Here is a 144,179-nt window from a genome sequence, read left to right on the forward strand (position 1 = left end):
TCTTTCATCCGGGTCTCCGTTGACATCTCTCGTAACAGTGAACGATCCCATCTATTTCTCCTATCTTGTATCGGGCATCCACTCCCTCCACGAGCCCCTTGCCGGATTCGAGGCCGTCCACTAATGTTAAAATATTCAAAAGCTGGTTTCAGAAATTGATACATGCCCGTATCTTTTCTTCCGAGATCAAGGTACCTTTAGCTACATCTTGTGCTTTTCTTGACAGAGAATCCGCTTCCGTATTCTGGTTCTCTACACCAGTGAAGTCAAGAGCAGAGGTGGTAAGCCTCTGCTTGTCCACGCTCCCGACCTATCCGAGCCCTCTCTCTATGGTTGAACCTCAGTAACACCCTCACCAACATGCAACAACAGCTTTGCATGTGATGACCTGACCCTGTGTCGACATCGCCGAGGGTTATATACACAGAAACAGAGATCAAATGAATGGATACAGCTGACGCGCGTATATTGAAGATGTCCAAGTCGCAACACCTCAGGCTGGGGAGGTCCGCATAAAGATATTGTATGTGGCTCTATGCCACACAGATGCTTATACTTGGAGCGGAAAGGATCCAGAGGGTCTTTTTCCATGCATTCTTGGACACGAAGCTGCTGGGATAGTTGAAAGTGTTGAGTATTGTGCAGTATCATTCAAAACATTTATATCATTCAAAGCATTTATATATTGCGCTGCTTTCAAAGTAGTATTACATGATATATTGATATATTGAAGTGATATATTAATACATTGAAGTGATATATTGAAGTGATCCCTTGCGCATTTTTTAAAACATAGTAGTATTGCATGATATATTGAAGTGATATGAAATGCTTCTAGCAAACATTAGAGGGATTTGAAGGCTGTAACGTAAGGAAATTTTTTTTTATCAGCAGAAGTAATTTTTTTACAGAATGCATTCAATCATCTCTATGGTAGGAATAGTTCTCACTGGCAAGGAGAACTATCCTGAATGGTCCCGGATGGTAAAACACACTCTCATCTACAATGAGTTGTGGAAAGGAGTGTGTGTCGGAGAAGAAGACAAAGACCCTGTGCAGCCTACATCAGATAAAGAGCTTGTCATTTGGGAAAACAAGAACAGCAAAGCCTATGCATTAATCACAGCATCTGTAAATGAAGAAGTAAGTCGCCATATTTCATCATATTCAACTGCCTTTGAAGCTTTACAAAAGCTGAAATAACTTTATGACTCACATTCTGCACTTGAAGTTGTTCAGCTCATGATTAAACTCTTCACTCTTGAACTAAAAAATAATGATCCTCTTGCTCTTGCATCTGAAGTAAAATCCATAATGCATGATATCAAGTCCACTAAGGTTGAGATGGATATCCCTCTTATTGCTTTTCTCAAGGCACTTTATCCTACTTACTCCAATTATCTTGAGTCTTTACAAGCAAATGGAAATCTTAAAGATATAACCTTTGACTCTCTTGTGAAAAAGTTTGCTGAAAGAGAGAAAGCCTTTGGAAAGAAGACAGTCCCTGAATCTTCTGAAGAGACTGTTTTGCCTTGCTCATAAAGAAAAGAATCCTGCTCAAGATTCTACAAGAGGAAGAGGTGGATGAAGAGGAAGAGGAAGATACTTCAGAGGTAGGGGGGGCAGACTTTCTCAAGGAGAAAAGGCAGATCTGCATTGCATTCGCTGCAAACGAAATGGATCACATGATGCTTCTACATGCAAGCTACCATGGGACAAAATTGAGCAGAAAAGAAACCAGCAGAAAGGTAAAACTGATGATACAGACAAAGGTAAAGCACCTGAATCTGCTCACTATATTGAGGCACAATGTAACATTGGAGTAAATGAAGATTTGTTTAATGCTTCACTTGCTTCTTTGAAAAATGATTGGTTGCTTCATTCAGGAGCAACCTGTCATATGACTCATAGGAAAGATTTTTTTGAAGATTTCACTGACAATGTTGATGGAGCAGTATACTTTGTAGATCAGTCAAAAATCAAGCCATCAGGGCTTGGCACAATCAGGCTTAAACTGCCTGGTCTTCCAGACTTTCTTCTGGATCATTTTCTATATCTCCCACAGCTCAAGAGAAACTTGTTGTCCTTGGTCCACATCCGCCAGCAAGGTCACTCCATTCATATGTTTGATGGCAAGCTTGAGGTAAGAAAAGCTTTTGACCACTCACTTGTCATGAGGGGAATAGAAGAAGAAAGGCTTCTCAAACTGCAAGGAACATCTGTTCATGCACAACATTTCTCATATATTTCTCATCATGAAGAAGGTACACTTCCATCAAGTTTATTATGGCATGCTAGATTTGGACATTTAAACTATGACAGTCTCTGCTTATTGAAGAAAAATGGTGTTGCTGGTTTGCCTACAATTCCTAGAAAACATAAGCAATGTGATGCTTGCATTCTAGGAAAGCATAGCAAACAGTCTTTTCATGATTCACATTCAAGAGCACATAGGAAGCTTGAACTCATTCATTCAGATTTATGTGGTCCAATGCCTATTCCTTCTGCAAATGGAAATAAATATATCATGACATTTATTGATGATTACACCAGAATGTGTTGGGTTTATTTATTGAAGAACAAATATGATGCTTTTCAAACATTCAAGAATTTTCATAAGTGGATTGAAAATGATGCACAATCTCATATTGGGTCTATTTGCACTGATAATGGAAAAGAATATACATCAAATGAATTTGAAAACTATCTTCGCCAACATGGGATCAAACATCAAACAACTGTACCTTACAATCCCCAACAGAATGGTGTAGCAGAAAGAATGAATAGAACAATCTTGAATATGGTACGATCCATGCTTTTCTTCAAAAAAGTAAAGATAATGTTTTGGGCTGATGTTGTTCTATGTGCTGCATATATAAAGAATAGATGTCCATCTAGTGCTATAAGAAACAAGAGTCCTTATGAATTGTGGTATGGACATGTTCCTTCGGTAAAACATCTCAGGATCTTTGGTTCCACCTGTTATGCTTTAATACCAAAGGTACATAGAAACAAACTTGGTGCTAGAAGTCGTAAGTGTATCTTCCTGGGGTATTCAAACACCTCTAAAGCATACCATCTCTATGATGAAGTAAATAAAAAGTTTGTTGTATCTAGAGATGTCATTTTTCTTGAATCATCCAAATCTGACAGTGTTGTTGAGCGGCAACTTGATCGCTTGGATAGATTCACAAAAACGAAATCATTTCAAGAGTTTTATAATCAGATTCCACATCTTGAAGGGGGGATTCCTATACTAGATCAACATGTGGAATCTTCTTCTGAAGAACAATCTCCCCTGCATGAAAATCCAACACAGGATGATCCTTTAAGTGATGTAATTGATAGAATTGGGAGACTCAATCTTGATTCATTCCCAACTCAATCAATAGAGCAGCCTGGACCATCTCAGAAAGGTCCCCCAAAGTGGTTGACAAAGACACTTGAAAGTGTTCATCCTGATGAAATTGGAAAAACAGGAACCAGAAATTCAAACCAACAAAATGGAGGTGATGTAGATGACTCTAATTCACCTATTGATATGGATGTTACTTATGATTGTGAATTGAACTTGTCTACAGATTTTGAACCAACTTCCTTCAAAGAAGCTGCTTCTCATGATGAATGGAAAGAAGCGATGCAAAAGGAGTATGATGCCCTCATAAAGAATGGGACTTGGAAGCTGGTTGATCCTCCATTTGGAACCAAACCAATTGGCTGCAAGTGGGTCTACAAGAAAAAATACAAAGTTGATGGCTCAATTGACAAGCACAAAGCTAGGCTTGTGGAAAAAGGTTTTGCACAGAAGGAAGGGGTCGATTATGAGGAAACTTTTGCCCCCAAAGCAAAATGGGCCACCATCCGGACACTCTTTGCACTAGCTGCTTAGAACGGTTGGAAAGTCCATCAAATGGATGTAAAAACTGCATTCTTGAATGGAGATCTAAAAGAGAATGTTTTATGTCCCAGCCTGAAGGATTTGTTGTGAAAGGACATGAACATAAAGTATGCAAACTTGTGAAGTCCTTGTATGGCCTCAAACAAGCACCACGAGCCTGGTATGAAAAAATAACTGAGCATCTTCTGAAACTCAACTTCAATCATTTTGATCTTGATGATGCAACTTTATTTGTCAAGAAAGTTGGCAAAACAGTTGTATATCTTGTGGTATATGTAGATGATCTTTTAATGACAGGGAACAATGAAAGCTATATTGCATCCATAAAGAAAGAATTAGGAAAAATTTTTGAAATGACTGATTTGGGCTATGTTCATTACTATCTTGGCATTGAAGTAACCCAACATCCAAAATCCATATTTCTTTCTCAAAAGAAATACATTGGAGATTTGTTAAACAGATTTGGCCTGACAGAGTGCAATCCTCTTTCTACTCCAATGGAACAAAACTTAAAGCTCACATCTATTGAAGGAAAAGAATTTGAGGATGCAACAAAGTATAGACAGCTTGTAGGAAGTCTCATCTACCTCACTACTACTAGACCAGACATTTCATTTTCTGTTGGAATCCTCTCCAGGTTTATGCAAAAGCCTTGTGAGGGACATTGGTCTGCTGCAAAAAGAGTTCTAAGGTACTTGAAGGGAACTCAAGACCTTGGAATCAAGTATACACAGGTGGATGACTTCAGCTTGATTGGATACTCTGATTCAGACTTCGATGGAGACAAAGAAACTGGGGTATCTACTTCAGGATATGCTATGAGTCTTGGACCAGGAGCTGTCTCCTAGAGATCATGCAAACAATCAGTTCCAGCAGATTCCACAACAGAAGCAGAATACGTGGCAGCAGCTGAAGCAACGAAAGAAATTGTGTGGCTCAGGAAAATTCTTGAAGATTTGCAGGTAAAACAAGTACAATCAACTCCACTCATGATTGATAACACCTCTGCAATAAAGTTGGCCAAGAACCCAAAGTTCCATGATCGTACTAAGCACATCAATACTAAATATCATCTGATCCAACATCATGTTGAGGCCAAAACAATCCATCTCCGTCATTGTTCCACAAATGAGAAAATTGCAGACATCTTCAGCAAATCGCTTGGAAGAGAAAAGCTTGAAAGATTCAGAACAATGCTTGGACTCACCAACATCCCTTCAGATTAAAGGGGGGAATTGTTGACACCTAATCCTCAGCGGTTGGGTGTACCCGGAATGTGAACAGTCATCAAGAAGATGAACTGATCAGTCACATTCATGTATATAAACAATAGCTACCTAATGAAATATACCAATCAGTTTTTCTGAATTGTTCTGCCAAGTCTGGAGTTACTCCTGGTCTGACAGAGGCATGTATTTCGTAGTCTTCTTGTGGAGAAAACTGGTTATTTATAAGCTCCACTTTCATTTCTAGAAGGGATGTACTTGGATTGATTCAAATAGTGGATTTTGGTGTGATTTCTAGCTTCTAAAGCTTGGTTTCCTCCATAGGACTCTGATTTTCCTTTGGCTTCAACATCTTAGGAGACTTAGAGCCCTCTTGTACAATTTCTTTGTTTCCTTTGAATGTGTTTTTCACTTGCATCTCTTATTTCTACATTTACTATTCATGTTTCTTTGTTGTAGGTTACATTGGTTAAATGATTGAAGTGAGTTATTTTATAGGATATTTACAGATTCACAAGAATTATACATCCTTATAACATATTTGTAAATTAATATTCATCATTGAGCTACTTGGATTGATCTACTAGTTCACAAATTTATAATTTTGGGAAATCCCTTGTAGCAAAATAGTAGTAATTTTCTGCTATTTTTTAGAACATGCTAAGGAGATTCATTGAAGTTTATTACAATTGTAATAGGTAATAAAAACATTATATTTAATAAAAAAATCTAACCTCTATCATTTTCACTTGATTAGGTTAGGAGTTTTGTAGGTTAACTAGCTCACTAGTTCTTGAATTTCCCGTTTTTAGAGTAGTAACTTTCCGATATTTTTTAGCACATGTTAACAAGTGTATTTCAGAGTGATTCCACTTGGAATGGAGTCCCAACACATCCTACTTAATAAATACAAATTCCCATCCCATTTTCATTTTATTTACTTGGGCATTCGACAATTTATCTCTTTCATGTAGCAAAATGGGGTCTCCTGTAGCACCTCCTATAACAATCCTGTAGCACATGTAAAATTCACCATTTTTTCTCAAAAATCTTGGTTTTTATCTCTTAGGCTTGAATCATGACCTCTAGTCTCTAAATCCATGATTGATTAAGACAAAAATGCCTCTTAAGCCTGACCTCCTCTCCATTGAAATTCACCTTTGCAATTTGGATTAGTGGACAAATTGGTGACTTGAAGAGCATAATGATGATTTTAATGATTACTTTATGAAACACCTTGTGAAATTTATTAGAAAAATATATATTTAATTTACTGATCGAAGAATGATTTCATAGACTAGGATTTCTTTTGATGTACCATTTACACTCTTCAAATAGGTTAATGTTTATATCTCTACAAACAGAATTAACATTTACATTCACACAAAGTAGAATAGCCTTTCCTTTTTGCAAAAGGAAATAGGATTTCCTTTCTACAAAAGTAGTTAGGTTTCCTTTCTACAAATAGAGTAACATTTCAATTTCTGGAATTATTTTCGGCTTCAATTTCAGCGTATTCACTTCATTGTATTAGATCAATGAAAGGAGGGAACATTGCATGTTGCACATATAGTGTCAACACCTCCTAAGTTTTTACAAACCCTAGTTTGATAATTTAAGTTGCTAGCCTCGGAAGCTACAAAATTCTTGTTGAAATACAGAGGCTTATCACTTTTTAGCATCGTTGTCGGGGAGGTGTCAAAGTATTCATTGCTTTCTTCCGTAGTTGATTCATTTCTTTTAATCTCTACAAGAAGAAAAACATTCATTAGGCATATTTGATTTCAAAGAGAAAAATCTCATTGCATTATCATTCTTATTCAAAATAAATAAATAAATAAAATACTTCCCCAACACCAACCCCTCCCCCGTTTGATCATGTGGTACAGTAAGAACAAAATCACCATCGAATTTTGCAGGTAGAAGAGAAAGAGGTGGCAGATAAGGTAGAAGAAATGGATGGATATAATGAAAATGAAGAAGATCCTCATGGATTTCCATTCAAGATACTAATATCAGTGTCCATATGAAGAACATCCCTCCATATTTCCTTCCCAAATTCCATGGTATGAGGTCAAAGGATCCGAAAACCTTTCTCTTTGAATTTAAAATCCTTTGTAGATCTTATGGTTACTTACTAAACACTCAACAATTGAGATTTTTTCCAACAACATTGAAGGATGGAGCTCTTAAATAGTTCATGAGTTTAGGGACTAATCCAATAAGATCATGGAATGACAAACAAAAGATATTTCTAGATAAATATAAAAATAATGATCTTAAAGAAGAAATTTTTAGAATGACACAAAAATAAGATGAAAGCCTTGCGACTCTAATAGAGAGTATATATAATGTTAAGAGGGAACAATTTCATCATTTATGATTTAACACACTAAAACACCCTCTTACTTATAACAATTAGGGATGAATGAATTGATCTCCTTGATCTCATGAGTAGAGGTGATATATACCAATTATCATTTGAAGAAATTTGTGAAGCATGCAAGCGCATATCAAAAGGAAGGGCAAGAGTAAGTAAATCAACATCAAGGTCGGTAAGTCAAGATGAACTTGGAAATTTTCTTGATAACTTTAAAACAAAAATTCTTGGTAGTCTAAGTGAACAAGTAGAAATGTTAAGAATGCAGAATGAGCATAAAGAGGATGTTGATATTTATGTTATCCATGTAGAGTCACATGCTACTAAATATTTCCTATCATTAACAAGGTTGAAGGAAGTTTACCAAGAGGACAATGGAGCAAGTCAATTACCAAAGAACCTATGTTATGTAGCTCAAAGAACACCATGGTAGCCTAGTCAACCTAGTATGATGCAAGAACCTAATTCACAATTTCAAGGTTATTCACATCCATCTCAAATTAATTGGAACACACTCATTCCTTGTAAACCTTGGTCATCTCAACCCCAAAACCAATATTTAGAACAAGGTTGGAAAGGAACATATGGGAGAAATCCACAATATCCTCAATATTTTCCTCAATATCCTCCATACCCAACTCCATCTTATCCCTACCATACACCTACACCAAAACCACAACCTCAACCACATCCATCTCAAATATCCACTCCCACTCAACTACTTGTACCATCATATCCAAACCCACACAAGGAAGTAGCTCAACCCACTTACCATGTTGAGGTACAATACTTCCAGACAACTCCAACTTATCTAAATACTATTCATCCCAAATCAGGAAGAGTGTTGCAAAAAAGAGATTCTCTTGATGTCATTGAAGAATAAAATCTAGAAGAAGAAGATTGAAATGGGGATACAAAAGAATGATGGGCTGCACTAGATGGAGAAAAGACATCAGAATCACAGATTGAGGAAGTTCCATCATCAAATTCTCTATGTGTTCAAAAGACTAATCAACAAAAAGAAGAAGAATTGAATGGAATGGTAGAAGATGACATAGAAAGAGATCCAATTGTTTAAGTGGACCAAGGACATCACAACTATATTGAAATATGGTTCCAGACAATCATTAAGTTGCAACAACCCACTCTTCTTTAACAATTCATGATCTCATCTCGGTCAAAGCAGTTGGACTCTTGTATTCAAGTATATGTCAAACAATATATTTTGAGACTACACATTATTTTATATGTCATATTGATGTGTACATGGTTCCATTGTAAGTATTCCTATACTTGAAAGATATTTTGTTTTTTCGAGTAGAGTAGGATAGAAAAATAAAAGCAAAAAATGGAAAAAAGAAAAATAACATAAAAATAATAATATCTCAGGTGAAAACCTCTATTGAGGCACTTTATATTGAATCAATTATTGAAAACCTTCATGATGTGGTCAATGGGTTGGAAAAAATAGAAAAAATAAAAGAGAAAATAAAAGATCGTAGGTGAAAACCTCCTTTGAGGCGCCTAGGTAGACCTACTAGTTGAAAACCTCATTGAGGTAGCTAGTAGGCCTAAGAAAAGGGGAAAAAAATGAAAAAATGAAAAGAAAAAAATTCCGTTGCTCCATGTATCTCTCTCTCTCATGTATGCAGGCTCTCTCCAACCTTTGCAAGCAACAAGAACAAGCTAGCACCAAAAGAAACAGCTGATCAAAATACTAGTCAAAGAAATTCAAACGTGAGCTTTCTCCTCCTTTGCCCAGTTGCTCCAATAGGCCAAAGGCCATGCGAATCCATCACCCTCATCCATTTCTAACATCCACCCATAATTTCCAAGTCTTTCCCATTCATTTCCCTCATTTTATTAAAATGATACAGGAAGGTTATGTTTTGGTACAAGAGGCCAAAATACACAAGGATTTTTTTTTTTACCATATCTCAAAAACCATGCATCCATTGGTCAAGATGTCTCATGGGGACATGCATATGGATGATGGTAACATTCTCAAGAAATTTCAGAAAATTCCAGGGCACACTTTGCAAGAAATTGGCCTCCGTCACCTACATCCATTTTTATTTTTTCTCATGATTTGTGCATCCGTTGGTCAAGAGTTTTTATGGGGAGATGCATAAAAATGATGGAAACATGCTCACAGAATTTCACATCAATAAAATCTATCATTTGAGAGATATTGATAAAACAATTTGTTTGCAAGAGCACTCCAGAATTGTTACAAAAGTGACCATAATTGCTATATGAACACGAATGGCACAGAAAAAGAGTTTAGATATTATGTTTCTCATCTAGGAACAAGATAAGGGGTCCACCATAGCCTCATAATTCATTTTTCACACCATTTGACCTATTCTAAAATGACATTTTCATCTCTCTCCATGAAAAGAACCCATTTTCATCCCTTCTTCCATCCCCTCCACCACAAAAGAGGTCTCTGGTCCTTGTCAACATATTACTCATGAATTATCAATATTTTTTAAGGTATCACCTGAAGGAAATAATGATCATAGGAGGATCTATCTTACTACTACAGGAAGACATATAGCCCTGTAGGACTCTACACATCCCCTATCAGACAACAACTAGAGCATCAAATTTAGAATTCAGTCATCATGAGCACTTGAGGATTGTAATTTGTATCCTTCAGCAACCACAAGACCTCATATTATCTTTTATAGGATTCTTGATCACCTAGCAAGAAACAACACTTGTTTCTAAAATCACCTACACAAAAGATAAAGGACCTGCATCACTGAGTTTCAACCAGTAGAGAACATAAAAGTTTTATATTCTTCTCAAGGAATAGAAGAAGGCAGGGGAGACAAAGAGATGACCTTACATAAGACACTCAAAAACAGCCTCACCAATGTCAATATCGTCTAGGCAACAATCAAAGGATCATTGCTAGCATCTTCAGAACCACCAAAGGAAGCTTCAACAGTCATATCAGTAGCCTCAATATTACCTACAAACACACATAAAGGGTAAGACTCAGGTATGCAATCCCCTAAACCTTTCCTGTGAACTTATTTTATTTCGGAAATCATTACAAGTGTATGGAGGAATTTTTTTTTTTATAGCCACACTTAGTGGTAGAGGAACCTCGACCCTATCTAGGAGTTAGCTTCACTTTACCACCAAGACACCTGCGCATGTGGGGGAGAAACATGAAAAAAGTGAAGAGGACTTGAGAAAATGGGTTGTAATCATTTAGTCACGATAGAGGACGAGTGTGAACAGGTAAGTGAGAATGAACTGAGTTAACAAAAAACATGTTGAGATTATTTTGCATGCAATTAAAAAAGAGAATAAATTGAAAAAAACTAATAAAAAAACAGAAATAAAAAATAAAAGGTGGGCCCACCACCTCTTGGCATGCAAATATTAGATTCTACGGGAAGGGGAAAATTTTCTATAAGAAGAACAAGAATGCTACATGAGGAACATAACTGCTACAAGAAGAACATAGTTGCTATATGAAGGAACAATTTTCTACAAGAAGCTATTAGAGTGATACATGAAGACAAATTTTATGTAGAACAACCATTAGAGCCTTAGAGAGAAAGGAAATATCAAACGGAAATGACAGGGGTGCAAGCATAGATGCTACAACTAAAGAAAGAATTACTTCAGGATGAAGAAAAGGTGTTACACGAAGGGACAATAGTAACTCAAGAGGAGGGAGAAGGTCCACAAGAACTCCAAAAGCCCACTCCATAGCCTGGTATTGGATCCTATTAAACATTTATTACAAAAAGAGGTAGAACTCACTAGTGGATGCAAATTGCAAAATCAAAGGAGATAGAGGATGTGGGCCTCGTGGAGGAAAAAGTGAAAGAAATGAGAAAGGAATTGAATGATTTAAGGATAAGGAAGTATGTCATGAAACAGAAACTATAGTTAGAAAACAACATGAAAAGGAGGTGAAACTTTCCCATGGAAGCCATCCAATACAGGTATCCATCCAAATCATATTCCAATTAGATAAGGAAGACAATTGCATGAAGAACAACTGAGGAAGAAGATGGATACGTTTCTTAGAGGATGAGCAACAATTTTAGTAGGGGGCTATGATGGGCCTCCAAATTAGACACAAATTAAGGCCCATCTAACATTTCCTAGGCACATAAATGTTATATTATATCTCTCCTTCTACACCTAATGCTTATTTTTAGCTTTAGTATGTTCTTAATAAGGTTTAAATATAATTGCATCTTATGTGCCTAATATTATTTACTTTTGTAGAATATTGGCATTACATATGATTAAAATTTACATTCATGCAAAGTAGAATAGCCTTTCCTTTTTGCAAAAGTAACTGCATAGTGTTGACACCTCTTAAGTTTGTACGAATCTCAAGTTGATAATTTAAATTGGTAGCCTTGGGAGTTGCAACATTTTTTTTGTAATACTAAGGCTCATCACTTTTTGCCATAATTTTTGGGGAGGTGTAAAAGTATGCATTGTTTGCTTCCATGGTTGATTCACTTCTTTTACTTTGTGCAAGAACAAAAAAAATCATTAGGCATATTTCATTTCAAAGACAGAAAAATTGCATTGCATTAGCATTCTTATTCAAAAAAAAATATAAGAAGAAAAAAAATACTTCTCCAACACCAAATGCCCCCCCCGGACCATTTGATCACATGGGGCAGTAAGAACCACATCACCATCCACTTTTGCAGGTAGAAGAAGAAGAGGTGGCATGGAAGGTAGAAGAAATGGACAGAGATAATGACAATGACGAAGATCCTCTTGGATTTGTCATTCAAGATATTGATATCAATGTTCATATGAAGAGCATAGCTCCATATCTCCTTCCCAACTTCCATGGTATGAGGACAAAGGATCTGGAAACCTTTCTCTTTGAATTTGAGATTCTTTGTAGCTCTTATGGTTACTTACTAAACACTAAAAAATTGAGACTGTTTTCAGCAACATTGAAGGATAGATATCTAAAATGGTTAATGAGTTTAGGGACTAATTCAATAAGATCATGGAATGATATGCAAAATATATTTCTAGAAAAATACAAAGATCATGATCTTAAGTAAGAAATTTTTAGAATGACTCAAAAAGAAGACAAGAGACTTGAGGCTCTAATAGAGGGTACGTATAATGTTAAGAGGGAAAAGTTGCATCATTTAGGATTTGCGCACTAAAAAACCTCTTACTTAGAACAATTAGGGATGAGTGGATTGATCTCCTTGATCTCGTGAGTAGAGGTGATGTATACCAATTATCATTTGAATAATTTTGTGAAACATGCAAGTGCATATCAAGAAGAAGGGCAAGAGTAAGTAAATCAACACCAATATCCGGTAAGTTAAGATGAACTTGGAAATTCACTTGATAAATTTAAAACAAAAAATATTGGAAACCTAAGTGAACAAGTAGAGATACTAAGAATGAAAAATGAGAAAAAAAAGGATGTTGATATTTGTGTTAACCATGCAGAGTCACATGTTACTAAATATTTCCCATCATTACCAAGGTTGAAGGAAGTTTACCAAGAGTACATTGAAGCAAGTCAATTACCAAATCAGCTATGTTATGTAGCTCAATGAAGACCGTGACATCCTACTCAACTTGGTATGATGCAAGAACCTAATTCACAATTTCAAGATTATGCACATCCATATCAAAGTAATTGGAACACACTCTTTCCTTGGAAACCTTGATCATCTCAACCCGAAACCAATCTTGGTAGCAAGGTTGGAAAGGAACTTATGGGAGTAATCAAAATATCCTCAATATTTTCCTCAATATCCTCGATACCCATCTCCATGTTATCCCTACCATCCACCTCCACCAAAACCACAGCCTCAACCACACCCACCTCAAATATCCACTCCCACTCAACTACTTGTACCACAATTTACAAAACCACACAAAGAAGTAGCTCAGTCTACTGACAATGTTGAGGTACAATACTTGTAAACAACTTCTCTTGATCTAAATAATATTCATCCCAACTAAGTAAGAGTATTGGAAAAAAGAGATTCTCTTGATGCCATTAAAGAACAACATCCATAAGAAGAAGATTCAAATGAGGAGACAAAAGAATCATGGATTGCACTAGATGGAGAGAGCACATCAAAATGAAGGATTGAGGAAGTTCCATCATCATATTCTTTCTGTTCAAAAGGCTAGAAAGAAGAAAGAATAATATTTGAATGTCATGGTAGAGGAGGACATAGAAAGAGATCCAAATGTGAAAATAGACTAGGGGAATCACAACTATATTTAAATATGGTTTCAAAAAATCATTAAATTGCAACATACTCTTATTCAAAAATTCCTGATCTCATCTAAGTCAAAGCAATTGGTCTCTCATATTCAGGTACATTTCAAAGCATATATTTCAGTCCTACACATGATTTTATCTATCATCTTGATGTGCACATGGTTCCATTGGAAGTATACCTATACCTGAAAGAGATTTTGTTTTCCAAGTAGAGTAGGATAGAAAAAAGAAACAAAAAAAATGGAAAAAATAAATATACAAGGAAAATAATAAGATCTCAGGTGAAAACCTCTTTTGAGGCACCTGATATTGAATCAATAATTGGAAACCTCCATGAGGTGGTCATTGGGTTTGAAAAAAGAGAAAAAAAGAGCAAAAAAAAAAATCCTAGGCAAAAACTGCCACTGAGGTGCCTAGGGAGACCTACTAGTTGAAAACCTCACTGAGATAGCTAGTAGGCCTAAAAAAAGAGGGAAAAAAATGAAAACATGAAAAGAAAACAAAAATATTTGCTCCATGTATCTCCCTCTGATGAATGCAGGTGCTCTCCAACCTTTGCAAGCAACAAGAAAAAGCTAGCACCATAAGAAAAAGTTGATCAAAAGCCTAGTCAAAGAAATTCAAACTTACCAAGGCCATCTCAATCCATCACCCTCATCCATTTCTAACATCCACACATCATTTCCATGTATTTACCATTCATTTCCCTTGTTGTCCTAAAAGTCTATAGGAATGTTTGGTTTTGCTACAAGAGGCCAAAATACACATGGAAGAATTTTTTTTTTACCACATCTTAAAATTCGTGCATTAATTGGCCGAGCTATTTCATGAGGAGATGCATATGGATGATGGTAAAATTATCAAGGAATTTTAGCAAATTCTAGTGCACACTTTTCAACAAGTTAGCTTCCATCACCTACATCCTTTTTAAAATTTTTCTCGAGATTTGCACATATGTTGGCAAAGATGTTTTATGGGGAGATGCATAAGGATGATGGAAACATGCTCACCAAATTCTAGGTCAATCCAATATACCTTTTGAGAGATATGGATAAAATAAGCCGGCTATAGAAGCATTGCAGAATTGCTACATGAGTAATCAGAATTGTTGTAAGAGTGTGATTGGCATGGAAAAAGGGTTCATATCTTATGTTTTTCATCTAGGAACAAGCAGAGGGGTGTTCCATAGCCTCATCATTCATTTTCCACGCCATTTTAACTCTTCCCCACTCTCATTTTCATCTATGTCAACGAAAAGAACACATTTTCACTCACTCTTCCATCCCTTCCACCAAAAAAAAGCCTTTGATCCTTATGAATGGATAGCTCATGAATTATCATTATTTTTAAATGTATCACCTTAAGGAAATAATGATCCTAGGAGGTTCAATGTGGCTTCTACAAGAAGGCACACAATGTTATAACAGTTTGCATATCCCCTATCAAACCACATTTAGAGTATCAAATTTGGAATTCAATCACCAAGATCACTTGAGGATTGCAATTTTGATCCTTCAGCAGCCACAAGACCTCATATTAGTTGATACAATATTCTTGATTACCTAGCAAGCAACAACACTTGATTCCAAAAGTACCATCACAAAAGACAAAGGACCTACATCATCAAGTTCGATCCAACAGAAAACTTAAAATATTTATATTCTTCTCAGGGAGTTGTAGAAGGAAAGGGAGAAAAAGAAATGACCTCTCATAAGACACTAAAAAAAAATCTCACCCATGTCCAAATCATCCATGCTAGCATCAAAGGATCATTAATAGTAGCTTCATAACCACCAAAGGCAGCTTCAACAGTCATATTAGCAACCTCAATATCCCTTGCAAAAGCACATCAAGGGTAAGGCTCAGGTATGCAATCCCATAAACCTTTCCTACAAACTTATTTTAGTTTGAAAAGCATTGCAAGTGTATGAAGGAAAAGATTTTGTATAGCCAAAAGTAGAGAAACCTCATCCTTATCTAGTAGCTAGCTTCACTTTTCCACCAAGACACTTGTGCATGTGGGAGAGGAACAAGACAAAAGTGAAGAGGACTTGAGAAAGTGGGCTGTAATAATTTAGTCATGATGGAGGAAACAGAGTGTGAAGGGGTAACTGAGAGCTAACTCAGTGAACAAAAACACACTTTGAGCTTATTTTGCATGCAATGAAAAAAGAGAAATTTGAAAAAAAATTAATAAAAAAAAGGTGGACCCGCCACCTCTTGGCATGCAAATATTAGTTGCTATAGGAAGTGACAAATCTATTATAGGAAGAACATAACTACTACAAGAGGATCATAACTGCTACAGGAAGAACAAAGTTGTTATAGGAAGGAGCAATTTTCTATAGGAATCTATCAGAGTGCTACAGGAAGACAAATTTTGGGTAGAACAATCACTAGAGCCTTGGAGAGAAAGGAAACATTCAAAAGAAATGGCAAGGGTGCAAACAAAGATTCTACAGTTGAAAAAATAATTGCTACAGGATGAAGAAAAAGTGTTTCAGGAAGGAACGATAGCAACTCAAGATGATGGAGAAGGTCCACAAGGACTCCAAGAGCCCACTCCACACCTATTACAAATTTATTACAAAAAGAGGCATAAATCACTAGTGGATGCAAATTGCAAAATCCAAGGAGGTAGAGGATGTGGGCCTCTTGGAGGAAAAAGTGAAAGAAATGAGCAAGGAATTGAATGATTTAAGACTAAGGGAGTATCTCATGAAAGAGTAACTAGAGTTAGAAAACAACATGAAAAGGAGGTACAAATTGCCCATGGAAGCCATCCATATCATATTCCAATGAGCTAAGGAAGAGAATTTCCTGAAGAACAATAGGGGAAAAACATGGATAGGTTTCTCAAAGGATGAACAACAATTTCAGTAGGGTGTATGATGGTCCTCAAAATTAGACACAAATTAAGGCCGATCTAACCTTTCCTAGGCATATAAATTCTATATTAAATCTCGCCTTATACAATTAATAATGTTTTTTAGCTTTCATATGTTCTTAGGAAGTTTTAAATATAATTGCATATTATGTGCCTAATATTATTTATTTTTGCATAATATTGAGAGAATATGGAGTAAATTATGAATGAGATAATATAGGGATTTTCTCCATACTACAATATGGACCAATATTGGATAATAAATGAACCGAATATCATGAAATTATTGAAAACTTTGGCGCTCCACTAATTGAGAAAATCTAGGAATGTGTTCCCTATCATTTAATGAAGATTCCTAGTGTTGGGAACTGGATCTACTTTTTGAGGTATTTTGCAGGAGAGATCTACCTTCTTTCAAGGAGGATGCTTCTTCATCTTCTTATAAGTACTAATTCTAATTTGGCTCTAGTTGCATGTATTTCTTAGTCTTCTTGTGGAGAAAACTTGTTATTTAGCAGCTCCACTTTCATTTCTAGCAGGGATGTAATTGGATTGATTGAAATAATGAAGTTTGGTATTATTTTTAGCTTCTAAAGTTTGGCTTCATCCATAGTAATATGATTTCTCTTAGGCTTGGCCATCCGAGTAGCCTCAAATCCCTCTTGTACAATTTCGATGTTTGCTTTGAATGCCTTTTTCACTTGCATCTCTTATTTCTACATTTACTATTCGTGTTTCTTTTATTGTAGTCTACATTGGTTAAATGATTGAGTGAGTTTTTTTGTAGGTTATTTAAATATTCCCAAGCATGATTCATCATTAGAACAACTATTAAAATTCATATTCATCATTGAGCTACTTGGATTTGTCTATTAGTTCACAAATTTAGAATTTTATGAAACCCATTGTAACAAAATAGTAGTGATTTTCTTCTACTTCATAGAACATGCTAAGGAGATTCATTTGAATTGATTGCCCATGTATTGAGTCATAAAAACATTCAATTTAATAAAAACAATTACCTGATATCATTTTCACTTGATTAGGTTAGGCATTGGGTAGGTTAACTAGCTCACTAGTTCTTGAATTTCCAGTTTTTAGAGTAGTAATTTTCTATTATTTTTTAGCACATGTTAACCAGGGTATTTTGTAGCGATTCCTCTTAGAATGGAGTCCTAATACATCCTACTTAATAAATTAAAAAATTCCCATCCCATTTTCATTTTATTTAATTTGGAATTCAACAAGTTCTCTCGCTCTTGTAGCAAAACACAACCTCATGTAGCACATCCTGTAACACTCTTGTAGCACATGTAAACTTGACAAAATTTGCTCCAAAAGCTTAGTTTTTGTCTCTTAGGCTTGAATCTTCACCCCTAAGCTCTGAATATGTGATTTAGTAAGACCAAAATACCTCTTATGCCTTTCCTCTTCTCCATTGCAATTCACCTCTATAGTTTGGATTAGTGGATAGATTCATGACTTGAAGAGCATAATGATGATTTTCATGATTACTTTATGAAGCACCTTGTGAACTTTGTTGACAAAATCTATCTTGAATGCAGTGTTTGAAGAATGATTTCATAGACTAGGATTCCATTTTATGTATCATTTACACTCTGCAAATAGGTGAATGTTTACATTTAATGAATAGGATTAACGTTTACATTCATGCAAAGTAGAATAGATTTTCATTTTTGCAAAAGTAACTAGGATTTCCTCTCTGCAAAAGTAATTAGGTTTCATTTATGAAAATATAGTAACATTTCCATTTATGCAATTATTTTAGGCTTAGATTTGATGGCATTCACTTCATTGCATCAGATCTATCAAATAAGGACACATTGCATGTTACACATATAGTGTTCACACCTCTTAAGTTTGTACGAACCTCGGGTTGATAATTTAAGTTGGTAACCTTGGGAGTTGTAGTTTTCTTGTTGTAATACTAAGGCTTATCGCTTATCCTTATAATAACATTATTGACATAAAGTATTGTGGTTAAGAGAGGAAATGTCTAAGGCCTTAGGCATTAAATGTGGCTTCTCAAGTTTGATCATCGTGAACAACACTTGTAAACCATTACATAGGTACTCTTTAGGGGGGATTTCATAGAAGAGTTGGATACAAATCCCGTTGTGAGGTTTTCCATATTGCAAATGGTTTGTAGTCACTTAATCATGTGAAAGGAAGGAAAAAGAGTACCTTGGGATGTTATTGATTCTTCTCAAGACCAAAATACCTGAAAAAATACTAAAACCAACAATTAAGCCTTTTGTAGGGGTTATTTCTAGGCTTCCAAGTGGGATACAAAAACCATGAGTATGTTTTTTGCACTATAAATTGGTCATAAGGAGTAAACATAATCAAAGCGGGAAATAAGGTCTTTAAGCCTTAAATTAAGCTAATTAGGCTCAAGCACCCATGAATAACACTTAGAGACTATGAAATAAGCCCTTACTAGGGGTATTTTGCATAGGAGTTGGATTTAAGAAACATCAATAGGTTTTGTGCATCATAGATGGGTCTTAAGTCCTTAACCATGGTAACAATATTTTCAATCTTTTGATTATGGTTATGGAAGGGAAAAATAACCTTAGACCCTAAACATAGCTTCTTATGCTCAAATAGCATGAAGATCCCTCAAACCACTACATAAAACCCCTTTAGGGTATGTTTATCATACTAAAGGAATATGGGAATAATTAATATAGGTCACAAGATCTAGAAATGGTTCATATGGATTAGAAAACATACATGGATTAGAACAAGTCCCTTAGACCCCAAAAAATATTCCTAAAATGAGGCACCATGAAAAACAACATGGAACCATACCTCTCTAGGCAATTTTTTGCATTTGACTTGGATAAGGACTGATTAAAAGGTTTTATAAACCATAGATGGTTCACAAGGCATTTACAAGTATCAAATAACAATAAAAAATGTTTTAGCATACTTTAAAATATTCTCAAGTTGAAGGACCTTAAAAAGGTCCTTAAACTAATATAAAATAACTTTGTCAAGGATCATTGGCCTTTGATTTGGATATAGTCACCATGAGAAAGTTTTCTACATTGTAGATGGGTGTCAAGGAATAAACATGGTTAAGAGGGAACAAAAACCATATGCCCTAAATGAACCTGCTTGAGCTCAAGCACCATGAAAAATATATAGAAACCTTGGCACAATCCCTCTCTAGAGATAGTTTACAATCTAAGTTGAATATGGCTGCCACTATAATGTTATATGCATCATGGATGAATATTAAGTCCTTATACATAGTCGGAGAAAGGGAACAAGAGACTTTAGTATTGAATCTTACTTCATAGGCTTAAGCACCATAAAGGAGTCATGAAGCCACCACATATGACCTTTGTATGATATTAATCACCCCAAATTAGGATATAGGAGCCATGACTAGGTTAGCTATGAACCAATAATGGGTCTCATGGTGTGATGAAAGCCGGGGAAGGACATCAAGGGGTCTCATGCTCTAAAGGAAGCCTCCTAGGCTCAATCCAGATTAAAAACACCTACAACCCATAATATATGTCCTATTCTAGGGATCTTTTCACTATGAGTACTTTAGTAAGATGCATTATGATGTTTTCAACAAGACTAATAGGTCTTTGGGTCTTGACAATAAATAAGGAAGAATATTGAGGATCTTATATTTTAAGAACGCTTCTTGGGCTCAAGTTCCATGAAAGATTCATTAGAGCGCCATATAAGACCTTCATGTGGGGTATTTGGGCTCGAAGTGGTATATTGTCTTCATTAATTATTTTTGGAGGGAAACGATGGGTCTAGGGCTCTATACCTTCAACAAAAAGGAAAAGAAAATACTTGCATATGAAAATGAATATTGTAGGCCTATATCACAATTAATAAGGTCTCCAACCATGACACATGCCCTCTCTATGGATTCTTTGACCATTGAGTGATATTCCAAGCACTATTACGTGGTCTTATTCAAATGAAATGGGTTAGGAGTGTTGACTATGGCCAAGACAGTGAAAACAATTCTTATTCCCTAAAAATAACATTTCAGTGCTATTTTTTTTGGAAGCATGATATTAGGTTCATCGTTATTATTCTATGTAAAAGTAACATGCATGCACACTTTAATAATGTGCACATGCTTTTATAATATAATTTTATAGAAAAAACATGCATCTATTTTTATAATGTATGCACATTCTTGAGAGTTCAAAAAAATAGGTAGGATTATTTCTTTTCCTCCTTGTTGCTTTGGTTTTATCTTTGGAGTGACAAACTTTATCTCCATTTTCAATAATATTTTTAAATATGGTCCACATTCATTGTTGATGAAACTACACACATTTATAGATCTTTGTACACACATATATTAAAGAAAAAAAATTGTTTTGTAATTTTTTTAAATATTTATCATATTTCTAAACCACATATTTTTTTGGTTTCTACATTAACATTTTATTGCCTCAACAAGAAAAAGAATATACGATGCATAATCGAAATGAAGAGCTAAATACTAAAAAAATAAAATTGATTGAGTATGCTAGGAACTCAAATCCAATGCTAGTGCCTGAATTCACAATTTTAGGGCTTCATTGACTGTATTTGTGTGCACGTGCATGCAAAACTAATGGCACACAGAACCAACTATTTTCTACAATATTACAAAATTTTCATTAGGAAATTGTATCATTTAGATATTATACCATGGTAGTAAAGTAAACATATGCATCATATTTTAAAAAGAAAGTACCATAGCACCCTTTGAGTAATTTAAAATTCTTAAAGTAATACAAATTATCCTTAAATAAAAGTGATATATTATGGAAGCTAATTTGATTTCTTGTGTTTCATATTCTACATCATATTCTAATAATTTTTGCATGTATAACTAATCTCATAGTCAAGACATTATTGTTTTTCAATATTTTCACTCCAACTAATGTGTCATTAAAGGGGAGCATTAGATTGCACTAACTCGAGTACAAACTTCCTTCCTTACAACCATATTCATTTTTAGTTGAGGTAAGAGTATCTATAATTTGAATTGAAGCAAAACCATTACCAACTTGAGAAATGAGGTTGGTTATATCACAAGATATATAGAAGGTTATCTTCTTGATATCAGAAATGGCTCTCATTTGGGTGTAGGCTAAATTTACTAAATAGTGTCACATAATCCATCTCAATGTGCCAATCATGTCTATCTCAAGTTGTTGTGACGAGTGTTATCCTCCCCACACATGTTCAATTTGGACAAGTGGCATGTTGAGTTATTAATGAATATATTGTTGCAATTTGTGAAACTAATTGCACATTAAAAAAATTGCTTTCATTATGATAAACATACATCAAAGATTGGTCTAAGATAGAAATACTATCTTAACCACACAATCAATGTTGAGAGAATATTTCAACCACACACTTAAATAAGATCTAAGATCTCCCTTAGATGTAAAAAACTTATAAATAAAACAAATCACTCTATCACAAGAAAAGTAGGAGTTAATTTCTCCAACACCCTCCCTCAACGAATACTTTTCTTGATCTCTGTCAAGTAAGGTCTTCATCAAATTCCTTTAATCATTTTGTAATATTCTAGGACACTAACTCCATCAACCTGTCTCATAACCCTTGTAAAGGTGTAGTCGACAATGGATTCTGGAGTTCCACTTTCGAACTCCTGAATCACAGATCTCCCAAAGTTAATTACTGAACAATGTCCCAAGCTATCACATAATCTTATGAGAAGACCACTCCATGTCTTCAAAAAATGAGGGATTCTTCCCTAGATCCACAACTGCCAAACTATTTTGACAACCATTCATGTTGAGTTTTTACCTACTGTTGGTCCCTTTTGTAAATCACTTCAGACCTTTAAATCAATTTTCTCACAAAAATATACACCTCATACAAAATCTTAAAACTGATTCAGTATAATATAATAGTGAAAATTTGAAACCACCAATGTGAGCACCTCATCAATGTCACTAACCTTAAAGAGTGAACTCGGTCATGAGTTCGTGACGTGATGTGAAAGTGATTATATTTATGATAACTATTCCAATTACACTCAACACATCTAACACTACACAATTCAAGTCTTTCAGTAGTTCTAATTCAACATAACCATTTAGGCTCACACTTGCTTCTTTCACAATTACCAGTCCCACAGTCCCTTGGCTTCTTTAATAATTCTCATTTCCATGATCCTTCAGACAATACCATGTTTACCACGTCAACATACCAGCATATTGTTTCACAAGTTATTCACAAGAAAAAAATTGACCACCCGAAAACTGCTCCATTGGGCGGGATATTTTATAAGTCACCTGTAACAACAACATTTCTGACAATCACTTACATTCTAGTTATCAACACTAGCCCTTTCCCTGACTCGAGCAACCTTTGCAAACTACACGTCTCAAATCAAGTCTATCATACTTGAGCAATAAAGCAGGACTCAACACCATAACCTATTAGTTACTACATGCTCAAGGACTAATCTCATCGTCTTGCACAAAGATCCCAGAGGGCTTTAATACCAATTTGTGAAACTAATTGCACATTAAAAAACATGTTTGCATTATGATAAACATCCATATAAATACATCAAATATTGGTCAAAGATAAAAATACTATGTTAAACACACAATGAGTATGTTGAGGGAATATCTCAACGACACACTTAAAAAGGATCTAAGATCTCTCTTAGATGTAGCAACCTTCTAAACAAAGAAAATTACTCTACCACAATATCAGTAGGACTTAATTACTCCAACATGTCTCAAGTTGTTGTGAAAAGGAGTGTTAGCCTCCCCACCCATGTTCAATTTGGACAAGTGGCATGTTGAGCTATTAATGACTATATTATTGTAATATTCTTAAGCCTTGTGTTGAAAAAACTTCAATCTTTTGCAAAATCTATTTTACCTTATATACCATCTTAGAAATGAGGGAAAGTGTGAGGAAGATTCCCCTAGGATTGTATTTCATGAAAATAGAATCCATCCTATTTTACATATGGTCAATCACATAATTGAAAACTAATGCCTAACAAAACTAGGAAAATATGTTTTCAATTTATTTGGTTTAGTCCGAAAAGAGGGTTCTAATAGTAAAATGATAGAGGATGTCCAAATATGTGGGAGTTGAGACCTAAAGGCATTCATTTGTTTTCTATGAATAAGATAATTTTTTCTTACATAAAATGTTTGTAAATATCTTATGTTCCAAACTTACATATTTTCTATAATCATAATTGAATGAGCTAGATCACTCGGGAAAGCACAATAAAGAGAACAATATCAAAACATGAAATTGCCGCATTCAAGATAGGACTTAATGGAGCCATAGCTTTGACCATAAGCAAGTTAAAGAGAAATTAGGAAGGGACATAAATTCTTCATTCTTATTTCTAATTTCAAAATAAAGAAACCCATCTTCCTAAGCAAATTTCACCTAATTTTTCACAAGTTGTTGAAACCATCAAAGGAGGACCTTAATCATTTCGAAAAGTAATGAAAAGATGTGCGAAAAATATGCTCTTACATTGTGTGGTATATGTACATTTGTATACAAAACCATAATTTCATTTTATCGGATATTATTTTATTCCCGTACCATTCAAGGATGATGTTGATGGGTGGAATGCTCTCTCTCATTCCAACCCATTGCATCTTATCATATATATATATCACATTTATCATATATATATATATATATATATATATATATATATATATATATATCACATTTTGCTTTCGTAATCCGTATGCAGAAGTGCTTCGAAAACAGAGAGCAAAGCAGCTCTATATAGCGGTATGTAAAAGTGCGTTCAAAGAGATATATAATACAACTTTCCATATATGCTTATAATTTGTGATTGTCCAAAACATCACTGGTGTATGACACTGTTCCACGACATGATCATTACAGTAAAGCAATAAAGTCCACAAAGGCAGCCCGCTGCCCCACAATCCACAAATTGGACATATTACTTCATTCGGCAATCCTCGAATTGCACATCTTACTTCATTTGGGAGCGACAGGATACTTTAGCGATATTTGGTGTCCCACAATCCACAAATTGCACATATTACCTCATTTGGCAATCGACAAATTGCACATATTACTTCATTTGGGGGAGACTGGCTACTTCAACGATATCTGGTGTCCTCTCATTCACAAAATTCGGTCCTCCTCATTCCCACTGCTGCAGCCAAAAGCAGCACAAATAGCCAAGGCAGTGAATGGACCCTCCTGTATAAAATCTCCCATATTCTTCCCCACAGGCAAAGAGGTGAGGTCAATGGCTGCAGCGCATCAAGAAGGGCAAACGGAGGCAGCAAGTCCAGATTTACCCACCAAACAAATTTGCAGCGGTAAAGTTGATGTTGTTGATATAGAGAATGCAGATGACAGAAATGATAAAGTAGAGCAATCAGAATCGAATGAAAGGTGGGTGGAGAACGGGGGAAAGTTTAAGGGAAGAGGAGTAACACGGCATCCGGTGTACAGAGGGGTGAGGAAACGTAAATGGGGAAAGTGGGTATCAGAAATAAGAGAACCCAAGAAGAAATCTCGCATCTGGCTCGGCTCCTTCTCCACCCCAGAAATGGCGGCTCGTGCACACGACGTGGCCGCTCTGTGTTTAAAAGGCCCCTTGGCTCTTCTCAATTTCCCGGAAACTGTCCATCATCTTCCTCGCCCCATATCTAATGCAGCAAGAGATATACAGGAAGCTGCAGCGGCTGCAGCCTTTGTTAATGCGCCCATTACTTCTCCTCCTTCTCAAACTTCTCTTCAGTCTGTGGATCTACAGGAGAAGGCAGAGGTTATTGAGATAGATATTAAGCAGAGCGAGGATTTTTCCAAAGTCGACTTGACAGCATTTCTTACAAACACACCTTATCATATGCTTGACGGCCAATACTTCAATTCAGATGAATTCGACGAAGATGATAGCCGAGCTGGTGAATTAGTTCTCTGGCAATTTTCTCATTGAACAATATATTAATTGTCTGTCAACATGGGAGATTGTATCGGGCTTCTAACTCATACGTTTCCGCGTTAGCCCAGTTTAGGTACTCTTTGTTACTGTAATTTGTTTGTAAGAATCATTTCCCTTCTGAGCCATTAATGAAGTGTTCCTTAATCGGGCCACCCAAATGGTTGGGAAGTGTCATGACAATTTGGCGAGTGTCATGTTATCTTTCTCTGTGTAAAACTTCCAGCACTGTTGGGTTGTTTGGTTTTTAGTGGTTTATTTGATGGAGTTCCAATCAATAGTATGTTATCTTTCAATGTGTAAAACTTCCAGCACGGTCGGGTTTTTAATGATTTATTTCATAGAGTTCCAATTAATAGTATGGAAGTGTTGGTTTTAATGGTTTAATCCATCGAGTTCTAACCTTGAAATTTATGTAGTTTTTTTTTTTAAATTTAAAATCTAAAAAATAAATTTTACAAGTTCTTGGTTGGGGGTACAATGGGCAAAAAGCATAAAACCAACCAAAAAAATAATGATTTAAAAAATATAATGGAAAATGGTATGAATAGTTGAAGTATAGTATTAAAAATTCATTATTAAATATGAATATTATATTTTAAAAATATTACAATGATTTTAGTAATATCGGAAGTTCTATAATGGAGGGGGAAGAAAAAAAAATGATAATTAAAAAATTAAAATGGTAATTTAAAAAAATCTTATGTAAACTAGTATGAATAGTAAATGTATAGTATTAAGAATTCATTATTAGATATGAACATTTCTTTCTAAAATTATTATAATGTTTTTAGTAATATTGGCAAGTTTTTGGTGTTTATAGTAGTTAGAAAACAATACCGAAGGCTTAAGTATTTAATAAGGGTTTTTCTTGGTTTAAGTGTTATGAAAATTTCATTAAAGCATTATATAAGACAATTTTATGTGATAGGGTTCTAAACTTTTAAGAAAGATATGATTTTCATATTGTTTTGGGCATCAACTATGTATTTAGGGCTCTAAACTATGGTAAAAAAGAAAACAATGATCTTCCAAAAGAAAATGAAGCTTTTAAACTTTAAGCACTTTGAATACGGTGGTTAGGAAAGCAAGGACCTTAGAGAAAAAGATGAAGTTTCTAGGTCTTGGGCACTTTGAATAAGGTTTCCAACCATGACCTATTTGAGTTTTATACAAAAGAGATAGGTACAAGGGGCTTTGGCTATGGTCAATAAAGAAAAATAAATTGTTTTTCTTGGCTGAAACTTTGAACGTTAAAAATTCTTTTATAAAATGATATTAATCTAAAAAAATTTTGCACAATTATTATTCTATATAAACATGAATTGTTTGCTTTAATAACACATTTTCACTATAATAACATGCACACCCAACCTGAATGTTTGTTTTAACAAGGGAGCCACTGCCGTGGCGGTAATCCCTGCTGGGTTTGCCACAACAACACAATACAAACGCTCTGTGCAACATGTCTACACACTCAATATAATTATCATATGTCCAATTATTAACGTTATTCATCAAAATTAGATTACCAACAATACTTCCTATGTAGAAATTCTAGTAATTCATGCTCATAATTTCACTTTATTACTGAGCATATTAAGAGATCATAGAACTGTTTGGTTTGAACCAAGTGCCCATCACTTATTCTGTAGCTTGTGCCAGAAAAAGGTTTTCGTAGATCAATGTAGTTATGTCCAAAAGGAGTCTTGAATAAAGAAAACAAAGTGCCTAGCTTTCTGTTTCGCTAAACTAAACAGAACAACAAAGTTTGAACCTGTCTTCGTCGAACAAACTTGCTACCTTCCCTGAAAGATCTTGCTGTCTGCATGGCGTTGCAAATTCAGTGTGTAATTTGTTACAAAAATTCAGATTAGGGCTTGAAAATAAAAAAATTTAGTCCAACTCACATTAGGGCTCAAATTTCCTTAGGGAACCATGAATAGGGTGCTTTAGGAAAACCAAACAGACTCAAATAAATATGCGTCGAAAGTGACCGAAATCAATCCATGAAAATGTTGCATAATATGTATTAGATATGCCTCAGAAAGAACTTAAAAAATGAAACTGCCTCATAAATTCTCCCACAGAAATATTAATATTGCCACGAAACTAGAATGCCATAGATACTTGGATTAGGCTCAAAATCACAACAGAGACAAGCCATAAAATATGTCCAATTATTAACCTTATTCATCAAAATTAGATTACCAACAATACTTCCTATGTAGAAATTCTAGTTATTCATGCTCATAAGTTCACTCTATTACTGAGCATATTAAGAGATCATAACTTATTCTGTAGCTTGTGCCAGAAAAAGGTTTTCGTAGATCAATGTAGTTATGTCCAAATGGAGTCTTGAATAAAGAAAACAAAGTGCCTAACATGCACCTGTAGTCACTGCAGCATACACACTCAATATAATTAGCATATGTGCAACAATACTCTGCCACTATTATCAACAATGTTTGCAATGCAAACATACCATATCAAGAGTTACTATTATTAATAATGTTTTCAATGCAAACATGCCATATCAAGATTGTCCTTATAAACCTTGTTCATCAAAATTAGATTACCAACAATACCTCCTATGTAGAAATTCTAGTAATTCATGCTCATAAGTTCACTCTATTAGTGAGCATATTAAGAGATCATAAAATTGTTTGCTACTTTCCAAGAAGAAAGAACCTTCAAAATCAAATTGAATTAGACCACATAACTGGAAATTAAGCCAACATGATGGCGTTGCAAACCTCCACTGAGGTACCATGCTTTCTCCTTGACAGATGGAGCCTAGCTTTCTGACTGGGCAAGGAGCTCCACTTATATCTTGAATGCATGGAGAACAACTGACCTCTGACGAAGACCCATTCTGTTTCACTAAACTAAACCGAACAACAAAGCTTCAACCTGCCTTCGTCGAACAAACTTGCTACCTTCCCTGAAAGATCTTGCTGCCTGCATGGCGTTGCAAATTCAATGTGTAATTCGTTACAAAAATTCAGATTAGGGCTTGAAAATAAAAAAATTTAGGCCAACTCACATTAGGGCTCAAATTTCCTTAGGGAACCATGAATAGGGTGCTTTAGGACAACCAAACAGACTCAAATAAATATGCGTCGAAAGTGACCGAAATCAATCCATGAAAATGCTGCATAATATGTATTAGATATGCCTCAGAAACAACTTAAAAAATGAAATTGCCTCATAAATTCTCCCACAGAAATAATAATATTTCCATGAAACTAGAATGCCATAGATACTTGGATTAGGCTCAAAATCAGAACAGAGACAACCCGTAAAATAATGCAAAAATAGGCCTGAGATTCAGAATTTTGACAATCTCTCCTAAAAAATGTGAGCTGTAACTCAAATATACTCCATAATCATTGCACAAAACCATACCCAGAAGAAGGAAAAGAATTGAGCCCAAAAGACACTTATTTCTATTCCCTGGCATGGATGCTGTAGAGGCAGAAGTAGTAGATGGATAGTCTAATAGCCAAGTACTTGTTGTAGATTCGCATGCTCCTCTGTATAGTCTAATAACCGAGTACTTGTCGTAGATTCCTATGCTCCTCGTTCGAGATGTTATTGTTAGTGGCTGTTTCTCGGTTTCTTTTTTCTTTATGCTTCTACTTTTAGGATGTCCATAATCATAAGAGTCATGAGAACAAGTGCTAAGAGAAACAATGCTGCCAGTTGAGTAAGTTGGCTTATGCTAATGGATTAGATGTTATGTGAAGCAGAGAGATGTATGTCAATATGTAGGTGAAGAAGGAAGTTATGTTTTGCAGGCAAGAAATTAGGCATTGCTTTTGCCAATTTCTAAAAGAGTTCAACGTGTTTGCAAGCTGGTTTTAAGTGTGAATGGAATTGAGCTTTTGGGAATATTTTACTGCAAGCAAGAGGTAATCATTTGAAAATATTGAAAGACAGTGGGTAATGGATGTTTGTATAGGCTTGTTCAACCTCGTGGAACGAGCGTTTTTGGAACCTATGTGCTAAAAGAGATGCAACCAAAAAGTCCTGTACAACCAAATAGGGAAACCCGTGCAAGATCGCAACACTTCAATGTGGGATAAATTTCTGACAGGTGCAGAAATAAATACATATACGGACTGATTTGAAATGGAGTTGAAATACTTCAAGATCAGATTGGAGAGGATATAATCCAATATGAAGAGCATTTATTCGAGCAAACCGGTGTTTAATGATCGCCATAAAACAAAAAAAAAACCATTTCAATGTTGCAAGATGCAAGGTGCGGAATTTGATATGCAATCGGTGCAGTTAAGTGAGCAATTGGTGTAATTAAGTGATCTATCTGACATCGGAGGCAAATGGCATATAAAATGATGTATGTGATAGCAAAAGAAAATCGGAAATTAAGTGATGTATCTGACATCAGAGGCAAATCTCAAATAAAATCTTGGTGTTAGATTGCAAGTGAGGTTTTGGCAGTTGAGTGCGACAGGCTCCAACTTCTCGTTGCACAGAAGAAAGGATATGACAGTCAGCGATATGAAAATCTATAAAGGGAAAGAGAGGAAGTAATGAGAATATATATAAAGTTTAATACTACTGTGCATGCAGTACTAATTACTATAAAGTAAACTATTGTAGTGACAATAGATAAAGAAAAGGGTTATAGGCTGTGAAAGTCCAGAAATATTCTTGACAAAAATTATAAAGATACATACCCAGAACTCCACTCTGCATAAGCATAGGGTTCTATTCGAATATGAGGATAAATGTTGCAAGATTGCAATACTTCAACGAGAGATAAATTTTTGACAAATGCAGAAATAAATACACATACTGTCCGATTTGAAACGGAGCTTGAAGTGCAGAAATAAATACACATATTGTCCGATTTGAAATGGAATTGAAATGATAAAGACAAGGGTTATAGGCTGTGAAAGTCCAGAAATATTCTTGACAAAAATTATAAAGATACATACCCATAACTCCACTCTGCACAAGCATATGGTAAGAGAGATGCAATCGAGAAGTCCTGTACTTCCAGTTTTTTTGTATCTAGTCTTTTCAATATGACTTCTGGTATACTGTCCAATTTGAAACGAAGCTTGAAGTGCAGAAATAAATACACATACTGTCCGATTTGAAATGGAACTGAAATACTTCAAGTTTAGATCGGAGAGGCCTAATTTCCACTTGCATAATAACCAAACGTTAGTAACTTGTAATGTTGCGCTGTCATAAACAACTTATACTGTCACTACTGCCAACAAATCATTGCAATTGCATTGCTTCTATTTCTATCAAATAGTCAATAATCAATATGATATGAACTATCACAAGTAAAAGTCCCAAAACTGAGATCAATAAACAACAGTTTTTCTCTGCCACAACAACACAATACAACAGTGTTTCTATTTGCTTTAGATTTAGCAAAGAAGAAACTTGAACCAAGTCTCGAACGTATGCCAGATAATCCAAAAATGTGCCACAAAAGGACTCTCCGATTTGAAATGGAACTGAAATACCTCAAGTTCAGATATGGAATTGATGTACACGACAATATCCATCATATATTTGAAGAATATTTAAATACCTGAGGCATCTACACAGTCAGCTTGTTAGGAAAGAGTTTAGACAAAAGCTTCATTGCCTGTGGAGTGTCTTTGTTTTGTTCATGTAACCTCCCAATGTTATCCTACATGTTTCCAAAATTCAGCACATCATCGATATAAGATAATAATAAGAAGATAGAGGTTCAATTGTTTAAATTTTGGATTCAAATTTCAGAAGAATACTGTAAGACTCGAATCAAAATCAAAATCAGTCCTAAATTTAAAGACAACGAATTAGGAATCTGTATCAACATTTGAACAATACGGTGGACATACACACTGTACAGTTAAACAATCCTGACTATGAATTAATTTGATTACATGGAGTTGTAGAATGTTTGCTCATGTGATATTTGCTCTTATCCTATGTAAGAATGGAAAGGATAAGTGCAGATCATCATAGTGACAGACAAATCAATCTCAGACAGACCTTGAGTAGGGCACCTCAAACCCATCAGACTACATGCCAATTTCAAAAAGTAGCATAAGTTCTATAGAGGCCTCTTTCCTTCGACCTTGGATGTTAGGAGAGAGGCTGGTTCACTCTTCTGCCCTCCACAAGATCATATAATCAGATCCCAGTATGGTGCTCAATAACTTCGACAGCTAGCAAGCACCCCAGGCACCCCCTTTGACCTTGGTCATGAAGATCAAGAGAGTGACAAATTGCCTAATTTTCTTGAGCAGGACTAAGATATTGATTCGAAAACTCACTCCTATATTTATGACATTACCTGTGGATTTTGTTTTAGTTAGACCTAGTGATTAGCTAAAACAGAGCTTATGAAGGCTGCACTTTTTCCTTTTCCTTTTGCTTTTGCGGTCACAGATTGTATTCACACTAGATGTATCTTTTATTTCCATTAACTTATTTACATGGTCTTATCTGATTAATATGAAAGTTTACAATATCCATGTACTGTAATATGAGCGTAGGGTTGCTTATTGAAAAGAGGCTGTGAAAGTCCAGAAATATTCTTGACAAAAATTATAAAGATACATACCCATAACTCCACTCTGCACAAACATAGTGTTCTATTCGAAGATGACGATAAAGGGCTACCACTTCTACTATCTTCAAAAACCTCAGCAAGTCAAATTTTCCTTCAAAATTATACTGCAATTAAATTGTGTGCCACAATAAATTCATCAACAATTCAGAGTTTAATTTGGACTCATACATACATTTCAAGATTGTTAAAATATTTTAAAAGCTTATTACCTGACGTTGCTCTGGGAGCTTATGTGCTAAGAGAGATGCAATCGAGAAGTCCTGTACTTCCATTTTTTTTGTATCTAGTCTTTTCAATATGACTCCTGGTATGGTGTGCAACCAAACAGGGAAACTGTTGCAAGATTGCAATACTTCAATGAGAGATAAAGTTTTGACAAATGCAGAAATAAATACACATACTGTCCGATTTGAAATGGAGCTTGAAGTGCAGAAATAAATACACATACTGTCCGATTTGAAATGGAACTGAAATACTTCAAGTTCAGATCAGAGAGGCCTAATTTCCACCTGCATAATATTCAAACGTTAGTAACTTGTAATGTTGCGCTGTCATAAACAACTTATACTGTCACTACTGCCAACAAATCGTTGCAATTTCATTGCTTCTGTTTCTATCAAATAGTCAATAATCAATATGATATGAACTATCACAAGTAAAAGTCCCAAAACTGAGATCAATAAACAACAGTTTTTCTCTGCCACAACAACACAATACAACAGTGTTTCTGTTTGCTTTAGATTTAGCAAAGAAGAAACTTGAACCAAGTCTCGAACGTATGCCAGATAATCCAAAAATGTGCCACAAAAGGACTCTCCGATTTGAAATGGAACTGAAATACTTCAAGTTCAGATATGGAATTGATGTACGGGACAATATCCATCATATATTTGAAGAATATTTAAATACTTGAGGCATCTGCACAGTCAGCTTGTTAGGAAAGAGTTTAGACAAAAGCTTCATTGCCTGTGGAGTGTCTTTGTTTTGTTCATGTAACCTCCCAATGTTATCCTTCATGTTTCCAAAATTCAGCACATCATCGATACAAGATAATAATAAGAACATAGAGGTTCAATTTTTTAAAATTTGGATTCAAATTTCAGAAGAATACTTTAAGACTCGAATCAAAATCAAAATCAGTCCTAAATTTCAAGACAACGAATTAGGAATCTGTATCAACATTTGAACAATACGGTGGACATACACACTGTACAGTTAAACAATCCTGACTATGAATTAATTTGATTACATGCAGTTGTAGAATGTTTGCTCATGTGATATTTGCTCTTATCCTATGTAGGAATGGAAAGGATAAGTGCAGATAATCATAGTGACAGACAAATCAATCTCAGACAGACCTTGAGTAGGGCACCTCAAATCCATCAGACTACATGCCAATTTCGAAAAGTAGCGTAAGTTCTATAGAAGCCTCTTTCCTTCGACCTTGGATGTTAGAAGAGAGGCTGGTTCACTCTTTGCCCTCCAAAAGATCATATAATCAGATCCTAGTATGGTGCTCAATAACTTCGACAGCTAGCAAGCACCCCAGCCACCCCCTTTGACCTTGGTCATGAAGATCAATAGAGTGACAAATTGCCTAATTTTCTTGAGCAGAAGTAAGATATTGATTCGAAAAATCACTCCTATATTTATGAAATTACCTGTGGATTTTGTTTTAGTTAGACCTAGTGATTAGCTAAAACAGAGCTTATGAAGGCTGCACTTTTTCCTTTTCCTTTTGCTTTTGCGGTCACAGATTGTATTCACACTAGATGTATCTTTTATTTCCATTAACTTATTTACATGGTCTTATCTGATTAATATGAAAGTTTACAATATCCATGTACTGCAATATGAGCGTAGGGTTGCTTATTGAAAAGAAGTGGTGACCACTTTTGGAAATCATGCACCAAAGGATATAGCACCCATTTTTTGAAAATTGAAAATTGTAGTATTCGTTTCTGAGAGGGCGAACATTAAGGTATGGTTACATCATATTAGAGATAGTTTGAGACATCTAGAGGTCTGAATTGTGTCAAATTGTTGGATAAATATTAATCATGGACTCGCCATTAATATATTATTTTTCTGGCCCAAAAAGGATGTTGATGTTGAAATGTTATGGATAACATTTTAACATAAAATATTGTACATATTTGATGGGCCTCTCTAAAGAGGCAATAGAGTAAAATTTGGTGCAGATTGTAACAAACAATGTTTCAACTAGGAAGATGAATTGTTCCCATATAATTTTTAAACTCCTTGTCCATTGTGTCAACGTCTTAGTGAATTTTACTGAGAGGTAAAGGTGAATGCAATCTGTTTCTGTCATCTTTGAATGATGATGATGAATGCTAGCCTGAACATAAATGGGATACTATTACCACTGGAAATGTGCCCTTGAGACCACTCTGAGAAGTGAGTGCAAGAAACACACAAAAAATGACATGTTAATTCATTGGGTTGCATTATGAAGAAGAGCAGTAAAACAGGGAAAGATTCATAAATATGAAACTCATCCCTTACTCAATATGAACATAGTGTAAATGTGTAATTGCAATTGTGAGGAAAAGGAATTATTGTTTGGCCATCCAACTAGATTTTAATATCTGAATCAGTTACATTGTTGATGCAAATGTAGATCTGACAGTTCTATGTTCTATGAACCATGATTGGTCATGAAGATCAAGGGACTGACAAATTGCCTCATTTTGTTGAACAACACTAAGATATTGAAAGAGAGGAAGTAATGAGAATATATATAAAGTGTAATAATAGAGTGCATGCAGTACTAATTACTATAAAGTAAAGTATTGTAGTGACAATAGATAAAGACAAAGCTTACAGGCCATGAAACTTGACAAATATTTTTGATAAGCTACCCCACTTTTCTAGGGCTTACAAAATAATGAATTAAACCTGACTGCCTTCAATACAGATATCATCAACAATTCAGAATTCAGTTTGAAGTCAAACATACATTTTAGATATCATCAACAATTCAGAGTTCAGTTCGAAGTCAAACATACATTTCAAGATTGTTAAAATATTTTAAATGGTTATTACCTGATGTTGCTCTGGCTCATGCCCATTGCAAGAGACATATGTCTGAATAACATCTATTGCCCCGTCTTTAGACTTGGCAATAAGATTGGACCACATTTGTTTAATAACATGCAAAAAATTTAAGTAAATTGTACAGTTAACAATAAACAGAAACATAGGTAAAATAATACCAAATGCAATACAAACCTCTGCGGTGCTTCGAGGGCAATGTACGGAGCCAGAAATTAATAACGTATGCTGTCAATTGATTAGCAAAGCTCTCTCATCATAGCTAGTTATCAATAGATTTTGTATAGCATTATGCCATAATTCCATCTTCAAACAACATAAATTCATTTTAAAGTTCATATAGTTTGGTGGTAGACTATACTGTAAAGTAAAGTACTGTAGTGACAATAGATAAAGACAAAGTTTACAGGCCATGAAACTTGACAAATATTTTTGATAAGTTACCCCACTTTGTTAGGGCTTACAAAATAATGAATTAAACCTGACTGCCTTCAATACAGATATCATCAACAATTCAGAGTTCAGTTCAAAGTCAAACATACATTTCAGATATCATCAACAATTCAGAGTTCAGTTCGAAGTCAAACATATATTTCAAGATTGTTAAAATATTTTAAATGGTTATTACCTGATGTTGCTCTGGCTCATGCCCATTGCAAGAGACATATGTCTGAATAACATCTATTGCCCCATCTTTAGACTTGGCAATAAGATTGGACCACATCTGTTTAATAACATGCAAAAAATTTAAGCAAATTGTACAGTTAACAATAAACAGAAACATAGGTAAAATAATACCAAATGCAATATGAACCTCTGCGGTGCGTCGAGAGCAATGTACGAAGCTAGAAATTAATAACGTACATCGCCCATTGATTAGCAAAGCTCTCTCATCATAGCTAGTTATCAGTAGATTTTGTATAGCACTATGCCATAATTCCATCTTCAAACAGCATAAATTCATTTTAAAGTTCATATAGTTTGGTGGTATCTATAAAGTTTACCTGGTATGCTAACATATTTCTTCTGAGTAGTTTGCAGTACTTAATTTAATAGAGGAAAGTGCCATAGTACAACAAATTAAATAAATTATTAATACTTAATAGATCTATACAGAAAAATAAATTATTAATACTTAATAGATCTATCCTAGGTTTGGATTATTTAGCTTTAGCTATTAAAGCAGATATTAATACTTGATATATTTAGCTACTAAACCAGCTATTGATACTTGGGACGTCTATGCATCTCGATTTTGTAGTAGTTAGCTTTTTAAAATGTACAACACAATTTTGGTTTGGGATAACTTAGGTTAATACAGTGCAAAAGTACAACAACCTCATTATGACTAAAATTTGAAGCGACAATAGAAATTTAAAATCTTCTCTTCTCAGTTTGAAGTAGTAATGAAATTTAAAATATTGAAAGTACATTTTCTTTGCAAATGAGTGGAAATTGAAAGTTAAATAGTTCTATTACAGTAAGACCATAATATGAAGAAACATATTCATATCACTTTTGCATTTGCTGTGTACGTGAAGACTGCCATGTTCCTGGATTTTGAATCTGTATAACAAATAGTTAGTTATAATAAAATGATACATTGTGAATTGAAGAGAGGACATATTTGAGACAAAAGATGTTAAGGCATATGTTGATGTACCTTCCATTTGTTAGCCGACATGCAATAGTTCACTATCTTCATTGAGTGTGAACTTGCTGTGAATTTTGAAGTCACATAACATGTATACAGTGGTAGCTTTTCGTTCCAAATATGCCTCATATGACATTGGTTTTAAATCAGGAAGTAAGTCATGTAATAAGGGCTTCTTGATAATGCAATGGACAAAGTTATTTGTAATGGATTCTATTACATCATTTATACAATGCTTGTAGATGAAAGGGAAATTATCATTGCATTATGAATAGTAGATTGTCCCATTGGTTATCAGTATGGATGAATTGATTGGAGAGTTACAAATAGCACAAACAGGTTCGAAAGGAGTTGAATATGGACTTGCTGCCATCAGAATACCTTCGACCTGTTTATAAAATATTCGAACATTAATCTACATTATTACATCAGAAATACAAATCTAGTAAAAAGACCATTATTGTTATACTTATAGCATAGGTAGATGTAGTTAGCTTTCAGAAATTGTTTACTGCATCTGTGTTAAGTTCAGTCATGAATGTTGACTTTGATGCTCTGAATATTGTTTCTTTTGTGTTTACCTTTTTTGTTAAATTTTTGAAAAGGATGAGGGGGAAGTCTCCTTTTTGCAGTTGTTTTTCCATTGAAAGGAAAAATTGTTCATACGTGTCAAACAATTGCAACTGCAAGAGACAAATTGTTATCTATTGAAAAATACGAAAAAGTAATATGCAAATACATTGTTCGTATGTGTTGAAAAATTGCAAGTGCAAGAGACAAATTACAATAACTATATATTGAAGTGATGCATGTTATCTATTGAAAATTAGGAATAAGTAACATGCAAATACATACAGTTGCATTGTCATTTTCAGAATCTCCATCTTTGATATGGAGTATGTAATGCAATCCAACCCATTTGGCAAGTGTAACGGCTGCAGCGATTGTGCCAATTGGGTACATTTCTTTTTTGTTTGCAAATTGCCTAATGGTTGTATTGGGAATGAAGCAATATTCTTTGCAAACTTCAGGTACAGTTTCTATGATACTTGATTCATTAAGCAAAATTATTTTGTCACAGTCACCGTGATCATAAACAATTTTAGGCAATATCCTTAAATTTTTAATTGAGATGCTGTTGCCTTGCAAAATTTTCTATTCATGTTGCTCCACTAAATGTGCAGGTACAGTGAACGTTATAGTCATCATTCCTTGAGAATCTATCAAATCAGCTCGTAATATTTGACATGATTTGTTTTCTTTATCAAGGAATGTGCTATAGACAACCATTATGTCTCCAACAAATAGCTGCCCAATTATACGACTATTGAGATCTTCAATTGATACTTTAATTGGCAGTATCTGTTTTTGCCTATAAAAATTGCTTAGTTAGATACTGCTATAAACATTTCTACAATGCTATGTTTCTCCTAAAAGGTGAAGAAGCATAAATATATTACAATGTTGTGTTTCATATGCATACCTTTTTGATGTATCATTTTGTACATTTGTTGAATCAAGTTTTGTTGTGATTGTTTCACTTGGAGTAAGAAAATTAAATGCACATTTCAATATGATGTGGATATTATCACATGTATTTTGTGATAAGCAATCAATAAAAAAATTATGATATCTAACCTGTACATGTCTTCTTGCTGCATTGTGTGGGGGGACTTACTACTAGTGCTTTCTCCACTCGTCCAACATTTTCTAATTTATATACATTTAAATATACATATGTAAAAACATAATGCATATATAATAAACATTAATATTCTAAATAGAAAATAGCATATTTGTATAGTTGTCATAGACATAACTTTTCAAAACAAGCGGTAGGCTTGCCTTTTCTATTTGAGTTATGCCCTCTATTTCTTCAATTGTTTCTTTTCCTTTTTCAAGACTTATGCTATGTTATAGAATAGTAGCATATATTTAGTTCAATTTAAAAGAGCATATAGAAGTAAAAAGTGAACAAGAACATACAAACCATAGAATCATACATATGTAAAAATAGAATGCATATATAGTAAACATTAATATTCTAAATACAAATTAGCATATTTATATAGTTGTCATAGCCATAACTTTGCAAAACAAGCAGTTGGCTTGCGCTTTCTAATTGGGTTATGCACTCTATTTCTTCAATTGTTTCTTTTCCTTTTTCAAGATTTATGTTATGTTATAGAATAGTAAGATATTGTGCAAATTAAAAGAAAATATAAAAGTAAAAAGTGAACAAGAACATAAAATCCATAGGAAAGGAAAGGCAAGAAGAATATGCACTGTTTGTTTATGTTCCATGTTGTTGTTCTTTTTTCTTGGTCATTTTGTTCAATTGAAAAAGGTTTTACTGGTACAATCTGCATTCATAAATAGATGAGGTCATATCTGTAAATTTATGATAGGATGCTTGTGTTGCTTAATTGAAAAGGGTTTCATTGGCATAATTTGCATTGATGAATATATGAGGTCATATATGTAGATGTACAATAAAATGCATAATATGTACGGTGTTATATAGAAGTGGTAAAAACAATGAGGTATTGCAAAAATATCAAAATTTGCAATTTTGTAAAGTGTTTCATGTGTATATCATAGCTAAAGGACAAGAGATATTGTATCATGATTAGACCAATATGTATCTAATATGAAAATTCTATATTTTATATTACCTAGATTTGCCCAAACATGGTCAATGAATGATTTATGCATGGTATTAGTTTTGTCAATAAGGAAATGAAGATTGTAGTTTTCCATGTAGGTTTCTAGCTGCTTTGTTTTTTGATTGCAATGTACCATATCAATATTGAAGTACCCTAATATAACTATGATATTGTTTAGATGTAAGTGGCATAAAGATTTTGCAATGACATTCAAAATATTGTTTACATTTGCATGTGGCGATGCATATATATTGAGCACTGCAATTTGTAATCCGTGAACTTTTATTTTTGTGAGCAATGCCTCTACAAGTTGCTCTTCAAAATGGGTATGTTCAAGGATAATTATATTTTTCTTTATCAATATCATTACTCCATGCTTAATGCAACTTGAGATGCAATTGAAATTTTTGAAATACTCATTTTGCATACACAATGACATATGTGTTTCCTGTAAGCATAAGATATCAGATTGCATTGTGTCATAATCATTGCATACGTCCGTAAGGTGTGCATGAAGATTACGAGTGTTCAATGAAAGAATAAATATGGATCGCAATGATTGTATTGATGAATAGTCATATTCTAATTGCCATTTTGCAGTGGTTTGCAAACGTTGCATTTCACAATTTACTTTTTGCTTAACCTTAAAATTATTTCCTTTAAGATCATTAAGCAAATACAATGATTCTATGTTTCTGACACATGATAGTGCTGTGTATACTAGGCCATGCACTTGTACTCCAGTAGGGTCGAATGCAAGCCTATCCAAGGTTAAGCCTTGTGATCTATGTATTGTGCGTGCACATGCAAGTTGAATTGGAAATTGTTTCTGTATTTTCAACTGAGCCATCTTTGATGTGATAGGCATTGCTTTTGATATTCGCAATATTGGTGTCCAATTATGTGCTATGTCTGAAGTATACAAATGAGCCAGTTTTCTAGATTGTCGATGACCAATATTAGGGTCATGGAACTTAATCCATAGAACATCGACCTTATCTGTATGGGTATATGATTTAACTATTTCATCTGCACCATTTACTAGCCCATCTGGTGCATCATAATTTCAAGCATACATTTCAACTAACATGTTCAACTTTATCAGAAGTTGCGAAGGAAAATTAGTTGTATGTTGATGTGTTGGGAAATTGCTGTTATTCTCCTCATTTTCATCAATTGCATTAATTAAAATTTCATTTCCAGGCATGAGCATTAACATTTTCTTGTTATGCATTGCAACATCTTTGTTTTTGTAAAATAAATAGGGAAATGTCGGATCATTTTGTATAGGGTGCATGCAAATTGTATTCATATATGTTATATCATCCGATGTTTGACAATTTGTTCACATTCTATTTAAAACTGATATGAATCTCTCATTTGTTTGTCACATAGTCATATGCAATTGGAAGGACTTGACATTATCCTTCCAGAAATCATGTGTTATTGTTTGATTGTTGATTCTTGGTTGTTCAAAAATAAGAGAGTCTTGAATAGGTTGTGCTTGATAGATATCACCACAAAATATGATGTCAATGTTTCCAAAGTATTTGGTTTGGACATGTTTTATGTTTCTGAATCTATTGTCAATAGAATATATGAACCGACTACCAATCATCGAGATCTCATCTATGAAAGCTAGCTGCAATTCTTGATATAGCTTTGATAAGTTGTCCAATACTTCTTTTCCAAGTGGAAACAGTTGAGACTTGTTAAAAGGCATTAGCAATGCAGAATGGATTGTTGTTCCACCTGCATTATATGCAGTTTTTCCTGTATATGCTAATATTAGACCTTTTTGTTTCATAGGATCAGTTGTGTTTTGTAAATCATAAATTCGTATAAGCATTTGGAAAATTTCTTTTGTTGTGAGTGTTTTACCTACGCCTGCTCCACTTGTAATAAAAAGGTAAATTGGTTCTTTGGGTTTTTTTTTTTTAATTGCAACGTCTTTTACAATTTCTTGTTGCTCTTTGTTCAACATTCTTCTAAGTTTGTAATACTCATTGTTCTCCATTAAAAATGGATGGGCAGTAATTTGAAATCCAAGATTGATTTTTTTCTTCATTTCAAACTTTTTTGGAAATTACAAGTCCGATTGCAAATCATATTCCTCATAATGGGAACTGTTCTCTTGGTTTTGCATATTCATTTGGTTAGTATTCAAAGAACTAATTTGCTTATTTGTTGCAGTCTCTAAATCACCCCATGTTGGATTGATGTTATATGTAAATTTAGCTTCATTGGCTTGAACTGTTTTTTCATGTAATGTATATGCAGAGAGCCATGTAGGCAATTCTTGTTTCAATGTATTTTCACAATTTTCAAATGGCATATATAATAATAATTTCTCTCTACAAAAGTTTTCAATATCATTGTATTTGTTATATTTGACAAATCATATAACATTTGATTTTTTCATTTTAGATATGTGTGTGCCATCTTTCCTGTAGTTTGATACAAATTCTGCAAGGTAGATTTTGCTAATGAAACTTGGGCGTCCAATGTAGTAGTCAATAATGGAATGGCACATGACATCCTCTAAATCATCAGGTTCTTGTTTCAAAAGAATAGGCGGTTTAAGCATAAATGTGCGTTCATCAATTGGAGATGTGTTTATGAATATACATTCCCTTGAACTACAACTCAATGGCAATGAAAGTGCTATATGCACTGCTTGTTGAGCTGACATTTGTTGGAGATTGAGTAATGTATTTCCGAGTTTATGAATCATTTGCATAGCATCAATTTCATTTTTCTCATGCTCTTTGTGTATTCTTCTAAATGAATTTGTCATAGACTTGTCAATTTTGGTCATATATGAACTACAATATGATGCTGCGGCATATGCATTTAGCACAAATTGTGCATCTGTATTTGCATTCCACAGGGTAGGCATAGCCTTTACAAAACTGTTATTCCAAATGTGAGAAGGTTTTCATTTCAGGAAAATTGTTGGTTGCTTTATTGTATGTTGTAATAGTTGTATGTACTCACTTTCTATTAGTCCTATTTCTAGGAGGAAATTGTCATGGGTTATTGAATCATTGTAGTTTGTTTGCTCCAAGAATGCCAAAAGTGATATTGATTTCTCTACAATTTTTTTATTTTGTGCATTGGTTGGCTCAATGATCATTGTTGATTTCATTGGTGGCATGGGGAAATTGTATCTGCAGTTTGAATTTTTTCGCTTCTTACAGCTTCTTGTATGGTGATGTTTATGCAATTTAGCAACATCTGGCTCCAAATGATCTGTATCACAAGTTATGTAATTGTCAAGAAACTTCTCAATTTCTGAATTTCTTTGTTTTCCATATATTGGAGCATTCTCTATCCACAACAGTCCATGTTCATGTTCAGTTCCTCTATTTTGAAATTCTGTTACGAAATAGTAATCAGATATTTTTCCTAACAATGTAGTATCTTGACATATCATTCGCTTTACAACATTAATTCTATGTCTATAGTACTGGCTACATGTGACTAGATATTTTCTTATAAGGTAGTCAATGTCATCATCTTCTAATATATCAATAGCATTTTTACTTGATTTATTTCTAAACAATGTGACCGGTGTATCTACTAATTGTTTCCATCGATGTTCTGCACTTGTAAATGTCACAAAGAAAGTTGGAGGTCCCAATTGTCGTATCATTGCAAATATGTTTTTCTTAATTTGTTCCAAATGATCAGAAGATATGCGAATGTTTCTGAAATCTATGTATCCAATATCAGATTTCAATAACTTTTCCAAATTTTCTCGATACTTGACATCTTTTGCTAATAGTTTTCTCCCTTTTAGTTGTCCTTTTCTTATTCGTACCCATATGCAAGAAAGCACTTTATCAATGATTATTCACATTGTCTTGAAAAACAAATTTGTTGTATGATATGAGAAGTCACCACTTGCTTGTAACAATTCCCATTGTACAATTTTTTGGTAGCTAAACCTATTTGTGATGTCATCATCACGCGCATCGCCATAGAATAATGTTGGAAAGTTCATTTCTTCTGCATATTTGTCCTTGAAAATCCCCAGTGGTCATTGTCCTTCAGCAGGTGCTAGTTCAATAATCTTGTCTTGCAAATCATAGATGCGTTGTGACTCTATTAATCCATGCACCAATGTTTCAGTAGGTGCTTCATTATTTGCATCACTATTTGTATCACTTTCATTGTCATTGTTTGAATTTTGTACGATGTATTCATTATTCTCTTGTAAAACATGGGCCCAATTCTCATTTATACAAATGTTCTCAGCTTTATAGAGACTTCTAGAACATAGTTCATTCAATGCTTTCATGACAATAATTGGATGTACTTTACCTGTTTGGTATGCATTTTTGTATTTCAATCGTCTTTTTAATGCAACTGCAATTGTCATTGTATCACTTAGATATTGCGGCAATGCTTTTTGCACAACTTCCACATGAACTGGTACATTGATAATTGATCCTGTTAAGCCAACTTGTGATCGCCTATATCCGCATTGTCTGATTTGTGCAAATGCAATTCTCAGTGACACAAGTCTTTCTTCTAGATCTGAAAGTGTATTTACAGTTGGCAATGGAATGTTACATCTTATTTGTTCAGGTGTTGCAAATTGTGGAAGCTTTCCATTTTGGAGTGCTTCTTTGCAAGCAACACATATGTTTTCATTGTTGAAGGTCCTATTGTTCAATGTCAAATTCATATGCTTTTCTTGCAACTCTATAGTGAAGAATCTGATATTTTTTGCAAAATGCAATCTGGTACAAACTGCACATGTATTCCTAGGCGTGTCTTCGACTTGTTTCATATAAATGTATTTTTCATCTTTCTTGCTTGTCATTCTTGTCTTCTTATTAGAAGATGCTTTTTTGCATATGTCATTGCATTTGCTTCTTGTACGTATGAATTGCTTCATTTGGTGATAAGTAAGCTTATGAAACTTGGGAAATTTTTGTAAGCAAGATGCTATTTCAAATTCAATGTTGTTATTGAGATGTATGCGAGAACTAGATTGTTGATTTTCTAGTACATGCTTATGACAGAAGATGTTATCATTGTTATCTACATCACTGCATTTGCTTTTTGTACGTATGAATTGCTTCAGTTTATGATAATTGAGCCTACGACGCTTAGTTGGTCGCATTTGTTCTAAATGAGATGCTAGCTCAAATTGAATATTATTGTTAAAATGTACTTGAGATATACATTGTTGTTTTTCTAGTAAAAAACAATCAATGTTCTCAGGCACAATGCATTGTAATCTGAATTTGTCATTGTCAACATCTATTATTTCTTCCATCATTTCCAATTGCTTACCAAAGTTGCTTATGCGAGAACTAGGTTGTTGATTTTCTAGTACATGATTATCACAAAAGATGTTATCATTGTTATGTACATCGTTGCATTTGCATTTTGTACGTATGAATTGCTTTAGTTTGTGATAATTGAGCCTACGACGCTTAGTTGGTTGCATTTGTTCTAAATGAGATGCTATCTCAAATTGAATATTATTGTTAAAATGTACTTGAGATATACATTGTTGTTTTTCTAGTATATGCTTATGACGCAATTGATTACAATCCTCTTTTGCTTCCATGTACACTTGTTGAGAATTGCGAACATATTTTTGTATCATTGCGTGGTAGTGAATATGTGATGTATCTGTTCTGAATGACATGATGTTAACAATATGATTGCATCTCGAATAAGCAGAACTGTAACTGACAAAGTTATTAGCAACAGAGGACCATACCTGGATATTGACTTTGAATATGACAGATATCCATTGCAAATAGAATGGTCCGCCTTCTACCTGTCCTTTCTCATATGGCATTGCCATATTTATGAGATATTGTTGCCAATTGTTATTCATTGCATAGTGTATCACATCAACTACTATGTATTGTTCTAAACAATGTAATGCATCTCGATTCTTATGCAAAAGTGCATTGCAAAAAGATTGGACAATGTAAAGTCGCAAACACTATGCATCGAATTATGTTGCCACTAAATAGCAAATTGCATTAAAGAGATTGTCACCACAATTAGATGTCATTTGCTTTGTGATCGTTAATTCATTCAAAAGCATATTATCTGCAATATGCATCCAATGGCTTTCAATATCTTTGCAAATAGATGACAGGTAGATATTAGACTGGCTGCAAATGTATATTGGAAACTTTTGGTAAAGCAATGGTTCATAATGACCACTAACAGGATTTGCATCATGAAAGAGAATGCAATATGGAATTTTATTTTCATGTTGATTAAAAAGCAAATATCTTGTTTTTCTTATCAATGACCAAACTCCAATTGATGTATCTAGCCATTTAGAACTAACGTATGCAAAAGGTATCGCCCCATAAACCTTGGTCAGACTCCTTTATATTTGTAGATGCAGAACAACGCATTTTATGAAGATATCTACCAATATCATTAATTCCATGTAACTCGTATAGGAAGTTAGGTGCTAGTTCATACTCATATGACTCTATTGCTTCAACATAATTATTGTTTAAGCAAAAAAGAAAATGTTCTATTAACCCATTTCGTAGTTCATTTGAAGTATAACGAAAATGTAGAAGCATTTCGAATGAGTCAAATAGACAATCTCCTACAGTATATGAAAATGCATTTAGTCTAAAAAGACCATTTCTTTTTAATACACAATCAATGTTGTCAGGAAAAATGCATTGTAATCTGAATTTGTAACTGTCAACATCTATTATTTCTTCCATCATTTCCAATTGCTTACCAGACTTGCCTTCTGCAATTGTCTTCTACAGGTTTGCAAAAAATATTGATCAAATTAGCAAAAAGTGAAGATGATTGTTTCGAACAAAATATATATATTAAAACAATAGGCTCTTGCATTATGTTGCCAAACAAATATCAAATTTCTAGCAACAAGTCATATTTATAAATAACAAAGGAATTGGAAATGAAAAAATTGCTCTGGAGAGCAATATAACTTGATAAAGGAAGCAGTGGAAAGACATAATGAAAAAATGCAGCATAACTTTGGGAGGCAGGGAGTAACAAAGAAGCTCCAAAGGCAATGAAGCTTTTGTCTAAACTCTTTCCTAACAAAATGACTGTGAAGATGCCTCAGGTATTTAAATATTCTTCCAAATTTCTCATTTTAAATACAGGAATAATCCCTTATCGTTGATTGGAATCCCTTGAGGAGGAGGTTTTGAGAACCTTCTAGGTTGATGGCAGATTTAGTTGCCCAGATAATTTTGATATAAAGGAATGAACTAAATTGCATGATCAGGCCAGGAGTTTTTTCCCTTACAGGACAACAGACCTGTGGACACTACTTAGCCCAAAATTCCTCTAACCAATGAGAGAGTACAAAAAAAGTATTCCTGCATAACCAAGTGCTGCAAGATGTGATAGCTCAACATGCAGCCTATTTGGAAATAAAATATAAACTGGCCTTTAGTCAGGCTTCTGCATCTTAGCAAATTTAAATTCAGTTTTTAACTTACTAACAATGAATTGGGCATGAAATTGTCAAGCTCTTTTTTACTTGGCCTACCATAATCCTTCAAACTAGGGATTTTGTCACTTGTGTGATGGGATCTTCCTACCATTTAATCCTAACTAGCTTCCCCTTTCTTTCCCTCTTGGCCCCTGAGCATCAACCATATTAAAGTACCATAGACAAACCAGTGATAACCAAGTGCTGCAAGATGTGATAGCTCAACATGCAGCCTATTTGGAAATAAAATATAAACTGGCCTTTAGTCAGCCTTCTGCTTCTTAGCAAATTTAAATTCAGTTTTTAACTTACTAACAATGAATTGGGCATGAAATTGTCAAGCTCTTTTTTACTTGGGCTACCATAATCCTTCAAGTAATATCACTGCATTTGAGCCAATACAATTCTTTTTCTAGCTAAATCTTTTTTATTTATGTGTTCAGTTCCATCATTGTACTTTTAATTACCTCGTACCACTACGGTTATCTGATATTCTATATTATTACCTTGTAAAAAAAATTCTCTCATCATTCATTTATTGATTTACTCAATTGAGCAGAATATCAGCAGCATACAGAAATGTATACTGCAGATAACAAGAAGCATAGTCATCATAATTATGCGTATCATGCAAACACTTTTAAAGCCTCAAACCTGAAGAATACAAGTAACTAGGTGAATACTTATAGGCTGGTTGGACCTCCTTTTCAAGATAGTGTCTTGATATTTCTTCTAATCTGGCCCTCGTAACTGTTTCTTGAAGGTAAGGATGCATTGGGACTACAACATTAGAAAAAACAACTTGAGAACCATCAATAATGGCATAATCTAGAACTAGTATGCTATCATTCCCCATCAGTTCCTCCCATCAAAATACTAATGAAAACAGAAAATAAGTTTCTTTCAGCATAAGTTCAGTTTTCTATTATTTCTAAATACAACAACTTAGATGTAGACTCCATGGAGTGGCTTGGAACCTTCGACACTGTTCAAGCATTTTCTTTAGCAGATGCTTCAAATAAATGAAGCCTAAAATAACAGTTCCAAAGATAAGTTTTTTGAATACGGTGCTTCATACCTTCTATGGGCAGTACCACTATTCATGCATTATGTCCTTGTAACAAATTCTCAGGCAAGGAAGCATGTCATGTTTCTCAAAAGAGATGCATTTGATTATGATTAATTGTAAGAGACCAAACCACTGGTTTGGGCTAGTACATCAGCCATAAAGTAACCAAAACAAGAGGAAGACTTGACCATTGGCTGAATAACTAGAGCCTAGAGGTATTTGAGGATGAGGTGCCCTAGAGACTACCTCAAAACAAGATTGCAATGATTTATGGTGTTGTACTGTATGCCTGTCTTGTAGCATGCAGAAATACAAAGACAATCAGAAGACTCTCTTGATCTTCTGAGGAGGAGGTTTTGACAACCTTCTAGGTTGATTGCAGATTTAGTTGCCCAGATAATTTTGATATAAAGGAATGAACTAAATTGCATGATCAGGCCAGGAATTTTTTCCCTTACAGGACAACAGACCTGTGGACACTGCCTAGCCCAAAAGTCCTCTAACCAATGAGAGAGTACAACAAAAGTATTCCTGCATAACCAAGTGGTGCAAGATGTGATAGCTCAACATGCAGCCTATTTGGAAATAAAATATAAACTGGCCTTTAGTCAGGCTTCTGCTTCTTAGCAAATTTAAATTCAGTTTTTAACTTACTAACAATGAATTGGGCATGAAATTGGCAACCTCTTTTTTACTTGGGCTACCATAATCCTTCAAGTAATATCACTGCATTTGAGCCAATACAATTCTCTTTCTAGCTAAATCTTTTTTATTTATGTGTTCAGTTCCATCATTGTACTTTTAATTAGCACATAACAAGAAGCATAGTCAGCATACTTATGCGTATCATGCAAACACTTTTAAAGCCTCAAACCTGAAGAATACAAGTAACTAGGTGAATACTTATAGGCTGGTTGGACCTCCTTTTCAAGATAGTATCTTGATATTTCTTCTGATCTGGCCCTCATAACTGTTTCTCGAAGATAAGGATGCATTAGGACTACAACATTAGAAAAAACAACTTGAGAACCATCAATAATGGCATAACCTAGAACTAGTATGCTATCATTCCCCATCAGTTCCTCCCAAAAAAAGACTAATGAAAACAGAAAATAAGTTTCTTTCAGCGTAAGTTCAGTTTTCTATTATTTCTAAATACAACAACTTAGATGTAGACTCCATGGAGTGACTTGGAACCTTCGACACTATTCAATCATTTTCTTTAGCAGATGCTTCAAATAAATGAAGCCTAAAATAACAGTTCCAAAGATAAGTTTTTTGAATATGGTGCTTCATACCTTCTATGGGCAGTACCACTATTCATGCATTATGTCCTTGTAAGAAATTCTCAGGCAAGCAAGCATGTCATGTTTCTCAAAAGAGATGCATTTGATTATGATTAACTGTAAGAGACCAAACCACTGGTTTGGGCTAGTACATCAGCCATAAAGTAACCAGAACAAGAGGAAGACTTGAGCATTGGCTGAATTACTAGAGCCTAGAGGTATTTGAGGCTGAGGTGCCCTAGAGACTACCTCAAAACAAGCTTGCAATGATTTATGGTGTTGTACTATATGCCTGTCTTGTAGCATGCAGAAATACAAAGACAATCAGAAGAGTTGTTCCGAGATGGCTACATCCATCCCTCTTCATCTCCCTGTGGCTCTCCGGTGATTTTGCAACCTTGAAAGGATCGTTCATGGTGCCTGTATTGAGGATTAAGTCATCAACAAAAATTGCAAGTCAATAGCATCTACCTTGGCTTAATGCTTTGTTGGATTCATTAACCTTTGTATTCAAGGTCTTTAGACAAGTTATTTTTAAGGCAGAACCTCTTCTGAGGAGGACGTTTTGAGGCACTGGCCTTTAGTCAGGCTTCTGCTTCTTAGCAAATTTAAATTCAGTTTTTAACTTACTAACAATGAATTGGGCATGAAATTGTCAACCTCTTTTTTACTTGGGCTACCATAATCCTTCAAGTAATATCACTGCATTTGAGCCAATACAATTCTCTTTCTAGCTAAATATTTTTTATTTATGTGTTCAGTTCCATCATTGTACTTTTAATTACCTCGTACCACTACGCTTATCTGATATTCTATATTATTACCTTGTAAAAAAAATTCTCTCATCATTCATTTATTGATTTACTCAATTGAGCAGAATATCAGTAGCATACAAAAATGTATGCTGCACATAACAAGAAGCATAGTCAGCATACTTATGTGTATCATGCAAACACTTTTAAAGCCTCAAACCTGAAGAATACAAGTAACTAGGTGAATAGTTATAGGCTGGTTGGACCTCCTTTTCAAGATAGTGTCTTGATATTTCTTCTGATCTGGCCCTCGTAACTGTTTCTCGAAGGTAAGGATGCATTAGGACTACAACATTAGAAAAAACAACTTGAGAACCATCAATAATGGCATAACCTGGAACTAGTATGCTATCATTCCCCATCAGTTCCTCCCAAAAAAGACTAATGAAAATAGAAAATAAGTTTCTTTCAGCGTAAGTTCAGTTTTGTATTATTTCTAAATACAACAACTTAGATGTAGACTTCATGGAGTGACTTGGAACCTTCGACACTATTCAAGCATTTTCTTTAGCAGATGCTTCAAATAAATGAAGCCTAAAATAACAATTCCAAATATAAGTTTTTTGAATATGGTGTTTCATACCTTCTATGGGCAGTACCACTGTTCATGCATTATGTCCTTGTAAGAAATTCTCAGGGAACGAAGCATGTCATGTTTCTCAAAAGAGATGCATTTGATTATGATTAACTGTAAGAGACCAAACCACTAGTTTTGGCTAGTAAATCAGCCATAAACTAACCAGAACAAGAGGAAGACTTGAGACTACCTCAAAACAAGCTTGAAAGGATCGTTCATGGTGCCTGTATTGAGGATTAAGTCATCAACAAAAATTGCAAGTCAATAACATCTACCTTGGCTTAATTCTTTGTTGGATTCACTAACCTTTGTGTTCAAGCTCTTTAGACATGTTAATTTTAAGGCAAAACCTCTTCTTAGTTTCCGTTAAATGATAAATAAAGGATATGCTTAGTTGATAAACTAGTTAGAAGTGGATCTGTCCAATTCCCAACTTTCCTAGAAATATTAAATACCCTGCCTCTTTATACGTGAATATTGTGAAAGAATAACGCATACCAGAATACTGCGGTTTGCAACAGATCGCCAATTGAAGTGCAAAGGCTGTCAAATTGAACTGGACCTCGAAAGTTGTAGCAATTCACTGGTCTGAAACCGTAATGTGTAAAATCAAAGACAAACTGTATCGTAACAAGGTAAAGATAGAGCTTTTAAACAAGTTAAAGACAAAGCTTTTAAATAGACACTTGTCACACATGAAAAAAGAAATGTATAATACAAAAATATATTCAAACACTTAAAATATCGTGGGGCCCACAACTTTACCAGTTGAATGCCTCTCGTCCTTCTTGCATACCCAACATCTTTACCTCTGTCTCTTTTGAATATCCAACGTGTCTACCTCCTAGCTAACCAACGCAAAAGCAGGAGTTTTGGGTTCACCACTAGATAGTACAAGGCTTAACCCTGAACCCGGGAATGCGCTAGATGACCAAGAAATCACATTTACGGGGCGGTTGGGGGAGGGCTGACCTAACTTGAGGTCTATTACAAACAAGGGGAGGCTACTCGGCATGCGAGGAGAACTCCTTGTCCTTCGGCAATGCGAGTAGCAGTGAAGTGAGGCGAAGAAGGTCCTTTGCTGTCTTGAATGGATTTTTTTCTTCTTTCATCGCTAGACCATTGGGCGATTCCTCCTATTTCCGCCATCTCTTAACAACAGCCTAAAGCGAGCCCTTACGGCGGATTTGAGAAGATCAAGAAATTAGCAGATTTCGCAACTGCCTGGCTTCCAATTTGGCATGAGGTTCGCTGTAGAAATCGAAGGTCGGGGTAACAGCAATTGATGAACTCAGGAAGCAGGCAACTGGTACTGAAGGTGTCTGTGGAGCAGTTTGGGGTAACAGCAATGACATCGCATATAGGTGTTGGGCACGGGACTGCTCGCTAGGTAACTAGAAGGTGCCTTTTCACGCAAAGTGTATGCAAACCCAAGGTCTTAGAAGCAACCCATCCAAGCATAATGAAAGCGAAGTAGTTTGAGGCATACGGTTGGGGCTTCAATCTGTGTTCCTTGTTTGAAATCAAAAGGAAGGAAGGTTACAAGCATGCCATCCTTGAGGAGAAAGGAAAGGTGCGGAAGATCTGTACGCCAGATCAGGTTTTCTTCTTGATTTTTAAGGTGTGAAGCCACCAGAGATTCAATAGGAGGGGTAAGGGCCCTTTCCGGGGGCAAAAAAGTTAGTAGTGACAGATAAGGAAGGTAGGAGCTTCGAGCAGTCCAAGAAGGGCTATTCTTCCCTTCATGCTCATGGAAAAAGCGTCTACTAGCTGCAGTAAAAGTGGCCGAAGCCAAACCAAAGAAATGGCATGAACAAAAACAACTTCTGTAATCGTGGAAATGTTGTAATCGTGGAAATGCTCCTTAGATTTTGTGTAAAATTAGGTCATTGTAAAATGAAACCATTAAACATACTTACAAGTAGTAAAGCTGAAGCCCCCCCCTTGACAGATGCTGCTGGTGGACACTCTCTGCTCTGCTCCTCTGCTCCTCAAACTAGCTCGAAATTGAAACTCACTCTCTCCCCTGCTCGTCTCCTCCAGAGAAAGCATTTCTTGGACGCCTCTGCATACTTCAAACATTTGGCACTTGCAGCATGCAGGACACTGCATGCAGGACATGGAGAACAGGCACATCAGACCAAGAAAAACTTAGGATAAATTAAGTTGTGCACACATCGGGCCAAGTGAGGCGGGCAATAAGAGGGTGAATTGAAAACTTTGGTTAAATTTTTCTGGCAGACAAAGTGCCCAGCATAAAGTTTGGTTAAACAGTGAATAACCCGCAGAAATTGAAGGTCAATGCGCCATTTAATAGCAAGTCAATGCCCTATCAAACGATATAGTCCCTGCTATGCCAGAGGCAGGGACTAATAACACATCTACACCATAATAATGTGCACACTCAACATGAAGTGTATACTTTAATAACACATACACACTATAATAATGTGCACACTCTTTTTTAAGATAATTTTATAATTAAAATTTATTTGTGCTTTTATAATATGTGCACATTTTTAAAATTCAAAAAACAAATAAATTTGTCCCTTTTTCGTTGATGTTTTTGTTTGAGCTTCACATTGAAAAAATTAGTGGTGTGAATGATGTAAACAAAAACACATTCATATATTTAGCTACTTATTATTATTATCTTAACATTTGACTTCACAATTTCAAAGCTTCATTATACACATACGCAAAAGGAGTGGGGCTAAAAAATTAATTATTATTTATAATTATATAAATTTGTCGCAATATATTTAGATACAAAGAACACAACAACACAACAACACAATATGAAGGTCACGTTTCATCAAATTTTCACACTGGACCCTTTGGTAACATTGAAGCTCAAAATCAATCACCACTGCCATACATCTAAAAAATACTTCTGCATCAACCAATCATTGAAACTCAATCATAAATCTGTGATATAACTATAGCCCAACCATCAATCTATGAATCAACCATAACTGAATCAATCAATCACTAGAATGCCTGACACACTGAATCAAACAATCACTGAACCTCTAACACAACTGAATCAACCATTCACTCAAAACCCAATCAACCGTTAATCAAAATTCAACCAATCAACTGGAACAGACAAATCAGTGTAACTAATACATAGATATGAACCCAGAACATTGTTGCAACCTCAAAAATCATGTGTCAGAATGTATACAATACTTCAATGAAGTCAACCTATGTGTATATGCTACTTTCTTTAACCCAACCAGCGTATACCTCCAAATATATTGAATCATATAACTTCTAAATAAAAGTTGTACCAACCAGTAATATTATGAACATCTACTATCAAATTACAGAGGTCTAGACAGTTAGCAGTAAATATCACCCTTCTCACTTAATCAGTATATCAATCAGATGCAATCTCCTTATGCATTCAGTTCTACATTCAGATATAAGAAGACATCATTGACAAACATCGATAAACCAGTAACATTGATCAGATAGATCAGTGATTTTTGAATAACAGGATTTTATTTTGTATACGCTACTTGAAAGAACCGAACCGGCGTGTATACGCACCTTCACCAAGGCAAACCAACGTATATATTTGAAAATAATAACTTATAACTTCGAAGCTATTCTAGACTTTAGACATACCCAGATCATGACATATAAAGGACAAAACATTTGTTAGCACTCATATCTAGCCTATCCATTATCAGATAACATAACAATAAGTGATTGTGATCTTTATCTATCATTAGATATCAACCATCCTTAGAGATTCAGGTGCATACTTAGTCCAGATCAAGAAAAGCATCAGAAACCCATAAAATGCATAATTTATTTTGATCTAACACTTCATAAGATATTCATTCCTTGTGCACATAGCCCTTTGATCTTCTCCTCCTTATATAGTCTTAGCCTTTCTCAATACCTTGGACCAAAACCACACTTAGAACCTGTAGTATTCTTAGACAGGATCAAATAGTCATTACTCTGCTCAATAATGTGGGCTAGTACCATGGTATTGACCCTTGGTATTCTTTGACCTTAATTTCCTTAATTTTTCATCCCATACGTGCTTTTCCTCTTATGAAAGTGCATCCATACGTATATGCTCTTTTTATGCAATGAACCCACGTGTATACGCTCTTTTTGTACAGGAACCGGCATATACAACTTAACATACATAAAAACACAATTTTTCTTCAAATTCTTGATTCTGATCTGTAGTCATTTGTTCAAACATCATGTTTTCCTCTGAATTGAAATGTTATAATGTGATTAGCCATCATACATCACTTCTGAACTGATTTATCTAAACTTCCCTGCATTTTGTCACATCTATAAACACAACTACCATGCATTCAGTGACATTTTGTTTATACTTTTATTAATTATTTCATTCATAAAATATCAAGGATAACACACACTAACAACCTCCCTTCATCAAACCTTTGACCATTATTATCTTCCATCATTATGTCACATTTTACCTGTAGATTCATCTATGTTTCAACATTTTGTCACCTTTGATCTGTCCTATAGATTCATCTAGTTGCCGTATACTTGTTCTTCTACAAGTGGGTTTCCATTAAGTACAACACATGCATCATAATGCCAACATATATACCCCCCAATATGAAACTACGTGGTATGATATTTCTCCCCTAGTGAAGACCCCCTGTTTGCATTGTGGATATTCTAAAGAGATGAATTCTTCATAATTAAAACATATAATCCAACAAACATTGAAATGGCCCATAACTTCATGTAAGATCATATGGAAGTCAAAATATTTATTTCAAGTTACCATGCAAACATCTCTAAAGATATGAATTCTTTTTAATTAAAACATCTAATTCAAAAAACATAGAAATGACTTATAACTTCATGTAAGATCATATGGAAGTCAAAATATTTATTTCAAGTTACCAGGCAAACAACACTTATATAAAATGTCTTAGACATTTATTCAAAATCATCCATCGGTTCTGACACACCATCAGAATCTACATCTTCATATGAATGACTAGATGCAGATGAAGATGACCCATATTATTTTATTTCATCAATCAGATCCCCATCTTAGTAGCCATGCATGTCCACCATTTCAGGTTTCAAAAGTCTTCTAGATGTATGACTAGGTTCAACAAATTGCGATCTCAACATTGTTTCTTCTAGTAGAAACTTTGTCAAAATATCTACGTACTTGAAGTGAAGAGTCCCTCTCTTTGTTAAATTAAAGTCATAGACAAGTATGTCAACGTCCTCCAATTTTAAGAGGCTTGTGCAATGACAATTTATATTTGTACCCTTTCTTTTTCTCTTTCTGCCAATTTTTTTATCAACTACCATCTCTGGCTTGTACACACCATTGAATGGGTGGTTATTTATGGCATACCAATGTACTTCAACAAGTATAATATCCTCATTTTATTTAATTACCTTTATAACCTTGGCAACTGAGAATGGATAGCCAGCTAGATCTCCATCTACTAATACTTCTATCATGAAACCCTCCTTAACGTCCCACACATAACCCTTGTAAAGGTATTCCATGGCTTCACATTGTGCACGTGATATTTAGAACCAATATACATTGCTCTTTCCTCTACGTGTTGAGAATTAATAATGCCTTGAGATTATTCAACAATGTGTATTTTCTTCTATTCATCTAATATATTTTGCAACCAACTAAATGCAATCTTCAAAAGTGTATCTTCATTTCCTAATCTTGAAATGATATTACTTTGATTATTGGAAAAAGACTCCCACCAAACTGAATCAACAACATCAAAGTACTCATATGTCTCTCTAACATATATATATTTTATTTCTTCCAAGCATTCATAATAACTTATCTCTCTCTTATGCTTTCATTCATTATGGAGTTCATCAGTGGACTGTAATAATATTATATTTGATGCAAATATTGGATGATCTCAAGTGAACTTTAAAAATGCTAAACATGATGACGACCTTGATTCTGCAATAGATGAATACTTCATGCCACATATAAGTGTTTTCCCATCATTTTTTTGATACGAAATTGATGCTGGAAGTTAATGTCATTAAGTTGTTCAATGCATTTCTCCTCACCATGCGATCCCAGGATAAAACTTCGCATGTCAATAGTTTCTTCCAACACAAGAAAAACAAGCTTTGGAATGAATGATTTCTTGATACATTCAATTAACAATGGTAGGCTCTCAAGATCCTTCCTCCACAGTGTTACTGGAAAACGACTAAACATTTGATCCATATGGTCATGTGTGTACCCAATAAGAGGGAAACCAACCTTTACCTTTTTAAAAATTCCCATTTCAACAAGCATATTTAGATATCCAAAAATAACTTGATTTTTATTTTCATGACTTTTATTGTCTAATTGCAGATATAAAGCTTGAGGAAGAATACCAGAATAATTATAAAGCACATAATGGATTATAGTTATGGTAATATTTTCATCATTATGAATATTTGGCGTTTTGAAGTAAACCATTGGCACAATCTTCCCATTAAGTACTATACAACCAACAAAGTGAAACTGAATAAAATTTTCTCCCTGTAAATTTTTTGGTGTGGAGACAAAATGTGGCAGAATTGTTTTCTTTTGGTCCATACCATCAATTATCAAACCCAAATGTTTATTTAGATTATCATAACACTTATTTTGATGCTTATACATTTTTTGTCTTTCGCTTGTTCGCTGATTGGGATGTTCTTGAAGTGCTTTGACAATGGAATGTGCACATAAAATAAAGGAAATATATTAATGAATATGTTTTCATAATTGATAATTATCCAATTTTTAAAAAAAATGTTATGAATGCATACATATTTCTTCCCCTTGACATTTATCCATTTTTTTATTTAAGAGAAGCACATGTACTGCAAACCCCCGTCCTTGTCTTCTTAGGAATATGAACATTGTTGAATTTTTTCTTCCATATCCTTATAAAGTATTAATATGTAATAAAATTACCAGCTCCTTCAACACCTTCTGCTTATTCTCTGTATAAGTTGTAGATTTCTCGTCTTGAGAAATTATCTGGAATAATTATTATGTATTTATTTGGCTTAGACTCTCAATGCTTTGAACATAACTATTTCATCCATGACATTGCAGTAATTGTTGATGGTCCAACCTCTCTTTTATAACATACTTTTGGATAATATGTAGGATATTTTTCTAGTCTTTCTTGGATTCTTGACAAATGAAAATTATCAATCGAATGCAACATTTTGAAAGCCTTTCTATAGATCAATACATTTCCAATATGATAATCATAACTTGCTAGTGTAGATTGCATGAAATCCACTAAAAATGAAATTTGCATGCTTTTATTCATTCGAAAATATATCTTCATTTTCTGAAAAGAAAACTTAAAATCCATATGTTTCAAGCAATCCTTTCAACAACATTAACTTGAAATCAGATCACCAATAGAACCTCTACTTGTGAGATATTCTGTCCTAAACCTTGTATAACTGGAATATTTTGGATTGATATGAAAAGGTCTACTCCTACTCCTAGATACAATATTTTTTTGCAATGTCTCCATCATTTCATTATTCTCTGTAGAAGAATTTTCATCATCATTAGGAGGAATATTATAATTACTATGATCATTCTCAACATAGTTAGAAAATTCATCACCACCATTGCTTGGAAAATATTCAATACCATCCTCACTTGAAGGAAATTATTTACTACCAACATTTGTGTTTTTGAAATCCTGACTCAGACGAAATTATTTACCATCTTCATCCCTGATTTTGAAATCCTCCCTTGGAGGAATCAATTTGTCATCACCATGAGTTCCTTTTAAACACTCACTTAGAGAAAATCCATTATTCACATATGTTCCTCTAAAATTATCATTTGCAAGAAACTCTTCATCCTCCCCTTCATAACTAGTGCTTGGATATTCCTTAGGATTATGACTAAGTGGAAAATATGGCTTTCTATTCATAGTTAAATTATCATTTGTAGGAAATTATTCATCCTCCCCTTCATCATTGGTGGTCTCATAATCCATGGGACTAGGACTAAGTGCAAACTTTGAATTTCTATTGAATGGAAATTCTTCATCGTCCCCTCCATCAATGGTGCTCTCATAATCCTTAGGATTAGGACTAAGTGGAAAATTTGAATCTCTATTTACTGGAGATTGTTCATCCTCGCCCTCCCCTTCCTCAATTGTGCTCTTATAATCCTTAGGATTATGACTATGTGGAAAATTTGACGGTGGAAACTCTTCACCCCCCCTCCATTAGTGGTGCTCTCATAATCCTTAGGACTAGGACTATGTGGAAAATTTGGCTCTGGAAATTCTTCATCCCCCCTCATCAGTGGCGCTATCATAATCCTTAGGATTATGACTATGTGGAAAATTTTACTCTGAAAATTCTTCATCCCCCTTCATTAGTGGTGCTATCATAATCCTTAGGATTAGGACTCTGTGGAAAATTTGACTCTAAAATTTATTCATGCCCCCGTTCATCAGTGGTGCTCTCATAATCCTTAGGATCGTAAATAAGTGGAAAATTTGACTCTCTATTTACTGGAAATTCTTCATCCTGCCCTTCATCATTTGTGCTCTCATAATCCTGAGGACTAGGACTAAGTGGAAAAATGGACTCTCTAGTCACAGGAAAATATTTTTGTTACCCTTCACCAATGTTGCTTTCATCATCCTTAGGATGAATACAAAGTGGAAAATTTTCCTCTCTATTAATAGTGAAATAATTTATGTCACATTCATCAAAATGAATAGAGTTGTTGTATGACGAAGACGTCGATATTGCAGAAAGAAAAACTTCACTATCAGAAGAATCCATGACCTTCAACCAGAAGATGTCAAATGATAGAAATGGACTCTCTCCCAATGAAAATTTATAGCTTAGATATTGAAAATATCCTTCTAAAGTGCGCGCCGCGTCCCCCCCCCCCCACCCCCAAATTTTTCATCGAAAATTTTCTCTCCAAATTCCCCCCCCAAAAACATTTGCCAAACATTTTCCCTCCAAAATTTTTGTCAAAAATTTACTTAAAAACATATTACTAAACTTTTGTTTTTGAAAAATTTCACCCTAGTTTACATTCAAAATATCCAAAAAAAAATCGTTTAATGCATTTCTTCAAAATTAAATAATGTTTGGTATTTAAATTATTTAACATTGACTACATAACTAAATTATTTTTTATAATAAGTATATTATCTTCTATCCCACAATGAATGAAAACTAACCTAAACCTCTAATATTAAGTATAAATTAAAAAGTTTAATTTTAAGTTTAATCCCACATTCGAGAAATGCTAAAGCAATAAGACAATCATCATTATAAAATAACATTCATTGTTTCAATTCATCACATCACATCAAGTCTTATGGGTCTTGTTAAAAAGTTTGGAGCAATTTTGCAAAGGAGCTCCATTGCCATCAATAGCACATTCAACAGGAGTTTTTTGCATTTGAAAGGTTATTTTTCCTTCTATTTTGACTATTTAAAGAGGAATTTGTTGTTTTACAAGAAAAACAACATAAAGAACTATATTTTTATACCGAAGAAAATGGAAAAAAAAAACTCAAATTCGTAGCATTTTTAGGAGAAAATTTAAGAAAAGTTTTAATTTTTATGCCTTTGAAATGAAAAAATGGGTGTTAATTTTTTTTTCTATTTCTTTTTTTCCATTTGGGGAGCATTTCAATTCATGCATGCAAAACCAAAAAGAAAAGTAAAAAAAACGGTTCATTTAAAAAAAAAACTTTTATTGTTTTTGTTTCTTTCCAGACATGCAAAAAAAAAAGAATTATTTTTTTTTGAACCATTTATATTAGTTTTAAAACAATAAAAAAAATTAAATTGATTTTTTTTATTACACTATGTTAATATAATTTTAATATATATATATATATATATATATATATATATATATATATATATATATAATTTATTTTTTTAAATAAATTATATATATATATATATATATATATATATATATGTAAATAATTTACTTTTTTAAATAAACTATATATATTTTTTGAAATGGGTTTTCTTTTTATTAAACTGTATTTTATATTATATTATATTATAAATTTTTTAATTTAATTCAAATTTTCTTTTGGCCCCCACCCAAGGCATCGCTGACCATAGGCCTGGTCAAACGAGAAGGGGGGGGGAGCTAGAGGGTAGCAGGGGGAGCTGTGTGGAATTGGCCTGCAGCGATTTGGCCATAAGATGGGGGCCTAGGCAAGCAACGGGGGGTGAGGTAGGAGAAAGGGTTGCGTGGAATTGGCCTGCAACCCTTTAGCCACTGGTTGGGGCCTGAGCAGGAGGGGGGGAATCAGCCTGTGACCCTTAAGCCGAGGGCATGTGCGGCCGGTGGGGAATCATCTTTTGGCCCTTTAGCTAGGGGCTAGGGCAGGCCCAAGGGGGACAATTTTTTTTTATTAAATTAAATTTAAAAAAAAATAGTTCTTTTAAATATAATTTTATATATTTTTTTAATTTATATTTAATAACGATTTTTTTAATAATTATATATATATATATATATAATTTTACATTTTACATTTAATTTAAATTATTTTATTTTTATATATTTTTAAATAACAATTATAGTGTTAATTTTTTTTATAAGTAATATATTTGATTTTTTAATTAACTAATTTACATGTTTATATATATATATATATATATATATATTTCAAGAAGATGGCATCAAGGAAGGTCTTTGTGAATATGTCTAAAATAAGGACAACAATTCCATCATCTAAAGGTGTAGTTAGACGCTCTATGAATACTGTTGAACACACTCAAACTAAGAAACATCGTAAAATTTAAGCAACTCGCCCATCAAGTACATTAAATATTATTTATGAATTGAGGAATTCATGAGAAATAAATAAAAAAAAATTTACACAGAATGTTAAAGATATTGAAAGTGATGTTAGTAAACATATCTATCTATATTGTGGTATGATTAACTTTGTTGAACCATATGAGGTGATGGCCAGAGGACGAGACATGTTTGGTGCCGAATGCAGACACTGTTTATATTCTGGCAAAATTTCCCAAGTCACATGAAAAGGTTATATATTGTCTGTCAAAGGTCAAATATAACACATGAAGAATCTACACCATTGTGTGAAGAAATCACAGCCAACATTTCAAATAGCATTGTAAGTATGCTTATTTATATTTATGTGTTATGCATTATTTTAATGGTCATTAATTTTTTTATAAATGATTGATCATTGACATATTTTATTTTCTTTTATAGGATTTTGTTGAGTCTTTCAATGATGCTGGAGGGTATTTATTATCTAGAGCCAAATATTATGAATGTGATCAATGGTTTCCATACAGAAACAGAAAAAGAAAGTAGATGGAAGAAAAGAGCAAAAATCCATGACACTGCAATAGTACATATGGGGGATCATCAAAGAATCCATAAGGTGGGTTAATATAGCGAAGGTAAACATGTTTCTTATGAGGATGTGGAAGCTAAATCTGAAGTTGGAGCTCAAAAATATGTTCCCATTAGTGAGGAGCAGGTTAGAACTATTGTTCAAAAGGAGAAAAGAAATAAAAATCCAAAAAGAAAAATGGCCACGGATGTCTATCTTCCAGTTGATGATGAAGAGATTCTTTATGTAAAAAAATATATGTTAACTAGTAAGAAGAAGGAACCAAAAGTTAGTCAATCTGTTAAAATCGTAGGCAACAATGAAGATCAAAGTGAAAGTTATAAAGGAAATAAAGAAATCATAACACTAGGTGTTGATTTAGAGGATGCCATTATTAAAAAAAAAACAAAATGTCATTCTAGATCACTTGAGGAAGAATAAATTAATTAATGGTGGCAAAAAATTTGAGCTTGATGTTACCCAATTCTATAAATCAAATGAAGGACAATTTCACTATTAAATTACAAAGGCACATCACCTACATGTTCATAATTTGAAAACATTGTTAAGGTATAATCCATATGCACATGTGATGGATTATGTGGTTCTTATTGATCCAAATCATGTTACTAACAATGAGGCATTCGACAAAACATGATGTTTCGAATACAAATATTATGTGATTGGAGGGAACCATTTAGTAGAGGCCAAAAGACAATTGATCGAGGAATATCCCAATAACTATCTTTTTGAAACAGTGAAATGCATCATTTATGATTGTTTATCATAAATAGAGAAGTTATTGGCATGGGGTCATAAAGAAGATAATGAGTTTAGAACATTTATGACTTTCATCCAAAGGGTCATATTTATTCATAATGAATTTGTAGAAAAATGTTGTGGGGTTAAGACAAAAGTTAGTTTAAATTTTCAGAAAGAATGTTGTATGGAAATAGGTTATCAAATTGAGGATAAAAGCAACTCAAAATGTGGAAAATTAAATTCACAATTATTCAAAGGCATGGATATGATTTTCCAGTTGGTATTTAGAACATGTGAGATATGGGAATTGATTGATGAAATTTTGACATGTGGGAGAATATTTCCATAAAAAATCAAAAGTTTAAAAGTTTAAACCCATAATATGTACCAACAGTAAGACATGTCCTGAAATGAATAAATTTCTAGATGATATGAATATCACACCTTCGAGAGCATTGCAAGGAGTGAAGGATTACCAACTAGTCAAATCAATATTATGTCGTATGAAGTCCGGTGAATTGTCATTGGATGGAATGTGCTCAGAATTTGAAAAGTAAGTTTGTTGAATTATTTTTATTTTTTCTTGGATTATAATTCTTTTTTAAATATAACATATTGTTGTTGGTAGTATTTTTTATACATATGACTATATTACCAATTTTTACTTTATTTATTCAGTCATGAGATTTGTACGAAAGTACAAAAACATATGGTTAGAATGTTGAATGAAGAGAGTTAGAATGATGTTGTACGCGACTACGCAAAATCATGTTCTACAAAAACACTTAAAGATTTTTATCTTGCATTCAAAAAGGTATATTGATTTTTACATTCATTTTATTCATACGTATTTCTTTTATTTTATAACTTATACTTATATTTGCTTATTTTATTAAAGATGTATAAGAAGGATGCAAGTGTAGTACCAAATAATTTCAAAATCTTTATTGAAAAAATGAAGTTGGAAAGGTTGAGAAAGCAGTGCCATAGGAATTTTTAACTTGATCCTACTCTTACTCATTTCATTTGGAATCGGTTGGGCACTATTCGATATCAAATAATAAAAAGTGACTATAAAGACATTGCAAAAATGACACCTAAAAGGGAATATGACTTGGTTATTGCAGACATTCCTCATGGTTTCAATTTTCCAGAAATTGGATATGATAGAAAGCCTTATACTTATCAAGCTTTTAATAAATTATTTGTGGACTTTCAATAAGTCACAATATGACCACTTTGGAGATTTGTGACATTTCATTAAGATGCACATTTTGCAATGTTATAAATAAGCTTCATCGGAAAAGAAAACTCAAGGATGCAACTTACATGGTAAGACATTGAAATTGTATGTTTGATTAATGTTAATTTTATTTTTTTTATGTATGAGCTAATTGAATTTTTGCTATGTCATGTTACAGGAAAAAGCCAAATATTATTTCTTCTGGAGATCAACCAATTATAAGTGATTGTGATTTCATCCATGTTGAATGCTGGACAAAAGATTATACCTATAAGTTTATTCTTCTGAATCAAGTCTATGGAAAGCGCCATATCCAAGTATTGGTTCATGGTGTTGTCATAAGAAAGGTAACATATGAGGATAAATATGCAAAAGGAGAGATAGTTAACATTTATCAAAAACCACAAGCATTGATTAATTATCTTATAAATTTATGTTCAAATGAAGGAGATTTGGTTTTGGATTTATTTTCAAGTTCATGTAGGTTTCATTATATAAAATCAATTTTTATTTTTATTTTTTTTATTTTTATGTGTTTACACTAATTTACTTATTTTTTTGTGCTTGATGATTAGGTACAACACTAGCATGTTGCCTACAAAAAGTAAGAAATTGCATTGCGATTAACAAAGACCAACTACAATGTAATTTTATTCAACAAAGAATTAATGCCCTTCAATTTCTTCTAGATGCAATGTAAGAAGTTGGTTTGAGGTAAGAAGATTCTAATGACTAACGTGAAGAAAAAAAAGGCAAAGGAACCTATGAACCTTGATATTGCAACAAGAATGTTGCAACTCTCAAGACTACCAACTTTAGTTATCAACCAGCGGTTCGTACAAACTCAAAATATATCGAAACTATATGTGTAGCATAGAATGTAATAAAATCAAATCCTAAACTAATTGGAAAAAATGAAATGCATGACATGGAAATCTTAACCTATTGCAAGAAAAAATACAAAGAAATAAACCTATTCTAATTGCATCATGTAAATGTCATTAATTAAATGTCAATCATTACCTTTGAAAGATTTTAGGTCCATTAACAGATTTCATTGGATGTGGCAATCATCATCGTATTATCCATTTCATAAATCTATCCATTAGCTCAAATCGCTGAAATTGTTTGCATGGGTAAAGAGGCAAGTCTTAAGTGGTCTTTAGTCTTCTCTAGCCATTGATTTAGAGCCTATGTGTATTGATTCAACCCTAAAGGATAATAAGCAATCTTCTTGGGTGAATCTAGGTAAGTATATACATGTTGGAAGCTTGTTACAGGAGATCTTGTAGTTACTACAAGAAACTGTAGATTTACTACAGGAAATTATAATGCACCAAATGACCAAGAAAATCAAACCCAAATTAGATGGGATATTTTTTTTATTTTCTATTATGTCTTAGGTATCCATACCAAGTGGAATCACTTAAAGATACCTTTGTTAACCCATACTAAAAAATAGCAGAAAATTACTAGTCTAAAATTTAGAAATTTGAGAACTAGTGAGCTAGTAAATCTATCAAATGCCTACCCTAATAAACTGCAAATGAAATGGGGTAATTTTTTTTATTAACTAGAATTTTTTTGTGATATAATTCAAGTGGAATAAAATCAGTTGAATCTCATTATAATGCTCTAAAAAATATCATAAATTTATTGTTATTTGCCATAAGGGACTTCCATAAATCTAGATTAGAGAATAAGAAAATTAATCCAAGTATTTGAATGGTTAATATGACCTTAAAAAAATGTTCCAATGATGAAATGATTATTTTGATCCTGCAACATAACTTAATTAAACCATTTAACCCAATTCTACAACAAGAAATCATTAATATTAATTTCGGAAATAGAAAAAAACAAAGAAGACAAAAACAATAGATGAATGTGAATAAAAAGTGAAAAGAAGAAACGTAAATGATAAAAAAAGCTTTGAGACTCCTGGGATGGCCAAGCCTAAGGAAAATCAGAGTCCTATGAAAGAGTCCAAGATTTACAATTTTAACATGGCACCAATCTTCATTATTTCCATCAATACACTTACTTCTCCATAAAAAATGAAAGTGGAGTTGTAAAAATACGAGTTCTCTCCACAAGAGGACTAAAAAAAATCAAACCCCTAGAGGAAAATTAAACTTGGTACTTTTACAAAATTATTATGAAGAATTCCCCATGAAAGGAAGAAGTTTTCCCCACCAAAATCCCGTAATTAGTGGATCTGGTTCCCAATACTAGGAATCTGCATCAAATGATAGCGAACACATTCCTAGATTTTCTCAATCATTGGAGCTCCAGAATCTGTCCAATTATTTCAAAATATCTTCTTGATTTATTACTTAATATTCATCCTCCTATAGTAGAGAACAAGTCCCTAAATTATCTCCTCCTCCAAATCTTCATAATCTTCCCAATATTCTCACAATATTCCACAAAAAAATAATATTAGATAAAAATATGCAATTATCCATAAACCTTCCTAATGAAAATATTAAAGTTAAAAATAAATTATCTAATGCAAAAAGAGATGTTTAATGCGCTGAAAGATGTTTAGCTGGGCCTTAATTTATGTCTAATTTAGAGGCCCGCCAGGAACCTCAACCACCATTATATGGAATCATTGGAAAAAGACACTTTGGGAGATTTGCAAACATGAAAGATCCATTAGAAGAAGAAAATGAGGAAACTCAAGCAGAAAAAATTGCAGAAGAAGAAAATAATGAAGTTGTAGGTGATGATAAACATGGATTATATGATATTGTTGATGACATTTAAGTTGTGCTTGCAAATGAAGCTCAATTTTGAGAGATATTTACTAGTTTTACTTATAATATTTTGACTTTAAGATTTTATGAGAAGAATTGGAATTTGATTATTGTTGTTATATGTTCAATATTTGTATTATTTGATTTTCACTTTAATTTTATGTGAATCATTTTTGGTTTAAAAAACATGTGATTACTATTATTTTTTAACATAAAAGTCATAAAAAATGCTATTTTTAAAGTTTTTTTTGTTAATATTTTCCCATAAAAATCATTTATTTGACATGTCATTTTTGACTAAAGGTTTCAAAATGTTTATTTTTTCATTATAATTATATCAAAAATGTTTATTTTTTGACAAATGTTTAAAATTGTTGCTTTTTTAGTGAAAATTATTTCATTTGCATTTAAATATTAATTAACATTACATAAACATATAGAAAATACTAACTTTAAATTATTGATATTTTTTTATTTTATTTTCGTAACTACAAGAAAAAATTAAGATTTCATTACAAAAAAATTGAAAAGAAAAATAAAAAAGCACAAATACATAAACACACATAAAAATAAATATCTTAGGGAAGAAGACAACATTGGAAAATTTAAAGTGTCAAAAATTATCTGTCTAAAAAAAGGGGTTGATGTTGCATCGACTCTTTTTGAAGTCAACATGAAAATCACTATCATTTAAAAAAAATGTTCATACTTGATACATAAGAAAATTCGAAGTGCCAAAAATATGATTAAAAAAAAAAGTGTATTCTGAATCATGACTTTTCAAAATCGAATGATTTTTTTTTACCTCAAAAAAAAGAGAACTAAGTAATTTTCTTGTTTAATTGGTAACTATGTTGAAATCCAAAATATCACTTAAAATGAGATTAATAAAGCTATAACTTAAAATGAGATTAATAAAGCTATAACTTTAATTTAGAAAGGAAATAACATAAATATGTCAATCTAATATCCTTGAAATATGGATTCTATTCATATCATGAACATTTTTTAATGGTTGAAATTTTTATATTATTATATAGAGTTGTATTCATGTCATGAACATTTTTTTAATGGTTTAACCGTTTATATTTGTATATAGAGTTGTATTTTATTTTTAATATAGCTATTTTATATTCAATAATATTTTTTATATAATGTGTTTTTTTATAATAAGTGAAATAATATGTTATTAAATAAATTGTGAATTAGAAAGAGGCGTAATTCGTTTTATTTTTCTAATAGCAAGAGAAAGAAATCAGTCCTCTTTCACCGAATTTAATGTTATCTTTCTTTATAATCTTCTTATAAGTTTTTGACAATTATCGTATGAAAATGTGGAAGAAATCAAATCCACTCCTTTATTAACGTTTAATTATAAATAACCATTTAAATGCTTAAAAGGAAGTAGTGATAAAATTTGTTGAAAATAAAAATTATTCAAATTTCGTGAAATATATATATTTTTTATATAAAAAATATTTTTAATATTTCAAATAAGGAATATATATTATTCTTATCTAATTTTAAGGTTACATGTAATGATTTGACTACTAAGTCTATGAAGGCATATATACACTACCCGAGGCATAAATACTCCACCTCTTTGGTTTTGAACTTGTGATTTCCTACAAGGAAACATAGGTTTTGAATCATTAGGTCCACTCAAATTGTGCAACCAAATGTTCTTACTATATGATTTAAACAATTATACTATAGACTTGAAATTTGATTATATCAAAACTAATCATATCACTGGTGAAAACTAAACTTTGATAGAAAAGTTTTCAATCATTCAAACCACTCATAATAAATCCAATTAAATTTATAATAAAATATAATTACTTACATTTTCTATTTAAATTAATTAATAATTTAAATTTTTAATATAGACTAAATTTAATTTTTCTAAATAGCTTTTAAAATTCATTTTCATTAATATCATTATTAAATAAAATTATACTAATACGAATTTATACTTAAAAAAAATTATAAATAGATTTAACTTTTAGTAATTATATTGAAATTTAATTAAGTTGTTCATATGTTAGTTCTTTTCCTCTTACTAATAACAATTTATCCTTTGGATCGGTGTTGGTTGGTTTATAGTTATTTGGAAATTCTTATTAATAATTTTTTGACATTAACATGGCTACAATACTTACAGTTTTGGTTGGTATATAGCCATTTGGAAATGGATATGGTAGGCATTTGGAAATGGATATGGTAGGTATTGGTTGGTATGTAACCATTTAGAATAGATGTGATGTGATAAGTGTTAGAAAAAATTTGGTTTTTATTTAGAAATAATTAGTTATAATAGTAAAAAAAAATATATAATACTTTTTATAAAATAAATAATTAATAAAAATTAATAAAAATATTAATATTAATAATTAATCATTTAATATTTAAATTTTTGACATATAAATTTAATTATTTTTTAAATTTATTTAGGCCATAGTCTTTTTATGGTGAGGTTCTTCATCACGACATTGTAGCAAATTTGTTAACCTTTGAAGAATATACCATATCGACAGTGTGATGTTCGCAGGTTTCAATTGTCAATCTCCAATAGGCTCAACTCTTTGGTGCTTGGCCCTTGTCACATATCTCCCCATACCACATGGCTCTTTCCACTTGTCACTTCCATAGGGCCGATGCTATAATAATTAAACCTTTTTTTAATGGTTTTACAAGAAGTTAACCCTATACATGTAGCTTATCACTTTTCAACACTTGTCCTTTACCAGAACCAACCTTTATCCACCATGTGTCCCTCCAATGAGAGATAAAATACCTCGTCCTTCTTTGGTTTTGCTATGAATTTATTTGTTAACCTATAATTGGCCCTCCCCACCACATTAACATTGGTAGCTTTGACAATATCGCATATCACAATGGGAGCCATTTTCCTTTGTTAAATGCTTTAAGTCCAAGGTTGTTTGAGTCTTAATAACTATGTGCTAGCCTAATATCCAAGCCCCTCTATCAAAACATTTGAAATAGCACATGTTGCAAAACATCGATATGTAATGGGAGATTGTGATTGCCCTTCGTTCTTAGCCTTGCGTGTTTCCTTCTTTGTGACCATGGGCCAACCTCCATATTAGAGCCCCTTAATCGAAGGATTTCAATCCAATATTTTACTTTGATGCAACAACATGCCTCCACCTCTGAATGCCTATCTCCAGTCTATTACGTCATTCACTGCCATGTGGCACATTATAATTGGTGATGGATGTCACCCTATTCCCCCCCTTGGGGTTTTGAAAATTTCGAAACTGCCTACCACGTGTCCATCGTCCTGCCACTCCATGCTGACGTCATATGCTATGTAGATTTATCAGAACCAATCTCTTTACACCACATATCCCTTATCCGAACCAATCATATTGCGCCACACATCCATTTGGAAGAGAGATAAAAGCACGTCCATATATGGTTTTGCAATGAAAATCCTTTGTTATTTTGTTTCATCGTTTCCCCAGTGGTTTAACATTCTCGATACTTTTTTGACAACTTCACAATATAGCAAAATTTGAAATTTGTCACCCCTCTGATTCGCCAATTTTGGAGATACAATATGGACCTTTGACTACACGCAGGGAAATTAGAATATCGCATCCACTATCATATCAAATTTTTTGAAATGCCACATATGTTAAATCATCGATATGGATTAATCCTCTGATTTTCGATTTGGTTTAGGACTTGATATAGTAATCAAAAATAATTTAAGGAAATAATGAATCTGCTAGAGTTACATTGGAGTTATAACATCGCATGAATTATTTTAGAAATTTACGATACATATAATGTTGGTCCTATATAATAATAACCAAATATCTAAACTTGGAATTGTGCTATGGACCTCCAACCACCAATATGATTTGACAATATCGCATATCGCAATGGGCCCTATTTTCCTCTCTTAAATGCTTTAAGCCCAAGGTTCTTTGAGCATTAATAACCACGTGCCAAACCAATCTCAAAGCCCCTCTATCAGAACTCTGGAAATAGTGCATGCTGCAAAATGTCGATATGCGATTGGTGATTGCAATCACCCTTGATTCTCAGCTTCGAGTCTTTCGTTCTTTGTGACTATAGGCCAACCCCCATATTGGATCCCCTTAATAGGATGATTTCAATCCAAGATTTTACTTTGATGCAACAACATGCCTCAACCTCCGAATGCCGATCTCCAGTCTATTACATCATTCACTACCACGTGGCAACTTGTATTTGTTGGGTTGTGTTATATTATTTCCACGACTAGCCCATGTAGTTAACCAGGCGGCAAGAGCCCCCCTTCATTACACTGATTGTGTAGCGGGGGGGGTCACAGGGGGTTTGAGGTGTACCCATAACCCCACTTTATGGGACCCAGGGTATCGCCCCGAAAAAGTTTGGTTTTGAACCCTATGTTAGGTTGTGCGGACCTACATATGGTTTTGTGCATGATTTTCGCACATGTTTTTGGATGCGATCGTTTTTAGTCCATGGTATTGGACGCAATGGTTTTTCGGTCCATGGTATTGGATGCTTTGGTATGTATAAATATGTATTATAACATTGAAAGGAACATAACGAACAATCAAGCTGGTAGTCTCGATTTTGGGATCTAGGGGAAAATCTCTGTGTATATGTGTTTTATGTGTTATACTCTCACATTGTTTATTTTCTGTGTTTTAGAATTCGTATGCAAGTAATTTATGTATGGGGTTAAAACCCACATTTGGTATTAGAGAAATTTTGGATTCAAGGGGACACCTTTGTTGCTGAGGGGTTTCGCTCGGGCCTGTGGTAGACCCTGTTCAGTGGGATATCTGTGAGATCAATTCTAGTGGCGAAATAAGATGGTGAGCAATGGAAATATAGAGATCGAGAAATTTAATGGTTAGAGTTTTGAGTTGTGGAAACTCAAGCTGGAGGATCTGTTGGTGGGTAAAGATCAGTGGATCGCGGTAGATCCAGGTACTAAACCAACGGGAGTGTCTGATGAAGAATGGAAAAAGTTGGATCGGAAGGCAAAGAGCACAATATGGTTGTGTGTCTCAGGTTCAGTATTGCTGAATGTATCAGGGGAAGCTACGGCGAAGTCTTTATGGGAAAAGTTAGGGACTTTGTACCAATCTAAGTCTCTGATGAATAAGTTGTTCCTGCGGAAAAAGTTGTATAACCTGAGGATGAAAGATGGAGACTCAGTGACAAAGCATCTAAATGCATGTGATATTGTGGTAAGTTAGTTAGCATCTGTTGATATTAAAATTTTAGATGAAGATAAGTGCATCAGTTTGTTGTGTTCTCTACCAGATTTGTGGGATAGTTTGGTTATTGCAATAGGTAGCAATTCAACTACCTTGCAGTTTGATAAAATAGTCTCAGCCTTGCTGAGGGAGGAGATGAGATGGAAAAATATGGAGAGCCAGAATGGTGATGCCTTGTCTGTACGAGGACGGTCCCAGAACATAAACAAAAATAATTCATCAAGTGGGAGATATAAATCTAGAGGGAGATCTAAATCTCTAGGGAAACCTGTAAAGGTGGTGTGTTGGAAATATGGAAAGGAAGGGCACTACAAAAGGCACTGTAAATCTAAAGCTCCTAATAAAGGAAAGGGATCTGATGATGCTCCTTTTGCAGAGATGAAAACCACCTCAGATGAAGGTGGGGATGTGTACTTGGCTTCTTCAAATACACATGTAGATCATGAGGAATGGTTGATTGACTCAGGTGCATCCTTTCACTTCACTCCCCATAGAGAGTGGTTCTGTGAGTATGATAAATATGATGGTGGTGATGTCTTCTTAGGGGATGATAAGAAGGCTAGAATCATTGGTCGCAGAAAATTAAAGTTGAAGTTGCAAGGTGGAAGGGTTAGAACACTTCTGGGTGTTTTTTATATTCCTGCATTGGCCAAAAATATGATTTTTGTAAGCAAGTTGGATGATGCAGGTGTAAAAACAGTGTTCAAGAAGGATACCTACAAAATGGTTCAGGGAGCATTGGTATTGATGTGTAGAGTTCGAATTGGAACTCTGTACAAGCTGCAAGGTAGCACTGTTATTGATGGGTGCAACAGTTCTGTGGTTCCTGAAAGTGGAACAGAAAATCTAGTGGTCTCTGGAGAGAAGACCATGTTGTGGCATCAAAGGCTTAGACATATTGGAGAGCAGGGCCTTCGAATACTTCATGGTAAAGGCATGGTAGAAGGTATAACTAATAGCTCTCTGGATTTTGATTTCTGTGAAAATTGTGTATATGGGAAGCAGAATCGGGTGAGTTTCCCCTCTAGTAGTAAGAGGGTGAAACAGATATTAGAACTTGTGCATAGTGATGTGTTTGGACCTGTGAAGGTTCCATCACTGGGTACGTTTTTGTACTATGTATTAGATGATTTCTCAAGGAATACATGGATATATTTCCTTAAGAAGAAATATGAAGCCTTTGATAGGTTTAAAGAATTTAAGGCTCTCATGGAAAATCAGATAGAGAAGAAGATAAAGGTGATGAGGAAAGATAATGGTGGAGAGTTTTGCAGTAAGGAATTTGAAGAATTTTGTAAGAAGTGTGGTATAGCATGATAGAAGAATACTCCATATACACCTCAGCAAAATGGAGTTGCAGAAAGAATGAATAAAACGTTGATGGAAAGGGCAAGAAGCATGCTCAGTGGTGCCGGGTTAGGACAGGAACTCTGGGTAGAGGCAGTGGATACTGCATGTTACCTAGTTAATAGGTCACCTTCATCAGCGTTTGAGGATAAGACTCCACAAGTGGTATGGACTGGTAAGAAACCCTCTCTTTCACATCTGAGGATATTTAGATGTGATGCATATGTACATGTTCCAAAGGAGAAACGAACCAAGTTCGATAGTAAATCTGAAAAGCGCATCTTTATTGGGTATAAGTATGGTTTAAAGGGTTATAAGCTTTGGAACCCAGTCACATGGAAGGTTGTGTACAACCGAGATGTGGTGTTCAGAGAGGTAAAAGATGTTACCAAACATGAAGTCCAACCAAACGAACCTTAGAAGATAGAGTTTGAACTTAAGGAGGAAGAATCAGACTCTACAGCAGAGGAGGAATCAGAAGATGAAGAACCACAAACTTCGGGTTTGAGAAGACCAGTTTGAGAAAGAAGGAAGCTAGAAAGGTATAGTCCATCTGCTTTCTGTTCAATTTTTTCTTTATCTATTACTGACGATGATCCCAGAACTATGAAGGATGCAGTAGATTCAAAGGATGGAAAACTCTAGAAAGAGGCCATGGTTGATGAAATGACATATTTGCACAAAAATGAGGCTTAGGATCTGGTGGAGTTGCCGGCTGGAAGGAAACCCATTGGCAGCAAATGGGTGTTCAAGAAGAAGACAAATGTAGAAGGAAAGGTGGAGAAATACAAAGCTTGGTTGGTAGCAAATGGTTATTCCCAGGTGCCAGGAATTGATTTTGGTGATATTTTTCTCCTATTGCCAAGGTAACTTCTATTAGATTACTTTTATCTGTTGTTGCTGCTTTTGATTTTGAGGTAGAACGGATGGATGTGAAGACAACATTTCCTAACGGGGATCTGGAAGAGGAAATATACATGAAGCAACCTGAAGGCTTTGCAGTGAAGGGTAAGAAAGAACTGGTATGCAAGTTAAAGAAGCCTCTGTATGGGTTAAAACAGTCACCAAGGATGTGGTATCAGAAATTTGATACATTTGTATAGGGACTTGGCTTCACCAGAAGCAAAGCATATCACTATGTGTATTTTAAATTAACTGGTGACCATGTTATTTATCTGGTCTTGTATGTGGATGCAAGGAAAATTTTAAGGACGGAAAATTTTCTTGAAGTTTAAAATATTGGCGAATCTCACTAATCCCTAATATGCAAATTATAAATGTTTATTGATATATTTGTAAAATTAATCAAATTTATAATTATTTTATATATAGTCTCTATATAATGTTGGCGATTTTTAAGGTAAAATAATTTTATATTCTAAAATTTGGGCGAATCGTCTTTTATAAAATTGGAAATTGGCGAATCTTTTTTGTGGAAAAATCATGGAAAATTAGCCCACTGGGCGAACATTAGCCCCTAAAATTTTCCATGTGTGGATGATATGTTGTTGGTTGGAAAAGACAAAGAAATCATCCAAGATTTGAAGGCCCAATTGTCCTCCAAAGTCGACATGAAAGACCTTGGTGCTGCAAACTAATTTTGGGCATGGAAATTAAATGACATAGGGCAAAGAGGAAGCTCCGGTTAAACCAAAGGAAGTATGTTGAGACAATACTGTAGAGGATTAATATTCAGGATAGTAAACCGGTGAAGGTTCCTATTCCTGTAGGTGTGAGGTTATCTGTTGAATAGTGTCCCAAGACACAAGAAGAGGAAGAGGATATGTCTTGTGTTCCATATGCAAGTAGAGTCGGTATCCTGATGTATGTAATGGTCTGTACTAGACCAGACATTGCACATCCAGTGGGAGCATTGAGTAGGTTTATGTCAAAACTAGGCAAGGAGCACTGGAAAGCAGTGAAGTGCGTTTTCAGGTATTTTCATGGCACTAGTGATTATGGTTTGTGCTACCAAGGAAGATCAGGATTGGACAGAATGTTGGATATTCATGGCTTTGTTGATGCAGACTAGGCTGGAGATTTGGATCATAGAAGATCTACAAGTGGGTATGTGTTTAATCTATTTGGAGGTGCAATTAGTTGGATGAGTAAGAAACAATCTGTAGTGGGACTATCAACTATAGAGGCAAAATACATGGCAGCCACTCATGCAAGCAAGGCAGCAGTTTGGTTGCAGAGATTATGTTCAAGTATGGGGTTAGTATAGGGAGCTATAAGGATAGACTGTGATAGCCAAAGTGAAATTTTCTTGGCAAAGAACCTGGCATATCATTCAAAGACAAAGCACACTGATGCTCAGTATCACCTTGTGAGGGATATGATAGAAGGAAAAAAGGTGTTGTTGGTAAAGGTGGACATTTTGAAGAATACTGCAGATGCATTGACAAAATCTGTGAGCTCTGAGAAGTTCTCTTCGTTTAGAGAGACAATGGGCATTTCAGGGCAGGAAAAATGACTAAGCTCTCTTGTGGCCCCCTGTGGAAAGAAAACAACAAGTGGGAGAATGTTGGGTTGTGTTATATTCTTTCCACGACTAGCCCACATAGTTAACTAGGGGAGAGGAAGCCCCCTTCGTTGCGCCAATTGTGTAGTGATGGGGGGGTCACAGGGGGTTTGAGGTGTATCCATAACCCCACTTTATGGGGTCCAGGACAGCGTCATGGAAAATTTTGGTTTTGGACCCTCTGTTAGGTTGGGCAGACCCACCTATGGTTTTGTACATGATTTTTGCACTTGTTTTTGGATGTGATGGTTTTCAGTCCATGGTATTGGACACGATGGTTTTTCGGTCCATGGTATTGGATGCTTTGGCATGTATAAATATGTATTATAACATTGAAAGGAACATAATGAAAAATCAAGCTGGTAGTCCCGGTTTTGGGATCCAGGGGAAAATCTCTGTGTATATGTGTTTTATGTGTTACGCTCTTGCATTGTTTATTTTATGTGTTTTAGAATCGTATGTAAGTAATTTCTGTATGAGGTTAAACCCATAGTATTTGGTAACACATGTCACCATGTTTTGCACCCCTTAGGGCCTTGAACATGTAGCGATGTTTCCATCATCCCACCATGCCATGTTAACATCATATGCCATGTTCTTTATCGGAAGCAATCTCTGTCCACCACCTGCCCCTTATCGGAACCAATGATATTAGGCCACAAATGCATTTTAAAGAGAGTCAAAAGGCACTTCCATGTTTCGTTGTACAATGGAAATCCTTCATTATTTTGTTTCACCATTTCCCCATCTATATAACACTCTTGGTACTTTTACATCGCAGCTTCGTAATATCAAAAAATTTGAAAGTTGTCACCTCTCTGATTCACCAATTGTCGATATGTTATCTGGACCTTCGACTACACACAAGGCAATCAGAATATCACATCCACTATGATATTTAAAATTTTGAAATGCCACATATGTTAAATTGTGGGTATGTCTTAATCCTCCAATTTTTGATTTGGTTCTGGACCCAATATAGTAATCGAAAATAATTTAATGGAATAGGGAATATGCTAGAGGTATATTGGAGTTATAACATCGCAAGAATTAATTTAGAAATTTCTGATACATATAATATTGGTCCTATATAATAATAACCAAATATCTAAACTCCAAAACATTGAACTCTGCTATCGACCTCCAACCGCCAATATGCTTATCTAGTTTTTTTATCATATCAAACTTAAATGTAAAATAGCATCCGCTCCTTATCACAACTTTTGGAATATGAGCTCCGATAAGATCCACTGTCTATGTATGTATCTTACTTCCATCGTCTATTGTATTCATTAGTTAAGTGTGATTAACGGACTATGTGAATTTATTATTGTTTTATTCTCCCTTATACGAAGATCATATGTTTTATTCTCTTGTGTGGAATGAAATTATTAGGATGAATCATACTTTTTCTTTTAGATATTTCCAAAATATTTATTCTAATCTCAAGGTTTCAATATGTGAAAATCAGATATATGTTTAATCAATATGCCAAATTGTTTAACAATTCCAACTTAAAACTATGCACTGGTATCGATGGCTATTCCATTCATTAATCTAATCAATGGACTAGATATCTCCAATTATTTTCACTTTGTTCTCACTTGCATGAATTTGATATGTATTATGCCCTGGCCAGTTTATGATTTGTGTTTATTCAAATGAACCACATTGATATGCTAGATTAGACTTTTTGCTTCTAAGATTTCCAAAAGTATTCTTCTTGTGTCAATGTTTCAAAGCCCAGAAACTCCCATATATACTTAATCAATATGTCACATTTTCCATTGATTAAGGTTTCAAACCTATCCACACATCTTGGTGTCCAGGCCTCTTCTATTCAATAATGTAACTAATGACCTGACTACGTGCATTTATTCTCGCTTTACTCTCAATCAAACGAGCATCTCTCTCATTGTCTCTATCATTAGTAGCCCCGCGATCTCTATAAAATGTTCCGACTCTCACTTATTGCTCCTTCTACTTACTTAGTAGATGTTTGTGCTCTCTATTTAGCCTCTTCTCCTCAAATTATTCTGTTGTTTTTTGAAGTTGTAGTTTTTGTTGTTGTTTCTCTACTATTGTTGGTCTCTTGTTATTTCTCTTGCTATTGTTGTTGCACGTTGTGTTGCTTCCTTCAACTAGTAAATTGTCCTGGAATTTCATTCACAAGTAGGTGAGAATCGAAAACCCTCTAACCATATCACTGTGCACACTTAAATGGAAAGTATCAACGATTTCATACTGCATATATAGCTTAAAATAATATCTGCATTGTCATGACATGCAAAATACCCCTTGTAAAGTTTCTAAAATGTCATCTATAGAGAGCCAACTTTATATGCTTAGACATTTCAAACCTGCTTCTTCATTACCATTCACTATTGGCAGAAATCTATATTGTGAATCATTCTTCTTTAATTTTTTCTCACTTATTTATTTCCATTTCTTTTCTAATGTTAACAACTGATTTCACACACTTTCACCTTTCAGAACACCTCCTTTTCTCCTCAGCATGGAATTTACCTTGACAACGAATGCCATCACTTTGTTGTTGGCTCGCTCTATAGGGATCCAACCATCACTTCAAATAATTGAACTCGCCCTTCTTGCTTCCACAAAGATAATGTCCCAACATTACCAATTTTCCCTCTCCGACTGTACCTCTCAACATAGAAATTTTCTTCTCTCTGCATACAATGGCCATGTCATCTCTGGTGCCCTAAAGTTGGGGTCAGTTGTCATTCTCAAAGAAGTCACTTGCACCTTTTTGCAAAACTATGTTTATGTTCACTCTTCACCATATCCATCATTTTTTTTTGTTCCTTCCCTCTTTGTGCCACTGTCACTTCGACTAATGTCGTGTTGATATTCTCTTTATTTCATTATTTTCAAGACTCTTCAGGTTATTCAACTCAAAGTTCATGAACATCATGCACCTTTGATTGTGGACTCGACCCTTCTTCAAATTCTACAACCATCCACATACCAACTAGGTTCTTCAATGTCACGCAGCCCTACCTCATATAGTTCTCCTTCCACGTAGGCTTCTCCTTCATCATCAACTCAGTTTTTCTCTTCTCTGTCTATTTCCTTTCTATTCATGGCGTTAAGCCCCTACTGTAAACAATGGTGTATCTAGGGTAGGATCCTTCGAAAAATAGTTGTTCGCTCATACAACAATGCTCAAGTCTCCAGAAAGGTCTTTCGATTTGACCTCATTTATTCTACCAATGATGTGATCCATCTCTCTTCCTTCGTTGATCTAGTAGATTCCTTGCATGACCTTGTCCAAATTGGGAATATTTACAGGGTTTCAAATGGTGCAGTGAATCCAAAAAACAGAAATTACAACCATCTCAATAGAAAATGGGAAGTCTCGCCCTTTGAAAATTCCACTGTTGAACCTTCCCTAGATGATGTTCCAAAAATTCCTTTGCACTATTCCATTTTAAATCTATAGATGAAATCAGATATGTAAACCTCGGCTCAATTTTTGACATCATTGGCATTGAGTTCCACTTCTCCAACTTCGACCATTAATCAAAGAGATAGCTCTAAAACACCTAGAAAAACTCTTAGCTTGGAAGACATGTGTGGGTATATTATTGATTTCACCCTATTGGGGGAGAATTTTGACAAGATAGGAAAGAAACTTGTTGAACTTGCCTCTTCTGGTGCTTCGACGGTGCTTACAATGTGGTTGTATAGCCGAATTTAATGGATGAACTATTAGGACTATCTCGACCACCAGCCTCATGCTAGATCACAACATTCTAGAGATTGAGTAGCTCCAGTCATGTTTTGATCAAAGAGGCCACTTGGCCTCTTCACCATCATTAAGTAGAAAATTCTCAGGGTCTTCCAAGCATTATCACCACAATGTACAATTTTTGACCTCATAGACTCGCATCATCCAGAAAAAAAACATGGTTCTCTGTTTGTGGAACCATCACCTCTATTAATATGCAATATTTCTACTTCCTTGTATGCCCTCTCTCATATGATGGCATGAAATACATGAAAAAATTTGTCAACCACTCAAATGGAATGTGGCACTACACTAAATGTGGTGGAGACTTCCCGAAATATGATTATCATTATGTGTTGAAATTTGAAATGCATGACCACACAGGCCTACTGGAAAATGTTATTGCTTTTGATGATGCTGCAACTGAACTCATGGGTGTCCAAGAAAAAGACTTGTTCATACTCTCCAGTGATCCTAATGTTATCCATGAGCTTCGTACTAGGGTTTCATGTTGTCCTTTCCTCTTCAGACTATTTGTGAAAACATATAGCTTCAATGGTGTCGACCGTTTGAGATTTATGCTAATCAATTTAGAGGAAATCAACTATGGCTCTGAATGTTCCATTTTACTCTAGGATATCAAAATAATGTCTACTATTTCAGTTGTTCACCACCTTTGAAACTCATTTTCTTTTCTCGTGCCACACTAAAGTGTAAACAACAACTTCCATATGTTTTTCTATTTTTTATCATTTTGTCCCCTACCACCCTCTTCTTCTCTTCACTTCATCATTGTACTTCTCTCATTTATGTATATACCCGTATGTTACATGTTTCACCTTCAACCTTTGCATAATTCTCCATATGTTACCTTTACATGGAATATATATGATTTTTTATTCTTACTTCTAAAAAAAATAGAATGTTTGCATCCTTTTAAAGTGTGCTTTGTGCAACTACCTACAAACATTGGCTTTTTATGAATGAATGTTGGTTCCTTACCTTAAATATATTTTGTAAATCAATGATAAATCGTTATCTGTCACCACATAAAATAATTCGTTGAAATAAGATTGATTTAAACTACAAAATTTCAATGTCACAACCTTAGTGCGTAATGTCAAAGAAACATAAACTCTATTATAAAAATTGTTTTTCCGACCAATTAACTGCAACCATTTTATCAAAAGAAACATATACTCTATAAGCCAAAGGGCACTATTTCAAAAATATAACCAGTAATGAAGTTCTTGGGTTTGAGGGCTATGTACTTTAACTTTGCGCTCAAGACTAATGTTTCCCATCTCCTATATTCACTAATACCTTTGTCCCCATATTTGTATTAGGATGGAGATGCCAACATCTTTTGCAAACCCCTCAATAAATGTTCACAAGATATTCCTTTATGCACAAAATAAATACGCCTCCAAGAAACAAAGACATCTCAAATATAACTTTGATTTAAACAATAAAACATTTCTAGGTATACCCCTATGTAATGTGTCTCTTCCCCAACATCTCAAAGCTTCACTTGGAAACCCATTTCCTTCACTATTCCCCACTTTGACTATACCTACCCTTCAAATTTATCCATTCACTAGCACTACTTCCCCATATACATCACACACCCAACCATCGACTCATCCTCCTTCACCCTCCCATCCCCATATTTTTCTCAACCCTACCCTTAAACATGTATACCACCATTTCTGTGAAAGGATAGGTGACCTCTATCCCTTACATGTCTACTCCATATGCAAAGAATCATACCCAAATATGAAAACAAAATCATTACACTGTAACCTTTGTTTCTCCCGATGTACAACTACAAAATCAACCCACCCTTCTCGCTTGCAAACAACATGGACCCTAGCAACCAACCATTTGTCCTTGCTGCTCTAACACAAATAGAGGAAATTCTCATATCACATGTCAGCCCAGTCTTGGAAGTCACCCATGCATGAGTTGGACAATACAAATACATTAGTCATACTATTTGTTCCCCCCAATACATCACTACGATCACCAACATTTTTCCATGCTTGGTTTCAGAATTGGACATCGTCTTTGTTACTAGAAATGGCTTTTAAGACAAAACAAATGATTTCATTATTAGCAGGACAAGTGTTCTTGTAGATTTAGAGTACAAACTAGCCGATGATCGCTGCTACAAGGATGTCCATCTGGACCAAGTTTCAATATTTGCCTTGCTGACTCACCCTACTGATATGTATTCTCTCGTCCATCGCATTAACCCCTCCTCTCCTAAACCAAGACTTTCCTTCCCTACTTTCGATGATAACATTCCTGCACAACCCACCCCAACAAACCTCCCACCATCCTCTTTTGTATCAACACTCTCAAATTCCCATACTGAGCTTGAAGAAATATCCAACTAGCTGCACTCTCCCCATCATGATTCCACTACTTACGTTCATGGCCCTTTTTTTATCACTCTGCTATTAATCATATACCATAGAAGGCCTTTTTTCTATGGCTTCCCAACACTCTTCCCCCATAGAGGTTTCCATGATTGGTCAATCGCACCTTACAAAAGTTTAAATGCAAGAATATGTTGTTCACCTCATATGCTACTATGATAACTACTTTTCCCAACATCCAAGGTTCTCATATTACTTGTACAATCTTCTGTTGTGGCAATGTAGTTAAGAAACAGTTGTTATTTTCATCAAAAGAAACCTTGAGGAGGGCTTTCCAATGAATATTGTAGACCTTCGTGCATGCCTCGATGGAATCCCTAATTCCATGGTTCTTGACCAGATTATGTGCTTCAGGTTAGGCCTTAGAAGGACATGCTTGTTCTGGAACAAATGCAGAGGTGAACTCACTAAGATGATCGTACAAATAGGTAGCCCTACTTTCTTCTTCACCCTTAGTGCAACTAAAACCAAATGGAATGACATGCACATGGTCATGCCTGGTGCCCCACCCCAGATTCATCAGAGCTATCTTGATGGAAATTCAACAATCTAATTAACAATCCACATCTTATAGCATAGTAAATTCATTTTTGATTCGCAATATTCCTCCAATAGGTCTTGCAAAAAGGTTTCCATGCAAAGGAATCCTCGTGCAGGTTTTTTCTTAACCATCCTTCTCCCTTTTTGCTTTTTTACCTAAATGTACACTCGCTTCACAAAATTTCCTTTCTCATTTTTTTAGGTATGAGTGGCAACGTAGGGGCTCCACACACATACATGGTTTCCTTTAGCTATAAAATGTACCTAATATGGACAACCGCGATTGGGATGACCAAGGCACAATGGATAGAGAAAAGTTGTATTTCAATGAACACATTTATGCTTGGAATCCTCGGCCTGTTGAACAACATGCACCTTATGTACATATCTCTACATAGAATGACCCATGCATCTGCCCATCAGCATTGATATTTTCATTCTCATGCCTTCACAACGACAAGTATCTTCTTAATTTTGTTCAACGACATACAAAATGCCACCCCTCTTCATGTCTTCACAAAAAAGGTCCTACTTTTGTTTGCCTCTATGGAGTTCCATGGGATTTTAATGCCACCTCCTATTTCATTATCAATGAAAGTGGATGATAGAAATATGTCCCAACTCATATTTATGACAAGTTAAATGTACACAACTCTGCCATGCTATCCATATGGAGGGAAAACATTGGTTTCCAACCCATTTTGTCTCGGCATGCTATTCTCTGCTACATTGTGAAATATGTAGCGAAGCCAGAGACAAAATCATAAATTATCAGCAAATGTTCTGATGTGTCTCGTAGGATTTTCACCCCGAAGCACCTATTGTTAGTGTTGCCTAGAAAATTTTAACAAAAATAGTTTCTGATAGGGACATCGCTGCATAGGAACCATGCCACATGCTACAAAAATTACCCCTTTCACTTTCTAGCCACTCATTTTTTCCCTCAATGTTACTTGAACTATTTTTTGACATGTTTCCCAGGGTCTAGCTTCCCCCTTCCCAACACCACATTTCATTGTATCATACATGAATAGACCTCCTTTGCTTGAAACATTAACTTTTATTGAGGTTGCACGTTCCTGGTCCTTCTTTGCTCGTTGAAAACATAACCATTGGAAACAAATAAATCCTTGCAAGATCGTTCATGTCCTCCCTTTCTATTCCTCAATCACTTCTCCTATTGATGCATCCTATGCTTCTTTCAGCTGGAATGAACTATTTCTATAATTCCCTTTCTACCACAGACCCATTAGACACTAGCTCTACTGATGCAATAATCATTTTGCATTGGGAAAAAAAATATATGCATATGTTCCATGGCGTGTTCAGTGAGCCCCTGAAAACCCACCTTCCCCTATCTCTGGTGACACCTCCATTAATTATTTGCCCAACCCCATTGAATTTGAAGACACCGGTGAATGGAAATTCCTTTCTCAACTACACCCTACAAACAACATGCAAATTGATGACCTTGACATGCTTGGACATCGTGAGTTTGACTCTAACCACAATTAGGCCCATACTACCATATCTCTCCCTTTTCAAGAGACATACATTTTATATACTTCAGTCACTTATCCACCTAAATCCATTCTAGCCCCACTCTAGTTCCCCACTCGCTCACCTTACTATCGCGCACCTCACAAGTTTCTTTCACCATTGTCCTTACCCACCTTAGGACCACTTCCTCCATTCCTCCATGTTGATCTAAGGTACTGCTGGCACAGGGAAGTCTCATATAATTGATTACCTAAGAGATGCATTTCTTATTGAATCTACTCCCAATTCAAGTCCATTCATCTTACTCGCTCCAATAGGTGATGCAACATTTAACATAAATCCGCTTACAATCCATTCTTCCCTTCACATTCATTTAGTCTCAATGCATCCTCTTGAGGTCCAACCACTTCTGCATCTCCAAGAAAAATTGTCACATAAAATACATTTTAATTGACGAAATGAGCTTTACTAGGCCTAAACTTCTTTCACACATAGATGATCATTCAAGGGAGGTATTTCCTTCCTATCAGAATGCCCCTTGCATCAATCGATCTATCCTACTTATTGGTGATCTTGACCAACTACCTCTTGTGAAGGACATCTAGATGTATGTCGGGACATCACATGAAAATTCCCTTGGTCGCACCTTTGACACAGTTGTCACAATATCTACCATGTTTTGTCAACAGAGGACCAACCCTCTTCAAATTGCATTCCACCAATTTCTCACGAACCTCAGAAATGCAACACAAAAAATCAAAGAATGGAACCTTCTCATGTCAAGGGAAAATTCCTTTTTTTCAAACGATGAGAAACAAGAATTCGATAATGCAATCCACATATATCCAACCAACCTAGCTATCGCATTGCATAACAAAAAAATGCTCATAAAATTGAACATGTCAATTGCACAATGCTATGCAGAGAAAAGGAACCACCATCCTACTAGTACACACGAAGATGATGAACAATTGGATGCAAAAGTTCTTATTTTCAATGAACAAGAGGTTTTCCTCACATGTAAAGTGTGGGTTGAAGCAGGTCTTGTAAATGTAGCACTTGGAAAAGTAGTTTCCATTTTTTATGCACCTCGATCAAAACCCCCTCAATTACCATCATTTGCTTTGTTTTACTTCTTCCAATACAAAGCCTCGCCATGAGATCCCTTCACACATCTTATGTTCCAATTTCCCTAATAACACGAGACTCTTGGAGGAAACTTCCCATTCGAATGGTATGGGGTTTGAAAATACATAAATCACAAGGGATGACATTACCAAATGTGATAATAGACATTGGTGACAGAAAAAAAAGGTTTAATATTCACTGCCATATCCAGAGTTCACACCTTGGATGATCTTCGCATCTCTCCAACATTTTCCTTCAGCCTATACTCCTGCATGCAAGGCAATTGTTACATCAAAGGTAGGAAAAAAGAGGAATCCGTGCTAGCATCAAAGTCTTTCCAGCCACCTACAGTTTTATGGTTCCATCTAGCCCCTTCTGATTTTGTTTAAGTAAGCATTCTTTTGATTTATTTTCACAATAGTTTCTTTCTTTTACAAATAGTTGTTCCAAAACTTAGTTAAAATGCTTCACAGGAATAAACAAAAAGAAAATTTGTTATCACTTACTAGGAAATATTTTTTCAGTTGTCCAAGAAGTAACCTACCATAGAAGTTGGAAGCCATTTTTCCAGATAGCGAAAGGACTCAAAATCTACTCTGAACAAGCTTTCCAAACTATTGTGGTGAAAAATGAAACATCCCCACTTTCACTGTATTATTATCATAATAATAATTGGCAACACTATGTATTTGCAACTAGATTTTGGATCATTTCTTATTCCTTGTTTTCGTATGTTGTGTTGTTTTATTTTTCAATTTGACTTAATCTTATTGTTAATGTGTTTTCTTCTCGAATGTGTACGAAAAGAAACCACTTTAGGTTGTGGATGAAAAACAACCCTAACAATGAAAATGGCTGCTAAACATTGTATATCTGCAGCAAATGATAGAAACAAAACTTGCCAAAGCCCTGATCTATGCCACAATCATAGTTAAACAACAAAATGGAATAGTAAAATAAGTGTAAGTAACTCCAATAATCCAATGGAAACCAGATATATAAAGAATACATTTTATTAAGCAACCCCTGTGAAGGGAACTAATGATGTTACCAGTCCCCCTCTATGGGATGGGTTCTTATATGTGCTCAAATGTCTTCAACTTTTATAGAGTCTCTCTCCTCTATAATGTATTAACCCAACAAAAAAATTGTTTGGGCTCAATGAGAACTCAAATGGGAAAGAAAAATGATGTGCGACAATGGTAATAATCAGAGCTACAGTGAGGCATGCAACAATGAAAATAATTGAAAGTGAATAATGAATGGAAAACCCTTCTATTTATTACAAAATATTAGGTTATCCTTGGATAATGAGAAATAATAAAATATTATTAACCCCATTCTAGAAATAACTATTTGGAATATTTTATTATATTTGGTTAGAGGGAAAAAATATTTAAACTTTTAATAAAAAAATAATGATTTATTTAATTATTCCTAAGGGATTTGGTCAAACTTGATAAGGAATAATAACTAATTAGTGATTAGTTAATTATTCCTAGAGAAAAATAAGATAATTAATGATTTATCTATTTATTTCTCATAATTAGGTCAAATGTGACAACGAATATTAATTAAACGATGATTTAATTAATTATTCCTAGAAGATAATTAAATAAATAGTGATTTATTTAATTATTCTTCATGGATTTAATTATAAATGACTTAAAAAAAGTTGTTTATTAAGTAATTTCTCACAGTGAAAACAATTTTACTATGGTAAAATTGGCCCTACATGGTGTACTTCGATCCATCTAGTAAATTATGGCTAGATGATCAATTTTTTGTGATAATATATTCCCCCCCAATGTACAAGTGTCAGGAACAAAATTTATGACTGAAGTACGTTGTAAGAACACAATCACTAAACAATGAAGTGGAGTCAAATAGAGATAGACAGAGACCAATGGAGCTGAAGTGAAAGAAGATAGGGACAAAGGGGATGAGACCAATGCAAGTGTCCTTTTATGTTGTGGTACCAGATCTCAGTGAGGCGGGGGAGGCATACCTATACTCACCAAGATAACTTACTACAAAAATAAAGATGCACCAAAAAACATGAAACTGTGTGATAAAATACATGTTGAATGGTACATGATATGCTAGCATAACTGAGCTAGAAAATAATACAATGTGTCCCATATACATAATGCACCTGGATAAAACATGATCGAAGACTAAATGCAAGAACATCTGAGTACATGAGATATAATGGCCCTTCCCTTGAAAAATGGGTGGGAGAGAGGATAAGACAACCAAAGAAGGCCTGTAGAATAGGGAAGAGCTCTGCAAAACTGAATGGATCATCTGAAGGAGACATACATTTGTGAATGCTGCAAGCGACAGGAAACAAACCCATCAAATCTCTGGAACTGCATCTAGGGTTGTAGTATAACATGAAGTCATCTGGTTATGTGGGGGGTTACCTGAAGGGCCACCCCTCATGAGGTCTGAAAACATCTCGCACACACCCGAGAATCACTACTACAATCTGTTGTATCACTGGACCATCAAGTCGATGAATCATGAGCATGAAACAACCAAGTCAAAATGAAATGATGATTCCCTTTGTTTGATACGAGGCATGAAATGAGAGTGGAAGATATAACCAAGATACACCGCCCTCTAGGTTCATTCTTCTGGAATAAATGAGTTGATGTCGACAGAATTGGGCCCGCTAGAGGTGAGGCAATGAGGATCCTCAACTAAGGAACAAAGGAAAATAGTAATGTGACTGATGGACTAACACAAGGGACAATGGAAAAAGTGGGACTGAGGGAAAAACATACAGCTTCCCTTGTCAGAGCATAAAGTGCATGGTTGGCCTGGAAAATACTGACTTGAATCGGTAGGTGATGGTCGTCAATATGATTGGAGGCCAAAGTGGGAAACATAGGATGAATGGTATGCAAAGATGGATGGAATACTATGACATGATGTAATGCAACATGAAATAGACTCCGTGAATGAAAAGGTGACTCATCGTTGATGCTCTAAACAAGGGTGAATCGATGACACTGCCACACCGAATAGGCCCGATGGGGACAATGAAGACATGAGCACATGATAATTGCTCATGACGAAAATTAACACGTTAGACGAGAGGTATTAAGAGGAGGTGGACCTCAAATTACAAGTGTTGCTTTATGAAGAAATTTTATTTTGAGAGGTGATGAAGTGATGCTTCTTGGAAAAATGGATTCCTGGTGAAGTGTCGAATCATCAAAACGAAGAGAGACACATTAGAGTAGTCAGTGATAGATTTCCAATGGTGTTGATAGTTCATTAGATGGAACTACAATCTTGTTGCAATGTGTGATAGAAAAACTATGGGTTTACCCAGAAAAGGGTTGTTTCCCTCTAGTTTAATTCATTTTCTAAGTGAGATGTGGTTAATTTGGGGAGGAGGAGAAGGCTCTAAATCTTGTGGAGATCGTAGCAGAGAAAATAACCATCGGAATTGGGATCTACAGCTTTCAGGAAAGTGGACTTACTTGTCTAAAGATGGCCTTAATGCTTCTTGGAATGATGGGTTCGGTAGAAGAATTAAGTGAAGAGGAAAATTAGAATTAACTACTAGAGGAGATCTTGAATCATCCTCACCCACTAAGTCAAACATGGGGACTATGTGGTAAAGTTAATATGACATAGAGTAGAATATTTGAAGATATTGTATCAAACGTCTACAATATGAGATATGAATATGGCTCAATGGAAAGGCCGATAGGACAAAATATCCAAGGAATGGAAGGATAATCAACCATACCTATATTTGGTGGGATCTAGGCTGATACTCATGTTAATAAATTGAGAAGATAGCCAGGGGAAAACCATCATGCCCCCAAGCATAATATACTGCCCGCAGGCATATGTGATGGAGGGGACTAATCTGGTATGCAAAGGTGGGAATGATGCCCCCTAGCAGAAGGAGTTTGTGGAGCACCATTGTATGTTGAGTATTTGAAAAAGGGATTCAAGCATTTCGGCCCAACTTGACACTAGATCCTCCAAAGGATGATAAGGAGATGTAGGGGCCTATGTGCCCCCTAGTATGCTATGAGTGTACTGGATGTATTTAGAGTGGTGGACTCCAAATATGGAAGGAAGTATGCATAATGGTGCATATCATCCCAAGGATAATCAAGGGTAGATATGGCTTCCATGATGTCCTCATCAGAATGGAAGATGGGCAGATGAAAGGAAGACTAACTACATGATGCGACAGTGGTACTTGGTGCATCATCATGATAAAAAAGGGTCACATATGCATCACCTGGAATGGTAGGCAATTAGATAGTAGATAGAAAATCTATCGATTAAGATAAGGCTTCTGACGAAGGAGGTTCAATAGAAGAACACACAGAAAACTTAGAAAGGTTTTCCTACAAGGAACTCAACTATGATGAGTGGTAAATGATATAGCCTCTGGAGTCCTTCACCTCGACATCGGGGAGAGGGATCACAATGGTGGGACTAGAGTCCCCCTATTTTGGTGTACTCTTGGTACTAGAATCCATAGGTAGAGGAGTAGGTGATCCACTACGAGTGGTCTTGTATTCGCAACGCATATGGAGGCAGTCATGAAATTTGTCGAGAGGAGCGAAAAATGGGAATAGGGACCATAATGATCACACAAGGAACAAGGGTGATTTGTGCGCAACGTTTTGAGTTTCTTGGCTGGTCCCAGTAAGGTAATTTGGACCTCAAGGATATTTTACTCAGGGAACACTTCATGAACCAAAGGTTTGAGATGACGAAGCTCAGGGTAGTTATTGGTGGCATACCCAACAACCTCACACACAGCACATGGAGGTGTCAGATTTGGAGCTTTGGGAGCTGGAGATGCTTGGGGAACCTTTTCATTAGGTTCCTTATTCTTGTATTTCCTCCCTTGTACGTATGCTTTTGCAACAAGAGTAGGTCCATGTTGAGGTTGCAATGTAACTGGAGCAGTGACAGGTGTCGTAGGGACTGGTTGTACCAGGGTCAAAGAATGATATGGTCTTAGTTGACTAGGAAGATTGTTCATAGGGGTATCAATATACCACAATGGGATCCCAAAATTCATACTAGGGAGGACCAATGAACCCATAACAAGGAGAGAAAGTATTCCTGGAGGAGGAAACAAGAAAGGTATCTATCTTGTAGGGAAATGTCTTGGTGTAACAACTCCTGGATGGTTAAGACTTGGAGGAATAGTTCCAAGTGGGAATAAAGGGGAGGAACCCACAAAAAGAGGAGATCTTGGGGGGTGGATCCGCATGGCTCTTCTAAGATGGTAACAACAAGGTGCTGAGGAGCTAGGTGATGATAACATGTACTAGATTTCTTGTGAGCAACTTTTTATGCGTAGAAAATGAAAACACTCAAAGAGCTAGGCTCAGAGATAGGAGGGGGAGGACTGGGGAAGCACCTAATAATAAGGGATCTATGTAGATTTCAGCTGAGACACCAGTGGGAGGGGTAGAGGATTGTTTTTCAGACATCGATGAGATAATGGACTCAGGGGAAGTCAAGGATGCCAGCTTGTAGTATGTCAACTAATCGATGGTGATGATCTTCCCTTCATGGGGGAAGCACATATTGCGGAAAATCAAAGATGCGATGGTTGACATGGCATAAGTGTAACTACAAACCAAGAGTATTTTAATCAAGAGGGGAATCAATAACCTTAATGTTGACATGAACATTCTTGCTTGCAAGAGTAACTGGATGATTGCGATACATGCCTAGATGCTGGGAGGAGTGACCGTCCCAAGCATGCAAAGTGATGGTGCATGGGGACAGCTCAAGTGAATTGAGTTGCTTCCAAACAACAATGGACATCACGCAGGTGGATACACCTTTGTCAATAATATATCTGGAGATGATGACATTACGGACTCTAACTGGTATCTGGAAAGAAACAAATGGAGGTAATGGAGGATGTTTTGACGTATCAATGGGGAAGACAATTAAACAATCATCTGAAGGATCTACTATTCCTAAAGTAGTTAGTAGAGATTTCTTTATATATGGGCATGACTGGAGGACCTCTAACATCGACATGGCAGTAGGTGATTGTGCCAAGTTGTCTACTATAATGTATGTATGGGTATCTTAGTTAGAGGTCACGTTACGACTTAATGGTCCATTTAGGATCGTAGGAATTGACTCAACTTTAGGTTGAGCGATCTATAACAGACCATTTGGTGTTGTAAGAGGCTTAGTATATGCTTTGGTTTCAAACTCAGTGGTGAACAAAGGCAATGGATTTTCATATTGATGCGACCGAGTTTACAAGTTAGCATTAAAGGTATTCACCTCGTCAGAATTCATCATGAGGATCTCGTAGTCACCAGGACTAGAAAATTGGGGAAGTTGAGATGTTTGACCTGGCTGAGGTTGAGTAGAAACAAATCCTTTCTGAGTAAAAGGATTTGTGAGCACGGTCAGTTGAGATGGCGCAAAATTCTAAGGAGGTTGTTGTATGGATGGTTGACCTATAGAAGTTGCTTGGGCCTCCCACATTTGTTGCATCTGGGGTAAGAGGACACACTCATGGGTATAATGGCCATGTACACCATAGCATGCACAAGGCCTGCTCGTGCAAATAACCTTGGTTTTCTCAGGTTGGTTGACTTGTTGCTGGTTGTTGGTGTTAGGCTGGTTCCCCTGGGGTTCATTAGGTTGATTACCTTGGTTACCTTGGTTAGCCTTGTTACGTTTCCCCTTATTCTTTTTCTTCAAATTTTGCGGATTGGTCACACTCTATTATGAAAAAACTTGACGGTAAGGGGGTTGTGGCTGCTGGGGCTGAGGATGCATGGGAGGTTGTGGTGCTAATGCCTGAAGGGCTGGAGTGCTCGATGGTGCATAGGTATAATATGGTGAAGGAGAAATGGTCTGGTAGATAGGTTGAGCACGAGCTGGCCATGACATCTGCTAATGTGGTTGGGTAAATGCGTACAAGATTCTTTGTCCTGATAACACATTGCTGGCAAGAGGGGCACAAGCATTAGAGGAACTGGTGCCCTTTATGGATAGCCATAAATTTGCTGAGTATATGGTGAAGGATGTGAATTATATCCAACGATACCTTCAGTGGCGTGAGATTCCCCCAATGCATTGGCAACACCAAGACGAGGGAGGTCTAGTATAATAGAATAGACATAACTGGATTGAGAATAAATCGAGTCATATCTCAGAGTAGTCCAGAGAGCCTCTTCCTTTGTCTGAGGAAAATGAAATGTGACATCCTTGGCAATAGGCAATGAAAGAGTCCTAAGAAACCAATCGAGGTAGACATAGTCTTAAAAGGGTGGAGCATGACACATGCTCCTTCTTCTACGCCATTCCTGGACATGATCGGAAAGACGGGTGGTAGAGGACTGACAAAATACGATTAAGACTACTGTATTGATGTCATATTAGAGAGGTAACTGAATTTATGAAAGGAACTCTTTAGCAAGTATCGTGAAATTTTAATGAGAGGTGGCAGGTTGGCGTGAGCGTGCATTGGAAAAACCAAAAATGAATGGAGTCATTGGTTATGGAATTGGATGAACACCACATATGGAATGAGTGTATGTGATTTGTAGGGTCCCCTCCAAAACTACCCTCAAAATTGGGAATTTCAGAGGGAAGCTTAGTCTTCATAGCTGGTCAACCAGCATTGTGCTGTATAGGGTCATTGATCAATTGGCTAAAATACAGGAAGCTTAACCCAGCCATGAAAGGTAGCATGGGAGCCACCGGAATGTTTCTTGAGATAGTTCCACTAGATGTGACCACCGGGGTAGAATCAGAGCCAACACCACATAGAGTTCCTACACCTACAATGGGTCCTAACATGATGGTAGTATGCGGTGAAGGAGGATATAAATCAGATGAGGAATCAACTAAACCAGAATAGGAGTAGGTAAGCGGACTCAAGGGACTATGAACTTGGACCCTGTGGGGAGGAGTAATATTCCCAGGCAGAAACTGGGGATGAAGGGATAAGAGTCTCCATGATAAACACCTTGGTGGCGCAATGGTGGTAAGACACAAGTGACACAGAAATGGTGAAGGGAGATCAATAAGATGCTTTTGTCAACATGTGGGGTGATGAATTAAATAAGTCAAGTCTTGGCTTGGCGTTGTAAACCAAGCGCCCTTCGCTCAAGGTGTGCTTGTGTGTCTAAGTGTGATTATTAATTAAGTCAAGATCATGTTTGGAAAAAGAAAAATATTGTTGAAATCAACTAAAATTAAAAACAAAAAATAAACAATGAATCAACTTTCTAAACCCCACCCAAACTGGTTTTAAAAACACTGTGCTAGTTGGTGGTGAAATGAAATGAAAACACAAAAAAAGGTCAAGATATCTAAGCATCAATGTGACTGGCATCAAATGACACTATGTTGTTGGAAAGTGTTGCAACAACATCAAGGAACATGAGAGGAAAATCGCTGCAAAAAGATAGGGAGATGGGTGTGAAACCTAGGGAAACCTATGGGACCATAAGGAAAATGACCAAACAAGGTTTAAGATGAAAATTTGGATGGCAAAAACCTATCTTTGAAGATCTGAAACAAAGTGGTATAGATTTGGAAAACATGGTTGAAATCTCTGCAAAAAATCAGACTTCTTACTTATATTCTAATGTCCCGCTATAAAGGTCGAAGTGTACAAGAAACTCTAAGGGTCTAAAATCTACTTCTACAAGTAAATCAGGGTAGATAAAGGCATAAGTGGGGTGAGACAGTGGTCAACCAACCCAGTGGACAGCTCTCGGAAAAACCCAGAAACAGAGCAGAAAAAATCCTAAAAAACCTAAAATCACAGGTACTGACCCGATTTAGGGGATATAGATCTTTCTGGGCCAGAAAGTGCACTTTGGACCTCCGGATCACACTTTTGGGGTAGAAAATTGTGATTTTTTCTCCTTGATTCTCAATCGACAGGTCTCAAAAAAAATTTCCATCTCTGTCGTGGTTGGTTCCTGTGACCTGTGGAAAAGACCAAAAAACTTGTGGAAGTTAGAAATTTGATTGATCTAGGGTTATAAAGATAGTAAACAACATTAAGAGACTGAAAAAGAAAAAACCTAAGCTGAAAACTACAGGTCGCCTGGGTTTTCGGATCAGAAGTAAAAACATAGTGGAGTTGCCAAATTTTTAATGTGTTTTCTTCTCGAATGTGTATGAAAAGGAACCACTTTAGGTTGTGGATGACAAACAACCCTAACAATGAAAATGACTGCTAAACATTGTAGATATGAAACAAACAATAAAAGCAAAGCCTATCATAGCCGTGATATATGCCATAATCATATTCAAACAACAAAATGGAATAGTAAAATATGTGTAACTAACTCCAATTATCCAATGGAAATCAGATATATAAAGAATATATTTTATTAAAAAACAACTATTAAGGGAACAGATGATGTTATCAGTCCCCCTCTATGGGATGGGTTCTTGGCTATCCTCAAATGTCTTAAGCTTTTATAGAGTCTCTCTCATCTATAATGTCTAAATCCAACAAATAATCTTTTTGAGATCAATGAGAACTCAAATGGAAAAGAAAAATGGTGTGTGACAATGATAATAATCAGAGCTACAACAATGAGTAAAACAATAAAAAGAATTGAAAGTGAATAATGAACAGAAAACTCTTCTATTTATAACAAAATATTAGGTTATTCTCAAATAATGAGAAATACTAAAATATTAATATCCCCAATCTAGAAATAACCATTTGGAATATTTTATTATATTTGGTTAGAGGGAAAAAGTATTTAAACTTTTATTTAGGAATAAAAAATAAATAAATGATTTATTTATCATCTCAAGAAATATGGTTAAGGAATAATGAACAAATAATGATTTATTTAATTATTCCTAAGGGATTTGGTCGAACTTGACAAGGAATAATAACTAATTAGCGATTAATTAATTATTCCTAGAGAAAAATAAGATAACTAATGATTTATCTATTTATTTCTCATAATTGGGTAAAATGTGGCAAGGAATATTAATTAAACAATGGTTTAATTAATTAATCTTAGAAGATAATTAGATAAATAGTGATTTATTTAATTATTCTTCATGGGTTTAATTATAAATGACCTAACAAATGTGGTTTATTAAGTAATTTCTCACAATGAAAGTAATTTTACTATGGTAAAATTGGCCCGACATGGTGTACTTCGATCCATCTAGTAAATTATGGCTAGATGATCAATTTTTTGTGATAACACTTATTTTTAAGGTTTATTTGTTCATTAATTAGAATAAATGAAACAAATAGGCCCCAAGTCGAGGACTTATATTGTTGTCTCACTTTAACCCTTTTATATTGAACTAACATTAAATGTGCCCTTTGAGTTATAACACACTGTCGCAATATTTAGTTGATACTTTGAATACCTTTAATTAAAGTTTGCAAAAAACTATATAACACATATCTTATATAATGAAATCATATCAGAGCAATTGCATATCGACATTTTGGTAATGTACCACTGCTCCAAACATCTGATCGTCGATATAGCGTTACCTCTGATCTCTAATTTGTTTAGATCTTCGTTGCGTGATATGACGAGACCTATAATTTGCTTAGAGCTCCAATACACAGACCAAATATGGGTATGCAATTCATTCAAAATAATATCGCATCTGATTTACGGTATGATAAAGTTATAAAAAGAAGTTAATTGTCATCAACATTCTTGTTAATTATCAGCAACAACAAAATTATCTGTAGATTTGTACAATTCTAATTCTAATTCTATTTTAAGCTACAGTATTTCCCAAATATTCCTTTTTTTACATCCAATTTATTTTTATGTAACTTTTCACATCAATTTTAAATTTAAATTAACTATATATAGCAGAGATGGGAACCAAATGAAAGGATAAAATATTCAAAACGTTAATTTTAATTTCTTAAAATTGTATCCTTTTAAGGAATTAATAAATGAAAAGGACATGAGTGAACTACATTAAACTTCTAAATCAAGGCTTTTATGATCCATATTACATTAAGAAGAGTCTTTTCGGTAGAAATCGCATAGGATAAAATTTTCGCCAATGCGTTTCGAACCAGCTAGTATGGTTCATCATCAGGACCAAATGAAGATGCAAATCATGGGACAGGCTTAAATAGAGGGTGATGTAGAGACCAAAAGATCATATAACAACTTGTTTACGAAAATTAATATTTTAATGATGATTATTAAGATCAAAAAATATTCCTATAACGGCTAATATAACATCTCATTTCAGAATAATAATATTATAATTTATAATAATAATTAAGATAAAATAAATAATAATAATAATAATAATAATAATAATTAAGAAAGATCGAAAAATGTAAGCATTAATAAGAAAAAAGTAATCCAATTCAACCAAATACAGGGAACAAAGTCAATAAATAAAAATAAAAAATAAAATAAAACTCACACAGAGCAATACCTTCATGCGAATTCTCATAATTTCCTGGCTCAAAATGTTGGTTTTCTAAATACTTTAGTGACTAGAGCTTTAAGGGTTTCTGATGATAACCATCTCAATGAGGAGAAAGAACACCTCTTGAGTGATTTATTTAATAATGGGTATAGTAGACACTAGTGTACTAAGGCTTTCCTCAAAGCTGAAAAAGGTCGTAAGGCTAAGATTGCAAACATCTTAAAGAAGCATAAGGTTCCTTCAACCTTTGGGCCTCTAAATACCATCTGAAGCTCCCTAAGATCTGTTAAATACATTGTGGACACCAAAAATATGAAAGGTGTTTATGTTATCCCTTGCTCTTGTGGGACTCGCTACACTGATGAGATTGGTCACTTGATTATTCAAAGGATTCGTGAGCATGCAATTGACATCAAGCATGGTAGGACACACTCCTCTGCTTTGACAGAACATGCAAAAATATCTAGGCATCACATCTATATTGAGGAAGCCCATGTCATTGCCAAGGTTAGTCATTTCCATCATCATAAATTTAGGGAGACCTTGGAAATCGAAAAAATACCCAATAATTTAAATAGAGGCGATGGTTGGAATATTAGCAGAAGTTGGGTCCCTGTCGTGTCCTCCTAGCTTGTTTCTGTTTGCATATTATTTTGTTTGTTAAGGTTTGACATTTTTATTTATGATTTTTTTGTTTCATTTAATTTTAATATTCTTTTGATCCGTTTTCTCACCTTGAAGAAAAAAAACTCTCCCTTTTGATTGCTTTGTTTTAATTTTAGTCTCATTTAATTACTATTTTTGTTATAGGATCTTGATTCATTAATAAGATATTATATATATATATATATATATATATATATATATATTATTTTAATCATTATTATAAATTATAATATTGTTATTCTTAAACTATCCATTATAGGAATATTATTTGATTTTAATAATCATTATTAAAAATATTATTTTTCATAAATTAACCGTTAAAAATTAATAATAATAATAATAAATTTACCCTCACTTTTGATTGCTTTTCTAATCTTAGACTCCTTTAATTATTATTTTTGTTATAGGATCTTGACCCATTAATCAGGTCTTGATTCCTAATTTTTATTTTATTTATTTATTTTTATTTTTTGACTTTGTTCCCTATATTTTTCTGAATTGGATTGTTTGTTTCTTATTAACCTTTTACATTTTTTGATCTTTCTTCATTACTATTATAAATTATAATATTATTATTCTTAAACTAGTTGTTATAGGAATAATATTTGATCTTAATAATCATTATTAAAATATTAATTTCCATAAACTAATTGTTATATGATCTTTTGGCCTCTACATCACCCTCCATTTAAGCCTATGCCATGATCTGCATCTTCATTTGGTTCTGATGATGAACCACACTAGCTGGTTCGAAACACGTCTGAATTTATTTTCTCCTATGTGATTTCTACCGAAAAGACTCTTATTAATGTATTAAACTCTTTCAATAACATTTTTTGTTGTTGTTTCAATTTACTAATATCATAGGAAGAAAGGTTGCCCTTAACCTTCTTCATGTTTTCCACAATATTATACTCAATGATATCAAATACTATAATTGTCGTAGATGAGTGAACGATATATGAATGCAAAGCTAACGAGTGTATATCAAACTAAAAAAATAAATATAAAAAAAGCCTTGTAATATCTACGCAAGGAAAATATATCATTAATATATGTGACTTACAAATCTTTTCACTTATAGAATTATAATCTAGATCATCAAAACATTCATGAATATAAAACGAGTAACGATAGTTTTTTTAATTAAATAGTTAATTACATTAGTTGATATAAAGAACTACACATATATGATATTGTTGTTCATGTATATGTTAGTGTCAGTTTTTGCAGCCTTCCTCCAGTGATCAAACATGCTCTTATAAAGTGATTTTAAGGTGTCAAGGTCAAATTTTGTCATTTCAGTGAGTCTTCAAGCAAAATTTGGTCACTAGGCATTAGGTGTAGGGTTTGCTTTTACTCCTTTCAAAGTTGTCCAAATGTCACTCCATGTCACCATTCATCTGAGTGCACCATCATTCATAGGGTTTTCATCATCATGTCAGGTTCCAATGGGTCATTTTACACTTTGTTCATGCTTCAGTTGTGCCTAGGTAAAGTTCATTTCCCTCTCCTAGGGTTTTGAAGGTAATTTCTCTTGGATGATAAAATCATTAGTAAAACTTGTATCCGGATGTTCATACACCTTCCCCTATCCTTAATCTACCTTATTAAACACTTCCCATCACTAAGATGCCCCGAATTCCTCATTTTTGCGCAAACCCGAGCTTCTTGCTACAACTTGACAATTTCCTTGACTAGGCCTGTGTTTTGCCCTTTTGGACTCCTTCTCCTCACTCAATCTTTGAAATTCCACTTTCTGCTACTTCCTAACATCCCTCCCTACTTCTCAAATTTTTCTCAATAATTTAGAAGCCACTTATCCCCTTCATTTCACTTCATTTCGACAAATCCCCTGTTCCACACATCGGGATAGGTTTCACTCCAATGATTTTTTTGATCAATAAAAGATGAATTTGGGAAACATGAGAGAGGTTTTTGTCCATAATATACCAAGGAAGAAAAACCTCCTTCACTTTTTACACAGGTGTCATGGTTTCAGAGAAATGTCAAAAATACAGTTTCCTCGGGAGAATTGATGCACCTCTCAAGTGACCTTGGGAAAATCAAGTATTCTCCTATTTTGGTTGGCCAAATGACTTGCATGATGAGTCAAATGATAACTAGACACATGTATATTTCCAATGTGCTATCATGAGCTCAATTTCGAGTTGAGGAAGACCTTCAAACGTTTACTGCAACAGCACTCTGCCTTTAGGAAGCCTCATTCTGCACATTTTAAACAGTCTTGGGAGATTTGACTTTTGACAGGGAAAATGAACGCAAAATTGAAAAATTCTAGATGTGTTGAAAATTATACTCAATAAACTTTCCAGCGAGCTATCCTACGCCCAATTTTGACACCGAGAAGGCCTCCAAAATCCTCCTACAAAAATCATTATGCATAGGGTTTGGTGGCGCAGCGCATTGGGTTTGTGGCGCGATGCGTAGAGCTGGAAGCCTGATTTCACTCACAAACTCTCCCAAATTGCAAAATTTGCTCAATATTCTTGTGTTAAAGTAAGTTAACACCTCCATATTGCCAATGTATGAGTTTCCATCAGTGTTTATGGTGTTTCAATCAGTTAAAAACAAAACCCTAGTTCCTTGCAAAGTTGTGTTGAGAAAATTGCCTAGGGTTTGCAAAATTGCAGTTTTGCCGTTGTATCCCCATTTTCATTTTGCTTTCACTACACTTCACTCATATTAATTTCCCTCTCCCCTTTCATTCACACTCACCTATCCCCTTATCCCTAAAACTAAAAACCCTAATACCTAATCCCACTATTCCCAAACCCTATTCAAATATCCCCAAACCCTAATTGCTATCCCAAAGCCTAAATACTATTCCCTAAACCCTTTCATTCCAAAAACCCCTATAGATAGCCTCAAATCCTCCCCTCATCAGTCCCACTCGTCCATGGAGCTCAAAAACATGCAAGCAGCGGGCAAGTTGCTAAGAGAAGGAAAACCAAGTCGACAACACTTGAAAGGGAAATTCAAGCTGAAAGTGAATCTTGGCTCTAGAGGACAAACTTGCACTTGGGAAAGGATGCTAGAGAAGGCCAATAAAGAGAAGACATTTTTGAGGCACATGGCCTACCATTACCTGGCAAAAAACAAAAGTTTCAAGGCAAGAATCAGGAGCTTGAAAGCAAAGTTGAAAAGGGCATCGAGGAGGCGAAAGGAGCATGATAGACTTCAGATATTGGCTGAAGCTTCCTTGGCCCAACACAATGCTTGATGGAGGAGACTCAGCCCAAATTTCAAAAAATTTGGGGCACTTTTTGCATTTTTTGAATTTTTGGCACTAAAACACAGAAATTTCTGCTCTATGCGCCGCGCCACCAAGCTCTCGCTTTTGATGGTGGCATCATTTTAAGAAAAACTCAACATATTTGGATTTGTCATGAAAAAATATGCATGCTCACAAATGGCCAAGAAATTTTGACAGGTTTTGGGTCCAAAAAAAGGTCAACAATACCCTAAAAATGGCTTCTCTGCCCCTATTTTGACACACAGAAAGCAGTGTTGGGAGAACTGAGTTTTGGAGGGGAAAATGGAGGCCAAATTGAAAAATTCCACTTGGGTTGCAAAGTATATAGGCCAATATTTCAAACAAGCACACTTGGAGCGAATTTGGACATTGGAAAGGCCTCCAATAGTGGGTCCAAACAGGCACTACATATAGAGAATCGCGTGCGGCGCATAGAGGAAAAATTGCCAGTTTGACCAACTATTGCTCTGTTTTTCGCCCAGCTTTGGCCATTTTGAATTTTTCACTTTCTTAATGGAAAATTTGTGATGTAATTTAAGGTACATTGATGGATCATGATGTAAATATGTCAAATTTTCACTTATGGAGGTAGATTCATTGGTTAAAATGTTGTTTGAAACTGAATGAATCAGTTCCCTAGTTTCTAGAGGCAAGCTGTTCCATTGCCTGATTTCTAGTTCTCAGTTTAGAATTAGTTGGAACAGCTCCTAAACTTGTGAGCTCAACCCCTAGAGGCTAGGATGAGTTATGCTTTGTCTATATCTTGTGATCTTTCAGTCATTAGCATGGTTGGACTTTTGAGAAAGCCTTGAGCTTCATTGTACATTCATATCAGCATTTTGGCTAAGGAATTGAGACCAGGATTTGCAGCACTCTTTGGGATCCATGTGGAAATTTGTCTTAGTACAGTGCTTTTATTTGAAATTGTGAATTTTCTTAGATGTCATGTATGCCATTCTCTATCTTGTTTCTTCTGAACTAAACAAGAGTGTAAGTAGAATCCATTGAAAGTGCAGTGCTCTACCTGAAGTTTTCTTTAGTTTCTTGATGTTTTCAGCTATTTGGTGAGGATCCATGATTGCTCTTGCCCTATTCAACACCTCACCTGTCTATTTTTTCCATCTCATTCAATTTTAAGTGTTAAAAAAAATCGCCTACCTTGCCCCATTGAGATCCCTACAGGACTGAGCCTCAATCCCCGCACCCAAAATCTACCTTTCCATCTGAGCCAAAAAAACTCCATTTTATCAAATCAAACTCTCTTGCACATATACCTAGCCTAAGATCATTGTTTCTATTAGTCATCTCAAGCCCTCATCGATCAATATTTGCTGAGATTGACCCGGAGAGAGCCCTCTCCTGACCTGGTAGGGCTAGCTACGAGGCTGAGCATGGTTTGATGTTGGCCCTAGATCCTACCTTTTCAGTCTGAGTTAAATCTAGGCACTAACATAGTGGCGACCACACTGGGGAAGAAAAGTTTATTTTTTTTTTAGTGTTCTTTGTTTTATAGAATACAGACGGAGCCTGAAGTTAGCCAGGTAGCCTTCGAAACACTCTTGATTTTCATTAGAGAAAGTAGATAAAAGCTGCTTCAGTCAATCTTTGGTCTAGTCTTATAAACGGAGTATCTAACTCGCAAATTTCCCTAGTAACATGTATCAAGTTCAGATTTGATTGTTGATGGTGGACAACTCTCAGACATCGCAAGGCTGAAATCATTCACCTGGTGACTCTAAATCAATTTCGAGATCAGATCCAAGGACTCCACTGGAGGATGAACCTGACTAGCAAAAACATGAAAGGACAATATGGAAAGATCAGGTATTCAAGTTGGAATTTCATCCAAGACATTTTGTTCTTTGTTATAAATTATTTCTTCTCTTTTCCTGAGAATGTCAAGAAGGCTTTGCAAAGTATACTGTGTTTGAGATGAGATCCTTGGCCTGCATTTGATTCCTTCCCTTTGAAGATTGGAAATAACAAAGATTTGCATGCCTTTGATCTTGAGCAAGACCCTTTTTCTAAAGCTTGTGATGGCCATCTTCAGAATGATGAACCTAAAGAGACCAAGACTGATTCTATACCTTCTGTACATACCCCTATACCTTGTAAAATTCCAGATCGATACAAGCCTATAATTTTACCTCCTATATTCCCTGCTTTCCATAAAAATCATGACCTATATCTACCAAGTTTTGATGGTGAACGCAACAATATCACTGCTGAGAGACATGTATGGAATTTTGGGTCTTTTCTCAACCTTTTTGAAGTTGATGAAGAAGATGTCAATATTAGGCTTTTTTCTCTTTCTTTGCAAGGCAAAGTCAAGAGTTGGTTCAAAGCCCTGCCTAATGCGAGCATATCTGATTTCCAGCAGTTAGTCAAAGTTTTCCTCGATAGTTGGGTGGTCAGACAAAACCATTTCTTGATGATAGAAGAGTATAACCAGCTGAAAAGACTGCCAGGGGAGAGAGTACAACAATTCTCTGCCAGATTTAACCAAGTTTATTATTCAATGCCTGTTAATATAAGACCTCCTCCTCGATCTACTCTCTTGCACTACCTGGGTGCCTTTGATATGGAAATGGAGTTTTAGCTGAGGGAAAGGAATCTTGCAACACTTGAAGAGATACAGAATAGTGAAGTAGATGTAGAGGTTCATTTGTTGATCAGAAGGGCAAAGCTAAAGGAAGAAGAGATGAAAAACATAGATCCAGAGGAATCAACATCTCTAGAGGTAAAGCTTGAAATTTTCGTAAGTGCAGTGGAAGAGATAATGCAAAGGATCACCACAAGGAATGAGTATAGTGTTCAAGCCCATCACTCACTGATCAAAGAAGAACAATTGGTTGCTCCAAAAAATTTTCTTTCTTATCCGAGTGGTCATAGATCTGATAATGATTGTCTTATAGATCATCTTGGAGAAGAGAGGTCTGTTGATATCACATGTATGCTTGATGATGTGTTTTATACTGATGATTTCCCTTAGTTTGATCAGTATGATGATGATTATGTTCTTCAAACAGAAGCTAATCTTGCGGACAAATCAGTAGCTATTTTGTGGGAGGAAGAAGTTTATTTTCAGCATCTTGAGTACAATAATCAATCGATGCATTTTACCTATGATAGTGATGAGGAAAGTGCAGCAAATTTTGAAGTAAGAGAAGGATCTTTGCCTTTTTGTTTTTCTTCGTTTCAGTTCATTAGAGACAACATTCATGCAATCAGAAATCAACTGTCAAAAAGTCTTGATTTGGACCATCTTGAGGGCAATGAAAACCTTGTTCAAGACTTCTCATATCCAGATTTACAACTCCCGATTGCCATTGATTGTCAAGTTGCATAGGAGGACTTGGAAGTTGGCACATACGATCAAATGATACAAGATGATTCCGTACCATTCTGTTTTGAATCATTTCAGTTTCTGAAGGGAAAATTGCATAGTATATCTTCAAATGAGCAGCCTATAGGAAATCATGTAATCTCATCGGAACCAATAGAAAATGGGTTGCAACAGTCTTTTCAAGTTTTTCATGATCCAATAGCTGATGTGTTGGATGATGTCTGCAGTCAAAGTCCTTCTCCATTGACTACATGTGAGCTTGAAATGTGTGCTAATATAAACTTGATCCAGCAGCTGGTTTCTTTGTCATTTTCAGCAGGAGTCTCATCACAAAGCTCAGATCAAAGTTTGCATTCATGGTATGAAGAGAAGAAAAGTAATCCATTGGATGAGCTAAGTCCCAGTGTGCATGAATTTCGAGATCCTTATGCAATGTTTTTGGAGGTGGATAGAGAATTCATAGTATTCAACAGATTTCACAAGTTTTCAGGGGAGTTTCCTTTCAGTAGTTCTCTCTTGTTGTTCATAAGCAAGCACTTGCGGAGAATTCAAACAGCAGCTGGAGTACTTACTTGGTTGCATTGGTTGTTTTATTTCACTTGATCAGGTGATGAATGAAACTGTTAGAGTAGGTTTTGATGAATAAGCTCAACTTTGAGCATCATTTCCAGTTTGTCAGTTGTGTTTAAGTATCAAGTCAGTTGAATGAGAGTCAGTTTGTATCGTCAAGTCATCGATTTTCAGTCATGCATTTCAACTTGATTTTTTGACTCCATTGCCCAATGGACGAAGGCATTGTCTGCTTTCCAAAGATCTGTAGTTCTCGGCACCTCCAAGGAGCTACCATCCCCATTGTTGCCAATGTTAGTTTCAGTTTTTGTAGCCTTCCTCTAGTGATCAAACATTCTCTTACAAAGTGATTTTAAGGTGTCAAGGTCAAATTTTGTCATTTCAGTGAGTCTTCAAGCAAAATTTGGTCACTAGGCATTAGGTCTAGGGTTTGCTTTTACTCCTTTCAAAGCTATCCAAATGTCGCTCCATGTCACCATTCAGCTGAGTGCACCATCATTCAGAGGGTTGTCATCATCATGTTAGGGTCCAATGGGTCATTTTACACCTTGTTCATGCTTCAGTTGTGCCTAGGTAAAGTTCATTTCCCTCTCCTAGGGTTTTGAAGGTAATTTCTCTTGGATGGTCAAATCATTAGTAAAACTTGTATCTCTATGTTCATACACCTTCCCCTATCCTTAATGTACCTTATTAAACACTTCCCATCATTGAGATCCCCCGAATTCATAATTTTTGCACAAACCTTAGTTTCTTGCTACAACTTGACAATTTTCTAGACTAGGCCTGTGTTTTTCCCTCTTGGACCCCTTCCCCTCACTCAATCTTTGAAATTCCACTTCCCCCTACTTTCTAACATCCCTCCCTACTTCCAAAAATTTTCTCAAGAATTTAGAAGCCACTTATCCCCTTCATTTCACTTCATTTCGACAAATCCCCTGTTCCACACATCGGGATAGGTTTTACTCCAATGATGTTTCTGAGCAATAAAAGATGAATTTTCAAACACCGAGAGAGGTTTTTTTCCATAATATGCCAAGGAATAAAAACCTCCTTCACTTTTTACACAGGTGTCATCGTTATAAATATCAAAAATACAGTTGCCTTGGGAGAATTGATGCACGTCTGAAGTGATCTTGGGAAAATCAATCTTTCTCCTATCTTGGTTTGCCAAATTACTTTCTTGATGAGTCAAATGATAACTAGACACAAATGGATTTCGAATGAGCTATCATGATCTCAATTTGGAGTTGAGGAAGACCTTCAAAAGCTGACTGCAACAGCACTCTGCCTTTAGGTAGCCTCATTCTGCACATTTTGACCAGTCTTGGGAGATTTTAGTTTTGACAGTGAAAGTGAACTCTCAATTGAAAAATTAAAGCTTTTTTGGAAATTAGACTCAATAACCTTTCCAACGAGCTATCCTATGCCCAATTTGGACACCAAGAAGGCCTCCAAATGTCTCCTGCAAAAAGTGCTACGCATAGGGTTTGGTGGCGCAACGCATTGGGTTTGTGGCGCAGCGCATAGAGCTGGAAGCCTGATTTCACTCACAAACTCTCCCAAATTGAAAAAATTGCTCAATATTCTTGTGTTCAAGTATGTCAAAACCTCCATATTTCCAATGTATGAGTTTCCATGAGTGTTTATGGTGTTTCAATCGGTTAAAAACAAAACCCTAGTTCCTTGCAAAGTTGTGTTGAGAAAATTTCCTAGGGTTTGAAAAATTGCAGTTTTTTCGTTGTATCCCCATTTTCATTTTGCTTTCACTACACTTCACTCATATTTCTTTCCATCTCCCCTTTCATTCACACTCACCTATGCCCTTATCCCTAAAACTAAAAACCCTAATACCTAATCCCACTATTCCCAAACCCTATTCAAATATCGCCAAACCCTAATTGCTATCCCAAAGCTTAAATACTATTCCCTAAATGCTTTCATTCCCCAAAAACCTGAAGCTACCCTCAAATCCTCCCCTCATCAGTCCCACTCATCCATGGAGCTCAAAAACATGCAAGCAATGGGCAAGTTGCTAAGAGAAGGAAAACCAAGTCGACAACACTTGAAAGGGAAATTCAAGCTAAGCTTGAATCTTGGCTTGAGAGGACGAAATTGCACTTGTGAAAGGATGCTAGAGAAGGCCAACAAAGAGAATACATTGTTGAGGCACATGGCCTACCATCACTTAGCGAAAAACAAAAGTTGAAAGGAAAGAATCAGGAGCTTAAAAGCAAAGTTGAAAAGGGCATTGAGGAGGCAAAAGGAGCATGATAGGCTTCAGATATTGGCTGAGGCTTCCTTCGCCCAACACAATGCTTGATGTAGGAGACTCAGCCAACTTTCAAAAAATTTGGGGCACTTTTGCATTTTTGGAATTTTTGGCACTAAAACACAGAAATTTCTGCTCTATGTGTCGCACCACCCGGCACTCGCTTTTGATGGAGGCATAATTTTGAGAAAAATTCAACATATTTGGATTTGTCATGAAAAAATATGCATTCTCACAAATGGCCAAGAAATTTTGACAGGTTTTGAGCCCCCAAAAAGGTCAAAAAGACCCTAAAAATGGCCTTTCTACCCCTATTTTGACACACAGGAAGCAGTGTTGGGAGAACAGAGTTTTGGAGCTGCAAATTGAGGTCAAATTAAAAAATTCTACTTGAGTTCAAAATTAGACAGGTGGAAGTTTCCAAAAAGCACACATGGAGTGAATTTGGACATTGGGAAGGCCTCCAAAAGTGGCTCCAAATAGGCACTATGCATAGAGAATCAAGCGCGACGGATAGAGGAAAACTTGCCAGTTTGACCAAGTATTGCTCTGTTTTTCACCCAGCTTTAGCCATTTTGACTTTTTCACTTTCTTAATGGAAAATTTGTGATGTAATTTAAGGTACATTGATGAATCATGATGTAAATATGTCAAATTTTCACTTATGGAGGTAGATTCATTGGTCAAAATTTTGTTTGAAACTGAATGAATCAGTTCCCTAGTTTCTAGAGGCAAGCTGTTCCACTGCCTGATTTCTAGTTCTCAATTTAGAATTAGTTGAAATAGCTCCTAAACTTGTGAGCTCGACCCCTAGAGGCTAGGATGAGTTAGCTATGTCTATATCTTGTGATCTTTTAGTCATTAGCATGGTTGGACTTTTTAGAAAGCCTTGAGCTTCATTGTACATTCATATCAGCATTTTGGCTAAGGAATTGAGACTAGGATTTGCAGCACTCTTTGGGATCCATGTGGAAATTTGTCTTGGTACAACACTTTTCTTTGTAATTTTGAATTTGTGTATATGTCATGTATGCCATTCTCTAACTTGTTTCTTCTGAACTAAACAAAAAAGTAGCGTAAGTACAATCCATTTAAAGTGTAGTGCTCTACTTGAAGTTTGCTTTAGTTTCTTAATGTTTTCAGCTCTTTGACGAGAATCCATGATTGCTCTTGCACTCTTCAACACCTCACCTGTTTATCCTTCCATCTCATTCAATTTTAAGTTCCAAAAACAGTTGCCTACCTTGCCCCATTGAGATCCTTGCAGGACTGAGCCTCAATCCCCACACCCAAAATCTACCATTCCATCTGAGCCAACACAACTCCATTTTATCAAATCAAACTCTCTTGCACATATGCCTAGCCTAAGATCAGTATTTCTATCAGTCATCCAAAGCCCTCATCGATCAGTATTTGCTGAGATTGACCCGGAGAGAGCCCTCTCCTGACCTGGTAGGGCTAGCTACTAGGCTGAGCGTGGTTTGATGTTGGCCCTAGATCCTACCTTTTTAGCCTGAGTTAAATCTAGGCACTAACATAGTGGCAACCATACTAGGGAAGAAAAGTTTATTTGTTTGTTAGTGTTCTTTGTTTTATAGACTACAGACAAAGCCTAAAGTTAGCCAGGTAGCCTTCAAAATGCTCTTGCTTTGCATTAGCAAATGTAGATAAAAGTTGCTTGAGTCAATCTCCGATCTAGTCTTATAAACGGAGTATCTAACTCGCAAATTTCCCCAGTAACATGTATCAAGTTCAGATCTGATTGTTGATGGTGGACAATGATCAGACACCGCAAGGCTAAAATCATTCACCTGGCGACTCTAAATCAGTTTCGAGATCAGATCCAGGGACTCCACTGGATGATGAACCTGACTAGCAGAAACATGAAAGGACAATATGGAAAGATCAGGTATTCAAGTTGGAATTTCATCCAAGACATTTTGTTCTTCGTTATAAATTATTTCTTCTCTTTTCCTGAGAATGTCAAGAAGGCTTTGCAAAGTATATTGTGTTTGAGAAGAGATCCTCGGCTTGCATTTGATTCCTTCCCTTTGAAGATTGTAAATACCAAAGATTTGCATGCCTTTGATCTTGATCAAGACCCTTTTTCTGAAGCTTGCGATGACCATCTTCAAAATGATGAACCTAAAGAGACCAAGACTGATTCTATACCTTCTGTACATACCCCTATACCTTGTAAAATTCCAGATCGATACAAGCCTCTAATTTTACCTCCTATATTCCATGCTTTCCCTAAAAATCATGACCTATATCTACCAAGATTTGATGGTGAACGCGACAATATCACTGCTGAGAGAAATGTATTGAATTTTGAGTCTTTTCTCGACCTTTTTGAAGTTGATGAAGAAGATGTCAGTATTAGGCTTTTTGCTCTTTCTTTGTAAGGCAAAGTCAAGAGTTAGTTCAAAACCCTGCCTAATGCGAGGATCTCAGATTTCCAGTAGTTTGTCAAAGTTTTCCTCGACAGGTGGGTGGTCAGGCAGAACCATTTCTTGATTATAGAAGAGTATAACTAGCTGAAAAGACTGCCAAGGGAGACAGTACAACAATTCTCTGCTATATTTAACCAAGTTTATTATTCAATGCCTATTAATATAAGACCTCCTCATGGATCCGCTCTCTTGCACTACCCGGGTGCCCTTGATCAGGAAATGGAGTTTTAGCTGAGGGAAAGGAATCCTGAAACACTTAAAGAGATGAAAAACAATGCAGTAGATGTAGAGGCTTATTTGCTAATCAGAAGGACAAAGCTGAAGGAAGAAAAGATGAAAAACATAGATCCAGAGGAATCGACATCTCTAGAGGTAAAGCTTGACATTTTGGTAAGTGCAGTGGAAGAGATAATGCAAAGGATCACCACAAGGAATGAGTATAGTGTTCATGCCCATCGCTCGCTGATCGAAGAAGAACAAATGGTTGCTCCAAAACATTTTCTTTCTTATCCCAGTTGTCATAGATCCAATAATGATTGCCTTATAGACCATCTTGGAGAAGAGAGATCTGTTGGTATGAAATGTATGCTTGATGATGTGTTTTATACTGATGATTTGCATTAGTTTGATCAGTATGATGATGATTATGTTCTCCAAACAGAAGCTAATCTTCTAGACAAATCAGCAGCTAGTTTGTGGGAGGAAGAAGTTCACTTTTAGCAGCTCAAGTATAGTAATCAACCGATGCATAACAACTATAAAAGTGATGAGGAAAGTGCAACAAATTTTGAAGTGATGGATCTTTGCCTTTTTGTTTTTCTTCGTTTCAGTTCATTAGAGACAACATTCATGCAATCAGAAATCAACTGTCGATAAGTCTTGATTTGGACCATCTGGAGGGAAATGAAAACCTTGTTCAAGACTTCTCATATCTATATTTGCAGCCCCCGATTGCCATTGATTGTCAAGTTGCATATGAGGACATGGAAGCTGGCACATACGATCAAATGATACAAGATGATTCCGTATCATTTTGTTTTGAATCATTTCAGTTATTGAAGGGAAAACTGCATAGTATATCTTCAAATGAGCAGCGTGTAGGAAACCATGTAATCTCATCGGAACCAATAGAAAATGGGTTGCAGCAGTATTTTCAAGTTTTTCATGATCCAATAGCTGATGTGTTGGATGATGTCTGCAGTCAAAGTCCTTCTCCGTTGACTACATGTGACCTTGAAATGTGTGGTAATATAAACTTGATCCGACAGCTGGTTTCTTTGTCATTTTCAGCAGGAGTCTTGTCACAAAGCTCAGATCAAAGTTTGCATTCATTGTGTGAAGAGAAGAAAAGTAATCCATTGCATGAGCTAAGTCCTAGTGTGCATGAATTTTGAGATCCTTATGCAGTGTTTTTGGAGGACGATAGAGAATCCATAGTATTCAACAATTTCACAAGTTTTCATGGGAGTTGCCTTTCAGTAGTTCTCTCTTGTTGTTCATAAGCAAGCACTTACGGAGAATTCAAACAGTAGTTGGAGTACTTACTTGGTTGCATTGGTTGTTTCATTTCACTTGATCAGGTGATGAATGAAACTATTAGAGTAGGTTTTGATGAATAAGCTCTACTTTGAGCATCATTTCTAGTTTTTTAGTTGTGTTTAAGTATCGAGTCAGTTGACTGAGAGTCAATTTGTGTCGTCAAGTCATCAGTTTTCAGTCATTCATTTCAACTTGATTTTTTGACTCCATTGCCCAATGGATGAAGGCACTGTCTGCTTTCCAAAGATCTGTAGTTCTTGGCACCTCCAAGGAGCTACCATCCCCATTAGAGCCAATGTTAGTGTCAGTTTTTGCAGCCTTCCTCTAGTCATCAAACATGCTCTTACAAAATTATTTTAAGGTGTCAAGGTCAAATTTTGTCATTTCAGTGAGTCTTCAAGCAAAATTTGGTCACAGGGAATTAGGTCTAGGGTTTGCTTTTACTCCTTTCAAAGTTTTCCAAATGTTGGTCCATGTCACCATTCAGCTGAGTGCACCATCATTCAGAGGGTTTTCATCATCATCTCAGGGTCCAATGGGTCATTTTACACCTTGTTCATGCTTCAGTTGCGCCTAGATTAAGTTCATTTCCCTCTTCTAAGATTTTGAAGGTAATTTCTCTTGGATGATCAAATCATTAGTAAAAATTGTATTCAGATGTTCATACACATTCCCCCATCCTTAATGTACCTTATTAAACACTTCCCATCACTAAGATCCCCCGAATTCCTCATTCTTGCACAAACCCTAGTTTCTTGCTACAACTTGACAATTTTCTAGACTAGGCCTGTGTTTTGCCCTTTTGGACCCCTTCCCCTCACTCAATATTTGAAATTATACTTTTCCCTACTTCCTAACATCCCTCCCTGCTTCCAAAAATTTTCTCAAGAATTTAGAAGCCACCTATCCGCTTCATTTCACTTCATTTCGACAAATCCCCTGTTCCACACATCGGGATAGGTTTTACTCCAATGATTTTTCTGAGTAATAAAAGATGAATTTGGGAAACCTGGGAGTGTTTTTTGTCCATAATAGGCCAAGGAAGAAAAACCTCGTTCACGTTTTACACAGGTGTCATGGTTTCAGAGAAATGTCAAAAATACAGTTGCCTCGGGAGAAATGATGCACCTTTGAAGTGACCTTGGGAAAATCAAGCTTTCTCCTATCTTGGTTGGAAAAATGACTTTCTTGATGAGTCAAGTGATAACCAAACACAAAAAAATTTCCAATGAGCTATCATGAGCTCAATTTTGAGTTGAGGAAGACCTTCAAATGTTGACTGCAACAACACTCTGCCTTTAGGCAGCCTCATTCTGCACATTTTGACCAGTCTTGGGAGATTTGATTTTTGATAGGGAAAATGAACTCAAAATTGAAAAATTCTAGTTGTGTTGGAAATTAGACTCAATGAAATTTCCAATGAGCTATCCTACGCCCAATTTTGACATCGAGAAGGCCTCCAAAAGTCTCCTGTAAAAAGCGCTATGCATAGGGTTTGGTGGCGCTATGCATTGGGTTTGTGGCACGGCGCATAGAGCTGGAAGCCTAATTTCACTCACAAACTCTCCCAAATTGAAAAATTTTCTCAATATTATTTTTTTCAAGTAATTTAACACCTCCATATTGCCAATGTATTAGTTTCTATCAGTGTTTATGGTGTTTCAATCAGTTAAAAACAAAACCCTAGTTCCTTGCAAAGTTGTGTTGAGAAAATTGCCTAGGGTTTGCATAATTGTAGTTTTGTTGTTGTATCCCCATTTTCATTTTTCTTTCACTACACTTCACTCATATTACTTTCCCTCTCCCCTTTCATTCACACTCAACTATCCCCTTATCCCTAAAACTAAAAACCCTAATACCTAATCCCACTATTGCCAAACCCTATTCAAATATCCCCAAACCCTAATTGCTATCCCAAAGCCTATATATTATTCCCTAAACCCTTTCATTCCCCAAAACCCTACAACTAGCCTCAAATCCTCCCCTCATCAATCCCACTCGTCCATGGAGCTCAAAAACATGCAAGCAACCAACAAGTTGCTAAGAGAAGGAAAACCAAGTCGACAACACTTGAAAGGGAAATTCAAGCTAAGCGTGAATCTTGGCTTGAGAGGACAAACTTGCACTTGGGAAAGGATGCTAGAGAAGGCCAACAAAGAGAAGACATTGTTGATGCACATGGCCTACCATCACTTGGCGAAAAACAAAAGTTGCAAGGCAAGAATCAGGAGCTTGAAAGCAAAGTTGAAAAGGGCATCGAGGAGGTGACAAGAGCATGATAGACTTCAGATATTGGTTGAGGCTTCCTTGTCCGAACACAATGCTTGAAGGAGGAGACTCAGCCCAAATTTCAAGGGGCACTTTTTGCATTTTTGGAATTTTTGGCACTGAAACACAAAAATTTCTGCTCTATGCACTGCGCCACCCGACGCTCGCTTTTGATGGAGGCATCATTTTGAGAAAAACTCAACATATTTGTATTTTTCATGAAAAAATATGCATGCTCACAAATGGCCAAGAAATTTTGACAGGTTTTGAGCCCCTAAAAAGGTCAAAAACACCCTAAAAATGGCCTTTCTTCCCCTATTTTGACACACAGGAAGAAGTGTTGGGAGAAATGAGTTTTGGAGGGGAAAATGGTGGTGAAATTGAAAAATTATACTTAGATTCGAAAGTAGACAGTCAGACCTTTTCATCAAGCACACTTAAAGTGAATTTCGACATCGGGAAGGCCTCCAAAGGTGGGTCCAAACAGGCGTTATGCATAGAGAATCAGGCATGCTGCATAGAGGAAAAATTGCCAGTTTGACCAAGTATTGCTCTATTTTTCGCCCAACTTTGGCCATTTTGACTTTTTCACTTTCTTAATGGAAAATTTATGATGTAATTTAAGGTACATTGATGGATCATGATGTACATATGTCACATTTTCACTTATGGAGGTAGATTCATTGGTTAAAATGTTGTTTGAAACTAAATGAATCAGTTCCCCAGTTTCTAGAGTCAAGCTATTCCATTGCCTGATTTCTAGTTCTCACTTTAGAATTAGCTGGAACAGCTCCTAAACTTGTGAGATCAACCCCTAGAGGCTAGGATGAGTTATTCTTTGTCTATGTCTTGTGATCTTTCAGTCATTAGCATGGTTGGACTTTTTAGAAGGCCTTGAGCTTCATTGTACATTCATATCAGCATTTTGGCTAAGGAATTGAGACCAGGATTTGCAGCACTCTTTGGGATCCATGTGGCAATTTGTCTTGGTACATTGATTTTCTTTGTAATTGTGAATTTTCTTATATGTCATGTATGCCCTTCTCTATCTTGTTTCTTCTGAACTAAACAAACAAGAGTGTAATTAGAATCCATTGAAAGTGCAGTGCTCTACTTGAAGTTTGCTTTAGTTTCTTGATCTTTTTAGCTGTTTGGGGAGGATCCATGATTGGTCTTGTCCTCTTCAACACCTCACCTGTCTATTCCTTCCATCTCATTCAATTTCAAGTGCCAAAAACAATTTCCTACCTTGCCCCATTGAGATCCCTACAAGACTGAGCCTCAATCCCCGCACCCAAAATCTACCTTTCCATCTGAGCCAACAAAACTCCATTTTATCAAATCAAACTCTCTTGCACATATACCTAGCCTAAGATGAATATTTCTATCAGTCATCTCAAGCCCTCATTGATTAGTATTTGCTGAGATTGACCTGAAGAGAGCCCTCTCCTGACCTGGTAGGGCTAGCTACCAGGCTGAGCATGGCTTGATGTTGGCCCTGGATCCTACCTTTTCAACCTGAGGTAAATCTTGGCACTAACAGTATATACTTAAAATATTTTGATTAAAACATATCAATCATGATAATTGTCCAATCACATCCAATAACATATATGGCAAAGTTGAAATAAATCTATAATTCAGCTCATAAACATAGAATCAACATACAGATAATAGCACATGGTACACAATCACTCTTCTCATATGTAGAATCAAAATGCTTATTATTTCTATTAAGACTTATTTATAGCTACAATAGTGCAAACAAAAAGGTTTCTCAAACAAAAGGGCTTCTATTAAGACATTTCTGTTGAATTTTGCTTATCGAGACTAGCCTATGAGGAAAAAACACAAAGACTCACCAACGACTACAATTGCATCAAATAACTTAAAGAAAATGACCAATTATTAATGAATCCAATAGTTTTATTAGCCAAATATCGGTAATCATTAGTAGTAATGAAAACATTTAGAATATCGAAAACCATAAATTCACTGCATTTTGCCATTAATTAACACAACGTGGATCAACATGGGCTTTGATACATGTTAGCTTTATCGAGGAAATCAGATGCTTGTCCTGCTAAAACTTGTGATATTGTTTACCTCTTCATGTGATTAATTTTGTCATAACATATTTAATATAAAATCCCATCTGCCCTTAATTAGGTATTTTGGAGTGAGACCTCCCCTTACCTCTACCAATATCTGATTCTGTGTCTTGCAAACCTGATTGTGTTTATTATAGCTGATCCAATGCTATATCTCATCCTCCATATCACAAATTTTAAAGCCTTGTAACTTTGAAACCTCCAATTGTGCTATGTGTTGTGGACCTAACTTGTCCATCATAACACGCCTTAGATCATAGTTGCCGACAGAATGTAGAAACCCAATAACATTTTTGGCTTGTCTCTTAACCAACAACTGCAACCAAAACCATCTAATGCCATAGGAACCACCTTTAAAAAAAAATCGTAAATAAATATTCAAAAAATAATACAAAGTAGGCAAGTAATATAAATCTACAACTGTCACAGAGATACTTCCCCATGAAATGTGAACACGGATATTTGTTTTAGAAAGGAATTATGCCGAGTATTCATTTCAATGGCATGCTTGATGTATTTATTCATCATTTATGGTATATTTTGTGGACCCGAAACTACTTAAAATAAGAAATGCACTTCTTAAAATTTCCTTAGTCTAAGCTTTTTTATGTGATTAAATTTTCTTTAAATAGTTAAGGCTTTCTATACCCTCATTGTTGCTACATGTTTTCAAATATTTGTTGATTAATATAGAATTATGGATTTTTCCAATCAACTCAATATACAATGCAGTGAAGTGCTTAGTTTATGCACATTTCATTTACTGTAGAATTTCTATGCACTTGTATATTGAAAAAATGGAAAAAAAAGTTTTAAACAATTTTATCTGTCATAATACTTCATGAAATTATCTATCCATTGCGTAAACACATTCTTGGCATGTTGGTGGTTCTAGAAATAAAATCAAAATTGAGTAAATATGTGGTCCATTTCAAGATTGCATCGCGTTCTACCTTCTCCATGCTATCCGCTGTAGTTGAATAACCTCTTACAATATGGTGTAGATTATTTGGGTAGATCTAATTTTTAGGGTTATTGAACCCACACCTTGCTTATCATTTCATGAAATAATTACGTGGGAAGGACTTGTTCAGATACATACCAATTAAATTTCTTATTGGATTTGATTGTTAAATGGATATCAAAGTTTTTTGGAATTGTCGTCATAAAAATACTCATAAATGGCAATGCACTCGATCATATTAATCATAAAGAAAATTTAAATTCTATATCTGGTCTCGGGGGTGAACTGACTATATCAGAAAAGTTTCGATAGGAGAACTTACGATATATGATAAGGTGTGATGTGGGCCATCGGAGCTCAAGAGTATAATGATATCAAAGTTTTTCGAGACATGCCATATATAAAACTCGGATAAATGGGATTCTCTGATTTGGGAAAGCAGAGAAAAATACATGGCAAGTGAGTCTAGTGGAGGTGTAATTAACTATGTTTGTGCCAACAATGTGGGTCCTTAAACCTTAAAAAAAAGGGAAAGGTTTTAATCAACATTTTTCTTAAAAGGCCTTTTTAGGATGTTCCAATATAATACCATTGCGCCGAGGCTTTAAAGTTAACCTAAAGTTTATCTCTCTTTTTAATTAATATTTTTTGGATCTTAAAACTAAGATATCTGTATATTATTAGAATTTTTTGGATTATAGCCTAAATTTTAAAATGGTCCCCATTCTTTATTAATTCTATTATTAAGAATGGAGGGTTGTTGAGTCGTAGAACACATATGTAAAATTTTACTCAAATGAAGTTTTTACTTACTTCGGTATACCCCACTACTCCTATAGGTGTTACTTTCCACCTCTTGGTGAAAATGCTAGTCATATATATCTATATTAATAATTAAATGAAACTATTAAAATATATTAAATAAATTTAAATGTCTATATTAAAATAATGTGTGAAAAATATAAATTAAACTATATTTGCATAACCAAGATTTCAATAGATTGTAGAGTGTAGTAATCCATATGTGGAAATGATTTCAAAAATGTATGTAGCATAGTTTTCCCCACATATATATATATAGAGAGAGAGAGATATTTTATGATTGTCAAAAATTCCATTGAGATGTGACTTAGTTAGAACAATAAAGTCCACAATCCGTAATTTGCACATATTTATAAAAAGCTTGCTTAAAGATCAACCACTACCTCATTTTAGGGACGACAGACTCCTTCAAGGATCTTTGGTTTCCTTTTATTCAAAAAATTGAATCCTTATCATTCCACTATTGTAGGAAATGGCAATGGAAGGGTAGTGAATGCATCCTTCTAAAGAAAATATCCCATATTCTTCCAAACAAGAAAAGAGGTAATGTTAATGGCTACAGGGTACCAAGAAGGGAAAGCTGAGAGAGAAACTCAAGCTTTATCCACAAAATAAATTAGTAGTGACACAACTCATTCTCTTGATATAGGGGAACCACCCCATCAAGGTGAGGATGATAAAGTACAACAATTAGAATCGAATGAAATGAGTGTGGAAAATAAGAGAAAGATAAAGAGCAGTAGAGAAACTTGGTGTATGGTCTACCGAGAGGTAAGGAAATGTAAATGGGGAAAGTGGGTAACAGAAATAAGAGAATCCAAGAAGAAATCTCACATCTAACTTAGGGCTTTCTCCATCCCATAAATGGTAACTCGTACACACAATGGGATCATTTCATGTTTCAAAATGCCAAATTTAGTTTGATTATAGATTTTGAAAATATTCACCTAGTAAAATATTCTTTAAATAGCACTAGATTATTAAATATTCTGGAATCTGTAATCTACATAACAATACCCATGGCTCCAAAAAACCATCGTCTTCTTTTCCTCACACATATAATGTAGCTAAAGATATACAACTAATTGAAACCTTCGTTAATGCCAAACTAAATGGCCAATCAACTTTTCTGAATTTCCCAAAAATTGTACATTGCCTTCCTTGCCCCATATCTAATGTAGCGAGATATATACAAGTAGTTGCAGCTTTCATTAATGCCTCCCATTACTTCTCCTCCTCCTCAAACTTCTTTTCAGTCAATGGATCTATAGGGAGAAGGAAGAGGTCATTGAGACATATATTAACTTGAGCAAGGATTTTCACAGCATTTCTTACAAACATGGTAGAATAATTTCTTTTTGCACCTGCACTTTATTATATGGTTGGAAACCAATTCTTCAATTCGGATGAATTCAACGAAGATGACAATAGAGCTGGTGAATTATTTCTCTGGCAATTTTCTCAGTGACATTTAGATACCCTTTAGGACTGTATTGTCTCCTTAAGGATTCTTTATTTTTTGAGTCATTTAATGAAGTGTTTTTCATGTGCCTCTTCTTCAAGTTTGGTTTTTAATCATTCAATGGAGTGTATCTTAGGTGATTATGGGGATTTACTTTCTGAGTCATTTAATGAAGTGTTTCTCATGTCACTCTCGCTCATGTTTTATTTTTAGTCAATCAATTGAGTGAATTTTAGATGGTTGGGAGGGTTTAACCATAAATTCTCCATCCATATTCAAGTATAATTGAAATGAATATGTATGATTATCCTAAAATATGTTGACTATGTAACCCTTCCTTTAATTTAAGAAGAAGTGGGAAATCTACATTTTGAAAAAAGAAAAAAAGAGTTTGCAATTACACTAGCCAAACAGTTAGGAAGTCTCATGTGATCTTGTTGAGTTTAAAATTTCTATAATTGTGTGGTCTTTAATGGTTTCCTTTCACAAATTTCAATGGATGATATGGAAAGGATAAAAGTAGATAACATGACAACCTCACAAGATTGCTCTAAATTAAAATAGTATGAATATAAAATATGATACTTTTGAAAATGTGGAGATTTTATTGTGAGTAGTTAACATGATAATTTCACAAGATTTCTCCATAAAATAAAATAGGATGGAGATATAAGATATTTTAAAAATATTATTAGTCTCTATTCATGCAAACTCTAGCAATTGATTTGTAGTTTGACTACTACTAATTTAGTTTTGACTAACGAAAAACATAATGTTAAACATTAGAAATAAATAAAGTATTTTTTATTATAATTAGAAATTTTGATTTGCAAACATTTGATTGGATAAAAATTTTGATCTTGGATAGTACATGACAGTTGTTGGAAGCAATTGCATGTTTTCCCTAGATTTCCTCCGAAGTTCAAATGCTCATCCTATAGTTGTTGGACCCAAAGCCCCAGACAAGGATCACCTTTGTGTAGTTAATGTAGGTCCCCTAGTTCTGATGGGGATTGAAGCATTTGTAAATCCACAAATATGTAAATGTCGGCTCGGTCTTCTTCACCCACAAGTTGACTTATCTCAACACTTTTGAGATCATCTCCCACTCGCCAACATTCAATCTCTTAGGGTTGTTCAAGAACGAGGTCAAGAAGTAAGAGGAAGAGTCGAAGTTCACATCAATTCAACCAACGTCAAGCATAATATTGATTCTTAGAGAGATTGCCAAACTATTTTTGTTAAGCTTAAAGAAATTAGAGGACTTTAAGTCAAAGTTACAAGGATTGTTGCATGGACAGAAGGCGCCTTTGTGTATTGATGTCCAAATTTTCAAATTCAAGCCCTCGCTCTTATTGGTGGAACTTCTCAAGACTGAGGAGGATATGTTGGAGTACAGTAAGTTCTACAACCAAAATCTAAAGCCCAATCTCAAAGAATCATGTGAACTTGGGATCGTGATAGTAAGTTGAATAAATAGTTGATAGTGGTTGTATATAACTGATCATGATTACTCATCTTACGTGGTTTTAACACTTTTTCTCACTTATCACCGAAGTGGTTAGTAGATACGTATCTTTTTGAATTCTCGGTTTTTCCATAAACAACGAAGGAAATAGTCCGCCAAATTGAATCTCATATGCTCCAAGTGTTAAATGTATGTTCAAGGTCATGAATATAATTTAAAAACATCGGTATAATAAACATAAAATGTAAATTATTTGAATAATGCAAAGTAATGCATATATAGTTTAAATTGTGCTTCTATTTGTTGTTTCATCAAAACATATAGTTTAAGTGATTATTCCTGCCATTTCCAACTATATTTTATTGGTGGAAGCTTGATAAGATGCATGTTGTTCTCACGAGGGCTTTACTGGGGGAGCAATACCATACCACATTGATATAGGGGATTAGTAAAGTGCTCAAAATTCAAAGTGTTCAAAAATGCTCGAAACTAGCGCTAAAGCGTAGAGCTTGCTGACCTGAATCAAAAGCAACTTGAATCACTTAAAACCAAAATCATGTGCTCTTGATAACGCGTTCTGATAATTTTCCCAAATAGGTAAAAATTTGGTAGGTTTGGTTAGGGAATACTGACTGGGTAGTCCGTACGATGACTAAGCAAGCTGACTGGACAACTTGATTTTACCTTGGGCCAATGGAAGGCTACCAAGTGGTCTCATGTGATTGGTTGAATTATCGGTTCATTTCATTGGTTGTGGTATATTTTATTTGGGTCGATGATGGGTTTCCACATGACCCAATCATGGGGAGCCACATGGCACCCTGAGGTCAACTAAAAATTTTGGTATGGGTCGAACAGAGGTCTGACCGGGCTCAAACACAAGACCTCATGCACACAAGTCAAGCACCCTGATAATAGGGCACGGGGTGATTCTTAATAACCATAGCTTCAAACAAGTATTTAAAGTCTAGGCACATAACTATTGGGGGCTCAGGGCTTAGCCCCAACCCAAGGTCTAACTACATACCATGTAACCAAAGGCATAGGGATCATAGCGGAGCATTAACAGGTTGGGAGCTAGGTCAGAGCCTTAGGCCCAAGTTCAATGAATCACCACAGGTACCAAACCACAGCGGAAGGTGCCAAAGGTTGGCCCTAATGTTAAACCCGACCTGAGGGCATGTAGGGTCACACAGGACCGTGGGCATGAGCAGAGGGATCCAAAGTGATAGGTGCTTAGATTTTGGGACCAACCATGTGTTATGTGGAGCTAATAGGACAGATGGTGTGGAGGAAAGGTGTTAAGGTCAAGTGTGGAGGATAAAGTGATGGCCCCGGGTTGTATGCACCACTGTAACTGTGGCCCAAAGTTTTGAGGCCTATGTCGATGGGAGTGACTAGTTAGCCCCAGCCCTCGGGCACATGGCCCCATGTTGCCCTATTTTTCCGTGCGAATGGGTCATTGCGAAATTAAATTAAGCGAAAAATTGCACCCAAAATAATGTGAATCTCAACGACGTTGGGTGAAAAGTTGCTTGGCAGTTCTAGAAAATGTAGAAATCATATAACAGCTAGTAGGAGAGTGAATTTTGTATACCAATTAATAGGAAAATGTCTCTAAAGCATAAATTCTAAGATTTTTTGGCCAAATTGAGTCTAATAAGAGCCCAACTTTGGGTTTTTTACTGTCCTAGATCCATTGGGGACATTTTGTTTTACATTATGAGCACTGTAAATCCATATAAACACAAATTTGAGCACTTAATGAAGAGGCCAACATTGGAAGCTAGACTAGGAGATGTAGCCTAGGAGGGGTGAACTCCTTTGTCATTTTGTTTCCTTTTGTCATTGTACATGGCATATTTGTCTTTGTTTTTATGTTGTTAACTAAGTTTTAAAACCATTATTTTATGTGTTTTTGCAAAGTGATCCATTGCCTAAAATACATAAAAATTTACTTTCATATTTCCTATCATCTTCAAATTTGTATTTTAGATCGATTTGGTATCGAAGATCAAGGTTATTTTGAAGGTTTTATTTTTTGTGCAAGTGTTTTTTGATACTTACAACGTTGAAGCTCAAAAGTTGAGAAGGAGAGCTTTTAGAGCCAGGGCCTAAAATTGCTTCAAGGAGAACACACACATCTCAAGCTTCACCAATCATGGCACATGAAGAAGGTCATGAGGAGATGTCTAAAGGTGAGAGAAATTTTAGAAAGTCTTTCTTTGAAATGTTTGAAATGGTGAAATTTATTTATGAGGAGAGGAAATCAAGCCTGCAAGGAGGGATCTCAAAATCTCCAAAATGGAATGGAGGAAATGGTGACAAGCTACCACCTTCACGCCCATCCTCATCCTCATCCTCATCCTCATCCACATCCTCATCTCTTCTATTTCTACCCATTCACAAACACCTCCAAGTTCTCCAAAAGGACATGGTAAAACTCCTTTGTTAAATCTTGACATAGAGTTTGAATTACCAATGTATGTTGGAGAGGCAAATTCTGAGAAATTAGATAATTGGTTTCATTATATTGAAGTGTATTGCGGGATATAAAGAATCAAGGATGATGAAACCAAAATTAAGCTTTGTTCCTGTAGGTTGGAGAATGAAACACTCATTTGGTGGGAGGCCAAAACTGAATACGACATGAAGAAAAGTGGTAAGGTTTTCATCCTATTTGAATGGATTTTCTATTGCAATAAGAAGACAAATTTATCTATTAGCATACATTCAAAAAGATATAATGGGTTGGAAAAACTTTAGATGAGCTAAGGGTCAAAATGTGCAAAGTTATACTCAAGAATTTAGGAAAAGAGATTTGATTTTGGGTATAGATTTATCCTCTCAAGACACTCTTACAAAATACATTGGAGGTTTACATAGTTATTTAAGACACACAATTCTCATGTTTAACCCTACAAATCTTGATGAAGTTTGTGTACATGCAACTCATTTAGAAGCAAGAGGGAATAATGTTTCTAAAGAAACTGGAGAGAAAGCATTTCAGTTTGGACATAAAGGAAAGGGGAACTTCATAGGAAAGGATAAAAGGTATTCTTCAACCAAGAAGGAGGGAGAAAAAATCACATGTAAACATTGTTCAAAAGAAGGCCATAATGAATACCACCATTGGAAACTTCATCCTGAGATGAGACTTGAAAAGTTTAACAACAAGGAGAAAGGAAATATTGCTGCAACAACTCAACAAGATCTAGGATATTATTTTGGAGCTAAAAAAAAAGTTATATCCATGGGATTGAAAGGTAAGGATTATATTGCAAGTACTAGTTCTTTTGGAAAGCTCATTGAAACTCAAAATGAAAGAGAAAGAATAGATATTTTCCATACTAGATTCATCACACAACATAACAAAGTAGATACTTTGTCTAATAGTGGATCACAAGAAAACTTGCTTTTAGAAGACATTGTCAAGATACTAAATTTGGAAGCCATTCCTCATCCGAAACCTTATCCTTTTGGTTGGGTATGTGACAATGCCAAATTTCAAGTGACAAAAAAAATGTGTAATTCAATTTGCCATCAATGCAAATTTTATTGATGAGGTAGAACTTTATGTAGTACCACTTGACATATGCGAGATTGTTTTGGGAAGCCCATACTTATTTGATAGGAAAGCAATCTTTCATCATCATGAGAACAAGTATCATTTGTTTAAAAAAGGGATTGAGTATATTGTTAGAGCACATCACAACAAGTTGAATTTGTCTCTTGTGAATGTTGGACAAATGAAGAGGATTGTAAATGTTAGTCATAATTTTTCATTGTTAATGATTAAACACAAATATTTTGAGGAATTTGAAGCTTTTTGAGGATTTGATGTAAAACTCAAACATGATTTGGTTGAATTTGTTAACACATGTGATAAGATGTTTCAGGAGTTTGACATGTTTCCTTCTAAAAGAGGAAAAAACATGAAGTTCAATTGCAGCAGGATGCATCACTTTTGAACATTGGTATGAACAAGATGTTAGTGTTAGAGAATGTAGGGATCAAGAAGCAGATGCAAGAGCTACTTGACAAAGGGTACATTAGTTCTAGTACATCTTCTTGTGGGTTTCCTAATGTTTTGGCTTTAAAGAAAGATGGTGCATGGTGATGCCGATCACATCTGGTGAGTAGTCAAGCCAAATATAAGGCTAGACATGATAAGCATAAAAGTGAAGAGAACTTGTGGTGAGCACCAGTATTGCAGCAATAATGCTACAACTCCTGGGCTGCCTACTTTACTCTTATCAACCCGGTAGTTCGTAACAAACTTGGAAGTGACGGTGCTATATGCACAAGTACAAGTTCTTACTGCAGGTTGTCACTTGGTCGGTTGGCACAAGATCACTAGGAGCTCAAGCCAACATCTATGGATTCCAGAAGAAGCTCTATATGTGATGAAAGGAAAAAGAGAGATTACTCTACTGATGCTATTCTACTTGAAGAAAGGAAGACTGAAATGTAAAGCAAACCAAGGAAATCCTAGTTAACCACTAATCCTACTTTTGCAGAAAGAACTATGAAAACCATGAAAAGAATGCCATTACCTACTCAAGGAATTAAACAACATCTACCTAAGCTATTTCTGGAAGTAAATGAGCAAAAATTATCTTTTTGGAATTTTATGTATTTTTATGTGAATGTGTCATGCATGTAGTTTATTTGTTTGTGAATGTGGCAGTGAATAGGTGGCGATGGAGGTTGGTTTTGGGACTTGAGAGGACATAGGATGGTTTGGATGGGTCCTAGGAGGTATCAGGATGCCTTCTGGAGGCTTTTCCCACACTCGGCCTTCAAAAGAAAACCTACAGGAAAATCTACAGGAGGAAAAACAATGTTCTACAAGAGGCCTACAGGAGGAGGCCAAGAGCAGTTTTGGCTGTTTTTAGGGTGTGAGAGTGGGTGGAAAAGGTGGATGAAGGTGGGAATGAAGTGTTAGGGCACGTAAGGTCTACCAAGAATCATTAGGAGAGAGAAATATGATTTGATTTGCTCAACGAGAGAGGAAGAAATTCTATGGAAAATGCAGGAAACTAAGGCAGAATTGAGGGGAGACTTGGGCAACCTGTAGGGCATGGATCAAATGAAGAATGGGATGGCTGATAGGCTAGCTTGTTTCTAGAAGATATCTGCTGCATAAACAACTAACAGTCAGCCAATGAGATTAAGCAAGGAAGGAAATAAATGCATCTAGGAAAATAGAGTTTTGCATCAAACTAATCTAAATTGTGATCTATGAAAGGAAATGTTGATAACCATTGTAGGAAAATAAAGCATGAAAGAAGACTATTGAAAATAAGGAAATGAGAATGATTAAGAAGTTCTGAAGCAAAGCTAAACTAGGCTATGAAGCAACTAAGAAGCTACAAACACTAGAGATCCTATGAATGAGGAAAATCTGTGTTTTTGAGGCAGAAAGAGGGTCTTTGCCTCAAATCATGGTCCCAAAGGGAGGAAGAGAGGCCAAGGCATTGTTGCTATCCTTTTGGATCTTTTCTTTATCACTACTTAATCTGCTATAGAAGGCACAAATGGAAGCAAACTATTGAATCATCTAACAGCAACCTAATCTGCAAACTGAAATAAAACATACAAATAAAAGTAAAGAGGAGCTTGGCTACTTGGATTGGGCCCTAAGCCAAGATCTTCAGCCCTCTAAGGTAACTTAGTGCTAACTAAAAAAGGATTCCATCTTTATTCTCAAAACAATAACAAGATTACATGAATTGTCAATATAATAAGCTCGAAGTTGAGCAGAGTTTACATAAGCAATACTGCAGAAAAAATCCAACAAAAATCTGACCCTAGTGAGGCCCTAGGCCTCTCTACTTATACAAATGAAGCTACCAATAGATTCCTTAAAATTAGGGAGGCTTGGCTCCCAGAACTCGAGATAGTCATAAGTTATCTTCCACTTGCTTGGCTGCTTGCTAATGCATGACTTGGTTGTTTGTACTCCAAGCTGAATGGAGGGGAATTCAAAGTGAGGAGTAATAAATGAGGGGGATTCCATCCTATAAGTCCTCTCCTTTGTCCACTTTGAGTTATTGCTACCACAAAATTCATCAAAATTCATCAATAATCTGCATTAAACACATATTAGACCACATGGCATCATAACTAACTCAACTCACTCTATAAGCATAAATATAATTATAAAATCATATAATAAGCTAAGAGAATGGTTGATTTGACTAGGTTAGGATGTAAAATGAGCCCATATAATTACCCATTTATGAGGCTCATCATCACCCCCTACTGAAAGGGTTGCTCATCCTCTAAGCAACTTTGTCCATCTCCTCATATTTTAAGGCCCTAGTGGCCTCCCTAGCATCCCATGCTTCTGATGTGGTCTCCTCTTCCTTGTCATAGAATCATGCCTTCCTGTCTACCTCGTCCCACTGTTGTTTCTCTTTTTCTTCTTTTCTACCTTCTAGCATGCCTAGCAGCAGTGGGGTACTCAATTTGAGGCCAATCCAATTGACCTTCAACCTCTGCATGGAGCACTTGTCCATTGGCACTCTCCTTAATGCCTCTTTCATCCTCATTGGGGAATGATACTCCCTAATCTTCAGACTATGTGGTAAGGTGTTCCATCTCCTCATGCATGCATGCACACAGTCATCCCCAAGTAACCTTTCCATATCCTCAAAATATGGAATGGCTTGTGCCTAATCACTGATATATCTAGGGGAAATCTGAGGATTATGTGCAAGCAAGTTATGTGTGTTGATAAGTGCCATGGGGTCTGATGGCTCAACTTTGATCATTAAGGGCTCATCCTGTTCCTTTGTCATCAACCTTCTTATTTCTACTTCCCTTAACTCTTCATGGTTCATCCATGAGGCCATGGCCATTAGTTGCAAGTCCCCTAGCCTAGCATTGGGGTCCCACACATTCATGTTTGAAAGGGCCATGTTATGTAGATAGAATTCTGCCATCCTTGCCTTATATTCTGATGTGCTTTGATCACATAGGTCCACAAACTGCCTGTAATCTTTGAAAGGCATTGTGCCTCTTTGTGCTAAAGTCTTTATCTGAAATTGCATTCATTGGTGTGTGAGACACAACCTATATGATTTTTGTTGGTTTCTTACATTGCAATGCCTCCATGGACCAGCTCGCCATGCATGCCAATTGGGTCTCTTTCTCTTGTAGCTACCTTCTTAGCAATTCATTTTCTGTTTCAAGTTGGCTTCTTGTAGCTCCTTCTTTGTGTCTGACAGCACTTAACTCTCTACCCATTTCTCTGAGTTTGTTCTCCATATAGTGAATATCCTCAACCCCTTTGGATTTGGCTATTTGCATCCACATATGGGTCCTTATCCTTTCTTTCTCTAATTCAAAGAATAATGGAATTGCAAATTTTTGTGGAATTATTCTTCCCCCCTCAAGAAGACTATAGTAGGAGCCAAGACTAGGTTGGGGATCAAGTTCTTGTGCCTTTGTTGCTTCCTCCTTTCCTTGTGGCTATCCTTCTACCCTTTTCTCCAGCTTTTGGGTCTCCTGTAGTTTTGACAAGGTCTCCTGTAGAACTATTTGTGCCTCCTATAGGACTGTTTTTGGGTCCTGTAGTTCTACCTTTTCTTTCCATGTGGGAGATATAGGAGTCCCCTTTTCATATGTGATAGGTGCCTTGGAAGGGGATTCTTTCCCTTAGGCAGAGGGTGAATCTTCAATAATAATTGGCACTTTAGAAGAAGGCTGGGGTTTCCCTATTTTGATTCTTGTGCTCTTCCTAGCCTTGAAATAGATTGAGGTTTGTCTCTTCCTCTTCTGTTTCGGCTTAATTGGTGTGTTGAGGGCAGTGACAACAACTACTGCCTCTCTTTCTAAAGTCTCAGGGGACACTTCTACCTTTTCTGCACCTTTTTCTCCTCATTCTATTTCTCTTTTTGTCTCTGTTTTCTCTGTTTCTTCATGCTCTGTTTCTTCCGCTTTCTCCTCCTCTATATTAGTTTCTTCCTTCTTCCATTATTGTTCCTCTAAATCCCCAGCTGCTTCACCTTCCCCCCCTTTCTGCTCTTCGTCCTCACTGCCAGTAAGATTGATATCATAGGTTAGGGCTTTTATGTCATCTTCTACTGTCATGTTTCAGAAGATTTCCCATGCTATAGGGAGTGTAAATGTATGGAGGGCTTCTTCCACTAAAATTTTGATTAACCCATGGTGAGCGAGCTGCTCTGAATTCCCTGCTTGAACTTTAATGCTAGAGTCAATGAGAGACTGCAGGAGGAAGTAGGGGATGCTGAGCTTCTGAGGGGCTAGAGTATCCATGCCATATCTTAATTCATGAAGGATTCTAAAATGGTAACCATAGACAATGTTGTACCTCCCCTCACAGGAAATATATTTGATTATTTGGTAGCTGACTTCATCCCAAGGATATGGTATGCTAGCCCTTCTAATGCCATTTTTATCCTCTACAAGGGTTTCATTGTTTTGGAAGAAATTTTTCTTGGCAGCCTGGCCAAATGGTTTTTCATCCTTACTCTAGGGCAATCCAAGAGGAAGGGTAGTGACCCTACTGATAAAATCAGGGGTTATCTCCATGGAAAGACCTCTAAAGGTGACAGTGGCATGTGTTCTGGCATGAGGGACCAAAGAGTGGGCAAATTCTTAAGCAATTTCCTCATCAAACCCTCAGAATTTCTCAAAAGAGTTCATCCAATTAGCTCTTGTGAGTATGTCCACTACTTGGGGATGTGCATGGATCCTGGAGGAGTTGGTGGGCTCCTTCCTCATAAAACCTCTTGTCATCACCAACTCCTCCCTCATAAAACCTCCTGTCATTTTGTTTATTCTTCTTTGGGAATCCAAATGTGGAGAAGGAGACAACAATTTTTGAAGAAAAACAGACAAACAGGGAGATTGTGTTTTTTTTTAAGAAATAAGCAGCAGTTCTGTTATGTATTTCCTCCACATAAAGGCTTTATTTCCTTCTCAAAATTAAAAAAATATTTGCATATTTTGATATTCAATGGGGGTATGCATAGAACCTACCTCCTCATCCCGAGAATTGTGCTAAAACCCATGTTTTCTCCCTTCAAAACAACTCACTATCCCTCCTGTAGAAGGCTGCTGGCCCACCTGTAGAATTCCTATAGGTTCTCCTGTAGAACCTGTAAGTGCTCCTGTAGAAAACACCAAGAGTAGGAATATGGGTGAGATCAATGGAGAATGATGGCTATGAGGCTGTGGGGGCACGAGGAGATTGTAGGAGCGGAGTTTCGAGGAGAGAATGAAGGAAAAGGTGGTGAGAGTGCTTGGGGAGGAGTACTTAATGCTTTTTATGGATATTTTTGGTGATGGAGGGTGAGCTGGCCAAGTGTACGTTGGCCATATTCAAACTATTGGTCCCCACCTACCTTGTCATCATGGCCCTTTCCTCATAATCATCCCTTATGATTGCATCGGAGTTCACACCGCCTCCACTACCTGTCCTTGACATCTCTCTTGAGTTGACTGTACACACATGTGGATGACATCTTCAGATGGGTGAAGCCAACTAGATAAAGGTGGCCAAGTTAACTAGCCACCTTTCCCTCATTCAACCTCAACCATCTCGTTGTTGTTGCATGCCTTGTAATTATACAAATGCAAACAGAGGAGCGAGTTAGTTACTTACCTGAGACCCAAATGCATTTGTTATGAGGTGTTAGGGCTTTCTCCCTCTGCTGCATGCCTTTATTTCTTTTTGATGCATGCTTTTTTGCTTACTGGTGTGTGGTTGTGCTTTATGTAGGTTCCTCTCTGGCTAGATCTGATCTTCAGGTATCTGCTTCAACCTTCATATTTGCACCCTCTTGTTGTTGATGCTAGATTTTAATGGGATCAACTGCTACAGGAATTCCTACAGGAGCTCTTATAGTTGCTTCTCCCTTTGAAACCTCAACTATTTTCTGTGCTTGGAGCTATGAGGATGATGCCAAAAATGTAGATAGAGATGGGGAGGTAATAGGTAGGCTTCAGGTGAGGTGGATGGTGCTGTTTCCTTTCTTATTTTTGTGTTCTTTTCTTTTTTCTAAAAAAACTGTTTTTTCTGTGTTTTTTCTTGGGCTGGAAGAAGAATGATGCTTGGGATGTGATGCATGTCTGGAAGTGATGGCAAGGAGGTTTGAAGACTACAATAGGATTTATAGATCTTTTATGAAGTTTCCCTGCCCCTCAAACTATCTTTTATATTCATTTCTAGCTCTCTGTAATTCCTAAAGGAGCCTCCTGTAGAAAACACAGAGCCTCCTCTAGAAAACACAGTTTCTGGAAAGGAAGCATAGTGAGGTGAAAAGAATGCCAAGAATGATGGAGAAAGGTGTGGGAAGGTAGGATAGGTGCTAGTATTGATTTGATAGCTCCCTTGACACCTTCTGCTGCTTCCTGTAGTCCTCCTGCAAACCTGCAATGCGACTGGAAATTCATTTTTTTTTCTTTTTTTATTCTTTTTTTTTTTAAACAATCAGGGTGCCTCAGGGAGGTTTTCACCTAGGGATCTTATTTTCTCTCTTCTTCCTTTTTGACATCACTGGGCAGCCTCAAGAGAGGTTCTCAACCCAATGATGGGACTCAAGCACCTCATGGAGGTTTTCATTTGAGTCCTTATTTTCTATTTTTTCTTTTTCCTCAATGAGTGGATGAAGTGGAGGCTAAGACATGCTGCACTACCATCACTGCTTTATTCAAACCTTCAATGAACTCTCACTTGGAGAGGGGTTTCTTGTAGTCTTTCGACCAATGTCCATTGACAATCATGGGGATTTCTTCATCATCAATGGTTCTAATCAAAACTGAACCATTATCATTACATTTCTCCATAGTGTAGGGTCCCAGCCATCTTGTCCTTAACTTTTCCTTGAAATCTTTGTATCTTGAATCAAAGATTAGTGCCCAATATCCCTCTTGGAATTGCTTCTCCTTGATGTTTTTGTCATGCCATATCTTTCTCTGAAGCTTTAATACCTCTGTACGGAGAAGGGCTTGCATTCTGTGTTCATCCAATCCATTGATCTGAAGTAATATTTCTTCCTGTGCATGGCTGAAGTCTAGGTCTAGGTGAGCTGCCATCCTCGGGGTATTGAATTCAAATTCTATTGACAGCAAATCCTTCTTCCCATAGACCAGTTCATAGCATGTGAACCCTGTAGTGGTATTCAATGTTGTGTTGTAGGCCTAAGTGGCCTCAACTAATTTGTTTGCCCAGTCTTTTCTTCTTCTGGTCACGACCTTTGTCAGGATCCCTTCCAATGCTCTGTCAGTGAGCTCCACCTACCCATTAGCTTGTGGATGGTAAGGGGTTGAAGTCCTGTGCTTGATTCTATGATGTGTGAGCAGGTCTTCAATCAAATTGGAAGTGAGCTGGCTACCTTGATCTGTGACCAACTCTCTTGGATACCTGAACTTGTAGAATATGTTCTCCCTCAAAAATTTAGCTACCTTTTCCTCTGTCGTTGCTTTGATTGCTTTTGTCTCTACCCACCTTATCAGGTAATTGGTGCACACAATGATGTATTTCTTTTGCTTTGAAGGAGCGCTGATAGGACCCACAAAGTCCATGCCCCACTTCTCAAATGGCTCAAAGGTCACTTGAGGTGGCATGGGAATTTCATCCTTTAGAGTAGGTTTCCCCATCCACTGACATCGATCACACTGGCTGGTATATCTCCTCACATCCTGATGAAGAGTGGGCCAATAGTAGCCTACTTGCAGTATCTTGAAGGCAGTTCTTTTTGCTGCAAAATGACCTCCACAAGGCCCATCATGATAGGTCAGGAGGATGTCAAAGACTTCCTCCTCCCTGACACATCTTCTCAAGATTTGATCTGGGCCATGTTTGAAGAGATTGCCCCCAATCCAGGTGAAAGGGGTGCTTTTACTCACTATCTTGCTCTTCTCTTTTGAGGACAGATGTGGTGGAAACTGTGCTGAAGCCAAGTAGTTTGCTATATCAGCAAAGCATGGAGAGAGTACTGAGATAGAAAATAGGTGTTCATCCGACATTTGGTCTTCCACCATTCCTTCTTCACCTGTAGGAAAATTTACTCCAGACAAAAAGCCTGCAACAACATTTTCTTTACCAGGCTTATCAATGATGGTCAAATCAAACTGCTGCAATAAATGAAACCATCTAATAATGTGAGCATTCACATCTTGTTTGCTAATTAAATATCTAATTGCAGCATGATCAGTGTGGACAAAGGTTTGATAGCCTGTGATATAATATCTGAATTTCTTTAAGGAATACACGACAACTAGGAGTTCTTTCTCGATCACTGTATAGTTTAACTCTTCCTTTGACAAGTTTTTTCTTATAAAGTATATGGCATAAGGTAAATTTTCATTAATTTGTCCCAAAGCTTCTCTTATTGCTTTGTTCGAGGCATCTGCGTGAATGTAGAAAGTTAGGGCCCAGTTTGGGCCTCTTAGAATCAGGTCAGTCACGAGCTTGCTCTTCAAGGTATCTAGGGCTTCTTGACAGTTTTCCAACCATATAAGCTTGACATCTTTACCTAAAAGGTCAAACAAAGGAGAGGCTAGCTTGCTGAAACCTTTAATGAATCTCTGGAAATACCCAGCTAAGCCTAGGAAACTTCTGACATCTCTCACGTTTTGAGGAGGTGCGACTCTTTGGATGATGGCAATTTTGTTGGGGTCCACCTATAGTCCTTGTTGAGATATTGCATGATCTAGCATGGTTCCTTCAATCATAAAAAATTCACATTTCTACAGACTGAGGGAGACGTTCATCTCGATAGACTTGTCTAGAACTTGTCTAGACTTGTTTGAAAGTCAGAGCCATAAGGAGTAAAGTCATCCATGTATATCTCTCCTGCATCATGAACTAATTCAGAAAATATACTCAGTACCGCTCTTTGGAAAGTGGCTGGACCATTATAGAAACCAAAAGGAAGGACCTGGTATGCAAAGGTACCCCAACGACAAGTGAAAGTGGTCTTATCTTGGTCTTTCGGGCTGATTTAAATATGATTGTACCCGCTAAACCCATATAGGAAAGAGAAAAACTTTTTCCCTGCGAGACCGTCTAACACTTGATCTATGAAAGGTAAAGGAAAATGGTCCTTTTTAGTGGCTTTGTTCAATTCCTGATAGTCAACATAGATTCTCCACTTACCATTTTTCTTTGGCACTAGCACCAAAAGAGAGACCCATTCACTGTCAAAGGTGGGATAGATGAATCCTACATCAAGCAATTTCTGTAGTTCTTCCTTAACAATATATTTAAGTGTTGGTTTCATCCTCCTTTGAGGCTACCTAACTGGATTGCAATCCTCCTTGATGTATATATGATGAGTACATACTAAAGGGTGAACTCCCTTCATCTCCTTATAACTCTAGGTGAAGGCATCTAGGTGTTTTCTCAGCAAGCTACACAGTTCCTTTTCCTCGGAAGTGGATAGGGATGGATTGACTTTCAAGGCTCTTTTTGGGCTGAACTATATATTCTTAACATGGAGAGTAGTGGAGTCAGCTGCGCAGAGTAGTTGAGGGGTTGTTTTTGGTTTCTCTTACTATGTCCTCTAATGGTGATACACTGGGGGTTGGATTCTGAATCAGATTTTCAATCATATCATCGTCATCTTGCGGATTTCCCCCCTTGGTGATTTCTAATGCACAAAGAAGTGTAGAATATACTTCATCCTCATATTCCTCCTCCAGCCAGAGAGGTAGATCATGTTCTAGCAAGGGTTGGGCAGGAGGATATAGGGTTAACTACATGGACATATGTCCATTCTTTATGGTCATGTTCCCAACTCGACAGCTGATGTAGGCATTAGTGGTAGCCAACCAGGCTCTACCCAGAATGAGAGGATACCCAGTGAGCTTTGCCTTGGGCTGGAGAAATAAGCAATCAGTAGGGTACTTCGAAGAATCAATGGAGACCATCACATCTTCCACAATGCTCTCAAGGGTCACGGTGGAGCGGTCTGCTAACTGTAGCATGGTTGTGGTATTCCTCAAGGAGCCCTGAAGGTTGAGTTTGAGCATTGTGTCCTTTGTCATCACATTAATGTTAGCTCCTAGATCAATCAAGGTGTGCGGGATCATGGTGCCATTGATGTGGACATCAACTACTAGGCTTCCAGGGTCTAGATATTTTGGACAGATTACCTGCCCCAACATTCGGTTAGACAACTGCCCCTTGACATTGATGGTTGGGGCATCTCTCTTGCTCCTTCCTGGATGCCTAAAACACTTCTCTTTGATCAAACTATTGTATATAGGCACATCTTTTATGGCTTGGAGAAGTAGTATCTTAACACATAAATGTTTCAATTCTCCCAAGAGTTTACTCTCTTCTAGAGTAGGCTGGATTGTTGCGAATAGTCTCTCAGGAAAGGGTGGATTTGCTTTAGGTTCTCTTTCCTCTTTATCTTCCTCAACCTCCCTGGGTAGAGGCTAGCTATCTGGAAGAACTTTCCCAGATTGCAAGTTAATTTCTTGAATATGCACAGCATAAGTCGGGCACGATGGTTCCCCAATGTACACTTGTTGAGCATATCTATTGGTCGGATTCAGATTTTGCATGGCAGGATGGGGTTGCTTTGGTGGAGCAGGAGGTAACAATTGTGGTTGGGCAGGTGGTGGAGGCAAAAGAGCGGGAGAAGAGTTATATTGGGGCCTCCACCCCTAATGTAATGCATTCCACTGAGGTTGTGGCTGAGCATAGGATTGGAATGAATGGGTGGCTAGTTTGGCATGATATGGAGATGTGAAGGACCAAGGAGAAGGCGTGGACTAGGAAGGATGAGCTGGGGGGCCCCAAGAAGGTATGGAAATTACTTGGTTGAGGTTGTAGTATGCCTGAGATGTCCCTTGCATCCCTTGCTAATATGGTCTAGGTCCATGCAGCCTTCTTTGGTTTATGTAATAGAGTTGTTCAATGACTCCCTCAGCCCCTTGATATATATCTTTAAGTCTAGGTAAGGAAGGGCACTTATCTGTAGAATTATTTTCTTCACAGATTGAACAAACCTATATAGAGTTCAATGGGCATTCGTTCCCAGGATACCTCTTGGTGCATCTAGGATGAAAAATGGCCAAAGCCCTCTCTGATTCCTCTTACTTCCTTTTGATATGCAAGGCATCCATTTGCATGGCAAGATTCTGTAGCATCTCACTCTTGAAGTCTTCCAACATTTTTCCAATTTCTCCTTTAATGGATGAACTAGAAGAAGAGGTACTCGCTATGGGTTGACTCCCCCTACCTTTCTTTCTGGATTCTCTAAAATGGTTTCTAAAATTAGTCTTTATGTCCTCATAGGATAGTTGGTAGATGTCTCTCCCAGCAAGTAGATGGAGGGTGTCTCAAAGATCTTCCCAAATTTCCCTGAGCAGGACCAACTTCAGAGACTCAGGGTCAAGTGCACACCCAACTCTTTTGTAACTAAGCTGGAACCTCTCTTCATAGTCCTCCAGGGATTGATCACTTACTATGGTCACTCAGAAAAATTTCTTCTTTAGTATCTTTTGACCTACAATAGTCTCGATACTTGTTGTTAAATGCTTGCTACATCTGAGCCCAAGTTGTGATGTTATTGCCAGGTAATCCCATGAACCAGCATAAGGATACATCCTTGAGAGTAGAAGGAAATAGTTTCAACTTTTCCTCATCTTCTGCATAGTAATAGGTTCGACAAATAACAAAAAACTCAAACAAGAAGGTGTTAGGATCTTCTGTAGTCATACCATGGAAATGAGGTACGGTGGAAGGGCTTATATTCTTCATTTTGATATCCCCATTGGTCTCCCAAATGGGAAATGTACCCTCTATTATTTCTCCATTCACCCTTGTATTTTCATGTTCAGCCATTGGCTCCAAAGGAGTGTTTTCTTCTTCTTCTTCCCCTATAGGTTCTTCAAATATGTCGGGCTATTCACCTAGGGGTTCTTCTTAATCACAGCCACCAAAGAACAGAGAAGGTTGGCTGTGTGAAGTAGTGGGGGTGTTGGGTAGAATTTTTCCTGAATTATCTCTATTCCTATGAGGCATGAAAGGAAATCTTTTTGGTTGGTTTTTGTTTCCTTTTCCCCACACTGATAGTACTTGCAAAACTGAAATTGATTGAACAAGAAAAATTGCAACTAACTGAAATGAACTTGTTGAAATGAAATTTGCAAAATTGAAGAGGAAAGCAAGGAAATGCAGAACTGAAAGAAAGGAAGTGACTAATCTACTTTTGCTGAAATGGAAATTGTAGAATTGAAAAGGAAAGAAAAAGAAATGTAGAACTGAAAGAAGGAAAATGACTAATCTACTTTTGCTGAAATAAACTATTAGCAGAATGTTGCAATAGAAAATAGAAGAAAGCAGTAATCACAGAATACTCTAATGCTTCCCCGGAAATAGCGCCAAAAAGTGGTGAGCACCAGTATTGTAGCAATAATGCTGCAACTCCTAGGCTACCCACTTTACTCTTATCAACCTGGTAGTTCGTAACAAACTTGGAAGCGACGGTGCTATATGCACAAGTACTAGTTCTTACTACAGGTTGTCACTTGGTCAGTCGGTGCAAGATCACTAGGAGCTCAAGCCAACCTCTATGGATTCCAGAAGAAGCTCTATATGTGATGAAAGGAAAAAGAAATATTACTCTACTAATGTTATTCTACTTGCAGAAAGGAAGACTGAAATGTAAAGAAAACCAAGGAAATCCCAGTAAACCACCAATGCTACTTTTGCAGAAAGCACTATGAAAACCATGAAAAGAATTCCATTACCTACTCAAGGAAGTAAACAACATCTACCTAAGCTATTTCTAGAAGTAAATGAGCAAAAAGCATATTTTTGGATTTTTATGTATTTTTATGTGAATGTGTCATGCATCTATTTTATTTGTTTGTGAATTTGGCAGCAAATAGGTGGTGGTGGAGGCTAGTTTTGGGACTTGAGAGGATGTAGGATGGTGTGGATGGGTCATAGGAGGTCATAAGTGGCCTTCTAGAGGCTTTTTCCACACTTGGCCTTCAAAAGAAAGCCTACAAGAAAATCTACAGGAGGACACAGGAAATCTATAGGAGGAAAAACAACGTTCTATAGTTGGCCTACAGGAGGAGGCCGAGAGCAGTTTTGGTTTTTTTGAGGGTGTGAGAGTGGGTGGAGAAGGTGGATGAAGGTTGGAATGAAGTGTTATGGCACCTAGGCTCTACTAAGAATCATTAGGAGAGAGAAATATGATTGGATTTTCTTGAGAGAGGAAGAAATTCTATGGAAAATGCAGGAAACTAAGGCAGAATTGAGGGGAGACTTGGACGACCTGTAGGGAATGGATCAAATGGAGAATGGGATGGCTGATAGGCTAGCCTATTTCTAGAAGATATTTTTGCATAAACAACTGACCGTCAACCAATGAGATTAAGCAAGCAATGAAATAAGTGCATCTAGGAAAACAGATTTTTGCATCAAGCTAATCTAAACTATGATCAATGAGAGGAAACGCTAATAACCATTGTAGCAAATAAAGCATGAAAGAAGACTATTGAAAATAAGGAAATGAGCATGATGAAGAAGTTCTGAAGCAAAGCTAAACTAGACTATGAAGCAAGTAAGAAGCTGCAAACACTAGAGATCCTATGAAGGAGGAAAATCTGTGTTTTTGAGGAAACAATAGGGTCTTTGCCTCAAATCATGGTCCCAAAGCGAGGAAGAGAGGCCAAGGCACTATTGATATCCTTTTGGATCTTTTATTTATCACTACTTAATCTACTATAGAAATCACAAATGGAAGCAAACTATTGAATCATCTAACAGCAACCTAATCTACAAACTAAAATAAAACATACAAATACAAGTAAAGAGGAACTTGGTTGCTTGGATTACGCCCTAACCCAAGAGCTTCAGCACTCTAAGGTAACTCAATGCTAACTCAAAAAAGGATTCCATATTTATTCTTAAAACAATAACAAGATTACATGAACTATCAAGATAATAAGCTCGAAGTTGAGCAGAGTTTACATATGCAATACTGCAGCAAAAATCCAACAAAAATCCAACCCTAGTGAGGCCCTAGGCCTCTCTACTTTTACAAATGAAGCCATGAACAACTTCCTTAAAATCATGGAGGCTTGGCTCCCAGAACTCGAGATAGTCATTAGTTATCCTCCACTTGCTCGGTTGCCTCCTAATGCATGACTTGGCTGTTTGTACTCCAAGTTGAATGAAATGGAATTCCAAGTAAGGAGTAATAAATGAGGGGGATTCCCTCCTATAAGTCCTCTCCTTTGTCCACTTCGAGTTATTGCTACCATTTTTCCACCGGATCCTTGACTTTGACCACAAAATTCATCAATAATTTGCATTAAACACATATTAGATGACATGGCATCATAACTAACTCAACTCACTCTATAAGCATAAATATAATTAGAAAATCATAAAATAAGCTAAGAGAATGGTTGATTTGACTAGGTTGGGAGGTAAAATGAGCCGATATAATTATGCATTTATGAGGCTCATCAACTTGAAACTAGATGAGTCTCCTTTCATTGAAGATTAAGGAGAGAATGTTCCAATTCTTTCAATAGAAGTTTTCTCTCCTAGATATCTTGAAGAATTGTAGCAAGATATTATCCTTAAGATAAAAACAAGAACTCAAAGAAGAAGGAACGTGAAGTAACTTCTTACGGGGCTCGAAGGTAAACATCCAAGAAAATAAAAATGGATTGAGATTTGAAGGGTGAGGGAACTGTAACCTCATCTCTTTGTTGACTGAAAATAGTATTTTTGAGGTCAAGAAGCTTCTAGTTGGGTGGAGTTAGCCAAGGGATCAGTAAAGTGCTCAAAATTCATAGTGTTCAAAAGTGCTTGAAACTAGCGCCAAAGTGTAGAGTTTTCACACCTGAACCAACACAACTTGGATCACTCAAAACTGATATCGTATCCTCTGGATATCACATTCTAATAGTTTTCCCAAACATGTAAATTTTTTGCAGGTTGGGTGAAAGATTGCTGACTAGGAAGTCCGTACGATGACTCAGTAGACTCACTAGACAAGTTGATTGTACCTTGCGCCAACGCCAGGATGTCAATTTGCCTCACATGATTGGTTTAATATTGGGTGAATTTGATTAGTTGTGGCATATTTTATTTGTACCAATTATTGGTCACAACGTGGCTCAGTCATGGGTTGCCATGTGGCACCCCAGAGTAAACTAAAAATTTTCATGTGGATCAGTCGGAGGCCTGACTAGGTTTGAACATGGGACCTCATGCGCACAAGTCAAGTTCCCTAGTAATAGACCACGGGGTGGTTCTTAACAACCATAACATTGAACTTGTATTTAATGTCTAGGCACATAAGTGTTGGGGGAAGGTGTCGGGGCTAAGCCCTTGGCGCTTGGTCACTTTGCAACCCACGAGATCGCATGTGAAGCGTTCAAGGACTTAGGGCTTAACCCCAAGGCAAGATCTAACTACATACAATGTAACTAAAGGAAGAGGGATGAGAGCGAAGACATCACAAGTTGGAAGTTGGGTTTGAGCCCTAGCACCAAGTTCAATGAATGATCACATGAATGAGACCACAGAGGAAGGTGCTAAAGTTTGGCGCTAAGGTTAAGCTCAACCCTAGGGCTTATGGGGTAACACAAGACCGTGGGCATGAGGAGAGGGATCCAAACTGATAAGTGCATTGATTTGGCGACCAACCCCAGGTTCCATGGAGATGATTGGACTAACGACGAATAGGAAATGCATTAAGGTCGGGTGTGGAGGATAGGGTGCTAGCCCTAGGTTGTATGAATTGGTGTAACCATGGCCCGAAGTTTATTGGGATATGCCAATGGGGGTGGGCAACTAGCTCCAGCCCTCATACACATGGCCCCATGTGTCCCCATTTTTCCGCCCAAAGGGGTCATTGAGAAATTAAAGTAAGTGACAAATTTCACCTGAAACAGCATGAATCTCACTAGTGTCGGGCAAAAAAGTCGCTTCACAATTCCAAAAAAGACAGAATTCGTAGAACATTTAGCAAGAGAGTGCAGTTTGTAGAGAAGTTAGCATAAAAACTTCTCTAGAGCATAAATTCTTCAGGTTTTGGCCAAATTGAGCCCAACAAGAGCTCACCATGGGTTTTTATTGTTCTGGAGTGATTGGAGACATTGTTTTTACATTATGAGCATTGTAAATTCATGTAAACGCAAATTTTAGTACATAATGAAAGAGGTCCAACATTGGAAGCTGGACCAGGAGATGTAACCCACAAGGTGTGAACTCCTTTATCATTTTGTTGTCTTATGTTAATGTATATTGTATATTTGTTTCTATTTTTATGTTGTTAACTGAGTTTTAAAACCATTATTTTATGTGTTTTTGCAAAGTTATCCATTTCCTAAAAGACATAAAATTTAACTTGCATATTTCCTATCACCTTCAAGTTTTCATTTCAGATCACACATGCATTCATATTAGGGGTATACATTGAGGAAAAAATGACATAATATATCAAGCATATAATAGGGGGTAAAAGGTTTTTATATTGGCAAGTATAAAACATGGAGCTCAATGTTGATGAAAAAATTTAAAGCGGTATAAAAAATGTTAATTAAAAAGCGGATACCTACAATATCTAGTGAAATTAGGGGTTTTTCAAATTGGGAAGTTGTATTGGGTTCGTAATTGTAGGGGGTCAAATAATGAGATTTTGAGAGGTATTTTCCAATATGTTGTAAAATTAATGGTATTGTTTAGTATGCCACAAAGAAACATGCTATGTTAGAGGTTAATTGAGTGAATCGTCATGGTTGTGCTTTTGTTCATCCTTTTCCAATGATGAATTTATTTTTCCCTTTTTAATATATTTTATTACCTAACTGGTAGAGAAGATGAAAGGTATGTTGGTGAAATGGATAGCAAAAATATAAATCAAAAGTCTTAGCTTGTTAATACATATTTCACACAACAAATAGTTGCATGACACTCTCATTTTTAGCAGGGCGATACTACTATGCACTAAAAATTTATGCAAGTCCTGACCCTTTGGTAGGCAATTAATTTTTCCATTTCATATATCAATTTACAATTTTTCTAAAAACATAATTTCCACTTAAATGACAAGGACTATATATAAATAATTTCGTGTAAGTAACATGATAACTTCACTAAGGCTTTTCTATAAAATAAAATAGTATGAATATATAAAATCATAGTTTTAAAAACTTTATTTAATATGAAAATTTTCTTGTTAAATATTGTGACATTTTTAATAATATTGATGTGATTTTGGTTTGTTACATAAAATAGTATGAATAGATAATATGATAATTTAAATTTTTTATTATTATTAAATATAAACATTATTATACCTTGCGGTATGGTATAACCATTCAGTTTTGATTTTGACTTGGTATTAGTTTTTCTTTGACCAAAAAATTATGACACTTATCCATAGTTTAAACCTAGGAATTTTTTGTTATTTTTACTATTATTTAAATTTATTTATTTGAAAGGTGAATGGTTGAGGTGTTATTATGGGTTGTTTAGTAACTTCCATTTCTATTAGTTACTATTTTTTTTGTTTTTAGTTTTATTACCTTTTTATTTAACTTTTTGATTTTTTCCTTCTTCTTTTTTTCTGTTATTTGTATTTTCATGAATTATAAAATTTTCACAATATTTTCAATTTAAAATGACTTATTATTATATTAAAATCATATTTTAATAAATTTAATTATAAACAATTATATATACTAATAAAAAGAAAACACACATATAGACATATGTATGTTAATATAAACAATAATAGTTAATCATATTTCTTAATTTTTGGTTATGGTATTTAATAATACAATATTTTATTAGTCGTTTTATTTTTGTGATGAAATTTCTGTTTTTATTGTTTTTTATTTAATTAATCTATATTTAAACTAAGCAACAGATACTAGCTACTATGTAGCCCTTGATTAATTAAATATTATGATGATTTTAGTTACAATGATATGTTTTATGACTTTTTAATAATATTAATATGATTTTGGTTTGTTAACATAAAATAGTATGAATAAATAATATGATAACTTATTATTATTATTATTAAATATAAAAATTATTTAATTAGATATTATGATGGTGTTACTCACATTGATATGTTTTTTGGATTTTGAAATCAGCGAGGGAAACATATTAATTTTTTTATTTTTTTATTTTATCTTAAAAAATTGTTGAACTTAAATATTATGAAAGTTTTATCGACACATTATATAAGAGCTTTATTGGGATTTTTTATTATTCGTTTTATATGGGATCTTTGGTAAAGTGTCAAGTTTAGTACCCTAGAATATGGTAAAAGGGAAAAGTGGGAAAATCAATGAAAATGAAGTTTTTAGGGTTCATGGACTTTGAATAAAGTTTTTGACCATGAAAAATGTTTAGATAGGGAATATTTGACTTACATGTGGAATCTTAAGCATCCTTAGGTAGTTTTACATAAAACAAATGGATTTAAGGGCATTGACTAGGAGAGGAAAATAAGTTCTATGTTCATTCAGAACAATATTATAGTAGTATTGAATATTTTCTCTTATATATAATATTAAAGTGAGGAAGTTTTGTGTTGTTATTATTTCGTGAATGTGTTTTCTTTAATGATATATGCACTTTAATAATGTGCATACACTTTTATATCGTGATTTTATAACCAGAGGGGGTACAGTATGTATGCCTTCGTAGACTTAGCAGTCAAATCGATGCATGGAGGTGGGTCCCTTGTCCCACAAACAAGGGGGTCTCATAGACCAATTTGGTGTCTGGTTTGGTTGTGACCTTAAAAATGGATATTATTATTACTATTATTATTATGAGTAAATGATATGCGAGTTTTTAGGATTGAATTGTTTTCTTCATGTGGCGTATGAATTGGTTGTTTTGATTTTAGTTTTAAAGAGAATATGATACGATCATATAAGAAAAAATATATTTGTATTTCTAATTTATTATTATCTTCATTTTTATGAGGTTTTTATTTTGATCTATATTTTTATCATCAATGGAACTACACATATCTATGTAATTTTATATGTAAATGTCATACATATATTATTTTATTTTATTTTGTATGTAAATTTTGTTGATTAACCAATTTTAAAAAAAATGTATATGGTGTACAAATGAGATTTACATACTGAATTTCTTTTTATTATGTTAAAACATTGAAACCTATTCTTAAAGTTAGATTTTAAAATTTCATGGCTTCCCTCAAATTAGTATGATGATAATGAATGATGATTATGGTTAATGTCTCTTGGATTATATTTGGTTTATGCGGCCAAGAAAAGTGAGGTATTACATGAATTTGCTTAGAATTTTATTTGTGTGTTGTTGTCGCTGCTACAACACCCTCCAAAATTTTAGCCTACACTCAAATTTTGGAGTGTAATTTGACTTTCCATATTGCCATAACAAGCATTAAGAGTTATTACATCTGTTTTCTCTAAGATTCTTTGTCCCATTCACAAGAAAATCAAAGTGTCGTCTTTAAGCATATCAAGTGTCGCACAATGCACAAAAGCTAGTTTCGGTGACCTTTCAGTGGGTAATATTTGTGTGAATGACTTGTTATTACCATGTAAACATGTGTCACACTCATTTACAAAGTTTCAATCATTGTCACTCAGGCATCGTAATGGTCATCGCCAAATGTATCTTTGGTGTTGCACTTGGTGTAAGCCCTTTGCAAAGTCGTTGCATTGAGGAAAGAATGTTGTTAATGTGTATTGGGTGATCTATGTTATGTTTTCGAGTGTTTTAAGTGCGTGATTACAATCAAGTCTTGTCACTATTCACATCAATGTCATGGATCCCACACTTAGTCAAATCTAAAAAAACTCCCTAACTGAGCAACCTAGCCTCATCTAACCTTCCTGAACTGCGCATTACGCACTCTCATCCCTCAGGCAACAACCATGCCTCTTGGAATTGTGCAATTCATAGTTCCTACCTCCCATAATTGCACACT

At 35.6% G+C, this 144,179-nt stretch overlaps 1 protein-coding gene across 1 annotated transcript; it reads left to right on the forward strand.

The window, feature by feature from the left end:
- Nucleotides 1-25,170: 25,170 nt before the first annotated feature.
- Nucleotides 25,171-25,761, forward strand: LOC149166077 (ethylene-responsive transcription factor ERF034-like). Its single transcript, XM_089431281.1, has one exon. It carries the CDS (start codon nucleotides 25,268-25,270, stop codon nucleotides 25,655-25,657), a length of 390 nt encoding a protein of 129 aa, XP_089287407.1. The 5' UTR covers nucleotides 25,171-25,267; the 3' UTR covers nucleotides 25,658-25,761.
- Nucleotides 25,762-144,179: the final 118,418 nt, after the last annotated feature.

The sequence above is a fragment of the Pinus tabuliformis genome, chromosome 5_1 (genome assembly GCF_031772625.1).
Source record: "Pinus tabuliformis cultivar Carrire ecotype Pingquan chromosome 5_1, CPIR1, whole genome shotgun sequence".
Lineage (NCBI taxonomy): Eukaryota > Viridiplantae > Streptophyta > Pinopsida > Pinales > Pinaceae > Pinus > Pinus tabuliformis.

What these genes read in the sequence shown, in the direction of transcription:
- LOC149166077 (XM_089431281.1), top strand. Translation starts at nt 25,268, where the DNA reads ATGGCGGCTCGTGCACACGACGTGGCCGCTCTGTGTTTAAAAGGCCCC.